Raw genomic sequence first — 144,179 nt, forward strand, 5'->3', positions numbered from 1 at the left:
TGGTGAGTTAAATCCGAAAATATAAGATGAGGGAGAGATATAGAGAGGTAGAGTTGTGGTGGTTTACGATTGTTTTGGGGTGAGGTTCTCATCGACGTTAACTGTAATAAAGAAAATTGAAGGTGGTTTGTTGGGTGGTCCTTGGACTGAAACAGAAAACGAAGACAGTAATAGTGGTGAATTGTAGGTGGTTTAATGAAGATTGAAACAGGAAACATTAGCGGCGAAAATGAATTAGAAACTGTAGCAGAAAAAGGATAATGGTAGTTGCAGTATTCTTTAATTTTTCGAACAGAAACAAATAATAACGGGTATGGTGTTCGATGGTGTTGGGAACCGTAAACAAAATGGGTTGCAACAGTGGTTTCGAATGGTGGTTGATGGTTAAGGTCCAAGTGGGTTTCTTGGTGATTGTTGATGGTGGTTTAAAAGGTGGTGGTAGTCGACTCTAGGTGTAACAGATGAAGCTAGTGAACCATGGTGAGGATTGATGGTGGTCTCACATGGTGATTGGTGATGATGGAAGGAGAAGAAGAGAGTGAAGGTGGTGTCGAGAGTTCACAGGTGAGTGAATATGTATGTCTATGCATATGTATAATAATATATAGATATATTATTGTATCTTGATTAGTAGAAGGAAAAGAAAAACAAATATCAATCAGTAATCAATGTAATCGGTTTAAAATAGTAACAAATAGTAAAGCATAGTAAACACTTTTAATCACGGATGTAATGTTTGTTATTTAGTTACCGACAGTTTTCACGGGCTGTGTATCGTGCGAAATCAGTGGCGAATAAAAGTGTTCAGAAAAATTTCATATTTTTAAATTAACTATATTTATTTATTTTGGTCATTATGGTATAAAATTCGATCATTAACTATTAAATAAAATTTACATTAATTATTCATTCCCAATCCCAAGTAAAATATAAAAAGTTTTAAAATTTGACAAACAACTTCTAAATATATTATTAATAAGCCTAAAATTTATAAAACTCATTTTCGAATCACCATTTATTTTAAAATCATATAAGTTTAAATTTAACTTGCTTAATATCACTCGAAACATCAAACAAGTATTACAATCATTTAATATTTATTTTTAATATACTTTATTTATATATAGAGATATATTTTAAATAATAATTATTATAATATCCTATTTTTATTTTATTAACTTTTAATAACAACAACATATAATACTTCAAGTTATATTTCGAATTATTATTTATATATACATACACACATATCTATTTACAATTAATTGTTCGTGAATCGTCGAGAGCAGTCGAAGGTCAATTGAATATATGAACATCGTTCCAAAAATTTTTCTAGACTCAACATTACATACTTTGCTTATCGTATCGAAATCATATAAAGATTAAGTTTAAATTTAATCGTAAATTTTCGGGTCGTCACATCTCCTTCCTCTGTTAGAAGACAATATGCAACATTGCTTTGCATAATATAATCCGAGTGCCACCCTGGATGTTTTCATTCCTGATTAGAAGTACGAGTCGTTGGAGCTTCATTAACGACTACTTGATTTTCCTCGTGCTCTGGTATTGTTTCAGAAGAATCTTTATGAAATTCATTACCCACCTGTATCGGTATAGTTTCTATTGAAGTACTAACATCTTCAAGATCTTTGTCTTCCGTAAAGACAACATCTCTGCTGATCAGTGTTGTAAAAGTCGCCCGACTTGGCCGACGCGTCGGCTGATGCGTCTTTTTTTTTGGGTTCTCCGTCCCATTTTTTCTGAAAACGACTCAAAAGACGGTCAAAGTTAAAAGTTCGGTCAAAGTCTGTCAAAGACGGTCAAAGTTGGTCAATAATGGTCAAAATCAGTCAAATTTTCGTCAAGATGTGATATATTTTAAAATTAGGGTTTGTTTTCATTTTTTGGGCCGCTCTTTTCTCTGTGTCCTTACTGATTATGTACTTGGTAACATTAATTGAGTTTGAAGTTTGATTGTATTTAAATTCAAGTTCTTATTTAAGAAATTTATGGTACATAATCAACTATTTTATACATATATAAATATATATTTAAGAAATTATTAATAAAGTCAACGTTGGTCAACGACCGATGCGTCCCCGACGCGTCCCCGACTCGGCCGACACGTACTTTTTAGGTCTCGACCGATGCGTCCCCGACTCGCGACTTTTACAACCTTGCTGCTGATGACTACTTTGTGGGCAGTGGGGTCCCACAAGCGATACCCCTTAACTCCATCAGCATACCCCAAGAACAAACACTTTCTGGACTTTGGATCCAACTTTGTCGTTTTTTGAGAATTGTACATTGCGTACAAAGGACTTCCAAATACATGAAGGTAAGAATAATCAACTAGTTTTCTAGTCCACATCTCCATCGGCGTTTTCAACTCAATTGCAGTTGATGGTGACTGATTTATCACGTAACATGCAGTACTTACTGCTTCTTCCCAGAATGATTTTCCCAAGCTTGCAGTTGCCAACATCGCCCTTGTTCTATCTAACAAGGTTCTGTTCATCCGCTCTGCCACTCCATTTTGTTGAGGAGTGTATGCCGTCGTGAACTGCCTTTTGATACCTTCTTATTTGCAGAACTTATCAAATTCATCACCTGTGTATTTTCCTCCATTATCCGTCATTTAACACTTGATCTTTTTACCAGATTCAAGTTCAACCCGCGCTTTGTAAACTTTGAAAACTTCAAACACATCTGCTTTTCTCTTGATTGGGTACACCCAACATCTCATAGTGTAATCATCAATAAATGATACAAAATACTTTGCTCCTACTAGGTATTAAACTGGTGCTTGCCACACATCAGAGTGAACCAATTCTAGAACCAATTTACTTCTAGAATTTGATGTGTTAAACTTCAGACGATGCTGCTTGCTGATTACACAATGCTCACAGAAAGGTAGCGATACCTTTTTAAGACCAGGAATAAGATTTCTTTCAACAAGAATCTTCATACCTTGTTCAGACATGTTTCAAAGCTTTTGATGCCATGTCATAGCAACTTTAACACTTGAACTATTCGAAGTAATGGATGCTTCCGATTCCCGTACCGTCTCGCCTTTCAGAATTTATAGATTAGCACCTACCATTTCTCCTTTCATAAGTACAACTGCGCCTTTCATGATTTTCATGATCTTGTCTTGTATCTCCATCTTACAACCAAGATCATCCAGTTGTCCTAAAGACAATAAGTTCTTCTTCAAACCCTCCACGTGTCGTACTCCTTGAATAGTACGAACTGTACCATCGTGCATCTTCAGAATGATATCTCCAATTCCAATGATCTTTAGTTCATGATCATTGCAACTGTATATAGATCCTCCTGAGATACGTTCATATTGTTTGAACCATTCTCTTCTAGGGGTCATGTGAAAAGTAGCCCCTGAGTCAAATAACCAGACATCAACAAATGTCTTTCTACCTTCATTCGCTACCACTGCTTCACTAATCAAAGCAGTCCCATCTTCTGAAATGCTTGCGATATTTCCATGAGGATTAGAGTTATTTAAACTCCGACAATCCTTTTTCAGATGACCTTTATTGCCACAATTGTAGCATACATAGGTCTTCTTCTTTTTAGACTTCGGTTTACCATGATTGTAACTCCCACTTAGGCCACGTTCCGTTGATCTCCCTCCTGACACCAATAAGGCCTCTACTTGTCGTGAATTGGCCTGTTTATCTGTAACGACCCGGCTTTTTCGACTTGCTTTTGTGCCTTGTGCTTTCACAAAATTGCGTATATGTGCATACTGAGCTAGTTTATGCTCTGGAATCTTATTTAATGAATAATTACTTTCATTAATATCTTACAACATGCTATTAAGTGTGTAATCACTTAACTTGATCCCTGAATGCTTTTACGACCGTTGGTGTCATTTGACGTTTGAAACGAGCTATGTACTTGGTACACGTTTAACTTTGGTCATAATCGGAATATTATGACTACGTAATACTAATTGTTATTTTATAATAACAATTACTTGGGTTTTTGGATGCTTAATTACGCTTAGTAATTTACTAGATCACACTAGTTAGTCTTGTTGGACTTTCTACCTTCCTGGATTTTAGCCCACCCTACACTAGTTAGTGGACTATTTAATTAGCCCAATTATTAGTAACTAGTGACCCATTAATAAGTAAGATAAATGCCTATTTATTAGAGGTAACATACTAGCATTTTTGTCAAGTATTATCCTTAATGTTGCATGGGATCCTAACATAAGCACCAACTTTAGACAACCATTAACCAAAAAGCAAAAGTTGTCCCCCCTATCCCCTTTGAAAATCACGGCCATACCACCCCTCCCCTCACCTCATTCACCTATAAATACAAGCCTTATTCCACCCATTTTACACTTGCTCTCATTTACATTTCACACACACTTACTCTCTTATTTCCTCTCTAGTCTTTCTCACTCTAAAACTTGTAAGTTTTTGAATTTCTTCTTATTCTTCTTCTCTTATCATTTTCGAATTCATCATCATCATCTAAGGATCTAGCTTTTTAGCTTTGATCTTGATTACATCTTGTAGATTCAAACATGGATTTGAATCCTTCAAGAACATGGAAGATTCAAGCTTTCTAGCTTTGAATCTTCACCTACTTTTTAGATCTAAATCTTGTTATTTTGTTATAAAGATTCAAATTTGTGTTTGTAATCTTCATGTAACTTAAAGATCCAATCTTTATGCTTCAATATCTTCAAGAACAACCAAGATGCAAGCTTTCTAGCTTGAATCTTCATATCTTTTGTTGGATCTAAGTTTTCTAACTTATGATCTCATTACTTTTTTATGAAGATCAAAACTTGTGTTTATGGTCTTCATGTAACTTAAAGATCTAAGCTTTATGCTTCAAGGTCTTCAAGAACACCAAAGGTTCAAGCTTTCTAGCTTTGTAATCTTATAACTTGTGTGAAAAGGATCCAAGATCTCTAGCTTAGGGTTCCATCACCTTATTTGATTTAGATTATGTTCATACTTTTTTGATTGAAGTAAAGTTTGTAGCTTTAGTTGCAAATGGAACTTGTAATTGTGTTAAGACTAAGGATATGATGTAACCTTGGTTCATCATCCATCTAAGACTCTTAAATGAGTTGTGTTCTTACTTGGTCTTAACATATTGTGTGTTTATGGTAGAATCTTGGTCAAGGTGATGCTAACCCATCAACGAGTTGTACACTTGAAGCTACAAGCATCAAGGATGAGAACCGTGATGAGCATCAAGCACCAAGAACCCCACCGGAGCACTTGTTACTGTTTTTCGGGATCTGATCAGATTCCTGGACTTCTGGAAAATTGATTTTCAGTTATTTCGTTTCTAGTAGATGACTTCGTTTAGGCCTCGCCTAAATCCGATATACGGTTTAGGATTTATAGCCTTCCGAAAGTCACTATGCCTTTGTAACGTTGTGCTGAAATTTCTGACCTACTCGCACTTAAACTGTCGCCACGGTCAAACGAAGACGAGTTAGGTTCTGAAAATTGGTCAGAGGCTATTGGACTCACATACGGAGCCATAGCCACTTACTACGCATCTTTTTGATTTGTATAGAGGTCTTATCAGCTGACCGAATTCAGCCTATTGTTTCGATCACTAGTTTTGTCAAACTTACTTTACCTTTTACGAACGATGATGATGATGATGACACTTAAACTTAATTTATGCACTTTTAAACCTTTTGGGACAACATAATGACCTAGTGACCTTTGACTTAGGTTGACGACCTTTCGGACCGACTTACTACCTGCATACGTTTCGTATCGACTTTTACTGCTTATTCACTGTGAGTTATAGCATCCCTTTTTACTTTAATTATTTTGGGACTGAGAATACATGCGCTTTTTACGTTTTACATACTAGGCACGAGTACTTAAAGTTTATATATGTGTGGGTTATACAACGGCATAAAATTTCCCCTTAGCTCGGTAACGTTTAGTCATTGGTTTTTGAACCGGTGAACGCGAATCTTAGATATGGATCCATAGGGTTTGACATCCCCACTCGGGCTAGTCGCGCTAGCATTTAACGGGTGTTTATTACTTCGTAAACTTACACACTCGCCAAGTGTACTTTTAGGGGGTAATATTACGTTAAGTTAGTTACCGGGTTCCCACGGATAAGCATATACTTTATCATACTGATTTGAAATACTGATTTGAAATACTGATTTGAAACGCTAGTTTGAAGCACTGAAATCTCGTGGCCTACATTACATTACTGATTACAAACAAACTATAGCTCACCAACATTCGTGTTGACTTTTTAAGCATGTATTTCTCAGGTGCTTAGACGTTGTTGCTTCCGCTATTAGACTTGCTGCCTTGGTGTTATAAACTTGCTGTTATAGACTTGCTGTTACGGACCTGCTGTGCTAGATTTTCGCTGCATTATTTAGAGATGTCTCAATCATGGAACTTTTATTTTGCATTCGTAACTTACGTTATTTTCAAACAATGGCTTTGTAACGACCTTTGGTTCACGTACTTTTATTTACGCTTCTATTCATAGGAAGCACGTTATCTTTTGTAAACGCTATCTTTTTATGAATGCAAAACTGGTTTTCAAACAGCATATAGTGTTTGACCTTGTAATGATCCTGTTGTTGATGATCCGTACACGATGGTTTTGTACGGGGCGTCACATTTGGTATCAGAGCATTGGTTGTAGGGAATTAGGTTGCATTAGTGAGTCTAGACCAGGCCAAGTAGTATTCACTAATATGACTAATCTACAACTTGCTCGTTTACTTGTTACTGCTTACTACTGCTGCATGTTACTGCTTACTTATACTGCCATATGATCTGCTGCATGCTACTGCTTACTCTTACTGCTATGTGAACTCGCTGTATGTTATTGCTTATCCTCGCTACTGCATACTACTATCTGCTTTCGATTGCATGTTACTTCTGTTTAGTACTGTTAATATTGCCATGCTATATACTGATGTAGACGATCTAGGTTGTTGTAGTGCCTGATTACGTGCTTGCTTCATGCCTGCTATTCTCTGTACCGACTTGGAAAACTTACCTTTTCTAGTTCAGATGTTTTTCTAAACCCTTTTCCCACTCGTCTAACCCTAAGGATTGGTATTGTAATCCACCTGTTACTATCGTTTCACCGTTCTGGAGATCGAAATGATTCTTCACGCAATCTAGGAGGAGTACCCCTTTTATTACACGCCCATAAAGTTGATCCTCGGAGGAGGAGATATTGGAGGATTTGTCGGAGTAACCACACCCTGAGCTCACTCTAAATAGCCACGTATGACGTGTGAACATTCGAAGGTTGTTCAGTTCTCGCAAGATGGCTCGTATCTCGTACACTTTCATGACCGTCACTTATCTCTTTCGTTCTTCACCACTACTCGACGATCTAACGACACTTCTAAATTTAGGACCCTAACACTCTTAGGCATTGGGGAAGTCGGGAGGACATCTCCTTTCACAAGGTCAGAGTGCCTTCTACTGATGCTCAGCCATACCTAAAGACTTGGGAGTCACCTCAAGACATATCGTATTACTACTTGCTACACGTATAACTCGACGCGAGACCCAGATTGAATTTCTAGAAAGGAACCTAACGACGTTACCTGAACTCGAACATTTTGAAGAAATTTCGGGACATTTAGGTATTGGTGCATGACCTACGGAACCTACGCACCCACACCGAGAAATCGTGAGATTAATTATGTAGATTTTGTTTTGAGATAGCATAGATAAAGCACCGTTGGATGAAATTGAGTAGAACTGGAAGTGATCACGTTACATTGACCATATGGAGTGATATTGGAATGAACGTACAATTTAGTACAATATAATGACGTCAGGCCAGCGTAATTATATTGAAGCGAATCATGCAGAAGTCCTAATGTTACTATATAAGGAATATGAAGTGATTCAGAGAAAATCTTGGTAGGAACCACTTGAGTATACGCATTATGGTCTATTAGAGGTAATGAAATAATAACCACGTAGCCCAGATACCGTACAAGAAGGGCCTTGATTGCAGAAATGATAACCCGAAAATTTGTTATGGATATAGACACTCTGGACACTTAAGGACAAAGTTCTTAAATAGAAAAAACTTTGGACTTACTTACTGTAGAGCAATCGTTATCTCAGCTATGGAGACTCGCATGGATCCTGATTTTTTGTTAGGGTACGTTTCGTCACGACGTTTTATTGTCTCGGAGTTGTTTAATACTAGAGCGATGGAAACCTTATATCTAAGAACCTTAGTGTTATGACTAATAAGCCATTAACAACCATGAGAGTTAAGTATTCTATAGGACAAGCTAATGGTAAGCTGGCAGAGATAGAGGAATGATTTAAGGTAGTACCTTAAAATTAACAGGTGGGTCATTTGGAGATGACCTCATGTCAACAAAACTTGGAAGTTTAAAGTAGTAGTGGGAAGGATTAGTTACCTACGCACAAGCGGATGTTATTTGAGGAGAATGATAGAATTTTTCACGGTAGTATAATAAGATTTGGTTGGAAGGAACCTTAAGATTAACCTAATACTCATCAAGTTAGGAAGCTTTGATGCAATAGTTTGAATGGACTGGCTTTCAAGGATGAAAGCGAAAGTTATTTATAGTGAGAAGGTCATTCGTGTACCTCGCGAGAATGGTGAGCCATTAATAGTTTACGGGGAGAGAAGTAGCCCGAAGCTGAACCATATTAGTTGCATGACAACAACCCGAAATCCCACAATGGAAATGGGAAGGAATAACAATGGATTTTATCACGAAGCTACCAAAAACGGTAGGCGGTTAGGACACTATCTGGGTTATCATTGACCATCTCACCAAATCTGCTCACTTTCTAGTCAAGAAAGAAACCGATACAATGGATAAACTTACACGACGATACATAAAGGAAATTGTATCCCGTCACTTCGGCAATTCAAATTCTATCTTAAGGACTAGCCAGGAATCTTATCTGATACTCATTCTTACGCGACTCTGAATCCTAACTTATTCCGAGAGATTTATTATTTGATGATAATCACACCACCATCCTTCTTACTTCGATATTAGTCATACCAGTTCAAAATTTTGCAAAATCAATGGGTGGTAAATTCTCCTCCTCATACTCTCCCATCCGTATCTCACTTATAAGCAACAACTTCACACTTAAGCATTTTTGGTCAAAGGACTTATGCCCTACTAATAGTCATCAACCACATTTAAATTCAATAGTTTTTATTACCCCAAATATCACCCGAAATTTTTTAAAAATCTTTTACTCAACCCTCATCAATCTTTTTCCAACTTGTAACCTCCGAAATATGAAAATTTTGTTTGCCAAAAAAAAAAAATTTCACACACTATTTTACAGTACGATCCTCTCAAAGTTTTATAAAAGTAAATTTATTTTATTTACCATTCGTGCAAAATTTTGAAATCATATATGTTATATAAAGTAAAGTAAATAATTACTTAATTTTGATTAATACATATGAAATTTTACTTTCACTTTTACAAATCAAATTTTTTATTCAAAAAATATTTTACCTTGAATGGTACGTGTTGTACATAACCCTAGTTTACTAAGAACTTCGTTTCTTTTCTTACATTGTCACCTTAAACGATTTACATAAAATTTGCGTTGCTTGTCATATAAAACTTTTCGTTGCTTATTCGTATTTAGGTCATCATGAAGACTCTACAACCGTCGAAATTGAGGGATTCACGTGTGTGTATGTGATAAAGGCACTTACTACCATGTCATGCAGAGCCTTCGGGCATCCACTAACACTTAAACCACTCAAAATTATTGCATTACCCCAGGAATCTTATTTGCCACACCTGTTGGAACGATGCTCTTTCTTGCATAACTCTAGGTCATGACTTATTCCAAGGGATTCTCATTTAGTGATACTAACACCATCAGTATTCCGACTTTAGTATTAGTCATAATCTGTTTGGCTTTTTACAAAGACAAGAAGCGATTAACTTCTCATCCTCATGCTCTATCCTTCATACCTCTCTTTTTAGTAAAGGCTTCACACGTGAGCATTTTTGGCCCAAAGACTTGTGTCCTGATAATTATCAAAACTACATTTAATTCATTACCTAGTAACATGTCACCCGATGATTCAAAGATTTTTTACTTGATCTTTTTTAACTCGTAACCTCTAAAATACGAAAAACTATGTTTATCAAAGTTTTTACACGTTGATTTTTACACATTGTTTATTTACGCGGTCCTCACGAGATTTATGGACAAATGAAAGTAATAAAAATTTTTCTGTCACTTATGAGATTTGTAAAATCATATATGTATGTATATAATTAAGTTAATAAACTTACCTTTATTTATTTGGGGCTAGTACATACTAAGTTATACCTTCAAATTATTTAAAAATCGCTCTTTTATTGAGCTGTTTAACTTAAGTCAAATAGTTTTGTGCAAAATGGTACACGTTGTACATACTTCTAAATTTACTAAGAACTTCGTTCAGTTTATATTGACTCATCAAACGTTTAAAGGTTTTTAAAAACTTTTTTTTGGTTGATTTTACTAAAGGTTTTCGTATTAGACTACACCATGTATGGATCACACTTCTCCTCGCCCTCCGTTAGGGATGAAGCTTACTATTAAGATCTTTATTAAAAACTCTTGAGCCACTTTGGATGGCAGTTTTGTAAAATTTGTTAAGAAGTCTTTACGCTCATGAAATGTTCCTTTTAAGATTAGACATGGCAAAATCGCGGGCTGATAAATCAGTTTTCTGAGGTACACTCAGTGGTCACCCCATTATAGGAAGGGCACTAGGTGGGTTTCTATTCTCAATATTTCACGGCTAATCGCAACATCCTCGTAAACATCATCTCTATGAATCAGTAGGTTGAGGTACAAGGAATCGTTTTTGAGATTCTTTTCATTTAGAGTAAACCGTTCTTTACGACCAAGGGTCCACGTATCTTCTCGTCCGCCCATCCCCTTAAGTATAAGGATAAAGTTACATTATGGAACTGTGCTTTCATTCCATCTAAGGATAAGTTCACCTGCAGTATGGTAAACTAGGTGATATCCTTCATTGTTCGTTCAGGCCGTCCTGAAGGCACTATAAATAATTATGGCTTGCATTGCATATAAGTCCGATTAGTCACTTTCAGCAAAAGTTTCAATTCATATAGTCAAATGAAACGTTCTTAAACATCGAGTTCTTTATGCCTATGGTCTCCTTCCGAAATCAAGGGGTTAGTAAAATACGTGGCTAACACTATCCAGACATCAAATCGCATGGTTATGATCACCATGTTTTTCATCCTACCTGTCAGCTTTGTATTGCGACATAAGCGCTTAATGTTTTAGATGAGTTTGGTAACGTTCATGATGCATTTCATGTATCCAGCTTACTGAAGACGCCTGTAAGGCTAAAAACATCATCTTTCCTTTTGTGGGTATATATTCAGATGACATACACATGTTAACCAGAAACGAAATCAATTTGTTGATCTCTTAGGACAAGAGACTTAATTAATGGCATATACCTATTCTTACAGTTATACGCCCAAGTACCTTTCGAGGTAAATAACTCACTTCTGAGCCCACGAGTCTCTCGGAACTTTGATACGCTCCTTCTTATTCAAATACGGTACCATTGTTGGTCACTCCTCAAAATTTCGGGACAAAATTTTCTTTAACAGGTGTTATCTGTAACGACCCGGCTTTTTCGACTTGCTTTTGTGCCTTGTGCTTTCACGAAACTGCGTATATGTGCGTACTGAGCTAGTTTATGCTCTGGAATCTTATTTAATGAATAATTACTTTCATTAATATCTTACAACATGCTATTAAGTGTGTAATCACTTAACTTGATCCCCGAATGCTTTTACGGCCGTTGGTGTCATTTGACGTTTGAAACGAGCTATGTACTTGGTACACGTTTAACTTTGGTCATAATCGGAATATTATGACTACGTAATACTAATTGTTATTTTATAATAACAATTACTTGGGTTTTTGGATGCTTAATTACGCTTGGTAATTTACTAGAGCACACTAGTTAGTCTTGTTGGACTTTCTACCTTCCTGGACTTTAGCCCACCCTACACTAGTTAGTGGACTATTTAATTACCCAATTATTAGTAACTAGTGACCCATTAATAAGTAAGACAAATGGCCATTTATTAGAGGTAACATACTAGCATTTTTGTCAAGTATTATCCTTAATGTTGCATGGGATCCTAACATAAGCACCAACTTTAGACAACCATTAACCAAAAAGCAAAAGTTGTCCCCCTTAAAAATCACGGCCATACCACCCCTCCCCTCACCTCATTCACCTATAAATACAAGCCTTATTCCACCCATTTTACACTTGCTCTCATTTACATTTCACACACACTTACTCTCTTATTTCCTCTCTAGTCTTTCTCACTCTAAAACTTGTAAGTTTTTGAATTTCTTCTTCTTCTTCTTCTTCTTCTTCTTCTCTTATCATTTTTGAATTCATCATCATCATCTAAGGATCTAGCTTTTTAGCTTTGATCTTGATTACATCTTGTAGATTCAAACATGGATTTGAATCCTTCAAGAACATGGAAGATTCAAGCTTTCTAGCCTTGAATCTTCACCTACTTTGTAGATCTAAATCTTTTAACTTTAATCTTGTTATTTTGTTATAAAGATTCAAACTTGTATTTGTAATCTTCATGTAACTTAAAGATCCAAGCTTTATGCTTCAAGATCTTCAAGAACAACCAAGATGCAAGCTTTCTAGCTTCAATCTTTATATATTTTGTTGGATCTAAGTTTTCTAACTTATGATCTCATTACTTTGTTATAAAGATCAAAACTTGTGTTTATAGTCTTCATGTAACTTAAAGATCTAAGCTTTATGCTTCAAGGTCTTCAAGAACACCAAAGGTTCAAGCTTTCCAGCTTTGTAATCTTATAACTTGTGTGAAAAGGATCCAAGCTCTCTAGCTTAGGGTTCCATCACCTTATTTGATTTAGATTATGTTCATACTTGTTTGATTGAAGTAAAGTTTGTAGCTTTAGTTGTAAATGGAACTTGTAATTGTGTTAAGACTAAGGATATGATGTAACCTTGGTTCATCATCCATCTAAGACTCTTAAATGAGTTGTGTTCTTACTTTGTCTTAACATATTGTGTTTTGATGGTAGAATCTTGGTCAAGCTGATGCTAACCCATCAACGAGTTGTACACTTGAAGCTACAAGCATCAAGGATGAGAACCGTGATGAGCATCAATCACCAAGAACCCCACCGGAGCACTTGTTACTGTTTTTTGGGATCTGATCAGATTCCTGGACTTCTTAAAAACTGATTTTCAGTTAGTTCGTTTCGAGTAGATGACTTTTCGTTTAGGCCTTGCCTAAATCCGATATACGGTTTAGGATTTATAGCCTTCCGAAAGTCACTATGCCTTTGTAACGTTGTGCTGAAATTTCTGACCTACTCGCACTTAAACTGTTGCCACGGTCAAACGAAGACGAGTTAGGTTCTAAAAATTGGTCAGAGGCTAGTGGACTCACATATGGAGCCATAGCCACTTACTACGCGTCTTTTCGATTTGGGTTGACGACCTTTCGGACCGACTTACTACCTGCATACGTTTCGTGTCGACTTTTACTGCTTATTCACTGTGAGTTATAGCATCCCTTTTTACTTTAATTATTTTGGGGCTGAGAATACATGCGCTTTTTACGTTTTACATACTAGGCACGAGTACTTAAACTTTATATATGTGTGGGTTATACAACGGCATAAACTTTCCCCTTAGCTCGGTAACGTTTAGTCATTGGTTTTTGAACCGGTGAACGCAAATCTTAGATATGGATCCATAGGGTTTGACATCCCCTCTCGGGCTAGTCATGCTATGTAACATCCCGTTTTTTCCGCACATATTGAAAGGTACATACTTAATCATTTGTACATTTTGTAACTCGCTAGATTATGCGTAATTGTATAGATATATGTGTGTGTATATATATATATATATATATATATACTTGATAATGGGTGCATATACAAGTTTATACATGGGTTTTAATAGCGTTAAGTCTTGTGAGACTATTGTTGAGGGTTAGGCAAATATAGGAAGCGGGATTTAAGTGTACGAATTAAATAAAATCGAAATATGTTTTAGGTAGTCGAACTGTTCAGGCATAGGCTAATGCCGCGCCGCGGCGATCTGGGCCGCGACGCGACATACAAAGGAAATCTGGATCAGAAGTTGAGTTAAGAAGGGTCTGTTTTCCTGTTATACGCCGCGCCGCGAGAATCCTGCTGGACAGATTCCGGACTTAGCTCATTTTAAGAGATTTTTAGGGGTAATTTGGTAATTTGACTTGTGGATCTGATGGAGCATTAAATCTCCACCACTTATCCATTTATTTCATTTTTTTCCTTTTCTCTTTTCTTTCCAATTTCTCTCCCAAAACACAAAACCCACTTAGATTAATCTTGGGATTTGAAGGTGAAGATTTGTGAATCAAACCTAGGAGCAAGAATTAAAATTGTTCTCCTTGTTGTTAGCTACAAGAGGATAGTCTTGGTAAGTTCTAACTTTATGTTTTAAGTTTTAATTGGGTAATGGCTAGGGTTTTGGTTACTAGAGATTTGTAAGACCCATTTGGGGGTAAAATGGGTGAATTTGGGTTATGTTGTTGTAATTAAACCCTAATAGCCACAATCTAGGATTTTAGCGTTGTGATTTGAGGTTGTAAGTGTCAAATGGTGTTGTTAGTCACTAATGCACTTTTAGATTTATGAAAGAAGTGTTAATGGGTAAGTTTGACTTGATTGTGAGTCTAAGTAATATAAAATGGGTCAAAATGTACTAGTTGACCTAATTAGATGAAATGGGTATGAATTACCCTAAGTTTGTGTTAATTGAAGTTAGTAGACTTTAATTCACTAGCCTTAGTGATTAAAGTCGAGTCTTGGCCATTTATGGGCGGTTGTGTGTAGTTGAGTCATTTAATGCAAATTGGGTCATTAAATGCTCAAGTGGGAGCATCGTGGTTAATCCCACTAGTTGTGAAATTGAATGTGCACTTAATGATTTAGGTACATTGCGTTGAATCTCGGAAGTGCTAAATCATCATCCTTGTGACAAGGTGAGTGGAGTAATTATACGTATGTGTATATAGCGTATTTATTTGTGAATGTTATGGTATGAACCACCGAGCCAGTAGTGCCATAACATGTGTAGGTTAGGATGTAAACCACGAGCCGGTGGCATCGAGTATGAACCACGAGCTGGTAGCACTATAAACTAAGATGTGAACCACGAGCCGGTAGCATCGAGTGTGAACCACGAACCGGTAGCACTATAAACGAGTATGACTCAAAAGTGTATGGTGTGAACCATGAGCCGGTAACACCATAGCGATATTGATTAACCATATTGAGATTGTTGTTTTGTTTAGCATATTATATATATATTGAGTTGAGTATATGCTAACGAAGTGGTGTGATAATGTACGACTTGTTAGTGTTACGGGTATGTTGACATGCTATTTGAGTTACAAGTTCGTATGAGGTATTTGGTATTGTGATTGCAAATGGATAGGTTATATATATGTATGTATAATTGTTGCACTCGCTAAGCATTGCTTACCCTCTCATTGTTTATCATTTTATAGGTTCCGGCTTGGACAAGGGTAAAGGCATACGGTTGGATTAGTTGTCTCCCGTTTATGTTGACAGGGGGTGCTTTTGGTGTTAGCTTTTTGAAGTTGGCCTAACATTTTGGGTAGTTTATCCCCAAACCGTGCTCGAGTGTCATTTGGATTATAAACTATCATTGTAGTGGGTCAAACTTGTATAAAACTTAATTAATGGCCTTCGTGCCTTTTGTAAACATTTAAATTGATGTACGTTTAAATGGAACTTGTGGAATGGTTTACATATTTAATTGGCGCGTAAATGTGTATTATAAAAAAAAAATTATCGTATGGAATACGGGTTGGGTTGTTTCAAGTGGTATCAGAGCATGGTCTAAGGGATTTAGGCGACTTGAGATAGGTGCCTAGACTTGGGCTTTATTGTGTGAGCGCTTTATGCGGGACTTGTAGGACTTTGGGTCTAATCGGGAATTGTTAGTGCTTTGGTTTATGTGAGCTAACCTTGTGCTAATTGTTTTGTGTTGTGTTTAGCAATCATCAAGCAAAACGGACGTTGTACTAGCAAGTTAATGTGATGTGCTCGCGTAACAACGATTAGCTACCATTGTTACGGGTGCAAATCGTGTCAAACGAGTAACGTACGACGATTATTGAGCAAGATGGGGTAGTGTGGTACGCATGTATATAATTACATGTTATGCCTTTTCGTTCATGGTTTAACCTTTTCCGTTTTATAGAATGAAGACGAGAAACGGACACGATAATGATATCGGTGGTACAAGCGAGGACCCCGAATTCACGGCCAAAGTTGAGGCCATCTTGAAGAACTACAAGGAGGATTTTCTTGTTAGCGTGAGAAAAGTTTTCAAGGAATCGATTGACGAGCAGATAACCGATTTAATTAATGAACGAATGATGGCCACTGTTGATGAGGCTCTTGACACTAGAAACATTTATCCTCGTGGTGAAGGAGGTGAAGGAAGGCGGGACTTCCACTACAAAAATTTCAAGGATATTCAACCTCCGATGTGTAATGGGGTAAGGGATCCATTGAAAAGTACTTGTTGGATTTCTGATATCGAGGGGGCGTTCCGTACCGCGGAGTTTCCTCCCAAGAAGAAGACGAGGTATGGGTCTAGCATGTTACGTGAAGAAGGCAAATTGTGGTGGGACGATAAAATCAATTTATATGGTGAAGAGCAATGCATGAGCTTGACATGGGATGAGTTTAAGAAGGAATTTTTCCAAGAATACCGAACTTCTTCCGACCTTGATAGAATCCGGGACGAGTTGCATCATTTGCAACAAGGTTCAATGGACTTGGTTACTCTCAAGTCTACCTTTTTGGCAAAGACTCGTTTTTGCCCGGAATACGTTGGTGACGATCACAAGCTAATGAAAGATTTCTACCGTACCTTGAACGATGAGTTAAAGGGTAAGATTAGTCGAGGAATGGCTAAAACCTTTGAAGAGCTATTCGAGTTGGCTCGGGGTTTTGAGCCGGAGGTTCCAAGGAAGAGTGATTTCACTTTTTCAAAGAGAAAGTTTGAAGGTTCGAGTCATTAATTTTTCAAATAAAAAGAACAAGAAAGGCTCCGAGAGCGTTAATAGTGTGAAGAAGGGTACTTCCTAAAATGTCCCGTTCTTATTGATTAAAAAAGTTCCATATTAATTGATTTCGTTGCGAGGTTTTGACCTCTATATGAGACGTTTTTCAAAGACTGCATTCATTTTTAAAACAAACTATAACCTTTATTTCATAAATAAAGGTTTAAAAAGCTTTACGTAGATTATCAAATAATGATAATCTAAAATATCATGTTTACACATGACCATTACATAATTGTTTACAATATAAATATGTTACATCGAAATCAGTTTCTTGAATGCAGTTTTTACACAATATCATACAAACATGGACTCCAAATCTTGTCCTAATTTTAGTATGCAACAGCGGAAGCTCTTAGTATTCACCTGAGAATAAACATGCTTTAAACGTCAACAAAAATGTTGGTGAGTTATAGGTTTAACCTATATATATCAAATCATAATAATAGACCACAAGATTTCATATTTCAATACACATCCCATACATAGAGATAAAAATCATTCATATGGTGAACACCTGGTAACCGACATTAACAAGATGCATATATAAGAATATCCCCATCATTCCGGGACACCCTTCGGATATGATATAAATTTCGAAGTACTAAAGCATCCGGTACTTTGGATGGGGTTTGTTAGGCCCAATAGATCTATCTTTAGGATTCGCGTCAATTAGGGTGTCTGTTCCCTAATTCTTAGATTACCAGACTTAATAAAAAGGGGCATATTCAATTTTGATAATTCAACCATAGAATGTAGTTTCACATACTTGTGTCTATTTTGTAAATCATTTATAAAACCTGCATGTATTCTCATCCCAAAAATATTAGATTTTAAAAGTGGGACTATAACTCACTTTCACAGATTTTTACTTCGTCGGGAAGTAAGACTTGGCCACTGGTTGATTCACGAACCTATAACAATATATACATATATATCAAAGTATGTTCAAAATATATTTACAACACTTTTAATATATTTTGATGTTTTAAGTTTATTAAGTCAGCTGTCCTCGTTAGTAACCTACAACTAGTTGTCCACAGTTAGATGTACAGAAATAAATTGATAAATATTATCTTGAATCAATCAACGACCCAGTGTATACGTATCTCAGTATTGATCACAACTCAAACTATATATATTTTGGAATCAACCTCAACCCTGTATAGCTAACTCCAACATTCACATATAGAGTGTCTATGGTTGTTCCGAAATATATATAGATGTGTCGACATGATAGGTCGAAACATTGTATACATGTCTATGGTATCTCAAGATTACATAATATACAATACAAGTTGATTAAGTTATGGTTGGAATAGATTTGTTACCAATTTTCACGTAGCTAAAATGAGAAAAATTATCCAATCTTGTTTTACCCATAACTTCTTCATTTTAAATCCGTTTTGAGTGAATTAAATTGATATGGTTTCATATTGAACTCTATTTTATGAATCTAAACAGAAAAAGTATAGGTTTATAGTCATAAAAATAAGTTACAAGTCATTTTTGTAAAGGTAGTCATTTCAGTCGAAAGAACGACGCCTAGATGACCATTTTAGAAAACATACTTCCACTTTGAGTTTAACCATAATTTTTGGATATAGTTTCATGTTCATAATAAAAATTATTTTATCAGTATAACAACTTTTAAATCAAAGTTTATCATAGTTTTTAATTAACTAACCCAAAACAGCCCGCGGTGTTACTACGACGGCGTAAATCCGGTTTTACGGTGTTGTTCGTGTTTCCAGGTTTTAAATCATTAAGTTAGCATATCATATAGATATAGAACATGTGTTTAGTTGATTTTAAAAGTCAAGTTAGAAGGATTAACTTTTATTTGCGAACAAGTTTAGAATTAACTAAACTATGTTCTAGTGATTACAAGTTTAAACCTTCGAATAAGATAGCTTTATGTGTATGAATTGAATGATGTTATGAACATCATTATTACCTCAAGTTCCTTGGATAAACCTACTGGAAATGAGAAAAATGTATCTAGCTTCAAAGGATCCTTGGATGGCTTGAAAGTTCTTGAAGCAGAATCATGACACGAAAACAATTTCAAGTAAGATTTTCACTCGAAATAAGATTGTTGTAGTTATAGAAATTGAATTAAAGTTTGAATATGATTATTACCTTGTATTAGAAAGATAACCTACTGTAAGAAACAAATATTTCTTGAGGTTGGATGATCACCTTACAAGATTGGAAGTGAGCTAGCAAACTTGAAAGTATTCTTGATTTTATAAAACTAGAACTTTTGGAATTTATGAAGAACACTTAGAACTTGAAGATAGAACTTGAGAGAGATCAATTAGATGAATAAAATTGAAGAATGAAAGTGTTTGTAGGTGTTTTTGGTCGTTGGTGTATGGATTAGATATAAAGGATATGTAATTTTGTTTTCATGTAAATAAGTCATGAATGATTACTCATATTTTTGTAATTTTATGAGATATTTCATGCTAGTTGCCAAATGATGGTTCCCACATGTATTAGGTGACTCACATGGGCTACTAAGAGCTGATCATTGGAGTGTATATACCAATAGTACATACATCTAGAAGCTATGTATTGTACGAGTACGAATACGGGTGCATACGAGTAGAATTGTTGATGAAACTGAACGAGGATGTAATTGTAAGCATTTTTGTTAAGTAGAAGTATTTTGATAAGTGTCTTGAAGTCTTTCAAAAGTGTATGAATACATATTAAAACACTACATGTATATACATTTTAACTGAGTCGTTAAGTCATCGTTAGTCGTTACATGTAAATGTTGTTTTGAAACCTTTAGGTTAACGATCTTGTTGAATGTTGTTAACCCAATGTTTATAATATCAAATGAGATTTTGAATTATTATATTATCATGATATTATCATGTATGAATATCTCTTAATATGATATATATACATTAAATGTTTTTACAACGATAATCGTTACATATATGTCTCGTTTAAAAATCATTAAGTTAGTAGTCTTGTTTTTACATATGTAGTTCATTGTTAATATACTTAATGATATGTTTACTTATCATAGTATCATGTTAACTATATATATATCCATATATATGTCATCATATAGTTTTTACAAGTTTTAACGTTCGTGAATCACCGGTCAACTTGGGTGGTCAATTGTCTATATGAAACATATTTCAATTAATCAAGTCTTAACAAGTTTGATTGTTTAACATGTTGGAAACATTTAATCATGTAAATATCAATCTCAATTAATATATATAAACATGGAAAAGTTCGGGTCACTACAGTACCTACCCGTTAAATAAATTTCGTCCCGAAATTTTAAGCTGTTGAAGGTGTTGACGAATCTTCTGGAAATAGATGCGGGTATTTCTTCTTCATCTGATCTTCATGCTCCCAGGTGAACTCGGGTCCTCTACGAGCATTCCATCGAACCTTTACAATTGGTATCTTGTTTTGCTTAAGTCTTTTAACCTCACGATCCATTATTTCGACGGGTTCTTCGATGAATTGAAGTTTTTCGTTGATTTGGATTTCATCTAACAGAATAGTGAGATCTTCTTTAGCAAAACATTTCTTCAAATTCGAGACGTGGAAAGTGTTATGTACAGCCGCGAGTTGTTGAGGTAACTCAAGTCGGTAAGCTACTGGTCCGACACGATCAATAATCTTGAATGGTCCAATATACCTTGGATTTAATTTCCCTCGTTTACCAAATCGAACAACGCCTTTCCAAGGTGCAACTTTAAGCATGACCATCTCTCCAATTTCAAATTCTATATCTTTTCTTTTAATGTCAGTGTAGCTCTTTTGTCGACTTTGGGCGGTTTTCAACTGTTGTTGAATTTGGATGATCTTCTCGGTAGTTTCTTGTATAATCTCCGGACCCGTAATCTGTCTATCCCCCACTTCACTCCAACAAATCGGAGACCTGCACTTTCTACCATAAAGTACTTCAAACGGCGCCATCTCAATGCTTGAATGGTAGCTGTTGTTGTAGGAAAATTCTGCTAACGGTAGATGTCGATCCCAACTGTTTCCGAAATCAATAACACATGCTCGTAGCATGTCTTCAAGCGTTTGTATCGTCCTTTCGCTCTGCCCATCAGTTTGTGGATTATAGGTAGTACTCATGTCTAGACGAGTTCCTAATGCTTGCTGTAATGTCTGCCAGAATCTTGAAATAAATCTGCCATCCCTATCAGAGATAATAGAGATTGGTATTCCATGTCTGGAGACGACTTCCTTCAAATACAGTCGTGCTAACTTCTCCATCTTGTCATCTTCTCTTATTGGCAGGAAGTGTGCTGATTTGGTGAGACGATCAACTATTACCCAAATAGTATCAAAACCACTTGCAGTCCTTGGCAATTTAGTGATGAAATCCATGGTAATGTTTTCCCATTTCCATTCCGGGATTTCGGGTTGTTGAAGTAGACCTGATGATTTCTGATGCTCAGCTTTGACCTTAGAACACGTCAAACATTCTCCTACGTATTTAGCAACATCGGCTTTCATACCTGGCAACCAAAAATGTTTCTTGAGATCCTTGTACATCTTCCCCGTTCCAGGATGTATTGAGTATCTGGTTTTATGAGCTTCTCTAAGTACCATTTCTCTCATATCTCCAAATTTTGGTACCCAAATCCTTTCAGCCCTATACCGGGTTTTGTCTTCCCGAATATTAAGATGCTTCTCCGATCCTTTGGGTATTTCATCCTTTAAATTTCCCTCTTTTAAAACTCCTTGTTGCGCCTCCTTTATTTGAGTAGTAAGGTTATTATGAATCATTATATTCCCGAATGGGTTCTCTGTCCTTCCTGCTCAAGGCATCGGCTACCACATTTGCCTTCCCCGGGTGGTAACGAATCTCAAAGTCGTAATCATTCAACAATTCAATCCACCTACGCTGCCTCATATTCAGTTGTTTCTGATTAAATATGTGTTGAAGACTTTTGTGGTCGGTATATATAATACTTTTGACCCCATATAAGTAGTGCCTCCAAGTCTTTAATGCAAAAACAACCGCGTCTAATTCCAAATCATGCGTCATATAATTTTGTTCGTGAATCTTCAATTGTCTAGACGCATAAGCAATCACCTTCGTTCGTTGCATTAATACACAACCAAGACCTTGCTTTGATGCGTCACAATAAATCACAAAATCATCATTCCCTTCAGGCAATGACAATATAGGTGCCGTAGTTAGCTTTTTCTTCAATAATTGAAACGCCTTCTCTTGTTCATCCTTCTATTCAAATTTCTTCCCTTTATGCGTTAATGCAGTCAAGGGTTTTGCTATTTTGGAGAAATCTTGGATGAATCTTCTGTAGTAACCAGCCAATCCTAAAAATTGACGTATATGCTTCGGAGTTTTTGGGGTTTCCCACTTTTCAACGGTTTCGATCTTTGCCGGGTCCACCTGGATACCTTCTTTGTTCACTATGTGACCGAGGAATTGAACTTCTTCTAACCAAAATGCACACTTTGAAAACTTAACGTACAGTTTTTCTTTCCTCAATACTTCTAGCACTTTTCTCAAATGTTCTTCGTGCTCTTGATCATTCTTTGAGTAAATAAGTATGTCATCGATGAAAATAATGACAAACTTGTCAAGATATGGCCCATACACTTGGTTTATAAGGTCCATGAACACAGCTGGTGCATTAGTCAATCCAAACGGCATAACCATAAACTCGTAATGACCATAACGCGTCCTAAAAGCAGTTTTTGGAATTTCATCTTCTTTCACCCGCATTTGATGATACCCGGAACGTAAGTCAATCTTTGAATAAACAGACGAGCCTTGTAGTTGATCAAATAAGTCGTCGATTCTCGGTAGTGGGTAGCGGTTCTTGATGGTAAGTTTGTTCAACTCTCGGTAGTCGATACACAACCTGAATGTACCATCTTTCTTATTGACAAACAAAACAGGAGCTCCCCACGGTGATGTGCTTGGTCGAATGAAACCACGCTCTAAAAGTTCTTGTAATTGGCTTTGCAGTTCTTTCATCTCGCTGGGTGCGAGTCTGTAAGGAGCACGAGCTATTGGTGCAGCTCCTGGTACAAGATCTATTTGAAATTCAACGGATCGATGTGGGGGTAATCCCGGTAATTCTTTCGGAAATACATCGGGAAATTCTTTTGCAATGGGAACATCATTGATGCTCTTTTCTTCAATTTGTACTTTCTCGACGTGTGCTAGAACAGCATAGCAACCTTTTCTTATTAGTTTTTGTGCCTTCAAATTACTAATAAGATGTAGCTTCGTGTTGCCCTTTTCTCCGTACACCATTAAGGGTTTTCCTTTTTCTCGTATAATGCGAATTGCATTTTTGTAACAAACGATCCCTGCTTTCACTTCTTTCAACCAGTCCATACCGATTATCACATCAAAACTCCCTAACTCTACTGGTATCTAATCAATCTTAAATGTTTCGCTAACCAGTTTAATTTCTCGATTCCGACATATATTATCTGCTGAAATTAATTTACCATTTGCTAATTCGAGTAAAAATTTACTATCCAAAGGAGTCAATGGACAACTTAATTTAGCACAAAAATCTTTACTCATATAGCTTCTATCCGCACCCGAATCAAATAAAACGTAAGCAGATTTATTGTCAATAAGAAACGTACCCGTAACAAGCTCCGGGTCTTCCTGTGCCTCTGCCGCATTAATATTGAAAACTCTTCCGCGGCCTTGTCCATTGGTGTTCTCCTGGTTCGGGCAATTTCTAATAATGTGGCCCGGTTTTCCACATTTATAACAAACTACATTGGCATAACTTGCTCCGACACTACTTGCTCCACCATTACTCGTTCCGACACCATTTGTTCCTTTCGTTCAGTTAACCCCTGGTCCGTAGACCTCACACTTCGCCGCGCTATGACCATTTCTTTTACACTTGTTGCAAAATTTGGTGCAGAACCCCGAGTGATACTTTTCACACCTTTGGCATAGCTGCTTCTGATTGTTGTTGTTGTTGCGGTTGTTATTGTTATTGGGATGATTATTGTAGTTGCTGTTGTTGTTGTTGTTGTTGTTGTTGTTGTTGTTGGGCCGTTTGTTGTAGTTGCGATTGATGTTGCGATTGTTGGGATAATTGTTACGATTATTATTGTAATTGTTGTTGTTGTTGTATTGGTGATTCTTATCACCGTTTTCCTCCCACTTTCTTTTGACTTGCTTCACATTGGCCTCTTCAGCCGTCTGTTCTTTAATTCTTTCTTCAATCTGGTTCACTAGTTTGTGAGCCATTCTACATGCCTGTTGTATGGAGGCGGGCTCGTGTGAACTTATATCTTCGTGGATTCTTTCCGGTAATCCTTTCACAAACGCGTCGATCTTCTCTTCCTCATCTTCGAATGCTCCCGGACACAATAGGCACAATTCTGTGAATCGTCTTTCGTATGTGGTAATATCAAATCCTTGGGTTCGTAACCCTCTAAGTTTTGTCTTGAGCTTATTGACCTCGGTTCTGGGACGGTACTTCTCGTTCATCAAGTGCTTGAATGCTGACCACGGTAGTGCGTAAGCATCATCTTGTCCCACTTGCTCTAGATAGGTATTCCACCATGTTAACGCAGAACCTGTGAAGGTATGCGTAGCGTACTTCACTTTGTCCTCTTCAGTACACTTACTTATGGCAAACACCGATTCGACCTTCTCGGTCCACCGTTTCAATCCAATCGGTCCTTCGGTTCCATCAAATTCCAAAGGTTTGCAGGCAGTGAATTCTTTGTAGGTGCATCCTACACGATTTCCTGTACTGTTAGATCCAAGGTTATTGTTAGTATGTAGCGCAGCCTGTACTGCAGCTATGTTTGAAGCTAGAAAAGTACGAAATTCCTCTTTATTCAAATTCACGGTGTGTCGAGTAGTCGGTGCCATTTCCTTCAAAATAGTCAAACAGAACAAGTTAATCATACATAATATTAAGAGTAGTTAATAGTATTTCATAGCATAATATGAACTCATTTATAAAAGCTTTTTCTTCATATTAGCGTTTTATAAGTTTAAATTCGGATAGTACCTACCCGTTAAGTTCATACTGAAAGGACCCGTTCATATACATTATAAACGATTCACAATAGTTGATTACATTGCGAGGTATTTGACCTCTATATGATACATTTTACAAACATTGCACTCGTTTTAAAAGACAAACTTTCTTTACATCGAAAATTGACAGGCATGCATACCATTTCATAATATCCACTATCCAACTATAAATTGATTTAATAATAATCTTTGATGAATTCAATGACTTGAATGCAACGTTCTTCGAAATATGCTATGAAAGACTCCAAATAATATCTTTAAAATGAGCAAATGCACAGCGGAAGATTTCTTTAACACCTGAGAATAAACATGCTTTAAAGTGTCAACCAAAAGGTTGGTGAGTTCATTAGTTTATCATAATCATTTATTTCCATCATTTTAATAGACCACAAGAATTTCATTTCCAGTTCTCATAAATATACGTCCCATGCATAGAGACAAAAATAATCATTCATATGGTGAACACCTGGTAACCGACATTAACTAGATACATATAAGAATATCCCCTATCATTCCGGGATCCTCCTTCGGACATGATATAAATTTCAAAGTACTAAAGCATCCGGTACTTTGGATGGGGTTTGTTAGGCCCAATAGATCTATCTTTAGGATTCGCGTCAATTAGGGTGTCTGTTCCCTAATTCTTAGATTACCAGACTTTAATAAAAAGGGGCATATTCGATTTCGATAATGCAACCATAGAATGTAGTTTCAATTACTTGTGTCTATTTCGTCAAACATTTATAAAAATTGCGCATGTATTCTCAGCCCAAAAATATAAAGGGTAAAAAGGCAAATGAAACTCACCATACTGTATTTCGTAGTAAAAATACATATAACTTCATTGAACAAGTGCAAGGTTGGCCTCGGATTCACGAACCTAAATTAATTATATATATTTATGTGTTGGTCAATATTTGTCTAACAAATTAGGTCAAGTCATAGTGTACCATAATCCTAATGCTCGAGACTAATATGCAAAAGTCAACAAAAGTAAATTTGACTCAAAATAATTTTCAAAAATCTATACATGATTAATATATAGTTTAAATATCGTCGTTTTATATTTTTAAATATTTTTAAAAGATTTATTAGAGTAAATAATATAATTTATTTATTAATAAATAAAATTTTATATTCTATTTATATAATAAAATATACTTTTATATATATTAAGTAATAAAATTTATAGGGTTCATTTAATATTATAAAGATAATATGATAGGTATTATTAAAGTAAGTTATTACACGTAGTAAAATATGTTTGTATCAAATATTTATTTGATAAAATAATATCTATAATGATAGTAAGTAAAAGTTGTATTATTTTGTAATAATAATTATTATTATAAAAATATCAGTATTTATAATTACTAAGATGACATTATAATAAAACGATAATTCTAATTATAATAAATTTAATATTTGCGATAATTTTTAATATTATCTTTAAAATAATAATTCTATTTAAAATAATAATAATAATGATATTTTATAGTAACAATGACATTTCTATTAAAATGATAATTTTTGTTAAAATGATAGTTTTAATACTAACGATAATTTTAATAATAATAGTAATGATAAAAATAATAAGAACGATAATTTTATCTAAATCAATATCTTATAATATTTTAATTTCATCATGATACTCTTACCCATTATTTCCTAATCGTTTCGTTTAATAGCTTTTAATCGTCTTTTATATCGTGTTCGTAATAATGATAATAATAGTAATCAAAATAATTAGGTGTTACAAATATTTTTTTTAATTACACTAATATTAATAATGATAGTTACTATAACATTATTAACGATAATACTAATAATTATCTTAATGATAATATAATAATAATAATAATAACAATAACAATAACTATTTTTAAATAATGATATATATATTAATAATGATAATAATAATACCAATAATAATAATAATAATAATAATAATAATAATAATAATTGGATAATAATAATAATACTAATTATAACTTTAACGATAATAACGATAGTAATAATAAAAAAATAACAATTTTTAATGATAAATCCTTTTATTGATAAAGATAATAATAATAATAATAATAAGATAAAACTAGAACGACGATAATAACGACGATAATAATAATCATTTTTAATAATAATACAAAAATTCGATGGACTATAACTTCAAATCCGTTCACCGAAATCATTCGATATCTAAATGAAAAGTTCTTAATTTTTTTGCTAGCTTTCCAATGACATGCATATCTTATACCTTATCTCAGTCACATATATAACTAATTCAGGATTCAACATAACCTAACTAAAGGCAATATCGAAAGTACAAACCTGCATAATCCTATATACTCGAGCACTAGTCAGGGATACACTATTAGTATGTAAAAGTTAAATTATGAGTACTCACGTATCAATATTGAGATCCAATATTGCAGGAAAGGTACGTAGACGCAACGGAGATGATAAACACTATATTGACCTCACGAGCATACCCATGAACCATACCCAATCACCTCCATAGCTATAACCCATAATTTTCTTAATCCAATCCCACTCGAAAAACAATTTCGAAATCACTCGGACAGCACTCTGACGTAATATTTTATGTATACTAATAATATCTTGAAATAATACGGAGTAAATATATATATATGTAAATCGATTGAGAGAGTTTAGAGAAAAATATTTTCAAGTTTCTATGAAATAATGAAACCTATTGAATTCTATTTATAATAGATTTTTGAATTATTAAAGTAAATTATTAAAGTATGAATTATTAAAGTGAATTATTAAAGTATGAATTATTAAAGTAAATTATTAAAGTATGAATTATTAAAGTGAATTATTAAAGTATGAATTATTAAAGTGAATTATTAAAGTTAAAGTAAAGTAAAAATAAAGTAAAGGTAAAGTTTAAGTATAGTAAAAGTATAAAACTATGTACGTATAATACGCGTATAAATATATATAATATTAATTTAAATCGTTATATATATTTAATAAAATAAAATATAAATATCGTTATCTTTATCATACTGGTTAAGTAATGAGTTGTCAAAAGTGGTTCTAGATATTTATAAAAGTTATATACGTTTTAATAATAAAGTTCTTTTTAAACTGAAAACGTTTTTGTACGTTTGAAACTAAATCAAATAAATATAATAATTTTGTTTTCCAAAACCAAATATATTTTTAAGAATCATTTTGTTTAAAGGTTAAAATAATGAAAATCGTTATATCATAAAATGTTTTAGAAAAGTAGAATCATATATATTCATAATAGGTTTCAAGTTTTTAAATTACAGTTTGTTGGTGAAGCATGGGATAAAGCTCAAAGGTTAAATAAACGTATGAAATCATCTTAATGAAAAATATCGAGTTACTTAACTTGTCGATATCCAACATCTAAGTTATTTACACTTCACGTTCTTACTTATAAATCACTTTACCATTTTCCGAATGTTGTCAAAAAGAATAGATTTCTTAAATCACAGTGGACCTCATAACATAGACCCGTAATCATATCATAATGTATCTGATAAATCAATCATTTGATATTATCTTCTAATTTCATCGATAAACATATTGAAACAAATACGTTCATGTAAAGTATTATACGTTTAATACTTTATTAATATTCTCAAGTTATAATATATATATACATATATATACATATTTATTTATATATAACGGTTCATGAATCGTCGGAATTTGGTCGAGGTTATAATGAATGTATGAACACAATTTAAAATTCTTGAGATTTAACTTAACAAACTTTGCTTATCGTGTCGGAATAATATAAAGATAAAGTTTAAATTTGGTTAGAAATTTCCGGGTTGTCACAGTACCTACCCGTTAAAGAAATTTCGTCCCGAAATTTGAGTGGAAAGGTCGTGAATGATAATAAGTATGTTTTCATGATGCATACAGGCTGAAAATTAGAGTTTTATCATCAGCGAATAATTTAGATAAACAATCCATTTATATGAAGAGTACGAATGAAGCTAACATAGAAGAGTGAAATGAGTAAGTGTAGATTCATCTTATCATTTGACGTAGATATGATTGATTTCCAGATTTCAAGGGATTTAAAAAAAATCTTTGTAATAAGATTTGATTCTCCGGTAACAAAAGGAATTAGGATCCGCTTTAAATACGATCGTCCATTTTAATTGTTCTGTCGGAGATTTTCTTATAAATTAACCTCCTTCGTTTTCTTACAACTCACACCTTCTGTTGATGCATTTTATGCAAGTCCCTAGACATCTACCCATGTCCATTGCAGGTACAACAGTTTACAGGCCACCATGATCGTTCGTTATTGTCTTATCCGTGTTTGTATGTGGTTACAGCAACTGCAGGAACGAGATTTGGATGTTTGACTATGGTAGACTTAGTCAGACGTCCGAGTGAAGCCTCACTCGTACGGCTGACAGGCTCATACGCACGGTTGATGCTGAACTAAGTCACAATTACAACCTAAATGAGAAGACACGAGTGAGTGATCACCCGTACGGCTGATGAAGCCAACTCGTATGTGTGATGGATGAATCGTACGGGTGAGTCAACAGCAGGGGTATATAAAGTCTTATGTTCTTCACTTTAGGTTAAGCCTCTCATTTATTACACACACTCAGATCTGGTGAGCTCCTCTGATTCACTCTCAACCCAAATCACCCAGGTGGTGAATAATAGCTCTATGTGTTGATCTAATCACACTTGATTTAGTTGTGGTATGACTAAATTAATCCCAAAAAGCTTAACCTATTCACTAGAGGGTTTGATTCACTTATTCCGTCATTGTGTGAGTTAAATCTGTTGATTTCTAAGTTCCTAGTCATGTTTCATCACCTTCTATTCTTTCCCCCTCAACTCATATTTTAAAGTATTCATCAATATGCTCCATCCAGTTCTGATTCTCGATATACTTATAACTTTCATATCGGTCATTCTTCTTTTTCATCTACCGCCGGAAGAATCTATTTACTTCTACTATACTCTTGGGTTTATAGTGTTTCTAGTTCTCCCGTGTCTTTATATTGCTATATGCATCGATATATATGGTTTATAATTTTTGGTTTGTCGTTGGGCTTTATATCTTCCCTTATATTTCAAAGTCTCTGTTTCTATCTTCTATAATCATTGTCATCCACAGTTAATGCTCTCTTTTATTTGCTGCAATTTATACCCTAATTTCTATTTCGGAGTTTTGTCCTTTCGTTTCTTCTTCTTGCGATTAAGCACCGTTTGTAATGGTCTAGAATTCACAGATATAAATTTCGGAATGAACATTGTTAATGTTCTAGGAAGGAAATTGTGATGGCACGATCTTGACTTGTCAAATTACTAGAATACTTTGGAAAAGGCCGAATCATCAAGAAATATTTTCTTGATATTTTAGAGGTTAAATAGAATACAAGATTCGTATAACATGGAACATGATGATGTTATGATCTGTGAATCATCACGTTCCATTTAGAAACTCAGCATGAATTACTGTAATATAATCACGTTGATCAAGTGTCATTATATTATACTAACTCATGCTTCAGTTTCCAACACTACTTCAAAAACATTCATATTTTAAACTCAAAGGTTTACAGAGTATAGGAACTAAACAGTTTCCTTTTTGATGTAATACAGATAGCGCAAAGAGATAAATGATTCCAGATAAGAATAGTTATGGAAATATCTTCAGAAATATGGAGGATATTTATAATGAAAGATACGATGATATCTTAGAATTTCTAATATCAGAGAATGATGAAGAATATTGTCTGTAAGGGTTTAGTGTTAGGAGCAAGGCATTCATTAATGACTATAACAGACACTGAATCATTTGGATTCTTTGAAGGCAGGTTCAGTCTTTGTGATTTGTCCACAGCCTCCTTCATACTTTGCTCAATCTGTTTTCCAGTTCCAAAACTTCTCTATTTCCGAGCTTTGTTAATACACTAATCTTTATCATCAAACTTTTTACTGCTAAGGTCGTTTATAGTTTTTGTTGCTTCATCAGCATTTCGAGAACTAGTTCGCGGTTCAGAGTGTTTTTCAGAAACTTCACATTCGAAGTATGTAAGCCTTGGAAATAGACGTTATGTATAACTATTGGCGTCAACATGCTGTGAGATTTCAAAATACTGATTGCTAATTCCCAATGATTTGTATGGCAATTCTCGTTACAAGAGGCAGATGAGTAAATGATGAGGTTTCGATAAATATAAAGATTCTTCGAAATGTCCAAGATCAGTGAAGTTGTTGGTAAGTTTATTGCTAATGTGGTGGAATATGAAAGGTTCTCCGGTAACAAAAGGGTAATCACATATATCAAAATTATGATAAGGCTACTCCGAATGAAAAAATGGAAGTTGTCTTGCTGGAGCTGTGATATAATTTGCCACTTTGCAAAGGAATTGCAAGGTTATTTTTGCTAATAAATGCCAAAAGATCTGACACAGATATGTGTTGAATTATGACTTTGGTTTCGAGAGCTTTTTAAGTACATAACTGTGGGTAATATGTGGTTGGATCATCATCTCGATTGCTCATTATTTGAAGTGTCTTCAGAGATTTTCGAAGGGTTTGAACACAGATTGTAATCGTTTGTATACATTTGATGTTCTAACACACTTTTGAAGTCAAAGTATAGCTTTGAAAGATGTAGGAATCTAAAAGTGATGGTACCGGTTATATCTCGAATTGAATTCTGAGATTTTAAAATCAGAATATGTAATTGGGTTTGAATGAGCATGGTTATTTTGATTTCTATGAAAGAATGTATATTATTGTGAAAGTAGGAAGTATAATTGATAATTTGCTTAATCTGATTCGAAGAATGTAACATATTAATTGTGAATTTATATATATCTCTCGGGTATTACCTACCCGTTAAAAAATTTTCACAATTAATATTTTGTACATAAGAATTTTATTACAGTCTTTATGAAAATATATATGTATATATTCTCCTCAGATGTAACATAGATTTTAATGAGTTAATACTAAATTAAACTCATTCGATTTACGGTTGGAACTAGAATTGAATAATTCCTTGAAGGCTTTAGAGGTTACATAAGTATTTCTTCAATAATATTGAAATTATGAATCAATACTTCGTTATTTGTTGAGATGTGATGTTGGTTTTCGTTAAATTCTTGTGAACTTCGCAAAGTACGAATGATGTTATCTGAAAAGTTTCGGTTACATCAATGATGAAGTGTAAAATCAAATATATACTTGATTTATTAGGAATTGGAATTTGTTGAATTGAGACAGAGATTGTAGTTAACGATGGTTAAGTCGCGGGCGAGGGACGTACATTATTGCATATTTGTAATATGAATTAACCGAGTAGTTAAGATTCACACACAATAGCTTAGCACGGAAAGATTTATCTTTTATTTCAAAATATATATATATATATATATATATATATATATATATATATATATATATATATATATATATATATATATATATATATATATATATATATATATATATATATATATATGATACCAACTGAAAGGGCCCGTTCATATACATTATAAGCGATTCACAATAGTTGATTACATTGCGAGGTATTTGACCTCTATATGATACATTTTACAAACATTGCACTCGTTTTTAAAAGACAAACTTTCTTTACATCGAAAATTGACAGGCATGCATACCATTTCATAATATCCACTATCCAACTATAAATTGATTTAATAATAATCTTTGATGAATTCAATGACTTGAATGCAACGTTCTTCGAAATATGCTATGAAAGACTCCAAGTAATATCTTTAAAATGAGCAAATGCACAGCGGAAGATTTCTTTAACACCTGAGAATAAACATGCTTTAAAGTGTCAACCAAAAGGTTGGTGAGTTCATTAGTTTATCATAATCATTTATTTCCATCATTTTAATAGACCACAAGAATTTCATTTCCAGTTCTCATAAATATACGTCCCATGCATAGAGACAAAAATAATCATTCATATGGTGAACACCTGGTAACCGACATTAACTAGATACATATAAGAATATCCCCTATCATTCCGGGATCCTCCTTCGGACATGATATAAATTTCGAAGTACTAAAGCATCCGGTACTTTGGATGGGGTTTGTTAGGCCCAATAGATCTATCTTTAGGATTCGCGTCAATTAGGGTGTCTGTTCCCTAATTCTTAGATTACCAGACTTTAATAAAAAGGGGCATATTCGATTTCGATAATTCAACCATAGAATGTAGTTTCAATTACTTGTGTCTATTTCGTCAAACATTTATAAAAATTGCGCATGTATTCTCAGCCCAAAAATATAAAGGGTAAAAAGGCAAATGAAACTCACCATACTGTATTTCGTAGTAAAAATACATATAACGTCATTGAACAAGTGCAAGGTTGGCCTCGGATTCACGAACCTAAATTAATTATATATATTTATGTGTTGGTCAATATTTGTCTAACAAATTAGGTCAAGTCATAGTGTACCATAATCCTAATGCTCGAGACTAATATGCAAAAGTCAACAAAAGTAAATTTGACTCAAAATAATTTTCAAAAATCTATACATGATTAATATATAGTTTAAATATCGTCATTTTATATTTTTAAATATTTTTAAAAGATTTATTAGAGTAAATAATATAATTTATTTATTAATAAATAAAATTTTATATTCTATTTATATAATAAAATATACTTTTATATATATTAAGTAATAAAATTTATAGGGTTCATTTAATATTATAAAGATAATATGATAGGTATTATTAAAGTAAGTTATTACACGTAGTAAAATATGTTTGTATCAAATATTTATTTGATAAAATAATATCTATAATGATAGTAAGTAAAAGTTGTATTATTTTGTAATAATAATTATTATTATAAAAATATCAGTATTTATAATTACTAAGATGACATTATAATAAAACGATAATTCTAATTATGATAAATTTAATATTTGCGATAATTTTTAATATTATCTTTAAAATAATAATTCTATTTAAAATAATAATAATAATGATATTTTATAGTAACAATGACATTTCTATTAAAATGATAATTTTTGTTAAAATGATAGTTTTAATACTAACGATAATTTTAATAATAATAGTAATGATAAAAATAATAAGAACGATAATTTTATCTAAATCAATATCTTATAATATTTTAATTTCATCATGATACTCTTACCCATTATTTCCTAATCGTTTCGTTTAATAGCTTTTAATCGTCTTTTATATCGTGTTCGTAATAATGATAATAATAGTAATCAAAATAATTAGGTGTTACAAATATTTTTTTTAATTACACTAATATTAATAATGATAGTTACTATAACATTATTAACGATAATACTAATAATTATCTTAATGATAATATAATAATAATAATAATAACAATAACAATAACTATTTTTAAATAATGATATATATATTAATAATGATAATAATAATAATAATAATACCAATAATAATAATAATAATAATAATAATAATAATAATAATAATTGGATAATAATAATAATACTAATTATAACTTTAACGATAATAACGATAGTAATAATAAAAAAATAACAATTTTTAATGATAAATCCTTTTATTGATAAAGATAATAATAATAATAAGATAAAACTAGAACGACGATAATAACGACGATAATAATAATCATTTTTAATAATAATACAAAAATTCGATGGACTATAACTTCAAATCCGTTCACCGAAATCATTCGATATCTAAATGAAAAGTTCTTAATTTTTTTGCTAGCTTTCCAATGACATGCATATCTTATACCTTATCTCAGTCACATATATAACTAATTCAGGATTCAACATAACCTAACTAAAGGCAATATCGAAAGTACAAACATGCATAATCCTATATACTCGAGCACTAGTCAGGGATACACTATTAGTATGTAAAAGTTAAATTATGAGTACTCACGTATCAATATTGAGATCCAATATTGCAGGAAAGGTACGTAGACGCAACGGAGATGATAAACACTATATTGACCTCACGAGCATATCCATGAACCATACCCAATCACCTCCATAGCTATAACCCATAATTTTCTTAATCCAATCCCACTCGAAAAACAATTTCGAAATCACTCGGACAGCACTCTGACGTAATATTTTATGTATACTAATAATATCTTGAAATAATACGGAGTAAATATATATATATGTAAATCGATTGAGAGAGTTTAGAGAAAAATATTTTCAAGTTTCTATGAAATAATGAAACCTATTGAATTCTATTTATAATAGATTTTTGAATTATTAAAGTAAATTATTAAAGTATGAATTATTAAAGTGAATTATTAAAGTATGAATTATTAAAGTATGAATTATTAAAGTGAATTATTAAAGTATGAATTATTAAAGTGAATTATTAAAGTTAAAGTAAAGTAAAAATAAAGTAAAGGTAAAGTTTAAGTATAGTAAAAGTATAAAACTATGTACGTATAATACGCGTATAAATATATATAATATTAATTTAAATCGTTATATATATTTAATAAAATAAAATATAAATATCGTTATCTTTATCATACTGGTTAAGTAATGAGTTGTCAAAAGTGGTTCTAGATATTTATAAAAGTTATATACGTTTTAATAATAAAGTTCTTTTTAAACTGAAAACGTTTTTGTACGTTTGAAACTAAATCAAATAAATATAATAATTTTGTTTTCCAAAACCAAATATATTTTTAAGAATCATTTTGTTTAAAGGTTAAAATAATGAAAATCGTTATATCATAAAATGTTTTAGAAAAGTAGAATCATATATATTCATAATAGGTTTCAAGTTTTTAAATTACAGTTTGTTGGTGAAGCATGGGATAAAGCTCAAAGGTTAAATAAACGTATGAAATCATCTTAATGAAAAATATCGAGTTACTTAACTTGTCGATATCCAACATCTAAGTTATTTACACTTCACGTTCTTACTTATAAATCACTTTACCATTTTCCGAATGTTGTCAAAAAGAATAGATTTCTTAAATCACAGTGGACCTCATAACATAGACCCGTAATCATATCATAATGTATCTGATAAATCAATCATTTGATATTATCTTCTAATTTCATCGATAAACATATTGAAACAAATACGTTCATGTAAAGTATTATACGTTTAATACTTTATTAATATTCTCAAGTTATAATATATATATATATATACATATATATACATATTTATTTATATATAACGGTTCATGAATCGTCGGAATTTGGTCGAGGTTATAATGAATGTATGAACACAATTTAAAATTCTTGAGATTTAACTTAACAAACTTTGCTTATCGTGTCGGAATAATATAAAGATAAAGTTTAAATTTGGTTAGAAATTTCCGGGTTGTCACACATACTTAGTAGCTAATATACAATTCAACTACTACAATTCTATATGAAAAACTGATTATAATAATACTTCGCGTTCAAACTTTTATACAATATTTTACAAACTTACAATACCGCTTATTTTACATAAAGCATGAAATATAGCACACAATAACTTTGATACAAGATAGTTGTGAAGATAATTCTAGCTAGTACACAAGTCGTTCAGCAAAGGCAATAAAGACACGTAATTCATACGTCCAGAAACAAGTCATGCATTCTGGTTTTACTAGGACTACTTCCCATCCTTGGTCTTGTGGAACATAACCGTTATGGCCGTTGATAAGACAGCATGTTGTAACGTCGTCAAAGGGACGAGGGTTACGTATTGACCAACAGTCTCGTAATAACCTAAAAACCTCATTTCTTACCCCAATTACCGACTCCGTCACTTGTGGGAACGTTTTGTTTAATAGTTGTAGCCCGATGTTCTTTTTCTCACTTTGGTGAGAAGTGAACATTACAAACCCGTAAGCATAGCATGCTTCTTTATGTTGCATGTTAGCTGCTTTTTCTAAATCATGAAGTCCTATATTCGGATACATTGAGTCAAAATAATTTCTTAACTCGTTGCGTAAAATAGCATTTGGGTTCCCCGCAATATATGCGTCAAAGTAAACACATCGTAACTTATGGGTTTCCCAATGTGATATCCCCCATCTTTCAAACGAAAGTCTCTTATAAACCAAGACATTCTTGGAACGTTCTTCGAATGTCTTACAAACTGATTTCACCGTAAATAGTTGTGCCGAAGAATTCTGACCGACTCTAGACAAGATTTCATCAATCATGTCTCCGGGTAGGTCTCTTAAAATATTGGGTTGCCTATCCATTTTGTGTTTTTATACTGTAAAATAGACAAGAGTTAGATTCATAAAAAAAAATACTTATTAATACAAGCAATTTTTACATATATCATAAAGCATAAGCACACTATATTACATATATTACACCACACGAATACAACTATCTTATTCCGACTCGCTCGTTTCTTCTTCTTCGGTTTTGGTTCGTTTTGCCAAGTTTCTAGGGATATATGATGTTCCCCTAATACAAGCTGTCGTTTTCCACAACGGTTTAGAAAAACCTGGTGGTTTAGAGGTTCCCGGGTCATTGTTACAACTTAAGGGCTTCGGGGGTTGACGATACATATAAAGTTCATCGGGGTTGGAATTAGATTTCTCTATTTTTATGCCCTTTCCCTTATTATTTTCTTTTGCCTTTTTAAATTCAGTTGGGGTAATTTCTATAACATCATCGGAATTCTCGTCGGAATCCGATTCATCGGAGAATTGGTAATCCTCCCAATATTTTGCTTCCTTGGCGGAAACACCATTGACCATAATTAACCTTGGTCGGTTGGTTGAGGATTTTCTTTTACTTAACCGTTTTATTATTTCCCCCACCGGTTCTATTTCCTCCTCCGGTTCCTCCTCTTCCGGTTCTGATTCTTCTTCCGGTTCTGATTCTTCTTCCGGTTCTTCTTCGGGAACTTGTGAATCAGTCCAATATATATTCGACTCTTCGTTATTATTAGGTGAGTCAATGGGATTTATGCTAGAGGTAGACATCTATCACACAATATCAAACATGTTAAGAGATTAATATATCACATAATATATACATGTTAATAATATATAGTTTCCAACAAAAATGTTAAGCAATCATTTTTAAAGAAAAAACGGTCGAAGTCCAGACTCACTAATGCATCCTAACAAACTCGATAAGACACACTAATGCAAATTTCTGGTTCTCTAAGACCAACGCTCGGATACCAACTGAAATGTCCCGTTCTTATTGATTAAAAACGTTCCATATTAATTGATTTCGTTGCGAGGTTTTGACCTCTATATGAGACGTTTTTCAAAGACTGCATTCATTTTTAAAACAAACTATAACCTTTATTTCATAAATAAAGGTTTAAAAAGCTTTACGTAGATTATCAAATAATGATAATCTAAAATATCCTGTTTACACATGACCATTACATAATGGTTTACAATACAAATATGTTACATCGAAATCAGTTTCTTGAATGCAGTTTTTACACAATATCATACAAACATGGACTCCAAATCTTGTCCTTATTTTAGTATGCAACAGCGGAAGCTCTTAGTATTCACCAGAGAATAAACATGCTTTAAACGTCAACAAAAATGTTGGTGAGTTATAGGTTTAACCTATATATATCAAATTATAATAATAGACTACAAGATTTCATATTTCAATACACATCCCATACATAGAGATAAAAATCAATCATATGGTGAACACCTGGTAACCGACATTAACAAGATGCATATATAAGAATATCCCCATCATTCCGGGACACCCTTCGGATATGATATAAATTTTGAAGTACTAAAGCATCCTGTACTTTGGATGGGGTTTGTTAGGCCCAATAGATCTATCTTTAGGATTCGCGTCAATTAGGGTGTCTGTTCCCTAATTCTTAGATTACTAGACTTAATAAAAAGGGGCATATTCGATTTCGATAATTGGACCATAGAATGTAGTTTCACGTACTTGTGTCTATTTTGTAAATCATTTATAAAACCTGCATGTATTCTCATCCCAAAAATATTAGATTTTAAAAGTGGGACTATAACTCACTTTCACAGATTTTTACTTCGTCGAGAAGTAAGACTTGGCCACTGGTTGATTCACGAACCTATAACAATATATACATATATATCAAAGTATGTTCAAAATATATTTACAACACTTTTAATATATTTTGATGTTTTAAGTTTATTAAGTCAGCTGTCCTCGTTAGTAACCTACAACTAGTTGTCCACAGTTAGATGTACAGAAATAAATCGATAAATATTATCTTGAATCAATCCACGACCCAGTGTATACGTATCTCAGTATTGATCACAACTCAAACTATATATATTTTGGAATCAACCTCAACCCTGTATAGCTAACTCCAACATTCACATATAGAGTGTCTATGGTTGTTCCGAAATATATATAGATGTGTCGACATGATAGGTCGAAATATTGTATACGTGTCTATGGTATCTCAAGATTACATAATATACAATACAAGTTGATTAAGTTATGGTTGGAATAGATTTGTTACCAATTTTCACGTAGCTAAAATGAGAAAAATTATCCAATCTTGTTTTACCCATAACTTCTTCATTTTAAATCCGTTTTGAGTGAATCAAATTGCTATGGTTTCATATTGAACTCTATTTTATGAATCTAAACATAAAAAGTATAGGTTTATAGTCGGAAATATAAGTTACAAGTCATTTTTGTAAAAGTAGTCATTTCAGTCGAAAGAACGACGTCTAGATGACCATTTTAGAAAACATACTTCCACTTTGAGTTTAACCATAATTTTTGGATATAGTTTCATGTTCATAATAAAAATTATTTTCTCAGTATAACAACTTTTAAATCAAAGTTTATCATAGTTTTTAATTAACTAACCCAAAACAGCCCGCGGTGTTACTACGACGGCGTAAATCCGGTTTTACGGTGTTGTTCGTGTTTCCAGGTTTTAAATCATTAAGTTAGCATATCATATAGATATAGAACATGTGTTTAGTTGATTTTAAAAGTCAAGTTATAAGGATTAACTTTTATTTGCGAACAAGTTTAGAATTAACTAAACTATGTTCTAGTGATTACAAGTTTAAACCTTCGAATAAGATAGCTTTATATGTATGAATTGAATGATGTTATGAACATCATTATTACCTCAAGTTCCTTGGATAAACCTACTGGAAATGAAAAAAATGTATCTAGCTTCAAAGGATCCTTGGATGGCTTGAAAGTTCTTGAAGCAGAATCATGACACGAAAACAATTTCAAGTAAGATTTCCACTCGAAATAAGATTGTTATAGTTATAGAAATTGAATTAAAGTTTAAATATGATTATTACCTTGTATTAGAAAGATAACCTAATGTAATAAACAAATATTTCTTGAGGTTTGATGATCACCTTACAAGATTGGAAGTGAGCTAGCAAACTTGAAAGTATTCTTGATTTTATGAAACTAGAACTTTTGGAATTTATGAAGAACACTTAGAACTTGAAGATAGAACTTGAGAGAGATCAATTAGATGAATAAAATTGAATAATGAAAGTGTTTGTAGGTGTTTTTGGTCGTTGGTGTATGGATTAGATATAAAGGATATGTAATTTTGTTTTCATGTAAATAAGTCATGAATGATTACTCATATTTTTGTAATTTTATGAGATATTTCATGCTAGTTGCCAAATGATGGTTCCCACATGTGTTAGGTGACTCACATGGGCTGCTAAGAGCTGATCATTGGAGTGTATATACCAATAGTACATACATCTAGAAGCTGTGTATTGTACGAGTACGAATACGGGTGCATACGAGTAGAATTGTTGATGAAACTGAACGAGGATGTAATTGTAAGAATTTTTGTTAAGTAGAAGTATTTTGATAAGTGTCTTGAAGTCTTTCAAAAGTGTATGAATACATATTAAAACACTACATGTATATACATTTTAACTGAGTCGTTAAGTCATCGTTAGTCGTTACATGTAAATGTTGTTTTGAAACCTTTAGGTTAACGATCTTGTTGAATGTTGTTAACCCAATGTTTATAATATCAAATGAGATTTTAAATTATTATATTATCATGATATTATCTTGTATGAATATCTCTTAATATGATATATATACATTAAATGTTTTTACAACGATAATCGTTACATATATGTCTCGTTTAAAAATCATTAAGTTAGTAGTCTTGTTTTTACATATGTAGTTCATTGTTAATATACTTAATGATATGTTTACTTATCATAGTATCATGTTAACTATATATATATATCCATATATATGTCATCATATAGTTTTTACAAGTTTTAACGTTCGTGAATCACCGGTCAACTTGGGTGGTCAATTGTCTATATGAAACATATTTCAATTAATCAAGTCTTAACAAGTTTGATTGTTTAACATGTTGGAAACATTTAATCATGTAAATATCAATCACAATTAATATATATAAACATGGAAAAGTTCGGGTCACTACACTTCCGGGGGTTTCGGACCCACGTGTTATAATTGTAACCAAAGAGGGCATATGGCCCGTGATTGCACCAAGGCGTCGACCAAAATCACTTGCTTTAATTGTGGTAAAGAGGGGCACAAGAGGCCGGAATGCCCCGATTTGAATAATGATCATGCTAAGAAGTTAGAGAAGGCGGCGGGCACGGCTAGGGGTCGCAACTACTTGATGACCAATGACGAAGCCAAACAATCCAACGAAGTTGTCTCAGGTACTTTTATGGTTAACTCTAATCCGGCAAGGATTTTATTTGATAGCGGTGCAAATCTGTCGTTTGTGTCTCCAAAATTTGTGCCTAAACTTGATAGACCGTTAGCTAAGTTAAGTTGTCCGGTAGAAGTCGAAATAGCGGATGGCAAGACGGTGCTAGTGGTTGATGTGTGTAAAAATTGTGATGTTGTGTTTGGTGCCGAGAACTTTAAAATTGATCTTATCCCGATGACTTTGAGCGACTTTGATATCGTTGTTGGTATGGATTGGCTCAATCGAAATAGAGCCGATATTGCATGCCATGAGAAATTTATCCGTGTGAAGACCCCAAGTGGGGGAGAGTTAATTATTCACGGCGATAAACGAAGAAGATTTGTGCGGATATGTTCTTTTGCACGGGCACGCTGTTTTCTTGTTAGTGGTGGCATGGCGTTTCTTGCCCATGTTGTTGATACTCGCGATGAGTCACCACCCATCCGTGAAATTTCGGTGGTTAGTGAATTCGAAGACGTTTTTCCGGATGAGTTATCGGGTGTTCCGGAGGAAAGACAAGTTGAATTTCGTATTGAGTTGGTTCCGGGAGCTACTCCCATTGCTAAAACTCCTTATCATTTAGCACCAACGGAAATGCAAGAGTTGTTAAATCAAATCCAAGAGCTACTTGAAAAGGGTTTTATCCGACCAAGTGCTTCGCCATGGGCCGCTCCGGTTTTATTCGTGAAGAAGAAAGATGGTAGTATACGGATGTGCATCGATTATCGGGAGTTGAACAAAGTGACGATGAAGAATCGTTATCCATTGCCTAGGATTGACGATTTGTTTGACCAACTCCAAGGTGCGACATATTTCTCAAAGATTGACCTACGGTCCGGCTATCACCAAATGCGGGTCCGTGAGGAAGATATTGAGAAAACGGCTTTTCGAACGCGTTATGGGCATTTTGAGTTTGTAGTTATGCCTTTTGGTCTTACGAATGCACCAGCGGCATTCATGGATCTTATGAACCGAGTGTGCCAACCTATGTTGGACAAGTTGGTGATTGTGTTCATTGACGACATACTAGTCTACTCGAAAAGTATGAACAAGCATGAACGTCATTTGCGTGAAGTATTGAAGATGTTACGAAAGGAGAAGTTGTATGCTAAGTTCTCCAAATGTGAATTTTGGCTAAGGGAGGTTCAATTCCTTGGTCATATTGTGAACAAAGACGGTATTCAAGTAGATCCTGGGAAGATAGAGACGGTGAAGAGTTGGAGACAACCGACTACGCCTACGGAAATCCGAAGTTTTCTCGGATTGGCCGGTTATTATCGTCGGTTTATCCAAGACTTTTCTAAGATCGCTTCTTCGTTGACGAAATTAACGAGGAAGAACGCGAGGTTTAATTGGGAGAACGAGCAAGAAATTGCTTTTAAACTGTTAAAAGAGAAGTTGTGTCAAACTCCGATGTTAGTGTTGCCGGAAGGAGTGGAAGACATGACGGTTTATTGTGATGCTTCGTTAAATGGACTCGGGTGTGTTCTAATGCAAAGAGGTAAAGTCATCGCTTATGCCTCTCGACAATTAAAGGAACACGAGACGAGATATCCGACTCATGATCTTGAGTTGGCGGCGGTTGTGCATGCGTTGAAAATTTGGTGCCATTACTTGTATGGTGTCAAGTGTACGATTTATTCGGATCATAAGAGTTTGAAACATCTCTTTAATCAACGAGATTTGAATTATCGTCAACGTAGGTGGATGGATGTGGTGAAAGATTATGATTGTGAGATACTTTATCATCCGGGCAAGGCGAATGTGGTCGCGGATGCGTTAAGTCGAAAGAGTCATCACCCGGCGTTACGATTGGGATTGTTACGTATGATTATCACTAACGATTTTCTTGAAAAACTTGGTGTGATTCAAATAGAGGCTTACGTTCACAACAAGCATGCAGAGCGAATTGTGGGACAATCGGAGTTCATTACTATGGGCTCGCGTGGTTTGTTGTCTTTTCAAGGAAGAGTGTGGGTGCCTAAGATGGGTGATTACCGACAAGTGCTACTCGATGAAGCACATAAGTTAAAGTATTCCATTCATCTGGGCGCGACGAAAATGTATCTTGATTTAAGGAAAGATTATTGGTGGCCGGGCATGAAACGTGATGTTGTGAAGTATGTTGAGCAATGCGTCACGTGTTTGCAAGTTAAGGCCGAGCACCAAAAGCCGTATGGTAAGTTACAACCGTTAGAAATCCCGAAATAGAAATGGGAGCACATTACCATGGATTTCATCACAAAGTTACCTAAAACGGCGAGAACCCAGTTTGATTCGATTTGGGTTATAGTTGATCGACTAACGAAGAGTGCTTTGTTTCTTCCCATTAAAGAAGCGATATCGACGGAGACCTTGGCTAAGTTGTTTATCAAGGAAGTCATCTCTCGACAAGGTGTTCCTATATCTATTATTTCGGATCGAGATACTCGCTTTACATCTCGGTTTTGGGAAAAGTTTCATGAGGATAAGGGTACACAATTGAAATTTAGCACGGCGTATCATCCTCAAACGGACGGTCAAACTGAACGTATGAATCAAACGTTGGAGGATATGTTACGGGCATGTATTATCGATTTTGGTGGTAGTTGGGACGAGCACTTACCTTTAGTGGAATTCTCGTACAATAATAGTTATCATACTAGTATTGGGATACCACCTTATGAGATGCTTTATGGGAGTAGGTGTCGAACCCCGATTTGTTGGGGTGAAGTAGGACAAAAGGAAATCGGGAGTACCGATTTGGTTTTAGAGACGAATAGCAAGATTGAGATGATTCGAGAGCATTTGAAAAAGGCTCAAGATAGGCAAAAGTCGTATGCCGATAAATGTAGACGAACGATCGAATTTCAAGAAGGTGACATGGTGATGCTCAAAGTTTCGCCATGGAATGGTATTATTCGATTTCGAAAATGGGGTGCATATACAGGTTTATACATGGGTTTTGATAGCGTTAAGTCTTGTGAGACTATTGTTGAGGGTTAGGCAAATATAGGAAGCGGGATTTAAGTGTACGAATTAAATAAAATCGAAATGTGTTTTAGGTAGTCGAACTGTTCAGGCATAGGCTAATGTCGCGCCGCGGCGATCTGGGCCGCGACGCGATATACAAAGGAAATCTGGATCAGAAGTTGAGTTAAGAAGGGTCTGTTTTCCTGTTATACGCCGCGCCACGAGAATTTGGTCGCGCCGCGACAATCCTGCTGGACAGATTCCGGACTTAGCTCATTTTAAGAGATTTTTAGGGGCAATTTGGTAATTTGACTTGTGGATCTGATGGAGCATTAAATCTCCACCACTTATCCATTTTTTTCATTTTTTTCCTTTTCTCTTTTCTTTCCAATTTCTCTCCCAAAACACAAAACCCACTTAGATTAATCTTGAGATTTGAAGGTGAAGATTTGTGAATCAAACCTAGGAGCAAGAATTAAAGTTGTTCTCCTTGTTGTTAGCTACAATAGGATAGTCTTGGTAAGTTCTAACTTTATGTTTTAAGTTTTAATTGGGTAATGGCTTGGGTTTTGGTTACTAGAGATTTGTAAGACCCATTTGGGGGTAAAATGGGTGAATTTGGGTTATGTTGTTGTAATAAAACCCTAATAGCCACAATCTAGGGTTTTAGCCTTGTGATTTGAGGTTGTAAGTGTCAAATGGTGTTGTTAGTCACTAATGCACTTTTAGATTTATGAAAGAAGTGTTAATGGGTAAGTTTGACTTGATTGTGAGTCTAAGTAATATAAAATGGGTCAAAATGTACTAGTTGACCTAATTAGATGAAATGGGTATGGATTACCCTAAGTTTGTGTTAATTGAAGTTAGTATACTTTAATTCACTAGCCTTAGTGATTAAAGTCGAGTCTTGGCCATTTATGGGCGGTTGTGTGTAGTTGAGTCATTTAATGCCATAACATGTGTGGGTTAGGATGTGAACCACGAGCTGGTGGCATCGAGTGTGAACCACGAGCCGGTAGCACTATAAACTAAGATGTGAACCACAAGCCGGTAGCATCGAGTGTGAACCACGAGCCGGTAGCACTATAAACGAGCATGACTCAAAAGCGTATGGTGTGAACCACGAGCCGGTAGCACCATAGCGATATTGGTTAACCATATTGAGATTGTTGTTTTGTTTAGCATATTATATATATATTGAGTTGAGTATATGCTAACAAAGTGGTGTGATAATGTACGACTTGTTAGTGTTACGGGTATGTTGACATGCTATTTGAGTTACAAGTTCGTATGAGGTATTTGGTATTGTGATTGCAAATGGATAGGTTATATATATGTATGTATAATTGTCGCACTCGCTAAGCATTGCTTACCCTCTCGTTGTTTATCATTTTATAGGTTCCGGCTTGGACAAGGGTAAGGGCATACGGTTGGATTAGTTGTCTCCCGTTTATGTTGACAGGGGGTGCTTTTGGTGTTAGCTTTTTGAAGTTGGCCTAACGTTTTGGGTAGTTTATGAAATGTCCCGTTCTTATTGATTAAAAACGTTCCATATTAATTGATTTCGTTGCGAGGTTTTGACCTCTATATGAGACGTTTTTCAAAGACTGCATTCATTTTTAAAACAAACCATAACCTTTATTTCATAAATAAAGGTTTAAAAAGCTTTACTTAGATTATCAAATAATGATAATCTAAAATATCCTGTTTACACACGACCATTACATAATGGTTTACAATACAAATATGTTACATCGAAATCAGTTTCTTGAATGCAGTTTTTACACAATATCATACAAACATGGACTCCAAATCTTGTCCTTATTTTAGTATGCAACAGCGGAAGCTCTTAATATTCACCTGAGAATAAACATGCTTTAAACGTCAACAAAAATGTTGGTGAGTTATAGGTTTAACCTATATATATATCAAATCGTAACAATAGACCACAAGATTTCATATTTCAATACACATCCCATACATAGAGATAAAAATCATTCATATGGTGAACACCTGGTAACCGACATTAACAAGATGCATATATAAGAATATCCCCATCATTCCGGGACACCCTTCGGATATGATATAAATTTCGAAGTACTAAAGCATCCGGTACTTTGGATGGGGTTTGTTAGGCCCAATAGATCTATCTTTAGGATTCGCGTCAATTAGGGTGTCTGTTCCCTAATTCTCAGATTACCAGACTTAATAAAAAGGGGCATATTCGATTTCGATAATTCAACCATAGAATGTAGTTTCACGTACTTGTGTCTATTTTGTAAATCATTTATAAAACCTGCATGTATTCTCATCCCAAAAATATTAGATTTTAAAAGTGGGACTATAACTCACTTTCACAGATTTTTACTTCGTCGGGAAGTAAGACTTGGCCACTGGTTGATTCACGAACCTATAACAATATATACATATATATCAAAGTATGTTCAAAATATATTTACAACACTTTTAATATATTTTGATGTTTTAAGTTTATTAAGTCAGCTGTCCTCGTTAGTAACCTACAACTAGTTGTCCACAGTTAGATGTACAGAAATAAATCGATAAATATTATCTTGAATCAATCCACGACCCAGTGTATACGTATCTCAGTATTGATCACAACTCAAACTATATATATTTTGGAATCAACCTCAACCCTGTATAGCTAACTCCAACATTCACATATAGAGTGTCTATGGTTGTTCCGAAATATATATAGATGTGTCGACATGATAGGTCGAAACATTGTATACGTGTCTATGGTATCTCAAGATTACATAATATACAATACAAGTTGATTAAGTTATGGTTGGAATAGATTTGTTACCAATTTTCACGTAGCTAAAATGAGAAAAATTATCCAATCTTGTTTTACCCATAACTTCTTCATTTTAAATCCGTTTTGAGTGAATCAAATTGCTATGGTTTCATATTGAACTCTATTTTATGAATCTAAACAGAAAAAGTATAGGTTTATAGTCGGAAAAATAAGTTACAAGTCGTTTTTGTAAAGGTAGTCATTTCAGTCGAAAGAACGACGTCTAGATGACCATTTTAGAAAACATACTTCCACTTTGAGTTTAACCATAATTTTTGGATATAGTTTCATGTTCATAATAAAAATCATTTTCTCAGAATAACAACTTTTAAATCAAAGTTTATCATAGTTTTTAATTAACTAACCCAAAACAGCCCGCGGTGTTACTACGACGGCGTAAATCCGGTTTTACGGTGTTTTTCGTGTTTCCAGGTTTTAAATCATTAAGTTAGCATATCATATAGATATAGAACATGTGTTTAGTTGATTTTAAAAGTCAAGTTAGAAGGATTAACTTTTGTTTGCGAACAAGTTTAGAATTAACTAAACTATGTTCTAGTGATTACAAGTTTAAACCTTCGAATAAGATAGCTTTATATGTAAGAATCGAATGATGTTATGAACATCATTACTACCTTAAGTTCCTTGGATGAACCTACTGGAAAAGAGAAAAATGGATCTAGCTTCAATGGATCCTTGGATGGCTCAAAGTTCTTGAAGCAAAATCATGACACGAAAACAAGTTCAAGTAAGATCATCACTTGAAATAAGATTGTTATAGTTATAGAAATTGAACCAAAGTTTGAATATGATTATTACCTTGTATTAGAATGATAACCTACTGTAAGAAACAAAGATTTCTTGAGGTTGGATGATCACCTTACAAGATTGGAAGTGAGCTAGCAATCTTGAAAGTATTCTTGATTTTATGAAACTAGAACTTTTGAAATTTATGAAGAACACTTAGAACTTGAAGATAGAACTTGAGAGAGATCAATTAGATGAAGAAAATTGAAGAATGAAAGTGTTTGTAGGTGTTTTTGGTCGTTGGTGTATGGATTAGATATAAAGGATATGTAATTTTGTTTTCATGTAAATAAGTCATGAATGATTACTCATATTTTTGTAATTTTATGAGATATTTCATGCTAGTTGCCAAATGATGGTTCCCACATGTGTTAGGTGAATCACATGGGCTGCTAAGAGCTGATCATTGGAGTGTATATACCAATAGTACATACATCTAAAAGCTGTGTATTGTACGAGTACGAATACGGGTGCATACGAGTAGAATTGTTGATGAAACTGAACGAGGATGTAATTGTAAGCATTTTTGTTAAGTAGAAGTATTTTGATAAGTGTCTTGAAGTCTTTCAAAAGTGTATGAATACATATTAAAACACTACATGTATATACATTTTAACTGAGTCGTTAAGTCATCGTTAGTCGTTACATGTAAATGTTGTTTTGAAACCTTTAGGTTAACGATCATGTTAAATGTTGTTAACCCAATGTTTATAATATCAAAAGAGATTTTAAATTATTATATTATCATGATATTATGATGTACGAATATATCTTAATATGATATATATACATTAAATGTCGTTACAACGATAATCGTTACATATATGTCTCGTTTCAAAATCATTAAGTTAGTAGTCTTGTTTTTACATATGTAGTTCATTGTTAATATACTTAATGATATGTTTACATATCATAATATCATGTTAACTATATATATAACCATATATATGTCATCATATAGTTTTTACAAGTTTTAACGTTCGTGAATCATCGGTCAACTTGGGTGGTCAATTGTCTATATGAAACCTATTTCAATTAATCAAGTCTTAACAAGTTTGATTGCTTAACATGTTGGAAACATTTATTCATGTAAATATCAATCTCAATTAATATATATAAACATAGAAAAGTTCGGGTCACTACAGTACCTACCCGTTAAATAAATTTCGTCCCGAAATTTTAAGTTGTTGAAGGTGTTGACGAATCTTCTGGAAATAGATGCGGGTATTTCTTCTTCATCTGATCTTCACGCTCCCAGGTGAACTCGGGTCCTCTACGAGCATTCCATCGAACCTTAACAATTGGTATCTTGTTTTGCTTAAGTCTTTTAACCTCACGATCCATTATTTCGACGGGTTCTTCGATGAATTGAAGTTTTTCGTTGATTTGGATTTCATCTAACGGAATAGTGAGATCTTCTTTAGCAAAACATTTCTTCAAATTCGAGACGTGGAAAGTGTTATGTACAGCCGCGAGTTGTTGAGGTAACTCGAGTCGGTAAGCTACTGGTCCGACACGATCAATAATCTTGAATGGTCCAATATACCTTGGATTTAATTTCCCTCGTTTACCAAATCGAACAACGCCTTTCCAAGGTGCAACTTTAAGCATGACCATCTCTCCAATTTCAAATTCTATATCTTTTCTTTTAATGTCAGCGTAGCTCTTTTGTCGACTTTGGGCGGTTTTCAACCGTTGTTGAATTTGGATGATCTTCTCGGTAGTTTCTTGTATAATCTCCGGACCCGTAATCTGTCTATCCCCCACTTCACTCCAACAAATCGGAGACCTGCACTTTCTACCATAAAGTGCTTCAAACGGTGCCATCTCAATGCTTTAATGGTAGCTGTTATTGTAGGAAAATTCTGCTAACGGTAGATGTCGATCCCAACTGTTTCCGAAATCAATAACACATGCTCGTAGCATGTCTTCAAGCGTTTGTATCGTCCTTTCGCTCTGCCCATCAGTTTATGGATGATAGGCAGTACTCATGTCTAGACGAGTTCCTAATGCTTGCTGTAATGTCTGCCAGAATCTTGAAATAAATCTACCATCCCTATCAGAGATAATAGAGATTGGTATTCCATGTCTGGAGACGACTTCCTTCAAATACAGTCGTGCTAACTTCTCCATCTTATCATCTTCTCTTATTGGCAGGAAGTGTGCTGATTTGGTGAGACGATCAACTATTACCCAAATAGTATCAAAACCACTTGCAGTCCTTGGCAATTTAGTGATGAAATCCATGGTAATATTTTCCCATTTCCATTCTGGGATTTCGGGTTGTGGAAGTAGACCTGATGGTTTCTGATGCTCAGCTTTGACCTTAGAACACGTCAAACATTCTCCTACGTATTTAGCAACATCGGCTTTCATACCCGGCCACCAAAAATGTTTCTTGAGATCCTTGTACATCTTTCCCGTTCCAGGATGTATTGAGTATCTGGTTTTATGAGCTTCTCTAAGTACCATTTCTCTCATATCTCCAAATTTTGGTACCCAAATCCTTTCAGCCCTATACCGGGTTCCGTCTTCCCGAATATTAAGATGCTTCTCCGATCCTTTGGGTATTTCATCCTTTAAATTTCCCTCTTTTAAAACTCCTTGTTGCGCCTCCTTTATTTGAGTAGTAAGGTTATTATGAATCATTATATTCATAGATTTTACTCGAATGGGTTCTCTGTCCTTCCTGCTCAAGGCATCGGCTACCACATTTGCCTTCCCCGGGTGGTAACGAATCTCAAAGTCGTAATCATTCAATAATTCAATCCACCTACGCTGCCTCATATTCAGTTGTTTCTGATTAAATATGTGTTGAAGACTTTTGTGGTCGGTATATATAATACTTTTGACCCCATATAAGTAGTGCCTCCAAGTCTTTAATGCAAAAACAACCGCGCCTAATTCCAAATCATGCGTCGTATAATTTTGTTCGTGAATCTTCAATTGTCTAGACGCATAAGCAATCACCTTCGTTCGTTGCATTAATACACAACCGAGACCTTGCTTTGATGCGTCACAATAAATCACAAAATCATCATTCCCTTCAGGCAATGACAATATAGGTGCCGTAGTTAGCTTTTTCTTCAATAACTGAAACGCTTTCTCTTGTTCATCATTCCATTCAAATTTCTTCCCTTTATGCGTTAATGCAGTCAAGGGTTTTGCTATTCTGGAAAAGTCTTGGATGAACCTTCTGTAGTAACCAGCTAGTCCTAAAAACTGGCGTATGTGTTTCGGAGTTTTCGGGGTTTCCCACTTTTCAACAGTTTCTATCTTTGCCGGATCCACCTTAATACCTTCTTTGTTCACTATGTGACCGAGGAATTGAACTTCTTCCAACCAAAATGCACACTTTGAAAACTTAGCGTACAATTCTTCCTTCCTCAATACTTCTAACACCTTTCTCAAATGTTCACCGTGTTCTTGGTCATTCTTTGAGTAAATAAGTATGTCATCAATGAAAACAATGACAAACTTGTCAAGGTATGGTCCACACACTCGGTTCATAAGGTCCATGAACACAGCTGGTGCATTAGTTAAACCAAACGGCATGACCATAAACTCGTAATGACCGTAACGTGTTCTGAAAGCAGTCTTTGGAATATCATCTTCTTTCACCCGCATTTGATGATACCCGGAACGTAAGTCAATCTTTGAATAAACAGACGAGCCTTGTAGTTGATCAAATAAGTCATCGATTCTCGGTAGTGGGTAGCGGTTCTTGATGGTAAGTTTGTTCAACTCTCGGTAGTCGATACACAACCTGAATGTACCATCTTTCTTCTTGACAAACAAAACAGGAGCTCCCCACGGTGACGTGCTTGGCCGAATGAAACCATGCTCTAAAAGTTCTTGTAATTGGCTTTGCAGTTCTTTCATCTCGCTGGGTGCGAGTCTGTAAGGAGCACGAGCTATTGGTACAGCTCCTGGTACAAGATCTATTTGAAATTCAACGGATCGATGTGGGGGTAATCCCGGTAATTCTTTCGGAAATACATCGGGAAATTCTTTTGCGACGGGAACATCATTGATGCTCTTTTCTTCAGTTTGTACTTTCTCGACGTGTGCTAGAACAGCATAGCAACCTTTTCTTATTAGTTTTTTTTTTGCCTTCAAATTACTAATAAGATGTAGCTTCGTGTTGCCCTTTTCTCCGTACACCATTAAGGGTTTTCCTTTTTCTCGTATAATGCGAATTGCATTTTTGTAACAAACGATCTCTGCTTTCACTTCTTTCAACCAGTCCATACCGATTATCACATCAAAACTCCCTAACTCTACTGGTATCAAGTCAATCTTAAATGTTTCACTAACCAGTTTAATTTCTCGATTCCGACATATATTATCTGCTGAAATTAATTTACCATTTGCTAATTCGAGTAAAAATTTACTATCCAAAGGCGTCAATGGACAACTTAATTTAGCACAAAAATCTCTACTCATATAGCTTCTATCCGCACCCGAATCAAATAAAACGTAAGCAGATTTATTGTCAATAAGAAACGTACCCGTAACAAGCTCCGGGTCTTCCTGTGCCTCTGCCGCATTAATATTGAAAACTCTTCCGCGGCCTTGTCCATTCGTGTTCTCCTGGTTCGGGCAATTTCTAATAATGTGGCCCGGTTTTCCACATTTATAACAAACTACATTGGCATAACTTGCTCCGACACTACTTGCTCCACCATTACTCGTTCTGACACCATTTGTTCCTTTCGTTCTATTAACCCCTGGTCCGTAGACCTCACACTTCGCCGCGCTATGACCATTTCTTTTACACTTATTGCAAAATTTGGTGCAGAACCCCGAGTGATACTTTTCACACCTTTGGCATAGCTGCTTCTGATTGTTGTTGTTGTTGCGGTTATTATTGTTGTTGGGATGATTGTTGTAGTTGCTGTTGTTGTTGTTGTTGTTGTTGTTGGGTCGTTTGTTGTAGTTGCGATTGATGTTGCGATTGTTGGGATAATTGTTGCGATTATTGTTGTAATTGCTGTGGTTGTTATATTGGTGATTCTTATCACCGTTTTCCTCCCACTTTCTTTTGACTTGCTTCACATTGGCCTCTTCAGCAGTCTGTTCTTTAATTCTTTCTTCAATCTGGTTCACTAGTTTGTGAGCCATTCTACATGCCTGTTGTATGGAGGCGGGCTCGTGTGAACTTATATCTTCTTGGATTCTTTCCGGTAAACCTTTCACAAACGCGTCAATCTTCTCTTCCTCATCTTCGAATGCTCCCGGACACAATAGGCACAATTCTGTGAATCGTCTTTCGTATGTGGTAATATCAAATCCTTGGGTTCGTAACCCTCTAAGTTCTGTCTTGAGCTTATTGACCTCAGTTCTGGGACGGTACTTCTCGTTCATCAAGTGCTTGAATGCTGACCAAGGTAGTGCGTACGCATCATCTTGTCCCACTTGCTCTAGAAAGGTATTCCACCATGTTAACGCAGAACCTGTGAAGGTATGCGTAGCGTACTTCACTTTGTCCTCTTCAGTACACTTACTTATGGCAAACACCGATTCGACCTTCTCGGTCCACCGTTTCAATCCGATCGGTCCTTCGGTTCCATCAAATTCCAAAGGTTTGCAGGCAGTGAATTCTTTGTAGGTGCATCCTACACGATTTCCTGTACTGCTAGATCCAAGGTTATTGTTGGTATGTAGCGCAGCCTGTACTGCGGCTATGTTTGAAGCTAGAAAAGTACGGAATTCCTCTTCATTCATATTCACGGTGTGTCGAGTAGTCGGTGCCATTTCCTTCAAAATAGTCAAATGGAACAAGTTAATCATACAGAATGTTAAGAGTAGTTAATAGTATTTCGTAGCATAATATGAACTCATTTATAAAAGCTTTTTCTTCATATTAGCGTTTTATAAGTTTAAATTCGGGTAGTACCTACCCGTTAAGTTCATACTTAGTAGCTAATATACAATTCAACTACTACAATTCTATATGAAAAACTGATTGTAATAATATTTCGCGTTCAAGCTTTTATACAATATTTTACAAACTTACAATACCGCTTATTTTACATAAAGCATGAAATATAGCACACAATAACTTTGATACAAGATAGTTGTGAAGATAATTCTAGCTAGTACACAAGTCGTTCAGCAAAGGCAATAAAGACACGTAATTCATACGTCCAGAAACAAGTCATGCATTCTGGTTTTACTAGGACTACTTCCCATCCTTGGTCTTGTGCAACATAACCGTTATGGCCGTTGATAAGACAGCGTGTTGTAACATCATCAAAGGGACGAGGGTTACGTAATGTCCAACAGTCCCGTAATAATCTAAAAACCTCATTTCTTACCCCAATTACCGACTCCGTCACTTGTGGAAACGTTTTGTTTAATAGTTGTAGCCCGATGTTCTTGTTCTCACTTTGGTGAGAAGCGAACATTACTAATCCGTAAGCATAACATGCTTCTTTATGTTGCATGTTAGCCGCTTTTTCTAAATCACGAAGTCCAATATTCGGATATATTGAGTCAAAATAATTTCTTAACCCGTTGCGTAAAATAGCATTTGGGTTCCCCGCAATATATGCGTCAAAGTAAACACATCGTAACTTATGGGTTTCCCAATGTGATATCCCCCATCTTTCAAACGAAAGTCTCTTATAAACCAAGACATTCTTGGAACGTTCTTCGAATGTCTTACAAACTGATCTCGCCTTAAATAGTTGTGCCGAAGAATTCTGGCCGACTCTAGACAAGATTTCATCAATCATGTCTCCGGGTAGGTCTCTTAAAATATTGGGTTGTCTATCCATTTTGTGTTTTTAAACTGTAAAATAGACAAGAGTTAGATTCATAAAAAAAAAAATACTTATTAATACAAGCAATTTTTACATATATCATAAAGCATAAGCACACTATATTACATATATTACACCACACGAATACAACTATCTTATTCCGACTCGCTCGTTTCTTCTTGTTGGGTTTTGGTTCGTTTTGCCAAGTTTCTAGGGATATATGATGTTCCCCTAATACGAGCCGTCGTTGTCCACATTGGTTTAGAAAAACCTGGTGGTTTAGAGGTTCCCGGGTCATTGTTACAACTTAAGGACTTCGGGGGTTGACGATACATATAAAGTTCATCGGGGTTGGAATTAGATTTCTCTATTTTTATGCCCTTTCCCTTATTATTTTCTTTTGCTTTTTTAAATTCAGTTGGGGTTATTTCTATAACATCATCGGAATTTTCGTCGGAATCCGATTCATCGGAGAATTGGTAATCCTCCCAATATTTTGCTTCCTTGGCGGAAACACCATTGACCATAATTAACCTTGGTCGGTTGGTTGAGGATTCTCTTTTACTTAACCGTTTTATTATTTCCCCCACCGGTTCTATTTCTTCTTCCGGTTCCGATTCTTCTTCCGGTTCCGACTCTTCTTCCGGTTCCTCTTCGGGAACTTGTGAATCAGTCCACGAATCATTCCAATTTACATTTGACTCTTCATTATTATTAGGTGAGTCAATGGGACTTGTTCTAGAGGTAGACATCTATCACATAATATCAAACACGTTAAGAGATTAATATATCACATAATATTCATATGTTAAAAATATATAGTTTCCAACAAAAATGGTAAGCAATCATTTTTAAAGAAAACACGGTCGAAGTCCAGACTCACTAATGCATCCTAACAAACTCGATAAGACACACTAATGCAATTTTCTGGTTCTCTAAGACCAACGCTCGGATACCAACTGAAATGTCCCGTTCTTATTGATTAAAAACGTTCCATATTAATTGATTTCGTTGCGAGGTTTTGACCTCTATATGAGACGTTTTTCAAAGACTGCATTCATTTTTAAAACAAACCATAACCTTTATTTCATAAATAAAGGTTTAAAAAGCTTTACTTAGATTATCAAATAATGATAATCTAAAATATCCTGTTTACACACGACCATTACATAATGGTTTACAATACAAATATGTTACATCGAAATCAGTTTCTTGAATGCAGTTTTTACACAATATCATACAAACATGGACTCCAAATCTTGTCCTTATTTTAGTATGCAACAGCGGAAGCTCTTAATATTCACCTGAGAATAAACATGCTTTAAACGTCAACAAAAATGTTGGTGAGTTATAGGTTTAACCTATATATATATCAAATCGTAACAATAGACCACAAGATTTCATATTTCAATACACATCCCATACATAGAGATAAAAATCATTCATATGGTGAACACCTGGTAACCGACATTAACAAGATGCATATATAAGAATATCCCCATCATTCCGGGACACCCTTCGGATATGATATAAATTTCGAAGTACTAAAGCATCCGGTACTTTGGATGGGGTTTGTTAGGCCCAATAGATCTATCTTTAGGATTCGCGTCAATTAGGGTGTCTGTTCCCTAATTCTCAGATTACCAGACTTAATAAAAAGGGGCATATTCGATTTCGATAATTCAACCATAGAATGTAGTTTCACGTACTTGTGTCTATTTTGTAAATCATTTATAAAACCTGCATGTATTCTCATCCCAAAAATATTAGATTTTAAAAGTGGGACTATAACTCACTTTCACAGATTTTTACTTCGTCGGGAAGTAAGACTTGGCCACTGGTTGATTCACGAACCTATAACAATATATACATATATATCAAAGTATGTTCAAAATATATTTACAACACTTTTAATATATTTTGATGTTTTAAGTTTATTAAGTCAGCTGTCCTCGTTAGTAACCTACAACTAGTTGTCCACAGTTAGATGTACAGAAATAAATCGATAAATATTATCTTGAATCAATCCACGACCCAGTGTATACGTATCTCAGTATTGATCACAACTCAAACTATATATATTTTGGAATCAACCTCAACCCTGTATAGCTAACTCCAACATTCACATATAGAGTGTCTATGGTTGTTCCGAAATATATATAGATGTGTCGACATGATAGGTCGAAACATTGTATACGTGTCTATGGTATCTCAAGATTTCATAATATACAATACAAGTTGATTAAGTTATGGTTGGAATAGATTTGTTACCAATTTTCACGTAGCTAAAATGAGAAAAATTATCCAATCTTGTTTTACCCATAACTTCTTCATTTTAAATCCGTTTTGAGTGAATCAAATTGCTATGGTTTCATATTGAACTCTATTTTATGAATCTAAACAGAAAAAGTATAGGTTTATAGTCGGAAAAATAAGTTACAAGTCGTTTTTGTAAAGGTAGTCATTTCAGTCGAAAGAACGACGTCTAGATGACCATTTTAGAAAACATACTTCCACTTTGAGTTTAACCATAATTTTTGGATATAGTTTCATGTTCATAATAAAAATCATTTTCTCAGAATAACAACTTTTAAATCAAAGTTTATCATAGTTTTTAATTAACTAACCCAAAACAGCCCGCGGTGTTACTACGACGGCGTAAATCCGGTTTTACGGTGTTTTTCGTGTTTCCAGGTTTTAAATCATTAAGTTAGCATATCATATAGATATAGAACATGTGTTTAGTTGATTTTAAAAGTCAAGTTAGAAGGATTAACTTTTGTTTGCGAACAAGTTTAGAATTAACTAAACTATGTTCTAGTGATTACAAGTTTAAACCTTCGAATAAGATAGCTTTATATGTAAGAATCGAATGATGTTATGAACATCATTACTACCTTAAGTTCCTTGGATGAACCTACTGGAAAAGAGAAAAATGGATCTAGCTTCAATGGATCCTTGGATGGCTCAAAGTTCTTGAAGCAAAATCATGACACGAAAACAAGTTCAAGTAAGATCATCACTTGAAATAAGATTGTTATAGTTATAGAAATTGAACCAAAGTTTGAATATGATTATTACCTTGTATTAGAATGATAACCTACTGTAAGAAACAAAGATTTCTTGAGGTTGGATGATCACCTTACAAGATTGGAAGTGAGCTAGCAATCTTGAAAGTATTCTTGATTTTATGAAACTAGAACTTTTGAAATTTATGAAGAACACTTAGAACTTGAAGATAGAACTTGAGAGAGATCAATTAGATGAAGAAAATTGAAGAATGAAAGTGTTTGTAGGTGTTTTTGGTCGTTGGTGTATGGATTAGATATAAAGGATATGTAATTTTGTTTTCATGTAAATAAGTCATGAATGATTACTCATATTTTTGTAATTTTATGAGATATTTCATGCTAGTTGCCAAATGATGGTTCCCACATGTGTTAGGTGACTCACATGGGCTGCTAAGAGCTGATCATTGGAGTGTATATACCAATAGTACATACATCTAAAAGCTGTGTATTGTACGAGTACGAATACGGGTGCATACGAGTAGAATTGTTGATGAAACTGAACGAGGATGTAATTGTAAGCATTTTTGTTAAGTAGAAGTATTTTGATAAGTGTCTTGAAGTCTTTCAAAAGTGTATGAATACATATTAAAACACTACATGTATATACATTTTAACTGAGTCGTTAAGTCATCGTTAGTCGTTACATGTAAATGTTGTTTTGAAACCTTTAGGTTAACGATCATGTTAAATGTTGTTAACCCAATGTTTATAATATCAAAAGAGATTTTAAATTATTATATTATCATGATATTATGATGTACGAATATATCTTAATATGATATATATACATTAAATGTCGTTACAACGATAATCGTTACATATATGTCTCGTTTCAAAATCATTAAGTTAGTAGTCTTGTTTTTACATATGTAGTTCATTGTTAATATACTTAATGATATGTTTACATATCATAATATCATGTTAACTATATATATAACCATATATATGTCATCATATAGTTTTTACAAGTTTTAACGTTCGTGAATCATCGGTCAACTTGGGTGGTCAATTGTCTATATGAAACCTATTTCAATTAATCAAGTCTTAACAAGTTTGATTGCTTAACATGTTGGAAACATTTATTCATGTAAATATCAATCTCAATTAATATATATAAACATAGAAAAGTTCGGGTCACTACAGTTTAGCCCCAAACCGTGCTCGAGTGTCGTTTGGATTATAAACTATCATTGTAGTGGGTCAAACTTGTATAAAACTTAATTAATGGCCTTCGTGCCTTTTGTAAACATTTAAATTGATGTACGTTTAAATGAAACTTGTGGAATGGTTTACATATTTAATTGGCGAGTAAATGTGTATTATAAAAAAAAAAATTATCGTATGGAATACGGGTTGAGTTGTTTCACGCTAGCATTTAACGGGTGTTTAATACTTCATAAACTTACGCACTCGCCAAGTGTACTTTTAGGGGGTAATATTACGTTAAGTTAGTTACCGGGTGCCCACGGATAAGTATATACTTTATCATACTGATTTGAAATACTGATTTGAAACGCTAGTTTGAAGCACTGAAATCTCGTGGCCTACATTACATTACTGATTACAAACAAACTATAGCTCACCAACATTCGTGTTGACTTTTTAAGCATGTATTTCTCAGGTGCTTAGACGTTGTTGCTTCCGCTATTAGACTTGCTGCCTTGGTGTTATAAACTTGCTGTTATAGACTTGCTGTTACGGACCTGCTGTGCTAGATTTTCGCTGCATTATTTAGAGATGTCTCAATCATGGAACTTTTATTTTGCATTCGTAACTTACGTTATTTTCAAACAATGGCTTTGTAACGACCTTTGGGTCACGTACTTATGTTTATGTTTCTATTCATAGGAAGCACGTTATCTTTTGTAAACGCTATCTTTTTATGAATGCAAAACTGGTTTCAAACAGCATATAGTGTTTGACCTTGTAATGATCATGTTATTGATGATCCGTACACGATGGTTTTGTACGGGGCGTCACATTGTCCTCCTTGTTATTGCGCCAATTTTCTTCTTCTAGAATAGCAGCCGCAACTTCATCATAGACTAGATACTCCGAGAGAACATTATTGGTTAAGTTAATAATGAGTTGATCATACGAATCAGGAAGACTCTGAAGTAAAAGTTCAGCACGTTCTTTTGGCTCTATATTGCAGCTTAATGAAGCGAGTTGAGAAAATAGAGTATTCAAAGAATTAATGTGCTCATTAACTGAAGTAGATTCATTCATGCGTAGCGCATAAAGTTTCCTCTTAAGGAATATCTTGTTGTGGAGTGATTTGGTCTCGTACAATTTTACGAGGTGATCCCAAATCTCTCTCGCAGTCTTCTTTTCTTCAATGCTAGACAAAACGCCATCTGCTAGTGCCAGATGAAGATTTGCGATAGCCTGGCCGTCCATCTCTTCCCATTTTTCATCAGTGACTTCAGCGGAACGTCCACTGATGGCCGCCAAACAGTTATCCTTTCTCAGGATAGCTTTCATCTTTAGTTTCCATAACGAGAAGTTACTCCCGTTGAACTTTTCTATTTCAAATTTCGTAGACATTGCTATAATTACAATCTTCTTTTCAACAATACTATTTTTCTCACCCAAGGACTTTTACCGAGTGAAAATAATCTTACTTATTTTCTGATGTGGACGATCCACTCCCGTGCCAACCACAGAGCATACGATAAGTAGATTAATACACACTAGATATTAGACCTTAGCTCTTGATACCACTTGTTAAGAAAAGCGACACCGAATTATAGCAAATCACTAGTAATAATTGAAATAACGATAATAATAAGACACCGAGATTTAACGTGGAAAACCCCAAAAGGGTAAAAATCACGGGCAAGGAAAGAAACGCTTCACTAATAAGAATAATAGGAATTACACTTCTCTCTAATTACAAGGATAAACATTAATCTTTATATCTCTTGTAAAAAAAAAAAAAAAAAAAAAATTTAGGAGATTACTCACAAACTCTCTATTTAACTCTTTTAGTACATGAAAGAAAGAAATGATTTTGGGATGCATTTTGAAGCTTGCAAGATCATGTATTTATAGCAAAATGGAATGGCATCATGGTAAATAATTTGTGCACAATCTGGTTAGTGAGATATGCAGATCCACAAAAGTCTTCAAAACACAATTTTACATGTGTTTGTTGACTATAGAACTCACCTACCAAGCCACCATATTTGACAAGTACATTGTTGAAATCAAATTGATATAAGAATTTGGTTTATCATAGAAAAAGAACAGAACATGAAATCAAGTGAAGGTTTCGAGTTTTTCCTATAAAGAGACCAAGTACTAGCATGAAGATATCAAACATCAAAAATCCGCTTGCAATCGTTGAATTAGACAATACAAAGACTTTCTCAAAGCCATATAAAAAGGGGAGATGATATATCCAACATTCATTTTACTTCTCTCACCTGTAATATCTAAATTACCCTTAATGAAAGATTTGCACAAATTATTTAAAACTTTTTCTTATAATTTATTGAGAAATATTTAGGAAACAAAACATGAAATTGTGAATAAATGTTGAAAATATCATCTCCTATAAAAAGACCCAAAGCAAGATCTAAATGCAGATATGTCCTTGCACGTGAAAGGCACAATTGCATACATCAAAAACTTTACTTATGTGGGACCCACATGCTGATCCATGTGCTTTGGCTCTTGAAACCCGCAAGCAAGAAACTTTCGTGATGGGTCACACATACGATATACAATCTAGATGGTGCATCACAAAAGTTATCGAAAACCCAACACACGGAAAGATTAGATTCACCAGAAACAAAGATAATACAACATTATTGCTGTAGTTAGCAATTGATCCAGTTTATACTTTCATCGATAAGGGGTAAAAATAGCTTCAATTTCAATTGGGTCAAATCTTAATCCCAATTTCGTACTAAATTTAAGAGCATAGAACCTACAAATTAAGTCTATTCCAAACAAATTTTTATTAATAAATTCTACATATCGTCTAATACAATTTTTAAGAGGGTAATAAACTATAAAAGACCAAATTTTGGAAATAAACTATTCCAAATGAATCTATCTGCCCTATTACAAGTCTTTTAATAATTCATGTACATATTCTTAGTTCAGGTATAAAGTCAAAGATATCTACACATTTCATAGTATCCAACAAGGAATAAACCTGTGAATGATATTATCGAGACGTTTAAGTTCATTTGATGTATAGTTAAATTATAAATTTTATTTTAAGTAATTACGCTACAAGAAACAGCAAGTTTTCTAAGTTGATAGCATAAAAGAAAGTTTGCCTTTTCATCCTTAATTAACTAAGGATTATAGATGCAATCATTTAGCAGTAACATATTAGCAATTTCAAAAACATAAATAATCATAATTGTCTGAAACTAATAGTGCAATCTATAAACTCATTTTAACCAAACATTTGCTTCAAAATCAAAATCATACTTCATAAAACTAACACCAAATCTGATAACAAAAATTCTGTATTTTGCACATTGTTTCAATCTAACTTAGTTGTGTTGTTTCTAACAAAAACGTTCAAGTGATTCAAGGCTTTCAACATACGTACCATAAACCATGAATTCTCCACAGCATCTTTTAACATTTACCGTTTTGCATCTTCGTTTATCCATCTTGTATATAACAATTTCATTATTATACTCAGTACTACCCAACAAAATATTCCGATTGCTGACTTGAACAATACTCCGATGCTCAAGATATATATCTCTATCTCTATTATTAATGAAAAAAAGTTTCGTCCAAGACTTACAAACCCCATACTCTTCCATCACCCAGAATTCATCATACATCTCAACACAAATAACCGCAACTAATTTCTCACCAAGATTAATTAGCTTTGTACACGTACCTTCAACCTTTTTAACAGAATAAGGAAGCTCGATTTCATGAAATTTTTCATCGGCTAAACTAAAGGCAGCAATAGTCATTATTGAGTTTCTACCTCTAATTACCCAATGAAGATTATTATTTACGAGTACCCCTGGACCATCATAATCTTCATATTCATGTATGCAATAGAAATTAGGCACCATGTTCCATGTATTGTTACGTAAACTATGCACAGGTACGATTTTGTTAGAATCCGGCTCATTATTATAATTTTTAGGAATGGAGATTATTTTATAATCGTCCGTAGAAGAATCATAACTGATTCTATATGTTCTACCAATACGTTTTCCATCTAATATTTTTAAGGACTTTTGTGTTGTTGGATTAAGTAAATAGAGGTTATAATGCATATCACGAGCCAAAAGAAGCCCGTTGCAAGACCCTAGTATCTCATTAAATGGGTGCATGAAAATCGGGTCTTTAGCAGTTAGGGTTGCATGTGTGGATTTGGTGTTGAGTCGTTTTATATTGACTATATGGTTAGATAAACGTACTACCAGATTTAAAATCAGGTGTGTAGGGTTTGAATTGGAGTTGTTTTTGGTGTAGTTACGAACATGGAATTTAATAAATTCGGGACTGGATATGAGTGAGTACCATCGTTTTGAAACCGATTTGAAACCGCCTAGTGTTTTAGGTGGCAGAAATTGTAAAATTGCTCTGATTAGGTCAATGGAAGGCAGTTTAGGACAGAGAATGGGTTACTTGTGTATCGTCGAAACGGACCTAAAAACGGGTAAAAAAAAAGTGGTCAACGATGATACAACGGTCAACCACGGTAAAATACAGACAAAACATTAAAAAAACGGTTGAGACGGATCGAGACGTGGTCGAGACGGATTTTAAACATAAATATTTGTTGAAATTAAAGGCATATATTTCTGTTAGTCCCATAAACATGATTGTGTATGAATATTGAAGAACATGGTATGAATGTTGAGAGAATAAGTCAAATGGTCAGCATCTTAATTTCATACCAAGGGCTCAAATGAAGCAAGCACTTGACAATGGGAGCCTTGGGGCCCAATATATAGCCACACATATTGAACCCACATTACATGGCTAGGAAACATAATCTGACTCATTTTAGGATGTCAACAATCTCCCCCATGAGATAGATTATGTTTCAAAAATTGCTCCCCGTTACTCCCCGTCAAAATTACATACATAATTACATAAAAGGAATCACTAGAGCTAATCTAACAAATCCTCTACAAATTAAGTATGTGCCGTCGAATCTTGAATCCCAGATTTGATCTTCATCTTGATTCTTCAACGGTCTTATCAGAGTGGTGCATAGCGGAAAGTGTTATTAAATCACCAACTTCATCACTGTCGATCACTATAGAGTAACCTCCCCCTTGACTTAGTTGTGATAGATTTTTAGATTTCATCAACTTCAATCTCCGTCGATTGTTAAAGAACAACCTCCCCTAGATATCCGTTGTGAATTCATAGAATTTGCTTGATTTGAGACGGAGTGTCAAAACTCTAGAAGCTCCCCATGAAAGTACATGGGCTCTTACTTTCAAAGTTTCAATCAATTGCTATTAGTTTGTATAGCATGACCCGAATCTGTGGCTTTTGGTTTGGTAGCATGATTCGAATAACTCCCAATATGATGTGGGATCTTCTTTGAATCTCTAGCTCCCCTAAACAAACAATTCTTACTTGAAGAACGAGTCTTGTAACGTACATATACAAGAGTCATTATCTAAGCATTACTTTTTCTAGCTCCCCCCCCAAAAAGACATCCCTTTGTAACAAAATCTAAACTACTGAAATTACTATACTAACAATCTCTCCCTTAGTTGTTGATTAAGAATGTTGTCGTTGTGACGATCTTGAATGTATTTATCCTCCGAAGTTAATTGCGGATGAGCCTAACTATCTTCTTCTTTAGATGGTATATCGTGTTCACCACAAAGTAGTTTGTGAAATTTATGTGAACAACTAAGTGAGAGATTGTTAGCATAGCAATTTCAGAAGTTGAGCATGAGTGGATACTTTGTTAACATAGAGAGCAACAGGGTCATCAGATGCTGTTACAGGACCTTTTCGTGCATACTGGATCTTAAGAACTTCAGGTTGATGATTCATCAGTTTACCCACCACCTCATGGATGTTAAACTTCTTTGTGTTCTTAGATGTACGAAACCCATTTCCATACGGTGCCCAGTCATCATTTAGCTTTTTCAAGAACTTCATGTTCAGTTCTTGATTGGTCTTGATCAACCCTACTTTCCTCAATTCATTGATAACACCACAAAATCTCTTGTAACAGTCTTTAAGTAACTCATCAGGTTTCTGACTGTAATCTTCATACAGGGCTAAAGCAAGGTCCATCTTAGTCTGTTCGGATTGATTGTACCCTTCTTGCTGCTTAGTGATCTCATCCAGGAGTTCCTTTCCTGATTTGAGTGAACTTATCGTTTTGTACATGTTATTGGGAAGAGCTTGCATTATTATGCTCCTCGAATCGACATCAGCTTGAGCCCTTTTGGCCTCATCACCATCAAGTTCATATGGTTTCAGAGGTAAACTAGATTCAGGGTGAGGAGTTATCTTTGGACCCTTCAAGTATGAATCCCACAAATCCTTTGCTTGATCACTTTTACCATCGATGTAGTTGTCGAACCTTCCTTTCCATTCCGCGAATTCACCCTCAAATAGCATAGGTGGACGCGTATCCGAGCCAATAGTTAAAGCATCACGATTGTCATCTTATCTATAAGTGGGTTAGTACAAAACAAATATATATGGCAAACACAACAGATTTGACACCTTTGTCTTAAACAGTTAAGTGTTAAACAAAATAAGATTTTGAACAGTAAAGGTTTTCGAACAGGAAGAAAGTTTTCAAACAAGCAAGGTTTTCGAACAATAGTACAAGTTTTCTAGCAGGAAAGGTTTTCGAACACACAGAAAGTCAAAGTTTTCGAACAGTCCTAAATCAATTAAGTTTTTCGATCACTGTTTTCGAACACACTTTATTTAATTGTTTTCGAACAGATATTTATCACAGACTATAACAAGTACACTTTAACTCTAAGGTTTTCGAACATACAGATGGTCAGGGTTTTCGAACAAGTAAGGCAGCAAGTTTTCGAACAGTCATGATTTAAATCAAGTTTTCGAACGTGTGTTTTGACAAAGGTTTGTCTTTTAGTGAAAAGTCAAAGAATCTTTTATAAAACCTAGACACTCAACCCTTTTTGTCCCTTAAAAGGAAAAGGAAATATTCCTTTAACACTCTAAAAATGGGAAATATGCTTTCTACTTTGAGTATTCGGTGGGTAATATCCACAAGGTATAAACAAGAGCTATAAATTCGGTGGGTATTATCCAATGAAAAGTATGATGTTTTCGAACAAGTCAAATATTTTGAATAAAAGTGACAGGTTTTCGAGCATAACACTTATAGAAAAGGGCACATATTCAAAGTTTTCGAACCCTTTTTTTGGTGGGTTTTAGAACACGTTTAGATGACCTTTCCAGGTTTTCGAACACAGAAGTGTTCAAAATACAAGTTTTCGAATGCCAGCAAAAGTTTTCGAACACGTTAATTTAGCACAAAACATACTTCTTCAATCCAAATTCTAAAGTTTTATCTGTTCTATTCTTGTTTTAATCACAAAATACAGCTGTTATGTTAATCTCAGCCCTAGGAATGACGATTTAGAGATGTTTCATCATGTACAAAGGCAAGAACAGTGGGTATTAATCGAGATGTTGACATACACACGAATTCAAACATTTAAGCACATATGAGGAAGAAATATAAGCAGATTAACAGGTTTAACAAGTTGTTTTCACATATATAAGCATGAACATGCAGCAAAACAACAATAATAACAAGAAACTTGAGTTGTTCAAGGTACCTAAACCGAAAGAGAGCACGAACACACTTCAAACACCGAGATGGAGAGCTTCCAACGACGGATCTACGAGCAAGAGAGTTTTTTCCGCTCTGATACCAATTGTTAGTCCCATAAACATGATTGTGTATGAATATTGAAGAACATGGTATGAATGTTGAGAGAATAAGTTAAATGGTCAACATCTTAATTTCATACCAAGGGCTCAAATGAAGCAAGCACTTGACAATGGGAGCCTTGGGGTCCAATATATAGCCACACATATTGAACCCACATTACATGGCAAGGAAACATAATCTGACTCATTTTAGGGTGTCAACAATTTCAAATTAAACATAGATACTTGCCTTTAACTTTACTTATTCTTGTTGAAATGTTTATGTTTGAAATATATATAAAAAGTCAACGTTGGTCAACATCGGTCAACATCAATCTCGACCCCATTTTAACCGTTGCGACGTTCCAAGGTCCCGACTATCTCAACCCCATCTCGCGTCTTTTACAACCTTGTGTACAAGTGAGTAAAAATAATTTTCTCTGATAGAATGAACATAACAAAACCCTATCCCTTTCATTTGTAAGTTGACAATTTGACTGCTACCGGTATTATAGGCCTAAAATAGCGTCTAATATGTGAATCTAATTCGCCAAAGTCTGGTCTAATTACTCATATAGGAGATAACTTAATTACTACAAAAGTGCTTATATGTCTTACTAGAATAGTCGAATGATACAGTTTATTAGTAGCACATATCTTTTACAAGAAATAGTTTGTTAATCTAACTGCCTTTAAGATCATCTTTAATGGTGATGGGCGTGTTGGCGTGTTGATGGGTAGGAATTGGGTGCTCGATTAGCGTGATGGTAAACTGGTAAATAAGGGTGACGTGTTGAGTGGTGTGTTGATGGGTAGGAGTGAAGTACTTTTTAATTCTTTTTCATTTTCTTTTATATAAATTATATGGTTTTTATATAAAACAAATTAAATAAATAAAACTACGAAATACGATTATTTATTATAAAACGTCCTAAACACTACGGTTATTTATTATAAAACGTCATAAACACATAAATAAATAGAAATATGATTACACAACGAAAACAATGAAATACGATTAACCGCTATGGTATTCCTAATCACTCGCCGCCGGAAGCTCGTCATCTATACATTTGGTGTACAACTCAATGTGTTCCGAAAGTAACACAGCTTTCCGACTATTTCATACCATTTTTTTTGTTTCTAAGAAGACATAGTTTTTGCCATTCTTGATCATAATATGCAAACTCTGTTGCAAAGAGATCAAGTTTTCGTCTTAACACATCGAACAAAGTCCCTAAATCATTGCCGGTAACGTCAACATGTTCTAACGTTTTCCTCCCACCACCGCGGTACTCTATCATGTATTCGCTTAAAAATCCACCATAACGAATGATAAATTAAACGAAACACGAAGTCATGATGAAGTTGGAGAAAAATTGAGATGTGTTACTTATATTTGCAATATATATAGAGAAAAAGTAAGTTGCAGAATGTAGATGTGCGAATGTATATGTATGCTGGAGAATGTAAATATACATGTGTATTTTATATCTGTTGCAAGAATTCAAACCTCAAACGGTCCACACTACCCACCAACTAGGAAGAGCCACGTCGACGGATCAAGTCAGTCAACACACGTATCACCCTTCCCGTGCCTGGATCCAACACGCCACCACAACCCACCCACCAACATGCTGCGTTAAGAGCGTGCTCCCGGGTGCTGGATGAAAAATACCTCTGAAAATGCCGTGTTAGAGATGGTCAAATGGATATGAATCATGCAAATTTAGTGAGTACATTGTTGAAATCAAATTGATATAAGAATTTGGTTTATCATAGAAATAGAAAAAGAACAACACATGTAATAACATGAGATTTATAGTTTTACCTATAAAAAGACCAAGTACTAGCAAGAAGATATCAGTACAAACTAAAAGAACTGATCATACTTCATATCCCGCACATCGTGCATCGGGAGGATCCTCTTTCGATCGTTGAATTAGACAATACAAATACAAAGACTTTCTCAAAGCCATATAAAAAGACCTAAAGCAAGATGTATATGCAGATATGTCCATGCTCGTGAAAGGCACAATTGCATACATCAAAAGCTTTACCTATGTGGGACCCACATGTAGATCCTCGTGCCTTGGCTCTTAAAACCCGCAAGCGAGAAACTTTCCCGATTGGTCCCACATAGGATATACAATCTAGATGTTGTATCAAAAAGGTTATCGAAAACGAATCACAGGGAAATATATTCATCGGAGACAAAGATAATACAACACTGTTGATTAAGTAAAGACACAAACATGTACATTTTACATTTGAACAAAAGATGCAGAGAACAAGAATAAAGGCTTAATAATTCACATGAATTTTTTTGGTGCTACACATCATTAATATTGCTGTAATTAGCAATTTAACTCATTCACTTGTGAATGGGTTGATCCAGATTAGTCTTTTATCCAAAAGGGGTAAAATTAGTCCATCAAATGGGTCAAATCTGAATCCCAGTTTCGTACTAAATTTAAGAGCAAAGAACCTACAAATTCAGTCTATTCCAAACAATTTTTTTTAATAAAATCTACATATCGTCTAATACAATTTTTATGAGGGTAATGAACTATAAAAGACCAAATTCTGGAAATAAACTATTCCAAATGAATCAATCCGCCCTATTACAAGCCTTTTAATGATTCATGTACATATTCTAAGTTCAGGTATAAAGTCAAAGATATCTACACATTTCAGAGTATCCAACAAGGAATAAACCTGTGAATGATATTATCCAGATGTTTAAATTCATTTGATGTATAGTTAAATAAATGAGTTCGTAAACTTACTAATTTTGTTTTAAGTAATTATGCAGCAAGAAACAGCGGGTCTTTAAGTTGATAGCATAAAAGAAAGTTTGCCTTTTCATCCTTAATTAACTAAGGATTATAGATGCAATCATTTAGCAGTAACATATTAGCAATTTCAAAAACATAAATAATCATAATTGTCTGAAACTAATAGTGCAATCTATAGCCAATGGGGCTTTGCCTCATTGGTCACCATGTTAACATGGTGTTCGAGGAGATCAGGGTTCGAGTCTCGGGGGGGGGGGGATTTTCGTGAATTAACTTCTAACCACTAACATTGCCTTTCAAAAAAAAAAAAAAAAAAAAAAAAAAAAAAAAAAAAATAGTGCAATCTATAAACTCATTTTAACCAAACATTTGCTTCAAAATCAAGATCATACTTCATAAAACTAACACCACATCTGATGAGAAAAATTCTGTATTTTGCAGCATGTTTCCATCTAACTTAGTTGAGATTTGTACCGATACACAGCATTGAAATAAAACAAGTTTTGTTTCTAGCGAAAACGTTCAGGTGATTCAAGGCTTTCAACATACGTACCATAAACCTTGAATTCTCCCTTGCATCTTTTAACATTTACCCCTTTGCATCTTCTTTTATCCATATTGTATATAACAATTTCATTATTATACTCAGTACTACCCAACAAAATATCCCGATTGCTGACTTGAACAATACTCCGATGCTCAAGATATATATCTCTATCTCTATTATTAATGAAAAAAAGTTTCGTCCAAGACTTACAAACCCCATACTCTTCCATCACCCAGAATTCATCATACATCTCAACACAAATAACCGCAACTAATTTCTCACCAAGATTAATTAGCTTTGTACACGTACCTTCAACCTTTTTAACAGAATAAGGAAGCTCGATTTCATGAAATTTTTCATCGGCTAAACTAAAGGCCGCAATAGTCATTATTGAGCGTCTGCCTGTAATTACCCAATGAAGATTATTATTTACGAGTACCCCTGGACCATCATAATCTTCATATTCATGTATGCAATAGAAATTAGGCACCATGTTCCATGTATTGTTACGTAAACTGTACATGTTAACACCTATTTCCTTATGAGGTAAGGCTTAGTGTGTCAACAAGATACTAGAAGTAATCTAGCTATAGGAGGGCGGAGTGTTGCCGATTGATTTTTACTCTTGGGAAATAATCCCTGCAGACCCGGTTCACAAGTGTAGAAACTTGTGGGGTGGCTTAATCAATCTGTCGTCCGTAGAGCGTATAAGTGCTAGCCGGATGACTTCTAGTGAGAGAAAGTAGAGAGAGAAAGAGAGAAGTGAAGTCTCAGCTCTCAAAGTTATCAGAATATCTGAACTGTGTAAAATGACGACCCAAGGGGTCTATTTATAGTGTCAGATCCACCAGATTGTTTGGGGACACGTGTTAGATGATGATACGTTCTGTTATTCGTGATCCGAAATTTATGCTGAAAGTGCCGTTCTCCGGCGAGGGCTTACACGCTAGGCGGCCTTCAGGGCTTACGCATGGCGGAGCAGCCTGTACAACGGAGAACGCTGGACGGTTAACTCCACAAAACTGTTATTTTCAGCCTTCCTGATGCTACTTTTATGCATGTATTTGATAGGATACACCATTAAGTCCCCCCAGTTTAATGACTTAAGCATTTGAAAATTGATTAAGTTGTTAAACTTGGAATAACGCATGCCAACCAAGTCTTCACGTTTTCCTTTTGCATTGGGAAGCACATCACAGGCATTAAATGATAGGCGAATTTTACTGACATTATGATGATTGCTTTTTGCACAGCTAAAATATCACACGAGCCTCTAGGTGTAAAAAGACTTTTCGATGTACTCACCTTTTTATCTTATCCCTACACGTGTGTGGCTGAAAACAAAACCCCCAAAATCACCACTGATTACAGCTGTTATATATTTTTGCTTTTTAACCACCATAAACCCTAACCGATCATTTACTTTTACAACTTCCTTTGACAGTATTCATCTTCTTCCATCAATACCTTCGTTACTTCCTGTTTCATTTAGAACATTAATGGCATCCATAAAGGATGTTGCAGCTATTCCCAGCAGAGTAAATGAGAGATATTTAAGCGAGCTACTACAACATTTTCCTAGATTAGCTGGTGTTGAACCAGTGATTCCTGCAATTAATGCCAGAACCTGCTCACCACCCCCTGGCAAGGTTGCTATTTATGGCCATGCAATCTTCAATTTTTGCTTACGTCTGCCATTTACATCATTCTTCTTAGAAGTTTGCAAGTTTTACGGTGTTGCTGTTGGTCAATTCGAACCAGCATCAATTCGAAAGATTTTGATTTTTGAAATGTATTGTCACGCAAGGAGTATTGAGCCATCCATTCGGATATTTTGCCATTTGGTACGTATAGCACGCCATGAAAATGGTTGGTTTACATTCAATAAAGTTCATGGGTTTTTGAAACCCGCACTTGATCATCCTGGCGATAACTGGTATGCTTCATTTATCTTTATTAATGAAGTTGCAATTGATAAACAATACTCAGCTACTCGAGTATGGCGCAAATACTCGCATACCGTATCTGTTACCTTTCCAAAACTCGTCACCAAGGAAAACCTTTTGTTTAAGAGGATTAAGGCTAAACAAAACAATGATATTAAATATGGGGAACACATGCTTTCGCTGACATCCGTAAGCCAAGATTGGGATATCTCACAAGGTTATGCCTGTGTTCTTGCTGGGAAAAAGAGTAAGCATTCACTTTTGCTACATATGCTTAAATAAAATGGTCTTCTTTATTTATCCATTTAATCACTGTGACTTTTTAATTTTTTGCATAAATTACTCCGCTTACCGCCATGCGGTCATCGGTTTATTCGCAGCTTACCTTTACTACCGGGAAAATTATTGATGATACCCCCAAAACAGATGTAATGAGGGAGGAGGAAGATGAAGAAGAAGAAGACATAGGTATGAATCGAGTTGCCTCTAGAGAACGTCGTACCTCGGGTAATGAAAATGACAACACTGAATTATGCAAAATTCCATACCAAAACCTGTACTTGTTTTCTTGCATACCCAGTACTGGTGGATTTTATAATCCAAACCCTTCCTTATACTTTATGCCACCTTTGAAATGTTGTGAAGCATATTGGAACTCTTTTATAAATAACAATTTCCCTTTATCTCCAACAGCTAGTGCAGCACATCAAGACACTACATTAACAACTCTTCCGCCTTTCGCCAAGAGGAGAAGAACTGGTCAAATTCCTCCGTCATCCGCTCAACAAGGAGCTGGCCCTAGTTCTTCTCAACAACAAATTACGCTTCCCAATCTTGACACAAACATGCTTTCCTCCCTTTTAAAAGGACCACCACATTCGTACGAAGATTTCATGACTTTTCTAAATGCCATGGTGTGCCCTTCACTAGCCCAATTCTTTAGCAATTTATCTGATGCAGATGCCAAGAAAGTTAAGGCACAAAGTATCATTCTGAACATTGCTTCTGGTCTAAATGGCCTTCAACGCCTATCTGACTTGCAAAACAGTGAAGTCACTACAAATAAGGAGCTATCTGCTGAAAAGGAGAAAGTGGCCAGGACTGAACGAATAGCCACAGAGATAAAGAGGGAATACAAGACAATGAAGAGGCATTATGAGAATTGCAACAATCAGAGGGCGGAATATAAGGAGCAAGTTAAAGAACTATCTTTCAGAGAAAAAACGGCATCTGAGCAAAATTGATGAACTAGTAAAGGAGAACGAAAAAATGCTTGAGTAAAATAACATGTTGAAAGAACAGCTTAAAGCCAAAGAAGAGAACGAAAGACGAATGATAACTGGCATTCCTGTGCTTGTAGAGCGTATCTTTAACTGTCAGGCATTATCTCACAAAATCTGTGAGTTTGTCCGCCTTGCCAAATCAGTTGAACGGTTAAATTTTTTCAATTTTATGAAGAGAAAACTACCAGAACTTCCAAATCCTCTGCCTGAGGTAATCACATCAAAGATTAATGAAAATGCCATTTTAGAAGCTGATGCAGCCGGTGCCTCAATAGAAAATATGAGGTTTTCGGATCTTGAAAACCTTTGTAAGAGGCCAGATGTAATAATAGATGATGTATTGAATTATACTCCATAGGATGAATGAAACACTATGTTGTTATACATCTGCTTTTACATAACACTTAATATTGCACTTGGTTATGTATATTAGAAATATATGCTGTAACTTAGTAAGATTGTTGTAATTAACAATGCTCAAGATATTGAGATTGTACTTTGCAATCATTATAGTTATGAATATAAAAATCATATTCTCCGTCATACGCCTTCCGTCATGAAACTCATGAGAAAAAATTACGAATTACTTTCGCCTTTAAATATTTTGCTGGACACTATGATCCGTTTTTCGTTTTGCTCTGCATTTTGTTTATATAAGTTGTGTCATGACATTTTTTGTAGATTCGTTTCATCGCTTCGATGCTTTAGTGAGTTTTACATGTCTCACTATCGATACAACCATTTTGAGTATGATTGCACTTCTACCACCGAAAGGCTTTCTTTCTTTCTGCGGGTAGGGATGACACACAGCTATGTGACACCTGGGCTAAAAAATCCTTGGCCGGATAAAATTTGTGAAAAATATTGCCATAAGAATAATTGCTATTATTCATATTCTTAAAGAAACTTTTACATTTATGACTATATCTCATGCATTTGACAGTTGATCAAGCTGTCCATGCATATAGTGCTACGCATAAAATTTCTTTAAATTCATTTCATTCCATGCTCTTTCATATTGCTCGCCGGAAGGCGCAGCAAGCATGTATGATCCATTTTGATTTACTTTCGTGACCTTATAAGGTCCTTCCCATTTTGGGGCTAGCTTTCCAAATTTGATTTGCCTGCTTGCCTCATTATCACGAAGTACTAAATCACCTACTTCAAACTGCACATGCTGCACTTTCTTGTTATAATATTTTGCCATTTTATGCTTGTGATCTTCTTGCCGGATGGCGGCCATCAACCTTCTTTCCTCCAATAAGTTGAGATTCACCCTTAACGCCTCAGAATTAGCCACAACATCAAATGCCATAATGCATTGCGTTGGCACACATATTTCAGCCGGTATCACTGCCTCTGTTCCATACACCAGACTAAAAGGTGTTTCCCCCGTGCTCCGCTTTGGCATCGTCCGGTTTGCCCACAATACATTTGGCAGCTCATCCACCCATCCAGTTTGACTTAGACCCAACCGTGCCTTAATGCCAGCAACGATTTCCTTGTTGGTAACCTCCACTTGTCCATTCGCTTGAGGATGAGCAACAGATGTAAAATTTTGCTTTATGCCCAGCTCTTCACACCAACTCCGAAATGGATTTTCTGCAAATTGCTTGCCGTTATCGCTGACTATTTCATTTGGCACCCCATAACGGCATACAATATCATGCCAAAAAAACTTTTTGACATTTTCTCCTGTGATTTTTGCTAAAGCCTTTGCTTCAACCCATTTCGTGAAAAAATCGATCGCTACCACCAAGAACTTAGCATTACCAGTGCTCCTATTGAATGGCCCCACAATATCAATAGCCCATTTACAGAACAGCCAAGCGGATGACACCGGTATCAAGTCATACTTTGGAAGACGCTGAATTGTACCATGCCTCTGACAATTCTCACATGTTTTTATGATTTCTGCGACATCCCGATAAAGGGAAGGCCAAAAATACCCTTGTCGCATGATCCGTGATGCCACAGTAGGGAAACCGGAGTGTTGAGAACAAACTCCTTCATGCATTTCTTTGACCACTTTTAACGCTTCATCATCGGTTAAACATCTTAACAACGGACCATTGTATGACTTTCGATAAAGGACACCACTAACAATCTCATACATTGGTGCAGTCACTCTTATTCTTCTTGCTTCCGCCTTATCAACAGGTAACCATCCGTCATGCAAATATCTCAAATACGGAGTCATCCAAGTTTCCTTAGCTCCTTCAACTATTGCAATAATTGGTTTTCCATGTATTGATTTCTCCTTAAGTTCTTCAACCAACACTCGTTTGTTGTAACATCCCGTTTTCCTGTACGTATCAAAAGGTACATACTTAATCATTTGTACGTTTGTAACTCATTGTTTATGCATAATTGTGTGTATATATATATATATATATATATATATATATATATATATATATATACTTGTTAATGTGTGCGTATATAAGTTTGTAAATGAGTTTCGGTTAGCGTTAAGCCTTGTGAGGCTTAGATACGATGTTTAGACGTATATCGAAAGCATGAACGAATTGTAAGTCGTGTGAAATGATTTTTTGCTTAAGTGTTGTCGAAGTGTTCAGACGAAGGCAAATGTCGCGCCGCGATAATCTGGGCCGCGACGCGACATATGGAGCAAACCAGGATCAGAAAAGGACTTAAGAAGGGTCGATTTTCCCTTTGTTCGTCGCGCCGCGGCATTACTGCTAGACTGGTGTCGGGCTTAGATCTTTTTAAGGGATTTTGAGGGGCAAAATGGTAAATTGACATGTAGATCTGATGGGAGCATTAACTCTCCACCACATATTCATTTAATTCATTTCCTTTTTCAATTTCTTTCATTTTCTCTCCCAAAAACTCAACACCCATTGATAATGCTAAAAACGAACATATATTTCATAGCATTATTCCTCAAGAAAGACAAGCTTTTAGTTGCAATTGTTCTATTTACAAGTGATATTCGTTTAAATAATAAAAGGTGAAGACAAAAGACAGATTCGACGAATTGAAGACGCAAACGACCAAAAAGCTCAAAAGTACAAAAGACAATCAAAAAGGTTCCAATTATTGATAAGAAACGTCTCGAAATTACAAGAATACAAGATTCAAAACGCAAAGTACAAAATATAAAATTGTACGCAAGGACGTTCGAAAATCCGGAACCGGGACCAGAGTCAACTCTTAACGCTCGACGCAACGGACTAAAAATTACAAGTTAACTATGTATATAAATATAATATAATATATAATTAATTATATTAATTATATATATATTATATTTATATATATAAAACCGTCGGCAGAGAAACTCCAAGGGTGTGAGCTGTAAATACATCCTCCGCGACTCGCGGAGTTTGAAGGGGTTTTTGCCGCGAGTCGCGGAGCCCCAATTTTCAACTCTGGCTATAAAGCCAACCGAATTCTGATCAAATTTCATCATCTTTTTCTTCCTCTTCATACGTAAAATTTATATTTATATTTATAATTTATATTTTAATTTTAATTATAATTCTAATAATAAGGGTATGTTAGCGAATGTTGTAAGGGTGTAAGTCGAAATTCTGTCCGTGTAACGCTACGCTATTTTTAATCATTGTAAGTTATGTTCAACCTTTTTACATTAATGTCTCGTAGCTAAGTTATTATTATGCTTATTTAAAACGAAGTAATCATGATGTTGGGCTAATTACTAAAATTGGGTAATTGGGCTTTGTACCATAATTGGGGTTTGGACAAAAGAACGACACTTGTGGAAATTAGACTATGGGCTATTAATGGGCTTTATATTTGTTTAACTAAATGAAAGTTTGTTAATGTTAATATAAAGATTTACAATTGGGCGTCCCTATAAATTACCATATACACTCGATCGGACACGATGGGCGGGGTATTTATATGTACGAATAATCGTTCATTTAACCGGACACGGGAATGGATTAATAGCCACTAGAATAATTAAAACAGGGGTGAAATTACATTCAAGGGTAATTGGTGTAATTGTTAACAAAGTAGTAAAACCTTGGTTTACACGCAGTCGATAACCTGGTGTATTCATTAAACAAAGTATTAAAACCTTGTTACAATTCGAATCCCCAATTAGTTGGAATATTTATCTTCGGGTATAATAATAATTTGACAAGGACAGTTGCAATTTATATTTATGACTGATGGACTGTTATGGACAAAAACCAGACGGACATATTAAATAATCCAGGACAAAGGACAATTAACCCATGGGCATAAAACTAAAATCAACACGTCAAACATCATGATTACGGAAGTTTAAATAAGCATAATTCTTTTATTTCATATTTAATTTCCTTTATTTTATATTTAATTGCACTTCTAATTATCGCACTTTTATTTATTTTATTTTATCGCACTTTTAATTATCGTACTTTTTAATTATCGCAAGTTTATTTTATCGCACTTTTATTATTCGCAATTTCATTATCATTATTTACTTTACGCTTTAATTTAAGTCTTGTATTTATTTTATATTTTACATTAGGTTTTAACTGCGACTAAAGTCTTAAAATCGACAAACCGGTCATTAAACGGTAAAAACCCCCCTTTATAATAATAATATTACTTATATATATATTTGTATTTTTATAAAAGTAAACTAATATAGCGTTGAGCTTTGTTTAAAGATTTCCCTGTGGAACGAACCGGACTTACTAAAAACTACACTACTGTACGATTAGGTACACTGCCTATAAGTGTTGTAGCAAGGTTTAAGTATATCCATTCTATAAATAAATAAATATCTTGTGTAAAATTGTATCGTATTTAATAGTGTTTTCCTAGTAAAATAATAACTATTTTATATACACCTCGCTTCACATCAAGTATTTTTGGCGCCGCTGCCGGGGAATTATCTTAAACGCCGGAAGCGCAACGCTAATATAAAAAAAAAAGATTTTTAGTTACTTTTATTAAAAGTCGTTTTTGTAAAAATACGTTTTAATTATTCGAAAAATATAAAAAGAAAAACAAAAATATAAGTATTTTTAAGATTTTGTTAAATATTTAAGTTTTATAAGTTTCTTTATTTTTTTAGTTTATAAAAATATAAGTTTTAATATCTTTTATTTAATTAAAAAACAGAAAACAGATATAAATAAAATAAACAGAAAATAAAAAAAAAATAAATAAAGAAAAACGCGTAAAAAGATAAATCTGTCAGCTGAAATTCTGAACCCCGCGACTCGCGGGGTTTTCTTCTTTAATTGCCGCAACTCGCGGAGATCATCTGACACGCGCACAGGAAGCCCTAATTCAGCATTAATTACGGAAATTATTAATTTTAATTATTATTAAACCCTAATTATGTATTATTATTATAATTAGTTTTATTTTTAGATTTACTTTTTATTTTTATTTAATTTGTTTTATGTAGTATTAATTAGTTTTATTAAATTGTAAAATTAGTAGTTTTATAAAATAAATAATATAAAAATAATATTTTTATAAAAATTGTACTTTTTACAATTTTTTGTATATTTTTATATTTTGTCCCTTTTTAATCGTTGTAGCGTAATATTTGTATTTTTAGCTCATATTTAATTTTAAACTTAGTTTTTGCTATAGTTATTTTTACTCCTAGGTTTTTAGGCTTTGCCGTAGAATTCCTTAAGTGCTTTTTCTTTAGACTAAGATTTAGGTGCTTTAGAATTTTGCGACGCCTTTTTAAGTTTTAGTTTCTTTTTAAGTTATTTCCATTTGGGATTTAGTTTTTCCTTGTAAGCTTTAATATTTTTAGACCTTTTACTATGTACCAATTATCATTCCAATTAGTAATTTCAATTTGCGATTATAATTTTAAGTTAGTTGTAGTAATAAGGTTAGGTTAGTTAAGTATTTTTAAGTTTTTATAAGTTTCTTTTATTTTTCCGTCACCTTTTATTTTTCAACCATTTTTCTTTTTCGACCTTTTGCGACGAACTCTTTTTCTCTCTTATTTCTCGCTATTCTAGTTTTTAGGACTTAGAATTTTTTCTACTTCTTATCTAAATTTCTTAAAATTACGAAAATTATTTTAAGTGGTTAAATTAATAGACATCAAAATTTTCTGGTTCGTAGTAATAGTTGGATTTGTACGTGGACCGGGTTATTGGAGCCAAACAGTCCTCAATTATATTGAGACCAAACGAATCCTGCCCCTCTGCTGCATCTTTTGGCTATTCGAAACGTGGACAAAATCAGAAAAGTCTATTGATTGGATAACTTATTATAATTTTTCTTTCCTTTTTAAAACTAATAGGATATTCAGTGAATGCACCGAGCAAGACGTTCACCACCTTTTGTACGTTCACCACCTGTAACTCGATCAAGACATCGTTTAACAAATATAACCGCCGTTGATTTTTCTTTAGAATCGTCATCCAGTCGACCAAGTACTTCAGTTCAAATTTCCGATAATCCATTTTTTGAACCCGACCTCACAATTGAGAATCCGGAAAATATTCAGGAACGGTTCGTAGATCCTGAACCATTAAACTTTCCTCCGGAACCACCAATCATTCAAACAGAGATTGTTGAGGATCGAACCATTAAATCAGAATCATCTAGTGATTCCGATTCAACAAATTCAATTATGGAGAATCTGGAACCTTTAAGTATGGAAGACCGAATGAGAGCTAAACGCACTGGCCAAGGTCACGCAATTACTCATCCAGACATTAATGCGCCAGATTATGAAATCAAAGGACAAATTTTACACATGGTGACTAATCAATGCCAATTTAGTGGTGCGCCGAAGGAAGATCCAAATGAACATCTACGTACCTTTAATAGGATCTGCACACTATTTAAAATACGAGAAGTGGAGGATGAACAGATATATCTCATGTTATTTCCCTGGACTTTAAAGGGAGAAGCCAAAGATTGGTTGGAATCGTTACCTGAAGGGGCGATCGATACATGGGACGTTTTAATTGACAAATTTCTTAAACAATTCTTTCCTGCATCTAAAGCCGTAAGACTTCAAGCAGAAATTGTTACGTTCACACAGAAACCAAATGAAACTCTATATGAGGCGTGGACAAGATATGGAAAGTTGTTAAGAGGATGTCCGCAACATGGTTTAGACACCTGCCAAATAGTACAAATATTCTACCAAGGATGCGACATCACTACAAGAAAAGACATAGATATAGCAGCTGGTGGTTCTATTATGAAGAAAACCGAAACTGATGCTTACAAAATTATTGATAACACTGCTTCCCACTCACATGAGTGGCACCAAGAAAAAGACATCATTAGATCATCTAAAGCAGCTAGAGCCGATTCTAGCCATGACTTAGATTCCATTTCGGCAAAGATAGATGCTTTCGAGAGACGAATGGAAAAGATGACTAAGGATATTCACTCAATACGAATTAGTTGTGAGCAGTGTGGAGGACCACATTTGACAAAAGATTGTCTAAGTATTGAATTAACAATGGAACAAAGAGAGAATATTTCATACATAAACCAAAGGCCTGGAAATAATTATCAGAATAATTATCAACCGCCAAGACCGATTTACAATCAAAACCAGAATTATAACCGAAATATTCCATACAATAACCAACAAGGTCCTAGCAATCAACAAGTATCCAATAATACTTACAATCAGCAAAGACCAAATTTTCAAAACAAACCACCACAACAAACCGATGATAAAAAGCCGAATTTAGAAGATATGATGACAAAGCTAGTTGAAACTCAAACGCAGTTTTTCACATCTCAAAAACAAACCAATGAACAAAATGCTCAAGCATTTAGAAATCAACAAGCTTCTATTCAAAATCTGGAACAAGAAGTAAGTAACCTAGCAAGGTTAATAGGTGAAAGAAAACCGGGAAGTTTACCTAGTGATACAAATGCTAACCCCCGGAATGAAACAGCTAAAGCTATTACCACAAGAAGTGGTACAACACTTAAATCACCTGAAATACCTGTAACTTCTGATGAAACTATTCCTACTCCACAAGAACCACAACCTGATCAAGATAAGGAAAAAGAACCGGTAGTTGAGAAGGTTAATGAAGATAACACAGTTAAGGATAAACCTTATGTTAAACCATACCAACCACCACTTCCTTACCCGAGTAAAATGAAGAAGGAAAAACTTGAAGCCGAGCAATCCAAATTCTTGGATATGTTTAAACAGATAAATGTAAATCTTCCTTTCATTGATGTGATTTCAGGAATGCCAAGATATGCTAAATTCTTGAAAGATCTAATCACGAATAGAAAGAAAATGGAAGAACTCTCGGCTGTTACTATGAATGCTAATTGTTCAGCAGTGCTGTTGAATAAGATACCAGAAAAATTATCTGATCCAGGAAGTTTCACAATTCCATGTTTTCTGGGTAGTCTTAGTTCAATAGAAGCATTGGCAGACTTAGGTGCTAGTATAAATCTAATGCCGTATTCACTATACGCTAAACTAGACCTTGAAGAATTAAAACCAACAAGAATAAGCATACAACTAGCCGATAGATCAATAAAATATCCTAGAGGGATAATGGAGAATATGCTAGTTAAAGTTGGTACTTTAGTATTTCCAGTAGATTTTGTTGTTTTGGACATGGAAGAAGATTCTCAAGTTCCTCTCATATTAGGAAGACCATTCTTAAACACGGCTAAAGCAATGATAGACGTGTTCGGTAAGAAACTGACCCTAAGTATAGAGGATGAGAGTGTTACCTTTTCAGTTGATAGAGCAATGCAACAATCACAATCTGCAAATGATACATGTTATTATATTCAAACTATAGATGCACATGCAGAATTATTAGAAGAATTTCCAGAATTACAAGGAACGGGAGAATGTTCTTTAGGAGAAGGTAATGGATATGAACCAACAACAGAAGAAATTCAAATGCTAAAAGAAGAAGACAGATATCGATATAAATCATCGATAGAAGAACCTCCGAAATTAGAGTTAAAGCCACTTCCAAACCATTTGGAATACGCTTATTTACATGGTGAATCTGAATTACCTGTAATAATATCGTCTTCTCTTACTGAAAATGAGAAATCACAACTCATTTCTGTGTTGAAAGCTCATAAACCAGCCATTGCATGGAAGATTCATGATATTAAAGGAATAAGTCCTTCGTATTGCACACATAAAATCCTTATGGAAGAAGGTCATAAAACGTATGTGCAACGTCAACGAAGACTAAATCCTAATATGCAAGATGTAGTTAAGAAAGAGATTATTAAACTACTAGATGCAGGTTTAATTTATCCAATTTCTGATAGTCCATGGGTAAGCCCAGTTCAATGCGTACCTAAGAAGGGTGGTATGACTGTCATTATAAATGAGAAAAATGAGCTTATTCCTACTAGGACTGTAACAGGATGGCGTGTATGTATTGATTATAGAAAATTAAATGACGCCACCAGAAAAGATCACTTTCCCTTACCTTTTATAGATCAAATGTTGGAAAGATTAGCCGGAAATAGTTACTATTGTTTTCTAGATGGATTTTCCGGATATTTTCAAATTCCAATAGCACCCGAAGATCAAGAGAAAACCACATTCACGTGCCCTTATGGTACTTTTGCTTACAAACGCATGCCATTTGGACTTTGTAACGCCCCTGCAACCTTTCAAAGGTGTATGATGGCGATTTTTCATGACATGATAGAAGAATGCATGGAAGTATTCATGGATGACTTTTCAGTCTTCGGTGATACATTTAAATCATGTCTAGTTAATCTGGAACGAATGCTAATTAGATGCGAAAAATCAAATCTAGTACTTAATTGGGAGAAATGCCATTTCATGGTTAAAGAAGGCATCGTTCTTGGACATAAAATTTCAAAAGAAGGAATTGAAGTGGATAGAGCTAAAGTAGATGTAATTGCTAAACTTCCACATCCCACCAATGTTAGAGGAGTTAGGAGTTTTCTAGGGCATGCCGGTTTTTACCGACGTTTCATAAAAGATTTTTCTAAAATTGCCACTCCTATGAATAAACTCCTAGAAAAGGATGCGCCATTTATCTTTTCAGATGAGTGTATCAAATCTTTTAATATTCTTAAAGAGAAACTCACTAATGCACCGATCATGATAACACCAAATTGGAATCTACCATTTGAACTAATGTGCGATGCAAGTGATTTTGCAATGGGAGCCGTTTTAGGACAAAGGATTGAAAAACGATTTCAACCTATATATTATGCTAGTAAGACATTACAAGGAGCACAAACGAACTATACAACTACTGAAAAAGAACTCCTTGCTATTGTCTTTGATTTTGACAAATTTCGATCATATCTCGTTCTAGCAAAAACGGTGGTCTATACCGACCATTCTGCTCTTAGATACCTATTTTCAAAACAAGATGCTAAACCAAGATTAATCCGTTGGATCTTACTCTTACAAGAGTTTGATATTGAAATCCGAGATAAAAGAGGAGCAGAAAATCTCGCCGCTGATCATCTTTCTCGTCTTGAAAATCCCGAATTAGAAGTTCTAAATGAATCGGCCATACAAGACAACTTTCCTGATGAATATCTATTGAAGATAGATTATAAAGAAATCCCATGGTTTGCAGACTATGCAAACTACTTAGTTTGTGGATTCCTTGAAAAAGGATTATCGTACCAAAGACGAAAGAAATTCTTCAGTGATATAAAACACTATTTCTGGGAAGATCCACATCTGTTTAAAAGTTGTCCCGATGGAATAATACGCCGATGTGTATTTGGAGATGAAGCTAGTAAAATTTTAAACCATTGTCACACAGGACCAACAGGAGGGCATTATGGGCCTCAACTAACAGCAAGAAAAGTTTATGAAGCTGGATTATATTGGCCTACAATTTACAAAGACGCACACCTTCTTTGCAAATCCTGTGATGCATGTCAAAGGACCGGAAAAATAAGTCAACGTGATGAAATGCCACAAAATGTCATCCAAGTATGTGAAGTATTTGACATTTGGGGTATTGACTTTATGGGTCCATTTCCAAAATCTCATAATAATCTATATATACTCGTAGCCATTGATTATGTATCTAAATGGACGGAAGCACAAGCTCTCCCAACTAACGATGCACGAGTTGTAGTCAACTTTTTAAAACGTCTTTTTGCAAGGTTTGGAACACCGAAAGCTTTAATAAGTGATCGGGGAACTCATTTCTGTAATAATCAACTTGAGAAAATTCTTAAAAGATATGGAGTAACTCATAAAATCTCCACCGCATATCATCCACAAACAAGTGGACAAGTTGAAAATACCAACCGAGCTTTAAAACGTATTCTAGAGAAAACCGTAGGATCAAATCCGAAGGAATGGTCCATTAAATTGGAGGATGCACTCTGGGCTTTTAGAACAGCCTACAAAACTCCAATTGGAACCACACCTTTTAGACTTGTTTATGGAAAAGCATGTCATCTTCCAGTAGAAATTGAACACAAAGCATTTTGGGCTTTGAAGACATGTAATCTTGATTTACATGAAGCCGGACGTCTACGATTAAGTCAACTAAACGAATTAGAAGAATTAAGACATGAAGCATACGATAATTCGTTAATCTATAAAGAAAGAACGAAGAAATGGCATGATAAAAGAATCAGAAGTTCAAAAGAATTTAAAGAAGGAGACAGAGTTCTTCTTTTCAATTCACGATTCAAGCTATTTCCTGGAAAATTGAAATCAAGATGGTCTGGACCATTCATAGTCAAAAGAGTTTTCCCATACGGAACGATAGAATTGATAAATTCAAATGGGATTGAATTTAAAGTTAATGGTCACAGAGTTAAACATTACATACATGGTCCGATGGAAGTCGACAACGAAGTTAATCACAATTTCGACACCACAGCTAACTAAGTGTGGGGAGAATCAAGTCTTTAAAGGATAATATGTATTTCTGTTAGAGTTAGATTGTCTGTTTTCGTGTAGTTCTCGAAAATGGAACACGTATGGTCTTTCCCTAGCAGACCCTAAAGAACTAGTCTTCTCCCCCCATTCTGAATTTTTATTTTTTTTAGGTTTTTACGAAATGAAGACTGCCTGTGAACTAAACCATGGTCTAATGCTACACGCTTTGATCACTAAACGTAATAATGACATACTACCGAGTGAATTAGTATCAGTAATCAGAGAAAGAATGGACGGAGTTAGAAAAGAATCCAGATGCGAAGATAATAAGTTACAATTTGGTAAAGGAAAATCAAAATCCGCAGCGAAAAGAAGAGCACGACACCTAGAATGATGTCACAAATGCGGAAAATGGTCACATGGAGGTAAATGTTCAAATAATCAAACCTATTCAAATACCGAATTTGTTACTTTATGCAGAGACGGACCGTTCATATGTTTAGAAGAAAAGACACTGAATGCTCGAGGTTATGCCTTTGGAGCCATGGAAAACCAATTAAACCGACTATCTTATGAATGGAATAGATCATATAACTAAGATCTATTTCACAGGTATGTCTGTACAGTTTTTTTTTTTTTTTTTTTTTTTTTTTTTTTTATTTTTAACCTTTTGATAATAAACGCTAATTTGTTCGCTAAAAAGTATTAAATTGGTATTGAATAAAATTAGGTTTGGCGACCGAAATTATTGATATCATTCAAAAATTTATTACATCACTGCGAAATTTAACGTTTATTCTTAAGGTATAAATATCTTTAATCAATCAACCCAAAATATTTCAAAAATTCGTCATGAGTTAAATTAGGTCTTGGAACCGAAATTACTTTACCGAAAAGAGGGGCGCATATTTTTGATAATATTTGATTGATTAAAGTGGGATAAAAAGACAAAAAGATTTTTAATTTTATTTTTACCATATTTTTAAAATTAATATTTAAATCTTAAATTAATATTGTAAACTTTGTAAAAACAATATATTTAAAATTGTAAATATTTGAAAAAATAATATAAGTTTGGTATGAATTTTTAATTTTTAAAATATTAATTTTTAATTTTATGCATTTCAAATTTTAAGTTTGGTGTGAATTTTTAATATTAATTTTGAATTTTTATTTAAGTTGTGTGAATTTAAAAACAAAAATTTACTTTATCTCATTAAGTTAAGAATATGATTTTTAAAAATTCGTCGTAAGTTGAAGACTAGGTCTTTGAACCGAAATTGCTTTACCCGAGGGAGGGACGAGAACTTTTATTATCATTATTTTTAATCTTATTGATTTAAAGTATGCCAAAAACATTGAAAAAACCCAAAAATCTTAGCTTTTAAAACAATCGCTACAAAAAGACAAATTTTAAAATTTTGTCGAGGGACGGACTAGGACATCGATCCGAAATGACCTCATCCTAAATAACAAGGGAAACAAAATTTTAAAATTAATTTCTTAATTGTTTTCAAAAGTTAAAGATTATATAAAAAAAAAAAAAAAAAAAAGAGCAAACAGACCCGAAAAAACCAGAAAAAAAATAAAAGAGCTGCACGAACTAATCACTCTCCCACACTCAAAAAAACACTGCGAAATACAGCTCGAAAACAGACCCGAAAAAACCCGAAAATCACCCCCAAAAATCCCAATTTTTAACCGTTAATCACCAAATTTTTTTGCTAAAATCATGTTGAGAAGGATGCTATCTAAGAATTTCTCAAGAAAAACGAATGAAAGGGGTGAATCTTCATCCCAAGCCCGCCATGCTCCTGCTGAGAATTTGGAACAACAGGAGGTGGATAACTACTACAAGCAGGATGTACCTCATCCAGTCATGACCTTTTCCGATATGCATTTGGAAGAATTGCACCCGAACCTGAGATTTGACAGACTTTGGATAGATTATCCAAAATATCAACGGGGTTTGCATACTCTTCACTCTAAGGTTGTTGAGGTACCGAGGGTCATAGAATGGGGACCCTTAGAAGCTGTAGAATTGGCCGGGCCAATTAGGGAATTACTTGTACAGAGGTATGGTAATTCTTCTTTTAATGACTGGATATGTTTATTCACCATACGCAGACCTGTATATAAAGTATGGTGTGAAGAGTTGTTATGTAGTATAGAGTTGAATGATCGGGTAGCTAGTTTAACCGATCGTTCTTTTATTAGATTTTTGTTAGGCGGTTCGATGCGCCACATGTCTTTACTGGACATGGCTCAGGCTTTACGTATATATACGCCTGAGGAGTTAGCGTCTGCCGATTGTAGAGGATTGATACTAAACGGTAGAAGGATAGATGAGAATTTTGATACACACGGTGTGTGGAGTCAAATGACAAGCCATCACCGTTTCAAAGGGGGAAACTACTCTTATTTGGATATAGATAGAGCCGAATTAAGAGTAATACATAGGTTTTTAGCTAATTCAATTACACAAAGGGGTAAAAACAAAGAAAAGGTAAATGAACAAGATTTGTTTTACCATATGTGTATTCGAGACCCACAGAGCGCTGTAAGTATACCATATTGTGTGGGTTATTATTTATCAGCTATGGTTCGGGGGATGCGACCACATAGCATAATAGGAGGTGGTATTTTTATTACTTTGATTGGTGAATATCTCGGTGTGGATATAAGTCGGGGGGGATTATTACTAGAAGAGCCGGAACCCCGCGACACTATAGGTTTAAATGTATACCATGGTGCGAAAGTTTTGAAGCGGCGAAATAACGCCGCAGTACGATACCATGGTAGACATCCACAGGTGGAGAGAAACCAGGAACAAGGTAATGTAGGAGGGGGGAATGAGATGCAAGAAATGCATAGGTTTATAGCTTCTCAGGAATACGAAAATGCTAGACAGAGAGCATTTGAAGATTGGCAAGTTCATCAGAACCAGATCATAGCGCATTGCCAACATATAGGTAGAAACTATATTCCTACACCGAAACCCGTCTTCCCTCCTTGGTCGATAGAGATGCAGCCACCATATCCTACGTATGATCCTGCCGAAGCATTCTATAGCACTTATGGTTATACCTGGAACCCCTATTGGTACCAATATCATCCTTAGTTTATTATTATTTTTTTTTTTTTGTAATTTGTAATTATTGATACGTTTAATATTTTTGTTAATATTGTAATCATTTTTATAATTGTCTAACTTTTATTATTAGACTTTAATAATTTTTGAACGTGGGGTAATATACCAAACTTCAAAAATATGTATATATGTTTGCAGTTTATCTTATGTACACAACAGGGTAAAACAACGCATTTTCAAAGACTGGCATTAAGTTCAGCAAAAGCAACTAATTTTGACGACAAGATGCAAAATATATGTGAAATAACAACAAGACGGAATGAACAAATGATGTGCACCATTTATCATTCAGCAAACAAACGCCAATATATTTGGAAACTTTGGTAAAAATTTAATCATTTTCACACAAATCACCCTCAATAATTTAAATTGTTACTGATTTCTTGCAAATGAGGGCATTGCAAGATCTTAAGTGTGGGAAGGGATTAAATTCTTTCGGATTTTAAAATTTTTATATTAAACACTTGGTTACCATTAAAAATACTAGTAAAGCAGTAGTTGTATTAGAATCTAGTGCTCTCTGATAAAAAAGAACAGCCCTAGTCTTATATACTGACTACCCAATTCTAGTAAAAATTTTCAAAATTTTCAATTAAATGAATTCAAAATAATGTTTATACATATTTATGAACGATAAAACTAGGTTTTAACACCGAAATTATTGTTACCTCGGAAAGGACATAAATTGAGAAACAAATTAAAATGTTAAAATTCATTTAAAATGGAATAGAGGACGATAAAAAGAAAAATAAAAAGCCAAGTGTGGGAAAATTTACCAAGTTATTTTAAACATATGTCACATATATCTATAACAAATAACTGAAAATACTTTTGTTTTGGACTAAATTAACTGTTTTACCCGATTTAATGTAATGAAAGATGGATCTACACGATGAATCAATTCCATCATTAAAAGGAAGTAAAGTCTTCCGAAAAAGACACGCGCTTCTTGATTTAGGTCATGAAGTTGTCGTCCAGACCAGCTGTAGGTTGACGAAAAATCTAGAAAAGTCATCTCTAAAATCAGCAGGAAATCCACGAACCTCAGCATCAAACAGGGTCGCCAAGTGGTCAGATTTATCCTAACCATGAGAAGGATTTATCTCGTACAATGGGGGGGCACCGTGCAAATTAGCTTGATAAGACTAATCAATCAGATCCCCAGAAAGGATAATCTCCTTAAAGATCAAAAATCAGCTTTTAAGCCTGATATTACTCAATCCTTGAGATTGACCTTAAAGATTGAGAATTACAAACTCATGGAATTCAATGATATCTAAACTCGAACTTGAACGAGAAAATATTTTGATCAAAAATAAAACCGATTTGTTTTCTGAAAACCCATTTTCAATGCGTTCATTACCTTTGAACGTAAAATCCTAGGAATTCACCTGGAATTCATTAGGTCACCTGAACCAAATCGGGTGTCAACCGTAAGAACGGTGGTTGCATAGCATGGTCAAAGACAGGACCTTGTGTCAAACCGACAAATTATAAGGGTGAGCTTTACTATTGCTCCTACCAAGGATAGTAATTGCGTCCGACACGTTATAGACCATAATTAAAAGCATGTCACGGGACATTGCCTTAACAGTTGCTTGTTCAACGCTTTCCTTTACAACCGGACGGTAGTTTGCCGAAAGGTAATATACGGAACAAGTAAACTGGACGTGTTGCTTTCCTAATACAAGGTTAGCAAGTGGGTGACACAAAACCGCAAGTTTTGAGCTAAAATTTTCAAATCTGAAACCCACCAAACCCACAAAAATATTTTGCAAACACCGGTAAAGGGTTATTCCGGAAAACTTATCTAGGGTAAAAACTAGATTTCAAAAGATCAAATGTTTTCATAAAGATCCAATTTCCTTAATGGATCTAAATTTTTATAGTCATGTGGGACTGTAAACCATATCGTTACTACCATTGTTTATACCGCCGTATAGAAATCACTGATGTACAAAGTGTGAAGAATAAAGAAGTGATTCTAGTATTTCAAGACAATATTGCTTGAGGACAAGCAACGCTCAAGTGTGGGAATATTTGATAATGCTAAAAACGAACATATATTTCATAGCATTATTCCTCAAGAAAGACAAGCTTTTAGTTGCAATTGTTCTATTTACAAGTGATATTCGTTTAAATAATAAAAGGTGAAGACAAAAGACAGATTCGACGAATTGAAGACGCAAACGACCAAAAAGCTCAAAAGTACAAAAGACAATCAAAAAGGTTCCAATTATTGATAAGAAACGTCTCGAAATTACAAGAATACAAGATTCAAAACGCAAAGTACAAAATATAAAATTGTACGCAAGGACGTTCGAAAATCCGGAACCGGGACCAGAGTCAACTCTTAACGCTCGACGCAACGGACTAAAAATTACAAGTTAACTATGTATATAAATATAATATAATATATAATTAATTATATTAATTATATATATATTATATTTATATATATAAAACCGTCGGCAGAGAAACTCCAAGGGTGTGAGCTGTAAATACATCCTCCGCGACTCGCGGAGTTTGAAGGGGTTTTTGCCGCGAGTCGCGGAGCCCCAATTTTCAACTCTGGCTATAAAGCCAACCGAATTCTGATCAAATTTCATCATCTTTTTCTTCCTCTTCATACGTAAAATTTATATTTATATTTATAATTTATATTTTAATTTTAATTATAATTCTAATAATAAGGGTATGTTAGCGAATGTTGTAAGGGTGTAAGTCGAAATTCTGTCCGTGTAACGCTACGCTATTTTTAATCATTGTAAGTTATGTTCAACCTTTTTACATTAATGTCTCGTAGCTAAGTTATTATTATGCTTATTTAAAACGAAGTAATCATGATGTTGGGCTAATTACTAAAATTGGGTAATTGGGCTTTGTACCATAATTGGGGTTTGGACAAAAGAACGACACTTGTGGAAATTAGACTATGGGCTATTAATGGGCTTTATATTTGTTTAACTAAATGAAAGTTTGTTAATGTTAATATAAAGATTTACAATTGGGCGTCCCTATAAATTACCATATACACTCGATCGGACACGATGGGCGGGGTATTTATATGTACGAATAATCGTTCATTTAACCGGACACGGGAATGGATTAATAGCCACTAGAATAATTAAAACAGGGGTGAAATTACATTCAAGGGTAATTGGTGTAATTGTTAACAAAGTAGTAAAACCTTGGTTTACACGCAGTCGATAACCTGGTGTATTCATTAAACAAAGTATTAAAACCTTGTTACAATTCGAATCCCCAATTAGTTGGAATATTTATCTTCGGGTATAATAATAATTTGACAAGGACACTTGCAATTTATATTTATGACTGATGGACTGTTATGGACAAAAACCAGACGGACATATTAAATAATCCAGGACAAAGGACAATTAACCCATGGGCATAAAACTAAAATCAACACGTCAAACATCATGATTACGGAAGTTTAAATAAGCATAATTCTTTTATTTCATATTTAATTTCCTTTATTTTATATTTAATTGCACTTCTAATTATCGCACTTTTATTTATTTTATTTTATCGTACTTTTAATTATCGTACTTTTTAATTATCGCAAGTTTATTTTATCGCACTTTTATTATTCGCAATTTCATTATCATTATTTACTTTACGCTTTAATTTAAGTCTTGTATTTATTTTATATTTTACATTAGGTTTTAACTGCGACTAAAGTCTTAAAATCGACAAACCGGTCATTAAACGGTAAAAACCCCCCTTTATAATAATAATATTACTTATATATATATTTGTATTTTTATAAAAGTAAACTAATATAGCGTTGAGCTTTGTTTAAAGATTTCCCTGTGGAACGAACCGGACTTACTAAAAACTACACTATTGTACGATTAGGTACACTGCCTATAAGTGTTGTAGCAAGGTTTAAGTATATCCATTCTATAAATAAATAAATATCTTGTGTAAAATTGTATCGTATTTAATAGTGTTTTCCTAGTAAAATAATAACTATTTTATATACACCTCGCTTCACATCACCCATTTAGATTAAAAGTGAGATTTGAGTGTGAAGGATTGAGGGTTGATCTTTGGAGCAAGAATTAAAGTTGTTCCTTGTGTCTCTAGCTACGCGTTGATAGTCTCGGTAAGTTCTAACTCTAAGTTTTGAGTTTTAATTGGTTTTAAGCTAGGGTTTTGCTAATGAAGATCTTGTATGACCCATTTGAGGGTTTAATGGGTGGGTTTTGGGTTAGATTGGTGAAAGTAAACCCAAGTGGCCATAACCTAGGGTTTGGTCTTATGATTTGGGGTTATAAATGTTAAATGACGTTTTTAGTCACTAACACACTTGTTAAAGTTGAAAGAGATGTTAATTGGGTCATGTTTGACAAGTTTGGTAGTGAAAGTGTTAAATGGATCCAAAATGGGCTAGTTGACCTAGTTTGGGCGAAATGGGTATAAATTACCCTAAGTTGGTGTTAGTATAAGTTAGTAGACTTTAATTCACTGGCTTTAGTGACTAAAGTCGAGTCTTGGCCATTTAAGGGCGGTTGTGGTGTGTTTAAGTCATTTAATGTGAATTGGGTCATTAAATGCTCAAGTAGGTGTAATGTGGTTAATTCCACTAGTTGTGTATTGAAATTGTACTTAATGTAATAGGTACTTTGCTTTGAAGCTCGGAGGTGCATAATCATCACCGAAGTGCTAAGGTGAGTGGGATAATTATGTGCGTGCATATATGATGTATTTATTTGTGTAGTATGAGTTGTGAAATTTCGAGGTGTTACGACACCACTTCTCATGTGATGGGTGAAGCATCGAGGTATTAAGATGCCACTCGGGGTGAAGCATCGAGGTGTTAAGATGCCACCTAGGGGTGAAGTGTCGAGGTGTTAAGACACCACTCCGTAGAATAGATGGGTGAAGCATCGAAGTGTTAAGATGCCACTCGGGGTGAAGTATCGAAGTGTTAAGATGCCACCCGTGGGGTTAGTGTACGAGGTGTTAAGTGCACTAATGGTTGTTATGAACTCTGACGGTCCTTAAACACCGTTCCCTTGTTCGATTGGTTAACCATGGTTGTGTGTGGATTGTAGCATATTATATTATTTAAACTATATGCTATTGTTATGCTAGCTCGTTTGGTGGAAGGTTTGGTAATATACTTGGGATAGTATGATTATTTATATTGCTAGCATGTATGCGGTAAATGTGTAAGTGATTGCAACTAAGTAGGTTGTATATGTAAGTTTATAATTGTTGCACTCACTAAGCATTAGCTTACCCCTCTCGTTGTTTATCTTTTTAGATGCAGGTGTGGACAAGGGCAAGGGGGTTATTGGGCACTAGGTGTCCTTATTGATGTTATGATGAAGCTTTTGGAAGTTGACCTACATTTTGGGTAGTTTAGTCCCAAACCATGCTCAAGGGGTCGTTTGGATTATAAACTATCATTTGTAGTTGGTCAAACTTGTATCACATTCGTTAATGGCCTTCGTGTCTTTTTGTAAACACTACACTTGTTGTATGTTTTAACGAAACGTGTGGAATGGTTAACATATTTAATTGGCGCGTAAATGTGTATTATTTTAAAAAAAAAAATTATCGTATGGAATACGGGTTGGGTTGTTCAAGTGGTATCAGAGCATGGTCTAAGGGATTTAGGCAACTTGAGATAGGTGCCTAGACTTAGACTTTATTGTGCATGCGCTTTTATGCGGGACTTGTAGGACTTTGGGTCTAATCGGGATTTGTTAGTGCTTTGGTTATGTGAACTAACCTCGTGCTAATTGATTTGTTTTGTGTTTAGCAATCATCAAGCGAGATGGACGTTGTACTAGCAAGTTAATGCGACGTGCTCGCGTAACAATGATTAGCTACCATTGTTACGAGTGCAAATCGTGTCAAACAAGTAATGTACGACGATTGTTGAGTAAGATGGAGTAGTGTGGGGTATACGTATATGCATACGTGTTATGTCCTTTGTTTCGTTCGTTGTTTAATCTTTTCCGTTTTATAGAATGAAGATGAGAAACGGACACGACACCGAAAATGGGGGCACTAGTGAGGACCCCGAATTCACGGCCAAGGTTGAGGTCATCTTTAAACGTCAAAAGGCGGAATATCTTGAGGAGATTAAAAAGATGTTTCTAGACTCGATTGACGAGCAATTAGTCAATGTAGTCAAAGAGCAAGTCAAGGCCGTTCTTCATGATGATAATATGGGAAGACGCGACTTTTTCTTTAAGAATTTCAAAGATGCTCAACCACCTATTTTTGAGGGCGAAAGAGACCCGTTAAAGAGTGCCCGGTGCATCTCCGATATGGAGGGGGCCTTTCGAACTTGTGAATGCCCGATTGATAAAAATACAAGGTATGGTTGTAGCATGCTAAGAGGTGATGCAAAGCTATGGTGGGATGCCAAAATCCAAGTTTATGGCGAGGAACAATGCATGGATTTTACTTGGGATGAGTTCAAAACGGAGTTCTTCCAAGAGTACCGAACTTCGGTCGATCTTACTAGGCTTAAGGACGAGTTGCGTTCCTTGAGGCAAGGGTCGATGGATTTGAATACTCTTAAATCCGTTTACTTGTCAAAAACTCAATTTTGCCCGGAGTATGTCAGGAATGATAAGATGTTGAAGGAAGACTTTACCGAATCTTGAATGACAATTATCAAGAAAAGATTAGTGTGAACGTAGTGAAGAGTTTTGATGAGTTGTTTGATATGGCCAAAGGGTTTCAGTTGCTCATCTTGAGAAAGAGTGGCTTTACCTTCGGCAAAAAGAAGTTTGAAGCTATTAGTCATTCGAACTTTTCTAACAAGAAGCACAAGAAGGGCTCTGAGAGTGCTGGTAGTGTTAAGAAGGGTGCTTCCGGTGATTTTACTCATGCTTGCTACAATTGTGGGCAAAGGGGGCACATGGCTCGTGAGTGCCCAAAACAATCATCCACAACCAAACTCACTTGTTTTAATTGCGGTAAAGAAGGGCATAAGAAGCCGGAGTGTCCTGACTTGCGGGGTAATCATGTTAGGAGGTTAGAGAAGGCGGCGGGCACGGCTGAGGGGCGGAATTATTTGATGACCAATGATGAGGCCAGGCATTCCAATGAAGTTGTCTCAGGTACTTTCATGGTTAATTCTAATCCGGCAAAGATATTATTTGATAGCGGTGCTAATTTGTCTTTTGTATCGCCTCGATTTGTGTCTAAGCTTAACAAACCGCTAGCTAAGTTAAGTCATCCGGTAGAAGTTGAAATAGCGGATGGTAAGACGGTGCTAGGGGTTGATGTGTGTAAAGATTGTAATGTTGTGTTTGGTACCGAAACGTTTAAAATCGATCTCATTCCGATGACTTTGGGTGAGTTTGATATTGTTGTTGGCATGGATTGGCTCGATCGTTATAGAGCCGATATTGCATGCCATGATAAGTTCATTCGTGTGAGAACCCCAAGTGGGGGAGAGTTGATTATTTATGGTGATAAACGAAGAAGACTCGTACCATTATGCACTTATGCACGGGCACGACGTTTTCTCAAGAGTGGTGGTGTATGTTATCTCGCTCATGTAGTTGATACTCGTGATGAGCCACCACCCATTCGTAAAATTCCGGTGGTTAATGAATTTGAAGACGTTTTTCCGGATGAGTTACCGGGTGTTCCGGCGGAAAGACAAGTACAATTTCGCATTGAGTTGGTTCCGGGAGCTACTCCCATTGCTAAAAATCCTTATCGTTTAGCGCCGACGGAAATGCAAGAGTTGTTAAATCAAACCCAAGAGTTTCTTGAAAAGGGTTTCATTCGACCGAGCTCCTCGCCATGGGGTGCTCCGGTCTTGTTTGTGAAAAAGAAAGATGGAAGTATGCGGAGGTGCATCGATTATCGGGAGTTGAACAAAGTGACGATCAAGAATCGCTATCCATTACCTAGGATTGACGATTTGTTTGACCAACTCCAAGGTGCAACGTATTTTTCTAAGATTGACTTACGGTCCGGCTATCATCAAGTGCGGGTCCGTGAGGAAGACATAGAGAAAACGGCTTTTCGAACGCGTTATGGGCATTTTGAGTTTGTAGTTATGCCTTTTGTTCTTACGAATGCACCGGCGGCATTCATGGATCTAATGAACCGAGTGTGCTAACCTATGTTGGACAAGTCGGTAATTGTGTTCATCGACGATATACTTGTTTATTCTAAGAGTATGAAGGAACATGAGCACCATTTGCGTGAAGTGTTGAAGACATTGCGGAAGGAGAAGTTGTATGCAAAATTCTCCAAATGTGAATTTTGGCTGAGGGAAGTTCAATTCCTTGGCCATATTGTGAATCGAGAAGGAATTTAAGTGGACCCGGGGAAGATAGAAATGATGAAGAGTTGGGGACAACCGACTACACCTACGGAAATCCGAAGCTTTCTCGGATTGGCCGGTTATTATCGTCGGTTCATCCAAGACTTTTCTAAGATTGCTTCTCCTTTGACTAAATTGACGAGGAAGAACGTAAGGTTCAATTGGGAGAACGAGCTAGAAATCGCTTTTCAATTGTTAAAAGAGAAATTGTGTCAAGCTCCGGTGTTAGTGTTGCCGGAAGGGGTAGAAGGCATGACGGTTTATTGTGATGCTTCTTTAAATGGGCTCGGGTGTGTTTTGATGCAAAGAGGTAAAGTCATCGCTTACGCCTCTCGACAATTAAAGGAACACAAAAAGAGATACCCGACTCACGATCTTGAATTGGCGACGGTGGTTCATGCGTTGAAAATTTGGCGCCACTACTTATATGGTGTCAAGTGTACGATTTATTCGGACCATAAGAGTTTGAAACATCTCTTTACTCAACGAGATTTAAATTATCGTCAACGTAGGTGGATGGATGTGGTAAAGGATTATGATTGTGAGATACTTTACCATCCGGGAAAGGCGAATGTGGTCGCGGATGCGTTGAGTCGAAAGAGTCAACATCCGGCGATACGAGTAGGGTCATTACGCATGATTATTACTAACGATTTCCTTGTAAATCTTGGTGAGATTCAAATAGAAGCATGTTCACAACAAGCATGAAGAGCGGATTGTGGGGCAAACGGAGTTCATTACTATGGGCTCGCGTGGTTTGTTGTCGTTTCAAGTAAGAGTGTGGGTACCTAAGATGGGTGGTAACCGACAAGTGCTACTAGATGAAGCACATAAGTCAAAGTATTCCATTCATCCGGGTGCAACAAAGATGTACTATGACTTGAAGAAAGATTATTGGTGGCCTGGTATGAAACGTGATGTGGTTAACTATGTTGAACAATGCGTCACGTGTTTGCAAGTTAAAGCCGAACACCAAAAGCCGTACAGTAAGTTACAACCCTTGGAAGTCCCGAAATGGAAATGGGAGCACATTACCATGGACTTTATTACCAAATTACCAAAGACGGCAAGAACCCAATATGATACGATTTGGGTAATAGTTGATCGATTGACGAAAAGTGCTTTGTTTCTTCCCATTCGGGAAATGGTATCATAGGAGACTTTATCCAAGTTGTTTATCAAGGAGGTGATATCGAGACATGGGGTTCCTATGTCTATTGTTTCGGATCGAGATACTCGTTTTACGTCCCGGTTTTGGAACAAGTTTCATGAAGATATGGGTACTCAATTGAAAATGAGCACGGCGTATCATCCTCAAACGGACGGTCAAACCGAGCGTACGAACCAAACGTTGGAGGATATGTTAAGGGCATGTATTATTGATTTTGGTGGAAGTTGGGATGAGCACTTACCCTTGGTGGAGTTCTCATACAACAATAGTTACCATACTAGTATTGGAATGCCACCTTATGAGATGCTCTATGGGTGTAGGTGTCGAACTCCCATTTGTTGGGGAGAAGTGGGTCAACGAGAAATCGGAAGTTCTGATTTGGTTTTGGAGACAAATAGTAAAATTGATATGATTCGGGCTCGACTTAAAGCGGCGCAAGATAGACAAAAGTCTTATGCCGATAAAGGTAGGAGAACGATTGAGTTTCAAGAAGGTGACATGGTGATGCTTAAGGTTTCTCCATGGAAGGGTGTTATTCGGTTTCGAAAACGAGGAAAGTTAGCTCCTCGGTTTATTGGTCCTTTCAAGGTTTTGGCACGTGTTGGTGAGGTTACTTATCGACTAGAGTTACCCGAAGAACTTGCGGGAATTCATAACACGTTTCATGTTTCCCATCTTCGTAAGTGTCTTGCGGATGACTCGACTTGGGTGCCTTTAGATGAGATTACGTTGAATAACAAGCTAGAGTATGCGGAAGAACCAGTTGCAATCCTTGATGAGAAGATTAAGATGTTGCGAAACAAGGAAATTAGAACTTTCAAGGTGCAATGGCGACATCGAAAGGGTTCCGAGTTTACGTGGGAATCTGAAGAGTTTGTTTTGGTTTATCTCCCGGCTTGTCATGCGGCTTGGATCGCGAGGACGCGCTCCGATTCAAGTGGGGTAGAGTTGTAACATCCCGTTTTCCTGTACGTATCGAAAGGTACATACTTAATCATTTGTACGTTTGTAACTCATTGTTTATGCATAATTGTGTTGATATATATATATATATACACACACACACACACACACACACATATATATATATATATACTTGTTAATGTGTGCGTATATAAGTTTGTAAATGAGTTTCGGTTAGCGTTAAGCCTTGTGAGGCTTAGATACGATGTTTAGACGTATATCGGAAGCATGAACGAATTGTAAGTCGTGTGAAATGATTTTTGGCTTAAGTGTTGTCGAAGTGTTCAGACGAAGGCAAATGTCACGCCGTGATAATCTGGGCCGTGACGCGACATATAGAGCAAACCAGGATCAGAAAGGGACTTAAGAAGGGTCGATTTTCCCTTTGTTCGTCGCGCCGCGACGATTTGAGCCGCGCCGCGGCATTACTGCCAGACTGGTGTCGGGCTTAGATCTTTTTAAGGGATTTTGAGGGGCAAAATGGTAAATTGACATGTGGATCTGATGGGAGCATTAACTCTCCACCACATATTCATTTAATTCATTTCCTTTTTCAATTTCTTTCATTTTCTCCCCCAAAAACTCAACACCCATTTAGATTAAAAGTGAGATTTGAGTGTGAAGGATTGAGGGTTGATCTTTGGAGCAAGAATTAAAGTTGTTCCTTCTATCTCTAGCTACACGTTGATAGTCTCGGTAAGTTCTAACTCTAAGTTTTGAGTTTTAATTGGTTTTAAGCTAGGGTTTTGCTAATGAAGATCTTGTATGACCCATTTGAGGGTTTAATGGGTGGGTTTTGGGTTAGATTAGTGAAAGTAAACCCAAGTGGCCATAACCTAGGGTTTGGTATTATGATTTGGGGTTATAAATGTTAAATGGCGTTTTTAGTCACTAACACACTTGTTAAAGTTGAAAGAGATGTTAATTGGGCCATGTTTGACAAGTTTGGTAGTGAAAGTGTTAAATGGATCCAAAATGGGCTAGTTGACCTAGTTTGGGCGAAATGGGTATAAATTACCCTAAGTTGGTGTTAGTATAAGTTAGTAGACTTTAATTCAATAGCTTTAGTGACTAAAGTCGAGTCTTGGCTATTTAAGGGCGGTTGTGGTGTGTTTGAGTCATTTAATGTGAATTGGGTCATTAAATGCTCAAGTAGGTGTAATGTGGTTAATTCCACTAGTTGTGTATTGAAATTGTACTTAATGTAATAGGTACTTTGCTTTGAAGCTCGGAGGTGCATAATCATCACCGAAGCGCTAAGGTGAGTGGGATAATTATGTGCGTGCATATATGATGTATTTATTTGTGTAGTATGAGTTGTGAAATGTCGAGGTGTTAAGACACCACTTCTCATGTGATGGGTGAAGCATCGAGGTGTTAAGATGCCACTCGGGGTGAAGCATCGAGGTGTTAAGATGCCACCTAGGGGTGAAGTGTCGAGGTGTTAAGACACCACTCCGTAGAATAGATGGGTGAAGCATCGAAGTGTTAAGATGCCACTCGGGGTGAAGTATCGAAGTGTTAAGATGCCACCCGTGGGGTTAGTGTACGAGGTGTTAAGTGCACTAATGGTTGTTATGAACTCCGACGATCCTTAAACACCGTTCCCTTGTTCGATTGGTTAACCATGGTTGTGTGTGGATTGTAGCATATTATATTGTTTAAACTATATGCTATTGTTATGCTAGCTCGTTTGGTGGAAGGTTTGGTAATATACTTGGGATAGTATGATTATTTATATTGCTAGCATGTATGCGGTAAATGTGTAAGTGATTGCAAGTAAGTAGGTTGTATATGTAAGCGTATAATTGTTGCACTCACTAAGCATTAGCTTACCCCTCTCGTTGTTTATCTTTTTAGATGCAGGTGTGGACAAGGGCAAGGGGGTTATTGGGCACTAGGTGTCCTTATTGATGTTATGATGAAGCTTTTGGAAGTTGACCTACGTTTTGGGTAGTTTAGTCCCAAACCATGCTCAAGGGGTCGTTTGGATTATAAACTATCATTTGTAGTTGGTCAAACTTGTATCACATTCGTTAATGGCCTTCGTGCCTTTTTGTAAACACTAAACTTGTTGTATGTTTTAACGAAACGTGTGGAATGGTTTACATACTTAATTGGCGCGTAAATGTGTATTATTTTAAAAAAAATTATCGTATGGAATACGGGTTGGGTTGTTTCATTTGTGCAAATGATCAAAGGTTAAAGTAGCTAACTTGCTCAAGACGTCAGCTTTTTTGTTCTTATTTCGAGGGATTTGCACGACTTCAAGGTTATCAAATTTCTTTGAAATTGCTTCCACCAACTTTACATATTGCCTCATGGATGTATCCCTTGCATCGAACGTTCCATTAACCTGCTGGGCGACAATTTGAGAATCAACATATGCTCGTAAATTTGTTATCCCCATTTCCACCGCTATGCGGAGGCCGGAGAGTAATGCCTCATACTCTGCTTCATTGTTCGAAGCATAAAAACAGAATTTCAATGCATAAGTATACTCTTCACCGTCTGGACTTGTTAAAACTAGCCCTGCACCTGTTCCCTCTTCACTGGATGCCCCATCAGTGTGCAACTCCCACTCATGCTGTGATGGTGCCATTTTGTTGTCATACTCTACTTTTTCATTTGTCTCCAAGAGGAAATCTGCCAAAATTTGTCCTTTAACTGCATTTCGTGGAGCAAAATTGATCTCATACTCCCCCAACTCGATGGCCCATTTTGCTAAACGGCCAGATGATTCTGGACGTCGGAGTATTTGATTCAACGGTTGATCTGTTAACACTAAGATGGGATGACCTTGAAAATATCTTCGTAAACGTCGTGCAGTATGCACAAGGGCAAAAACCATACGGTGAAGTGGTGGATAATTTGTTTCACTAAGCTGTAACACCTTGCTAACAAAATATATAGGCATTTGCACGCCGTTCCGTTCTGCGATTAGGACAGAACTTATTGCTTCCTTTGAGACAGCTAAGTATAAAATTAGGGTTTTCCCCTCTTTTGGTGCTGTTAATGTAGGTAATGTTTTTAACAACTGCTTGATCTCTTGGAATGCATTTTCGGCTTCCGCCGTCCACATAAAATCTTTTTTATTCAAACAGCCCTTTAACACCTTCATGAATGGAAGTGACTTTTTAGCTGCTCTGGACAAGAATCTTGTTAATGCTGCTAGACATCCATGTAACCGTTGAACATCCTTCTTGCTAGTTGGTGACTTCATATCTTCAATTGCTTGAATTTTCTTTGGATTAGCCTTAATTCCACGTTCTGTGACAATATGACCTAAGAATTTTCTCTCTTCCACACCAAACGTGCACTTCTTGGGATTTAATTTCATGTTAATTTTTCGCAGAGATGCAAAAGTTTCCTGTATATCTCGTAACATATTTTCTTCAGTATGACTTTTGATGACAATGTCATCAACATAAGCTTCTAAGTTTCGCCCAATTTGATCCTTAAATGCCATATCAATAAGTCGTTGATATGTTGCTCCTGCATTCTTCAAACCAAAAGGCATTTTCATGTAACAGAATATGCCTTCCGTCGTGTGAAAAGCCGTTTTGTCTTCATCTTTTAAAGTCATTGGGATTTGATGATATCCCTTAGCAGCATCTAGGAAACATTTGAATCGATATCCTGCCAATGATTCAACCTTCCAATCAATTTCAGGTAAAGGATAATTGTCCTTTGGACATGCTTTATTGATATCCGTGAAATCCACACACATCCGCCATGAGTTGTCCGGCTTCCTAACCATGACCGGATTGGCTACCCATGTTTGATATTTGACCTCTCGCAAGATCCCAGCATCCACCAAACTTCGTACCTCATCACGGAGGAATTTGCTTCTTTCTGGCGCCATACCACGCTTTTTCTGACAAACAGGATGTATGTTGGGATTCACGTTTAGCCTATGCTCTGCAATTTCCCTTGGAACACCGGTTATATCAGACGGCTGCCATGCAAAAACGTCTAGATTTGTTGTCAAAATATTGTATAATTTTTTTTACATTCAGCGGACAACGTGTGCCCAATTATGATTTTCTGATCTGGAAATTTAAGATTTGGTGAAATTGACCCATCATCGTGTATGATTGGCTTAATTACTGCCTTTGTTACTTGGGAACACTCAATTGACTTCTGCCGTTCTGCATATAACGTTGCTACTCTGCCTGGCATTGGAAACTTCATCATACTATGTACAGTTGACGTTACAGCTCCAAACGTCATTAAAGCAGTTCTTCCCAAAATTATGTTGTACTGTGAATTTGCTTTAACCACCAAGAACTCAATGTTGGCTGTGCGTCTTAGGGGTGGCTTGCCCAAGGTTACTTCAAGCAAAATACTTCCTTCAGACCAGGACGGCTCACTTGTAAAACTTGCCAACGGCACATATGTTTCCTTCATTTTTTCTTGTACATCTTTGGGTAGCTGTATGAAGCAATGTTCATACATAATGTCTGCTCCAGCTCCTGTGTCAGTGTAAATGTTGCGTATTAAGCAATTAGCAACTCGCGCTTCTATAACTACTGGACCATCGGATGAATTTGTGTTACACATAGAAGGAAATGATATTAATTGCTCTTCCCAATCTTCTAATACTTCTGCCTTCCTCCGTTGTCCAGCTTTCCATGGATGTATCATGCCCACTTCTATGGGTATGAATTCGTTATCTTCGCCGTCTTTATCAGTGTTGGTGAGATGATTCGTCTTAATAATGGATGGCGTCATTGTTAACACCTATTTTCTTATGAGGTAAGGCTTAGTGTGTCAACAAGATACTAGAAGTAATCTAGCTTTAGGAGGGCGGAGTGTTGCCGATTGATTTTTACCCTTGGGAAATATTCCCTGCAGACCCGGTTCACAAGTGTAGAAACTTGTGGGGTGGCTTAATCAATCTGTCGTCCGTAGAGCGTAGAAGTGCTAGCCGGATGACTTCTAGTGAGAGAAAGTAGAGAGAGAAAGAGAGAAGTGAAGTCTCAGCTCTCAAAGTTATCAGAATATCTGAACTGTGTAAAATGACGACCCAAGGGGTCTATTTATAGTGTCAGATCCACCAGATTGTTTGGGGACACGTGTCAGATGATGATACGTTCTGTTATTCGTGATCCGAAATTTATGCTGAAAGTGCCGTTCTCCGGCGAGGGCTTACACGCTAGGCGGCCTTCAGGGCTTACGCATGGCGGAGCAGCCTGTACAACGGAGAACGCTGGACGGTTAACTCCACAAAACTGTTGTTTCCAGCCTTCCTGATGCTACTTTTATGCAACCATTATGCCTTTTATGCGTGTAGATACACCATTAGTACACACGTGTGATTTTGGTAGAATCTGGATCATTATAAGGAATGGAGATTGTTTTATAATCGTCCGTAGAAGAATCATAACCGAATCTATATGTTCCATCTCTATGTTCATCTAATATTTTTAAGGACTTTTGTGTTGTTGGATTAAGTAAATAGAGGTTATAATGCATATCACGAGCCAAAAGAAGCCCGTTGCAAGACCCTAGTATCTCATTAAATGGTCTCAGAAAATTCGGGTCTTTAGCATTTAGGGTTGCAGGTGTGAATTTGGCGTTGAGTTGTTTTATATTGACATAGTAGTTATAATAACTTACTACCAGATTTAAAATCAGGTGTGTAGGGTTTGAATGGGAGTTGTTTTTGGTGTAATTACGAATATGGAATTTAATAAATTCGGGACTGGATATGAGTGAGTACCATCGTTTTGAAACCAATTTGAAACGGCCTAGTGATTTAGGTGGCAGGGAGAATTGCTTCGATTAGGCCCGTTGGAAGGTGACTTATGGCAGACAATGATTCATTTGAATACGACATAATTTGATTTGAGGATTGGTATTCAGCTGAAGAAGACGAAGATAATAACGCCGCTCAATTGGTAATTTGGCTAGGGTTTCCGAGCGTAAAAGTATATATTTGTAGAACTTACCTAGTCGGTCGGTTGGTTTTTTTTTTTTTTTAAAAAAAAATAAATAAATAAATTTTAAATGTAGGGCGATTGATTAGGTCGGCTAGTTCGTTTCTATAGATGACTTCCGGTTCTTATTAATCCGTATCTTAAAAGTTATTATGATAAATAAACACCCTCAATTATCACAACATATGCGTTTACTAGTCCAATTATTTAATTAGTGGTTATCAGTTGGAGTATTAAAACTTAAAGTTCAAATATGAGAACCATATTCAAGCATTCTATTCTAAATTTAATTTTGGTGATCTCTTCTTATATTGAATGGGTAAATTATTGGGTAATATATGAGTGCATTTCTTTAAACTCTCAGAGATTCAACTCTCCTCAACATCCATTGATGTGCTAACTGACAGAAATGGGAGGTCGTCCAGACACCCGTTCTCTAATTAGCTCGGAGAACTTCCCACCCCTACCATCCCTTCACTACATCAATCGTCCTCTCATTGTGGGAAGGCGGTTTTTATTGGTCATTTGGCAGGTAGATGCTCCTATACACTTGATTGCTAAGGTTATTTGCAAACTCGGACGTATGCAACAAAACTTGGCCACTCAAGCGGTACGGGTTTGTTACTTTTAAATTGGAGGTCTCTGCTTTGAAAGTGGTTGAGATGTTGAATCATTCAAAGGCCTTCGGTCACCTGGTTTTTGTTGATTCGCCGACGCGTAGTATAAGAGGTGCGGGTACTTTCTCGCATTGACCTATATCTAAGAGTTTTTTTCCTATCGGCTCAGTCCTAACCGTTTTGTTGATGAGGGCTTGGGTTTGAGTATACTTATCGTTCACTTGGTTCCAACTTTTGAAAATAAGGTAAAACAGTTTCTTTTTATACATGAAGTGCTTATTTCTTACATCTGCAAGATTAATTTATTTGGTTGTGTGATTGTGTGTTGATTTGGATAGGTATTTAAAAAAGTCTTGAAAATTTTGCAGGATCTGAGTTGTTGTGGTTGCACCTTTCGAGAAGAAGGCGTAGTTATTTTTAAGGTATACGTAGATCGAGATCCGGGGTATTCCGGTGAAATTTTCCTTTGTTGATAACGTTAAAAAGGTGGCTAGTCATTTTGTGGAAGTGGTGAAAGTAGCTAAGTCGTCGGCTCAAATAAGAAATGTGGGTTCATTCTTCGTCTTTATTGAATTCACTTGTGTCAAGCACAATCATGAACTCGTTGCCGAGTTATAAGCTTCGAAGGACACTAAAAATCATGTGTAGGCTAACGAAGTGACACGACATTAATTGAAAGGATGCTTGTGGGCGGATTTTTTTTGGATTAGGTTATGGACTTAACTAGGTCGATTCTCCTTGGTTCGGATTTGGATGTGCTTTCCTGCAATAAGGGTGGTGTTTATGGTACGAGGGTGATGCTCCTCCGGTGTCGTCTGTTGGTATATGTTCATGTTGCCATGTTAATTCCGAGAGTAAATTGATCATGCATATTTTAACCGTGGGGTTTAATATGCCTGCTCAATACGTAAAGAGGGGTTTAAGGATCTTAGAACGTGGCTCTCCGGTCCGGCTACCGTGAATAATCCTGGCCGACATGATGATGTCGGCGGGGTGGCCAAGTGATTAAGTCCACCTCCGATAACGGCCGTCGATCAGGAGGCCCCAAATAAGGTCGTAGGTACTAGCTTACAAAAGACTAACCTGTTAACCTTGAAAAGATGCTGAATAATGCTGATTTACGTAATGTGTACCGAATGCGATGGTTACGTAATGTGCTGTCTTTGGTGAATGATGATTAGGGTTTGTATTTATAGGCAAACCCTAATTCTAGAACCGTCCCAGATCATGATAATCTCATCCATAACTGACTCCCCCGAATCACGGATATAATTATGGAAAATATATTTACTTGACAGCTAAGCAACCGCCGTACCGGGAACAAAGGCATTCGCACGCCGCATACCGCACACAAGAACACGCATACGCACAGTTTGATATTGCGGTGCGCCTGCGGGTTGCGGTATCATTATGTCCCCCCAGTTTGATGTTATATGGCGCGAGGCGTATGATATCAAACTATTAAGCGAAAGAAAAAACAAGAAAACGGCTAGCATTTAATATTTCGCGTGCGCCTCGATGCCATTAAATGCCTGTCACAATCGCAGAAGCCCATTCGGCGGACATGACATAAAGTGGCAATGTGTCAGGCGCGTGCCAACCACGCGCGCACATGTAATCATACCCAACTGGCATCCACGCGCACAAATAAAGTGCTGACCGTCGATTGCATAACACGTGTACAGCCACGATCACACCACTCTATCCAATCTGCCCTATAAATACTCCATTTCGCAGCTCATTTCCACTTCCCTGCTTCAAGCTTCCTCGTTACGCTGCCAATTTGAATTCCGATCAAAAATCGAACATTCCGGCCACCATTTAAAGGTTAGTATTCATCCGATTACTCCTAGAAAATGACTAAAGCTAACGAGACGTATGTAGATAGCGTAGAGTCTGTTATAGAGCAGAAGCACATAGATTACTTAGTGAAACAGTATCCTCCCTTAGCCAAGTACAATCCGGTGCCACCCCTACCCCATCAGCGTGCTCACGAGCCACCGGAGAAGAAAGTGGCCATCTATGAACATGCGTTCAAGCATGGTAACTTTAGGGTTCCTCCCTCTGACTTCTTCTTAGGCGTATTAGATCACTTCAGAGTGGGATTAGGGCAACTACACCCGTATGCCATAGGCAAAATAGTTCTTTTTGAAATGTGGTGCGCCGCAATCGACAGGGTACCGTTGGTTAAAGTTTTCTGTCATCTATACCGCCTAGCCAATCACCACAAATCCTGGTTCACCTTCTTCGCCCGACAAAATTTCACCAAAACCCCAAAGTCGAATGCGGGTAACTGGAAAGAATCTTTCTTTTTCATTGACCAAACTGTAGTTGGTACCGCTTTTCCGCAAACGCTTATATGGTGCGAGAAGGTGGAAAAGGATGTGAACAAAACCCCGGTCCTTGATGACGAGGAAACAAAGCTGTTAGCGGAGTGCGCTAACGCACAGCTGGTGCACCGGTCATACGAGAACGTGATGTTGCGGCTAGGGAAGATATCCGCACACTGGCCATGGGAGGATGTGCGTCCAGCCATAGTCGGACCGGATGGAAAGGGTAGGAATAGTATAATCACGTACTAACAACAGTTTGCTATTTATGTGTTCTAACGCATGCGTGCATGTTTGCAGAGATGAAGATAGTACTGACTGCGGAGGAGATTGCGGGCATCGCCTTCTGCAAACAGAATGTGAACCAACCGTTGGAGCAGGAGAAGACTGGAGAGAATGCACCTGCCACCTCCGGCAATAAGCGCAAGGCCGCCGAAGCCTCCCAATCCCAACAGAAGAAGAAGAAACTCACTCCCAAACAGAGGGAGGACAAGCGGAACGATAACTTCGTTCCCATCGAACCCCGTTCTGCGGATCTACCTCCCCCATCTGGTAAGAGTTCAGCTTTCGCGCATACCGCACATTTAAGTTTGCATTTATATAACCACTTATTAATACGCAGGGCATGCGGAAGAAACTCATCACACCCCACCGCGGGTCAATCCGGACCTCGAAGCTACTGCCGAGTCAAAGGATAAGACGATACACCTGGACTCCGAGTCCACACCAACCCCGCCACACGGTAACTTCCGATTGGCAAACCTGGCGCAGCTCACCCAGTTATCGGCGGAAAACGCCGCAGAGCAGTCCGCCTTCCTCCAACAAATCTTCCCGGCTGAGTTCCGCAACCAACTAGCCGCACTGCCTTTTAATCAGGCGCTCAACGCCTTCGTCCAAAACGGCCTTGTCTTTTTTGGCATGGTTGCAGATCAAGCCCACCGTTCGACTAACTTGTATCAAGTGGCCTTGCGGAAAGAAACAGAGCTAGGGCTGCTGCAAGCGGGGGTTGATCAGGTGAAGAAAGACAGGGACGCCGCAGAAGAAGCGCGCAAGGCGGTGGAGTTAACCGCGGCGGAAACCAAAACTGCACTGATTGAAGAGAGAAAGAAAAACCGCGAGCTGGTTGGTGCGGTTGACCAGTCCAAGGGGGAGGCGGAGCGTCTGCGGGTGGAGCTGGAAAGGGTGACGAGGGAAAGGGATGACGCGGTAACCAACCGCGAGCTGGCAGAGGCGGACCTGGCGAAGCTGCGCACTGCACTCCCCACCATTGCGCAAAAGGTGATGGATTCTGGGCCAGTTACCGATAAGTTCAATGCCTATGTTGACGCGGTGAAAGACCACGAAGTCAACAAGGCAGTCTTAGAGGTGATTCAAGCCTGCAGCCTCACACCACCGTACCCTGACGCTGTGCAGAAGAAATTGAAGGAGGGTACGGCTGCGGCATTGCTGGAAGCGGAGAATGCTACCACCACCATTCCTATCCCTCTAATCGATGCGTTTGCGGCAGACCCAAACATGCCGATTGATGGGTTTCTCAAGGAGGATTTTTAGTTTGTGTTTGTGATGGTTTGCGCCGTAAGTCCTATGCTTAGGCAGGCAATTGTAAATGTATTTTTGAGCCCTAAGTCCCGTGTTGGGCAGGCATTTGAAACAATTACCACTTATGTAATAACTTAATTCAATGTATATGTATCTTACTGTTATGCATGCGTAGTTTGTTTGTTTATATATCGTGAATCAAAACAAAAGGTGAACCGCATGCCCATGCGCATAGTTAACCAAAACTCATGCGTATGCGGGTATTACTGCGTAAAATAAACCAATACTTTAACAATTACCCTTTAATAATTTAGACTCGAAAGCTACTGCGTTATCGCTTTGTCATGTACTAGAGGTGCACTATAGCTGTATGGTAAGCAACGCAACTAAAAACAAGCCAATGTTTTTATGCTTTGAGTTCCTCAAGCAAACCAATGCGAGAGTAATTACGCACAAGCAAACCAATGCTTGTAATTTTTTAAGTCGACTTTGCAGCCATCTAGTCTGCGTGGCGCTTGGCTAGGGGAAAACCAATTCCCTTTACCTGCCGTTAGCGTCTAGCCTTGTAACCAAACAGGCTTCTGCCGCACGGGGGCTAGAGGACACCCCTTAAGTAGGCAGGAACCGCATACAAAAAAGACTTAAACAACAAAAGTATGCGCGAGTAAATATTTAATTGGCATTAATCACAATTACAACCGCGACACATCCAAACGGACGGAAAATACATAGAAAAAATAATGTGCTACAATAAACTGGAGTGATCAGGTCCACCTAGCTACATATAACATTTTTTCAATAACGTCGCATGCCAAGTGCGTTTCACAGGTTTTCCATCTAATGTCTCGAGATGGTACGCCCCGGTATTGCTTGCCTTCGCTACCCTGTATGGACCTTCCCAACGGGGGCCCAGTTTCCCAGTATCCTCCGCATGACTTGCGTCGTTCTGACGCCAAACCAAGTCACCGCACTTGTAAGAGCGCGAACGCACACGCTGATTATAGTACTTTGCAATTTTTTGCTTGTTATTTGCTTCGTTGACAGCCGCAGAGAGTCTGCGTTCTTCCAGCAAATTAAGATTTTCCCGCAAAGCTTCAGAGTTATTTTGCTCATCAAAATTTTGTATGCGGAACGTTGGTACCCCAATTTCTGCGGGTACAACAGCTTCTGATCCATAGACCAAACTGAACGGGGTCTCACCAGTGCTTGCTTTGGGTGTTGTTCTATGTGCCCATATAACCTTCGGTAGTTCATCCACCCAACCAACGCGACCATGACCCAACCTAGCTTTGATTCCAGCTACTATATCCCGGTTGGTGACTTCGCACTGGCCATTCGCCTGCGGATGCGCAACAGATGTAAAAGTTTGCTTAATATTAAGCTCCGCGCACCAGCTGCGAAAAGGGTCACCCGCGAACTGCGTACCGTTATCGCTAACAATTTCGTTTGGTATACCAAATCGACAGACGATGTCTTCCCATACAAAATTTCGCACCCTTTTTCCTGAGATTGCTGCCAGCGGTCTCGCTTCGACCCAATTTGTGAAATAATCGATTGCAACAATCAAGAATTTGATGTTTCCTGCGTGTGCAGAATGTGCGTAAGGTACTGATGTGAGTAACATGTTTAGAAAATAAATGATAAAATTACCTCGGCCTTTTGGGAATGGTCCGACTATGTCGATTGCCCATTTGCAGAATGGCCACGGTGAGGAGACTGGTATCATTGGATGCGCAGGTGCTCTGCTAATAGGTGCATGTATTTGGCATGATTCACATTGCTTAACTATGCGCGCAGTATCCGCGTACATGGTGGGCCAATAATATCCTAGCCGCATTATTTTTGACACAATGGACCTGTGCCCCGAATGGAGTGCGCATGCACCCTCATGCACCTCGCGTACAACTTCCTCCGCCTCTTTCGGCCCAATGCACCTTAAGTGCGGTCCCAAATAATTCTTTCGATATAGGACGTTACCCTCAAGGGCATACAGCGGTGCCTTAACGCCGACTTTCTTTGCGTCAGCGGAATCTGCAGGAGAAGTGCCATCCCGCAGAAAAGCCACGATGGGCGTCATCCATGTTGAGCTTGATTCCTCAACTGGTGCCACTAAAGGCATCATAACAATGGATTTCGCATTGAGTTCTTCTATTAGAACTTTCTTTCCCATATGATCAAAAGCCAAGGCAGCCAGTTTGCTTAGCGCATCCGCTTTCTTATTTTGACCCCGCATTACGTGGGAGATTTGAAAAGCTTCAAACTGGTCAGCGAGGTTGTGAACAAGCGATAGATATTGCTGCATGGCTATGTCATGCGCTTCGAAATCTCCGCTGACTTGACTGCATACTAGCTTTGAATCCACATAAGCGTGCAAAATTTTAACATTTAACCTATGCGCAATGCGCATACCTGCTAACAGAGCCTCATACTCTGCTTCGTTGTTTGTAACAGCAAAATTAAACCGCAGTGCATATGTATGCTCTTCGCCATCCGGGCCTGTTAAAATTACACCGGCACCTGCACCAGATGCGCTGCATGCACCATCGGTGTACAATTCCCATGGTGACAAAGTTGGTGCAGGTGGATCCTGATGTTCTGCTGATGCCTCGACCTCCGCAGGTAATTCTGCTAGGTAATCAGCAAGTATTTGACCCTTAACCGCACTGCGCGAAGAAAAATTTATTTCATGTTCACCTAATTCAACTGCCCACTTAGCCATTCGGCCAGAAATCTCAGGCTTGTACAACACCTGAAAGAAAAATGATTGCGTTAGTCAATGCGGTAACCCCGGTCATTACCGCAAAGTAGGCGTTTGCCAACCTGTTTGATTGGTTGATCAGTTAGAACCACGATTGGATGTGCTTGAAAATATCGGTGCAAACGCCGCGCCGTATGGACCAGCGCATATACAAGCTTTTCTATTGGTGAGTAGTTTACTTCGCTTGATGTCAGCGTCTTGCTTACGAAGTAGACCGGCATTTGCGTCTGAGAAAAACCTCAGTCGTTAAATTTCTACGATATAAATAAAGCATGTAAATTAATGGATTACCTTTCCGCGATCCGCGATGAGGACTGAGCTGACAGCTTCCTTCGATGCCGCGAGGTACAGCGTTAGCGTTTCTCCTGATACTGGCGCAGTAAGTGTTGGTAATTCTGCAAGCACCTTTTTCATCTCCTGAAAGGCTGATTCCGCTTCCTGAGTCCATACGAAGTCTTTTTTCTTCAAACAATTTTTCAAAGTATTGAAGAATGGCAACTGTCGTTCTGCGGCTTTCGACAGAAACCGTGTGATAGCCGCAAGCTTCCCCGTTAGACTCTGCACATATTTCTTTGTCTTCGGAGATGGCAAATTATCAATGGCCTCAATCTTTTTGGGATTGGCCTTGATACCCCGCGCTGTCACCACATGACCTAAAAACTTTCCTTCCTCTTCCCCAAAACTACATTTTAGCGGGTTAAGCTTCATGTTGATCCTGCGCAGAGATGCAAACGTTTCCAGGATGTCTGCGAGCATCTCTTCTTCGGTGTTACTTTTAATTACCAAGTCGTCGACGTACGCTTCAAGATTTCTACAGATTTGGTGCTTGAATGCTGCATCAATTACACGCTGATAGGTCGCGCCAGCATTCTTTAAATCGAAAGGCATCTTCGTGTAACAATAAATACCCTGCGGCGTATGAAAAGCAGTCTTGTCCTCATCCTCCGCAGCCATTAAGATTTGGTGATAACCCTTGTACACGTCCAGAAAACACTTGTACCTAAATCCCGATAGTGATTCTACCTTCCAGTCTATCTCCGGGAGAGGGTAATTGTCCTTGGGACATGCCTTATTGATATCTTTGAAATCAACGCACATCCTCCAGTTACCGTCAGCCTTTTTTACCAACACAGGATTTGCAACCCATGTCTGATAACGCACTTCCCGCAGAATGCCTGCTTTGACAAGGCTGTCCACCTCTGCGCACAACCAATCACTGCGGTCTAGGGCCATATGCTGCTTCTTTTGCCTAACGGGTGTCAATGATGGATTAACGTTTAACTTATGCTCCACAATATCCCGCGGAACCCCTGTCATGTCTGACTCGCACCATGCGAAAATATCTGCGTTAGCTGACAGTATTCCATGCAACTTGCCCTTCGTTTCGGCTGACAAGCCTGCGCCGATTTTAATTCGCTTATCCAGATGCAAGCGATTTGCTATTACTGCACAGTTTGCAAGTTGCTCTCCTACGCTAGGAGCGCTTACAGACGCGACAGAGCCACACAGCTCGGTTGCTTGATGTGACGCAACTGTGGCAACGCCTCCTACTGTGGGAAACTTAATCAAACCATGCACTACCGATGGGATAATGTTAAAACGCCGTATAAAGTTTCTCCCTAGCAGTGCATTAAATCGTGAAGTTGAACGAACCACATAAAAATCGACCAATTCACGCCTGATCATCTGCGGGTTCCTGTCATCCGCAAGCTCTATCATTAATTCTATTCGGCCTAGCGGCCACGAGTTTTCTCCAGAGAACCCTGATAGCGTAATATCAGGCTGACGTAACTGCGCTTTGACTTCTGCCGGAAGGAAACGATAACAATGCTCATACATAATATCGACACCGCTGCCAGTGTCAACATGCATGCGCTTAACCTGGATTCCGCAATCGGGGATGCGACACTTGATGATAATGGGCTCATTAATAGAATCAATTGACATTACAGGAGGGAAAGTGATCGGGAGAAGCTCCCAATCCTGATGATCGTTGTACTTTCTCCGCTGGCCGATTTTCTCTGCGTCAACCATGTTAATGGTTAAGTCGGCATTTTTCGCTTTGTCACCTTTCTGCCACGCGAAAGTCTTAGACTTCGAAGCCTCTTCTGCGGCCTTTCCCTTGTCCTTTTTAGGTGGTTTTAGATGATCCAATTTGCCCGCGCGAAGCGCTTCCAGAACCCGTTCCATCAAGTTTTTACACCGATTGGTGTCGTGACCATAATCGTCATGAAATTCACAATACTTTGTTTTGTCCCGCTTGCCAAATTCTGTAAGCGGAGTTGGAACCGCGAAGGTCGCGCATACTGGCTCCGTTGCCAAAATTTCCTTGGGCGTTTTGGACAAACTTTTGAGTAGCGCATAGTTCTGATTATTGATGCCGCGCTGATTATTGTTTCGATAATTGCCACTTGATTTCTCTGTATCATTCCTGATAGGACCACCGCTAGGATACCATCCGCGAGAGTTGTTACCACGATTTTGATCGCGCGAACGATCATCATCGTCCTTCCTCTCGTTGCGTGTGCTAGCTGTTGGAATGTCATTATCTTCGCCACTCCGCATATAGTCGTGGCATTCATTAAGCGCCTCAGCATAAGTTGTTGGGACTGTATGGCGCAGACGCCTTACCAGTGTTGGATGACGTTCTGAGTTTATACCATGTATGAGTCCGGAAATCTGTTGCTCTGGTTTGAGATCTGGTATACGCAGGCACTCATTAGTATACCTTGTGAGAAATTCGCCCGAAGATTCCTTGGACTTCTGCACGATGTCATGGCATTCAATGTGAGTGCGCTTGCGTGGTCTCTGATTCTGATATTGCAGTAAAAACTTTGTCCGCAGATCCATAAACCCGGCAATACTACCCGCCGGCAACTTATTAAACCACTTACGAGCAATACCCTGTAGTGTCATAGGAAATATCTGACACGCAACCGGATCCACCCAGCCTTGAGTGCGCATTGCGCCTTCGAAGCGCTGTAAAAAATCATCTGGATCGGTCAGGCCATTGTAAGTACCCAACGTGCTAGGTATCTTTGGTGCTGATGGAAACGGGTACGCGGATATATGCGGAGGAAACTTGTCAAAGGTAGTCGGTAGCTCGAAGGGTGGTTTAACAGGATCCCCTTTCAAATTTGCAAAGAAACGCTTCATCATGTCCTGAACAAAGTCAGGTTGTGAAAATAAGTGAACCATATCGGGAGGTGCGGCCTGCATGAATTGACTTGCAAGATTTGCCTGCCCTTGAACATTTTGCCAAGGTTGACCCTGCGTCTGCGGATATGACCAAGGCTGTTGCGTTGGAAAAGAGGGATAACTTGAAGACGTAGAGTACACAGGTGGCTGTAAAGGAAGCGAAACCTGTGGCGCAGATATCTGCGAAACTTGAGGATACACACTTAAAAGCCCAACTGTATGCGTTGTGCTTTGCTGCTGCGCTGTTATCGGCGCCCAATGAGAGTTCGCATCTGGGATGACCCCAAATCCCCAACTATTAAGTAACGCCTGCGCATCCGCAGGAGTTAAAAATTGTGAAACTGGGCGCGGTGGTTGCCAAGGTTGCAACGGTGTAAATGACGAATTCTGCTGAATGCTCTGCGTATGCAGAGGTATTGAAACAGTGGTACTGTAAATAGGTACCTGGCCGCAGCAAACCACATGCGGCCCCGTTGTTCCACCGCCAACGCCTGCAAAGATGACCCTTGAATCCACTGACGAAAAGTCCAGCCGCGTGGTTGTGACTGGTGAGTTTGCTCTTGGCGGTGTGACCCCGTCTGAATATATCGGCTTGTACCTCTGAAAGGGTTCGCCGGATATAGGTGGAGGGTATATCGTGTATCCCGCCTGAGTAGCAGCCTCCGTAGTCATAACCGATGTATGTTGACTACCAGACGGTGCGTTCTGAACATCTGTTTGGGTATGTTCCGATGATTCCTCGGAAGTCATGATACTGTTAAAGAAAAAATTCAAAAATTTTGTAAATAACGAGTCATACAATTCAAAACCTTAAAAGAAAAAGCAATTAAACAATCTTGAATTAATTCGACTCTCAATGAAAGCACCACTTGATCATGCATATTTTAACCGTGGGGTTTAATATGCCTGCTCAATACGTAAAGAGGGGTTTAAGGATCTTAGAACGTGGCTCTCCGGTCCGGCTACCGTGAATAACCCTGGCCGACATGATGATGTCGGCGGGGTGGCCAAGTGATTAAGTCCACCTCCGATAATGGCCGTCGATCAGGAGGCCCCAAATAAGGTCGTAGGTACTAGCTTACAAAAGACTAACCTGTTAACCTTGAAAACATGCTGAATAATGCTGATTTACGTAATGTGTACCTAATGCGATGGTTACGTAATGTGCTGTCTTTGGTGAATGATGATTAGGGTTTGTATTTATAGGCAAACCCTAATTCTAGAACCGTCCCAGATCATGATAATCTCATCCATAACTGACTCCCCCGAATCACGGATATAATTATGGAAAATATATTTACTTGACAGCTAAGCAACCGCCGTACCGGGAACAAAGGCATTCGCACGCCGCATACCGCACACAAGAACACGCATACGCACAGTTTGATATTGCGGTGCGCCTGCGGGTTGCGGTATCATTATGTCCCCCCAGTTTGATGTTATATGGCGCGAGGCGTATGATATCAAACTATTAAGCGAAAGAAAAAACAAGAAAACGGCTAGCATTTAATATTCCGCGTGCGCCTCGATGCCATTAAATGCCTGTCACAATCGCAGAAGCCCATTCGGCGGACATGACATAAAGTGGCAATGTGTCAGGCGCGTGCCAACCACGCGCGCACATGTAATCATACCCAACTGGCATCCACGCGCACAAATAAAGTGCTGACCGTCGATTGCATAACACGTGTACAGCCACGATCACACCACTCCATCCAATCTGCCCTATAAATACTCCATTTCGCAGCTCATTTCCACTTCCCTGCTTCAAGCTTCCTCGTTACGCTGCCAATTTGAATTCCGATCAAAAATCGAACATTCCGGCCACCATTTAAAGGTTAGTATTCATCCGATTACTCCTAGAAAATGACTAAAGCTAACGAGACGTATGTAGATAGCGTAGAGTCTGTTATAGAGCAGAAGCACATAGATTACTTAGTGAAACAGTATCCTCCCTTAGCCAAGTACAATCCGGTGCCACCCCTACCCCATCAGCGTGCTCACGAGCCACCGGAGAAGAAAGTGGCCATCTATGAACATGCGTTCAAGCATGGTAACTTTAGGGTTCCTCCCTCTGACTTCTTCTTAGGCGTATTAGATCACTTCAGAGTGGGATTAGGGCAACTACACCCGTATGCCATAGGCAAAATAGTTCTTTTTGAAATGTGGTGCGCCGCAATCGACAGGGTACTGTTGGTTAAAGTTTTCTGTCATCTATACCGCCTAGCCAATCACCACAAATCCTGGTTCACCTTCTTCGCCCGACAAAATTTCACCAAAACCCCAAAGTCGAATGCGGGTAACTGGAAAGAATCTTTCTTTTTCATTGACCAAACTGTAGTTGGTACCGCTTTTCCGCAAACGCTTATATGGTGCGAGAAGGTGGAAAAGGATGTGAACAAAACCCCGGTCCTTGATGACGAGGAAACAAAGCTGTTAGCGGAGTGCGCTAACGCACAGCTGGTGCACCGGTCATACGGGAACGTGATGTTGCGGCTAGGGAAGATATCCGCACACTGGCCATGGGAGGATGTGCGTCTAGCCATAGTCGGACCGGATGGAAAGGGTAGGAATAGTATAATCACGTACTAACAACAGTTTGCTATTTATGTGTTCTAACGCATGCGTGCATGTTTGCAGAGATGAAGATGAAGATAGTACTGACTGCGGAGGAGATTGCGGGCATCGCCTTCCGCAAACAGAATGTGAACCAACCGTTGGAGCAGGAGAAGACTGGCGAGAATGCACCTGCCACCTCCGGCAATAAGCGCAAGGCCGCCGAAGCCTCCCAATCCCAACAGAAGAAGAAGAAACTCACTCCCAAACAGAGGGAGGACAAGCGGAACGATAACTTCGTTCCCATCGAACCCCGTTCTGCGGATCTACCTCCCCCATCTGGTAAGAGTTCAGCTTTCGCGCATACCGCACATTTAAGTTTGCATTTATATAACCACTTATTAATACGCAGGGCATGCGGAAGAAACTCATCACACCCCACCGCGGGTCAATCCGGACCTCGAAGCTACTGCCGAGTCAAAGGATAAGACGATACACCTGGACTCCGAGTCCACACCAACCCCGCCACACGGTAACTTCCGATTGGCAAACCTGGCGCAGCTCACCCAGTTATCGGCGGAAAACGCCGCAGAGCAGTCCGCCTTCCTCCAACAAATCTTTCCGGCTGAGTTCCGCAACCAACTAGCCGCACTGCCTTTTAATCAGGCGCTCAACGCCTTCGTCCAAAACGGCCTTGTATTTTTTGGCATGTGTGACGACTCCGTCAAAACACTTAACGGCTCCGTCACTTGGTCCCACAGCTTGATCGAAACTCTATATGAATTTAATAAAACAACCTTGCATTCTTTATTTAAAAATGATTTCCTATAAAGGAAATCTACTAAAATGTATAAGTTTAGAAAAACTATACAATAATACTTTAACCAAAAGTTGACCAAAATAAAGTCAACAAACAACCACTTTTTAATGTAACAAAATAGAATGCAAGTTAATGTTTAACAAAAGCTGCCATCATAAATATGCAGACTCTCTAAGCACAGCGGAAGCAATCAATCATGAACCTGAGAATAAAACATGCGAGTAACTGTCAACAAAAATGTTGAGTGAATTATAGGTTTAATATTGAAAACAATATTTAATTTAAACAATAAAAATTTATGTTTGAAAACATAAAAACTCCTTTTTGAACCACCAAATTATATGCTAGAAAACATATAATAAAACATTATTCCATTTTCCGTGAGCCACCTGGTAACCACTTAACCATTTATTTACCCTTGCCAAACACAATAAATAATATACACCGAACAAGTGTATCTACAACAAAATACGAAGTACTAAACATTCCGATAACAAATTGCTAGCGCGACTAGCTCGAAATGGGGTTGTCAAACCCGATAGATCTATCCATAGGATTCGCGTTCACCAGTAGAAACCAGTGATTACAGTTACCAGACTAGGGAATATTTTTGTTCAACTCACAATGAATAATTTAAACTAACATCCACTTATGTCCAAAATATAAAATAAATTGCATGTATTCTCATCCCAAAAGATTTAAAATAGAAAATGGGACTATAACTCACCTTATTAGCAAACGAAGTAACCACACAATTATGCGAACAGCAAATGAAGTAAAGTGATCATGAATGATCACAACGCCGACCTATAAATAAAGCAGGTCGATATAAATAACTAACTTAGCTCAAGTCTTAGTATGATAGCTATTGTACATGTTGCAAGTAGACATAGAACAATACTCAACATGCATCGGTTTGATCGGAACAGCGTACGGACACACACTTTCTATTTTTAGAAAGTTTCTATTTTTAGCAGGTTTCCATTTTTGGAAAGTTTCTATTTTAGGAAAGTTTCTATTTTTGGAAAGTTTCTATTTTTGGAAAGTTTCCAAATTTAGAAAGTTTCTATTTTTAGAAAGTTTTAAGTTAGGAAAGTTTCCTTATTTAGAAAGTCAACAGAAGTCAACTGAAAGTCAAAGTCAACCGAAAGTCAACTTAAAAGTCAACCTTGGTCAAACATAGTCAACATTAATTTTAAAAGTGTAAGTTATAATAATAATGTAAGTTATAACGTTTATTAAACTTAAATATGTCTAATTATGTCATAACATAAGTTTAATTAAATTAAAATGAATTATTAAAGTTAATATAAGTTTAAATGATATAATTAATATAACATAAGTATTTAATTAATTAATTAAATATTAGTCATAATATAAGTATTATTCATTAATAATAAATTTTAAATTATATCATAAGTATTATTAATTAATAATGAATTATTAATCATATCATAAGTTTCTAATTATAATCATTAAATCATAAGTATTTAATAATTAAATTATAATTAAATAATAACTAAGCCTTATAATAATTAAATAATTAATTAATCCTTATTATAAGTCTTATTATAATAATCTCATAATATAAGTTTAATACTTATCATAAGTATTTTCCATTAATAATGAAAGTATTATTAATCACAAGTTTAATTAAAATGTTAATTAAATCATAAGTATTAATTAAATGATATAATAAATATATATCATAAGTCTTAAATAATAATAATAATTACTTTTTATATCATAAGTAATTAAATGATAATGAAATCCATTATTTATATCATAAGTTTAATAATAAATCCCAAGTTTTAAATCAAAAGTTCATCGGGTCGTATCCTGAGCCCCGGGTGTCGGTTTTCGGCGAGCCTTACATATATCTCCGCCTAAGCAAACCACCCGACACTTTGGTACACTCAAGAACACACCATGAACAGCCCACAAGTCGTGATATACAGCCAATACACTACTTGGAACTTCAATTCAATCAAAAACGTGTTTTAGACGTAACGGGTGATTCGTGGCTCGGATTGAGATGACCCGAACATGAAAGTTCGCCCCACCATCAGTCCTAACACAATAACACACCCTAAAGTCACCAAATATGGTCACAAAGTCGGACCAAACCTGGTTCATACCAAAATCACATTTCAATCTTAACAAAATACCACTTTGCTCGTATCTAGGGCTCCGGGAATCGAAACGACATGAATCCGGAGTCTAAAATTAATGTCTTGATGAGAGGAACTCATTTATATACTTTATTTTATGATCAACATCAGTTACAATATCAGAAACACACGAAAAAGCTGCTGTCCCAATTTTATCAAACCGAAAAAATATGCAATCGAGCAATTCTACGCATACAATCAACAATACAATAACATATTATCATCATACTATCAATATAACATGTAAAAACAGAAAAATAATTGAAAAATTGAAAATCTAGGGTTAGGGTTTATACCCTAATCAACAATCAAGTAATATGAACGCGTAGAGATCGTTGTGTAGAATCCGAATATGTGAATGATTTCTTGATCCAAGTATTATTTGATGAAGATGATGATGGATTATGGTGGTGGTGGTGACGGCTAGGGAGGGAGAAGAGGAGAGAGCACCAAATGAATTTTAGGGTTGATAAAATTAGGAATAAAATGTGAAAATGAGGAGAATTGCAAAAATGAAAGGGGTATACCCCCTTCCTTGATAATTTCGGCCAAGAACTGAATGGGGTGGGCCCCATAGTGGCCCAATTTGATAAATGACAAAATCCTAGTGGCCTGAACGCCCGAACGAAACCCGAAACGCGAAAACGCCGCTACGCGATTGATTTTTCGAAGAGATAATAAATACGCGACGAATAAAATATATAAACACTATATATAATCATATGACATCAAAATATCATATTTAAAATAATTAGGACTTAAAAAAATTCCAAAAGTTCGACCGTTGGTTTGAAAACCGAAAAGATTCGCCGGATAGAAATCCGCGACACGTAGAAACGTACAATTAAAGATATGAATACAAATATTCATATAACACATAATAATTAATATATTATTACAAAAATAATAATATAGGTCATAGAAATGACGTGGCACGAAAAATAATTAACGGTCGTTAAATAATTAACGGCAAAAGATAACGGAAAAAGTAGGGTCGTTACAGTACCTTCCCGTTACGGAAATTTCGTCCCGAAATTTAAGCAGGTGCAGGGGTTTCCTTGGCATCTGGGAACAAATGCGGTTACTTCTGCTTCATCTGACCTTCACGCTCCCAAGTGAACTCGGGACCGCGTCCGGTGTTCCATCTAACTCGAACAATAGGAATTTTACTCTGCTTAAGAGTCTTTACCTCTCGGTCCATAATTTCAACAGGTTCTTCAATAAAATAAAGTTGCTTATCAACATGAAGTTCATCAAAAAGAATAGTTTCATTGGCCTCGGCCAAACACTTCTTTAAATTCGATACATGAAAAACGTCACGAATAGCACTGAGTTCTTATGGCAATTTCAAACGATAAGCCACTGGTCCAACTCTCTCAATAATCCCAAAAGGTCCAACAATTCGAGGATTCAACTTTCCCCTTTTACCAAAACGTACCACACCCTTCCAAGGTGAAACTTTCAACATAACACGATCACCGACCTGAAAGTCGATATCGTTCCTTCTCTTATCAGCATAACTCTTTTGCCTACTCCTGGCAGTTCTCAATCTTTCCTTAATCTGTGCAATCTTCTCGGTAGTCTCGTGAATGATCTCTGGTCATGTGAGTTGAGCATCCCCAACCTCATTCCAACAGACAGGAGACCTACACTTTCTACCATACAGAGCTTCAAATGGTGCGGCTTTAATACTTGCATGATAACTGCTGTTATAAGAAAACTCATCCAGCGGCAAATATTTATCCCACCCATTTCCAAAATCAATAACACACGCTCTTAACATGTTTTCTACGTTTGAATGGTCCTTTCACTCTGACCATCCATCTGTGGATGATAAGCGGTGCTCATATCCAATTTAGTTCCTAGAGCACCTTGTTAGGACTGCCTCAGTCCAACATAATCGATACGGGAACACCATGTCTCGAAATAATCTCCTTCAAATACAAACGAGTAAACTTCTTCATTGAATATGTTTCCTTAATTGGCAAGAAAAGAGTTGACTTAACGAGTCGGTAACAATCACCCAAATGGTATCATAACCACCCACAACTCCCGGTAACTTCGTAATAAAGTCCATCTTAATACCTTCCCACTTCCACTCGGGAATTTCAGGTTGCACCAAAAGTCCAGACGGTTTCTGATGTTCAGCTTTAACCTTAGCGCAGGTCAAACACTTAGCCACATCAGCTTTCAAATTAGGCCACCAATACAGCTCCTTAAGATCATGATACATCTTTCCTGAACCAGGATGAATAGAGTACCTAGACTTATGAGCCTCGTCTAAAACAAGTTTTCGTAGATCACCAAACTTAGGAGCCCAAAGGCATCCTGCAAAATACCGAGTACCATCGGTTTGTACCTCTAACTGTTTACTCAAGCCTCGGACCTTCCCGTTACAAAATTTTCCTCCTTCAAGGCTTCTTATTGTGCCTCAAGGATCTGCCTAGCGAGGTTTGTTTGAATTGTCATATTCAAGGCCCTAAACCTGCGAGGTTCAGCCCTTTCTTTACGACTTAATGCATCAGCCACATCATTGGCCTTTCCCGGATGATATAAAAGTTCGCAATCATAATCATTTAACGTCTCAACCCATCTTCGTTGCCTCATATTTAACTGTTTCTGATCAAGAATATGTTGAAGACTTTTGTGATCAGTGTACAATGTACCTTTGACCCCATATAGATAATGTCTGCAAATCTTAAGCGCAAACACAACAGCTCTCAACTCTAAATCATGGGTTACGTAATTCTGCTCGTGAATCTTTAACTGACGTGACGCGTACGCAATAACTTTCTTTCGTTGCATCAAAACACAACCAAAGTCTTGACACGAAGCATCACAATAGATAACAAAATCATCATTACCCTCAGGTAGTGGTAATATCGGTGCAGAAGTTAACTTCTTCTTCAGAGTTTGGAAAGCAGACTCTTGTTCACTCTTCCACTCGTACTTATTCCCCTTATGCGTTAAAGCAGTCAGAGGTTTCGCTACTCGTGAAAAATCTTGAATGAACCTTCTATAATAGCCTGCTAATCCTAGAAACTGGCGAATCTGAGTAGGAGTTTTCGGAACTTCCCACTTTTCAATCGCCTCAATCTTAGCAGAATCAACTTGTATTCCCTATTTACTAACAATATGTCCGAGGAAATTGAATTTCTCTTAACCAGAAAGCACACTTAGAGAACTTAGCGTACAACTCTTCTTTCCTCAACAGATCAAGCACTAACTTCAAATGTTCTTCGCCCTTCATCACTCTTAGAATAAATAAGGATGTGGTCGATGAAAACAGTAACGAATTTGTCCAGATAGGGTCTACACACACGGTTCATGAGGTCCATGAACACAACAGGTGCATTTGTCAATCTGAACAGCATAACAAGAAATTCAAAGTGACTATAACGGGTACAGAAAGCGGTTTTCAGAATATCAGTTTCTTTAGCGCGTAATTGGTGATAACCGGAACGAAGATCAATCTTATAATAAACAGACGAACCTTGAAGTTGATCGAACAGATCATCAATTCTCGGAAGAGGGTAACGGTTTTTAACAGTAAGCTCGTTCAATTCACGATAATCAATACACAAACGAAATGAACCATCTTTCTTCTCAACGAATAAAACGGGAGCTCCCCAAGGGGACGAACTGGGATGGATGAAATAAAGTTGCAATAATGAAGGAAGAAATAAATATGGAGTAGTCACATCGGTGGCATAGATATTTAAGGCAATTCTCTCAAAGGAGTTAACGAGGATCATGGACTCCAAAGTAAATTTTCATTATATTTCCGAGAGGAAGACGTATGAAAGGTGTGATAATTCAACGAGAGTGAACTTCCTTGTACAATGAGCGAGGAAATCTAGGATTCATCCATATTCTTAAATTTATGTGCGGATGAAAAGAACGCGAATCATGGCTTATAAAGAATGGCCGACTCCAGGTGAGATGAATCTCCAAAAATAATTTCGTGCACCCTAAAGTATCGAATCCTAGGATTGATGTTTACGAGGGTGTTGCGGTTGACAGCGAAAATTGAGAGTAGAAACTCCTCAAACGGTCTAGAGTAATATATATCCATGATACCCATTATAACAACAGTTGGGGTAGAAACCCACCTAGTGCCTTTTCTACAATAAGGTGACCATCGAGTGTACCCCAGAAACTTGATTTATCGGTCTGCGTTTCGGCCATGTCCAACCATAAGAGGGAAAATTCTATGAGCGCAAAGACTTTCCAACAAATTTTATAAAACCGGCATCCAAACTGGTGTAAGAATTTCTATCAATGGACTTAATGGTAAATTTTCATCCTTAAACGGAGGATGAGAAAAAATGTGATCCAAACACTCTGTAGAGTAATGCGAAAATTCTAATGTAATCAATCAAAGAAGTTTTGAAAAAGCTTTAAACGTTTAATGTAACCCCATAAATGGAACGAAGCTCTTAGTAAATTTAGAAGTATGTACAACGTGTACCATTTTACGTAAATCAATTTGAGTTAACTAGACAACTCAATAAGAGTGGTTTTAAAATAATTTTGAAGGTATAAATTAGTGTATACTAGCCAAAATAGGTAAGGGTAAATTTGTCCATTTGAATTCATATGTACATATATGATTTTATAAATAGTATACATGACAAAGTATTTCATTACTTCTATTCGCCCATAAATCTCGTGAGAACCGCCCAATTACACAAATGTGTAAATTTTTTAATGAAAAGCAGGGTATCCGCATCACAGAGGTTACGAGTTGAAGTAAGATCGTTAAAGCTCAGGTGATGGACTTGAATCGTCTTGCGACATCTCTTCAATAAATGCTACGAGGTCATGAAAACCAATGAGTTAAATAATGTCTTGACTTTTATCAGAACACAAGTCCTTGGGTCAAAACTATTCACGTGCGAAGCTGTCACTAACAAGCGAGTTATAAATGATAAAACATGGGGTAGGTAGTTCGGTTAAGATGAGTCTCTCGCATATCAACAAATAAGATAATGAGTATCTTCCTTACTCATGTAATAACGTTAGAATTTCCGAATGAGTGGTGTACAAATTTTCTTTGACTCGCTTTCTATTCCTCATGTCACAATATTGGGACTTTTTATGAATTAAAGTAATATAATCACGTTGGCCTGACGCCATTATATTTCACTAACTCATAGTTCCATTCCAATATCACTACATAAGGTCAGGACACGTGGTCAACCTCGAATTTCAACACAATTTCCCTAAAACAATTTCTTAACAATGTGCTAAGGATAGCACAAGAGACAAAGACATCGAAAGTAATGAATAGGAGTAACGATGACATAAAAATGTCTTCGAAGTACCAAGAATCTCTAAAAGTAAGAATGACGTTTTCCGTTTCAACAACCAAAGCACATAGGCACAACGGCACAAATGCACGTAATATAACAAAAATGTTATATACCTAATCATAATAGCTGACATTGAAATGCCGAGCATTTAGAAGTCAAGAATGACATCTCGCGTAATATAACTCAAACGTTATATACATAACCATAATAGATGACATAGAAATGCCGAGAATTCTAGAACACGTAATGTAACTTAAACGTTATATCAATAAACACTAATTATGACATAGAAATGTCGAGAATTCCAGAAGTCAAGAATGACACCCCCTCGGTTTCACTAACCGAGGTGTTCCTTTAAAAGATGAACTCGTATGAGTCGGAGAATACGTTTAAATCGGAATGGGAGTTCCTCCCGGATTCAGAACAGAATAGAAATGTATGTATGATAACAATATACATACCAACACGACACAAATAATCACATATAATAATATATAATAGGTCGGGCTGTAGACTAGACTCACTAATGCACCCTATTGACCCGGGTAACGACATCAATGCAGCCTAATTCCCTACAACCTGAGCTCTGATACCAACTGTGACGACTCCGTCAAAACACTTAACGGCTCCGTCACTTGGTCCCACAGCTTGATCGAAACTCTATATGAATTTAATAAAACAACCTTGCATTCTTTATTTAAAAATGATTTCCTATAAAGGAAATCTACTAAAATGTATAAGTTTAGAAAAACTATACAATAATACTTTAACCAAAAGTTGACCAAAATAAAGTCAACAAACAACCACTTTTTAATGTAACAAAATAGAATGCAAGTTAATGTTTAACAAAAGCTGCCATCATAAATATGCAGACTCTCTAAGCACAGCGGAAGCAATCAATCATGAACCTGAGAATAAAACATGCGAGTAACTGTCAACAAAAATGTTGAGTGAATTATAGGTTTAATATTGAAAACAATATTTAATTTAAACAATAAAAATTTATGTTTGAAAACATAAAAACTCCTTTTTGAACCACCAAATTATATGCTAGAAAACATATAATAAAACATTATTCCATTTTCCGTGAGCCACCTGGTAACCACTTAACCATTTATTTACCCTTGCCAAACACAATAAATAATATACACCGAACAAGTGTATCTACAACAAAATACGAAGTACTAAACATTCCGATAACAAATTGCTAGCGCGACTAGCTCGAAATGGGGTTGTCAAACCCGATAGATCTATCCATAGGATTCGCGTTCACCAGTAGAAACCAGTGATTACAGTTACCAGACTAGGGAATATTTTTGTTCAACTCACAATGAATAATTTAAACTAACATCCACTTATGTCCAAAATATAAAATAAATTGCATGTATTCTCATCCCAAAAGATTTAAAATAGAAAATGGGACTATAACTCACCTTATTAGCAAACGAAGTAACCACACAATTATGCGAACAGCAAATGAAGTAAAGTGATCATGAATGATCACAACGCCGACCTATAAATAAAGCAGGTCGATATAAATAACTAACTTAGCTCAAGTCTTAGTATGATAGCTATTGTACATGTTGCAAGTAGACATAGAACAATACTCAACATGCATCGGTTTGATCGGAACAGCGTACGGACACACACTTTCTATTTTTAGAAAGTTTCTATTTTTAGCAGGTTTCCATTTTTGGAAAGTTTCTATTTTAGGAAAGTTTCTATTTTTGGAAAGTTTCTATTTTTGGAAAGTTTCCAAATTTAGAAAGTTTCTATTTTTAGAAAGTTTTAAGTTAGGAAAGTTTCCTTATTTAGAAAGTCAACAGAAGTCAACTGAAAGTCAAAGTCAACCGAAAGTCAACTTAAAAGTCAACCTTGGTCAAACATAGTCAACATTAATTTTAAAAGTGTAAGTTATAATAATAATGTAAGTTATAACGTTTATTAAACTTAAATATGTCTAATTATGTCATAACATAAGTTTAATTAAATTAAAATGAATTATTAAAGTTAATATAAGTTTAAATGATATAATTAATATAACATAAGTATTTAATTAATTAATTAAATATTAGTCATAATATAAGTATTATTCATTAATAATAAATTTTAAATTATATCATAAGTATTATTAATTAATAATGAATTATTAATCATATCATAAGTTTCTAATTATAATCATTAAATCATAAGTATTTAATAATTAAATTATAATTAAATAATAACTAAGCCTTATAATAATTAAATAATTAATTAATCCTTATTATAAGTCTTATTATAATAATCTCATAATATAAGTTTAATACTTATCATAAGTATTTTCCATTAATAATGAAAGTATTATTAATCACAAGTTTAATTAAAATGTTAATTAAATCATAAGTATTAATTAAATGATATAATAAATATATATCATAAGTCTTAAATAATAATAATAATTACTTTTTATATCATAAGTAATTAAATGATAATGAAATCCATTATTTATATCATAAGTTTAATAATAAATCCCAAGTTTTAAATCAAAAGTTCATCGGGTCGTATCCTGAGCCCCGGGTGTCGGTTTTCGGCGAGCCTTACATATATCTCCGCCTAAGCAAACCACCCGACACTTTGGTACACTCAAGAACACACCATGAACAGCCCACAAGTCGTGATATACAGCCAATACACTACTTGGAACTTCAATTCAATCAAAAACGTGTTTTAGACGTAACGGGTGATTCGTGGCTCGGATTGAGATGACCCGAACATGAAAGTTCGCCCCACCATCAGTCCTAACACAATAACACACCCTAAAGTCACCAAATATGGTCACAAAGTCGGACCAAACCTGGTTCATACCAAAATCACATTTCAATCTTAACAAAATACCACTTTGCTCGTATCTAGGGCTCCGGGAATCGAAACGACATGAATCCGGAGTCTAAAATTAATGTCTTGATGAGAGGAACTCATTTATATACTTTATTTTATGATCAACATCAGTTACAATATCAGAAACACACGAAAAAGCTGCTGTCCCAATTTTATCAAACCGAAAAAATATGCAATCGAGCAATTCTACGCATACAATCAACAATACAATAACATATTATCATCATACTATCAATATAACATGTAAAAACAGAAAAATAATTGAAAAATTGAAAATCTAGGGTTAGGGTTTATACCCTAATCAACAATCAAGTAATATGAACGCGTAGAGATCGTTGTGTAGAATCCGAATATGTGAATGATTTCTTGATCCAAGTATTATTTGATGAAGATGATGATGGATTATGGTGGTGGTGGTGACGGCTAGGGAGGGAGAAGAGGAGAGAGCACCAAATGAATTTTAGGGTTGATAAAATTAGGAATAAAATGTGAAAATGAGGAGAATTGCAAAAATGAAAGGGGTATACCCCCTTCCTTGATAATTTCGGCCAAGAACTGAATGGGGTGGGCCCCATAGTGGCCCAATTTGATAAATGACAAAATCCTAGTGGCCCGAACGCCCGAACGAAACCCGAAACGCGAAAACGCCGCTACGCGATTGATTTTTCGAAGAGATAATAAATACGCGACGAATAAAATATATAAACACTATATATAATCATATGACATCAAAATATCATATTTAAAATAATTAGGACTTAAAAAAATTCCAAAAGTTCGACCGTTGGTTTGAAAACCGAAAAGATTCGCCGGATAGAAATCCGCGACACGTAGAAACGTACAATTAAAGATATGAATACAAATATTCATATAACACATAATAATTAATATATTATTACAAAAATAATAATATAGGTCATAGAAATGACGTGGCACGAAAAATAATTAACGGTCGTTAAATAATTAACGGCAAAAGATAACGGAAAAAGTAGGGTCGTTACAGCATGGTTGCAGATCAAGCCCGCCATTCGACTAACTTGTATCAAGTGGCCTTGCGGAAAGAAACAGAGCTAGGGCTGCTGCAAGCGGGGGTTGATCAGGTGAAGAAAGACAGGGACGCCGCAGAAGAAGCGCGCAAGGCGGTGGAGTTAACCGCGGCGGAAACCAAAACTGCACTGATTGAAGAGAGAAAGAAAAACCGCGAGCTGGTTGGTGCGGTTGACCAGTCCAAGGGGGAGGTGGAGCGTCTGCGGGTGGAGCTGGAAAGGGTGACGAGGGAAAGGGATGATGCGGTAACCAACTGCGAGCTGGCAGAGGCGGACCTGGCGAAGCTGCGCACTGCACTCCCCACCATTGCGCAAAAGGTGATGGATTCTGGGCCAGTTACCGATAAGTTCAATGCCTATGTTGACGCGGTGAAAGACCACGAAGTCAACAAGGCAGTCTTAGAGGTGATTCAAGCCTGCAGCCTCACACCACCGTACCCTGACGCTGTGCAGAAGAAATTGAAGGAGGGTACGGCTGCGGCATTGCTGGAAGCGGAGAATGCTACCACCACCATTCCTATCCCTCTAATCGATGCGTTTGCGGCGGACCCAAACATACCGATTGATGGGTTTCTCAAGGAGGATTTTTAGTTTGTGTTTGTGATGGTTTGCGCCGTAAGTCCTATGCTTAGGCAGGCAATTGTAAATGTATTTTTGAGCCCTAAGTCCCGTGTCGGGCAGGCATTTGAAACAATTACCACTTATGTAATAACTTAATTCAATGTATATGTATCTTACTGTTATGCATGCGTAGTTTGTTTGTTTATATATCGCGAATCAAAACAAAAGGTGAACCGCATGCCCATGCGCATAGTTAACCAAAACTCATGCGTATGCTGGTATTACTGCGTAAAATAAACCAATACTTTAACAATTACCCTTTAATAATTTAGACTCGAAAGCTACTGCGTTATCGCTTTGTCATGTACTAGAGGTGCACTATAGCTGTATGGTAAGCAACGCAACTAAAAACAAGCCAATGTTTTTATGCTTTGAGTTCCTCAAGCAAACCAATGCGAGAGTAATTACGCACAAGCAAACCAATGCTTGTAATTTTTTAAGTCGACTTTGCAGCCATCTAGTCTGCGTGGCGCTTGGCTAGGGGAAAACCAATTCCCTTTACCTGCCGTTAGCGTCTAGCCTTGTAACCAAACAGGCTTCTGCCGCACGGGGGCTAGAGGACACCCCTTAAGTAGGCAGGAACCGCATACAAAAAAGACTTAAACAACAAAAGTATGCGCGAGTAAATATTTAATTGGCATTAATCACAATTACAACCGCGACACATCCAAACGGACGGAAAATACATAGAAAAAATAATGTGCTACAATAAACTGGAGTGATCAGGTCCACCTAGCTACATATAACATTTTTTCAATAACGTCGCATGCCAAGTGCGTTTCACAGGTTTTCCATCTAATGTCTCGAGATGGTACGCCCCGGTATTGCTTGCCTTCGCTACCCTGTATGGACCTTCCCAACGGGGGCCCAGTTTCCCAGTATCCTCCGCATGACTTGCGTCGTTCTGACGCCAAACCAAGTCACCGCACTTGTAAGAGCGCGAACGCACACGCTGATTATAGTACTTTGCAATTTTTTGCTTGTTATTTGCTTCGTTGACAGCCGCAGAGAGTCTGCGTTCTTCCAGCAAATTAAGATTTTCCCGCAAAGCTTCAGAGTTATTTTGCTCATCAAAATTTTGTATGCGGAACGTTGGTACCCCAATTTCTGCGGGTACAACAGCTTCTGATCCATAGACCAAACTGAACGGGGTCTCACCAGTGCTTGCTTTGGGTGTTGTTCTATGTGCCCATAAAACCTTCGGTAGTTCATCCACCCAACCAACGCGACCATGACCCAACCTAGCTTTGATTCCAGCTACTATATCCCGGTTGGTGACTTCGCACTGGCCATTCGCCTGCGGATGCGCAACAGATGTAAAAGTTTGCTTAATATTAAGCTCCGCGCACCAGCTGCGAAAAGGGTCACCCGCAAACTGCGTACCGTTATCACTAACAATTTCGTTTGGTATACCAAATCGACAGACGATGTCTTCCCATACAAAATTTCGCACCCTTTTTCCTGAGATTGCTGCCAGCGGTCTCGCTTCCACCCACTTTGTGAAATAATCGATTGCAACAATCAAGAATTTGATGTTTCCTGCGTGTGCAGAATGTGCGTAAGGTACTGATGTGAGTAACATGTTTAGAAAATAAATGATAAAATTACCTCGGCCTTTTGGGAATGGTCCGACTATGTCGATTGCCCATTTGCAGAATGGCCACGGTGAGGATACTGGTATCATTGGATGCGCAGGTGCTCTGCTAATAGGTGCATGTATTTGGCATGATTCACATTGCTTAACTGAAATGTCCCGTTCTTATTGATTAAAAACGTTCCATATTAATTGATTTCGTTGCGAGGTTTTGACCTCTATATGAGACGTTTTTCAAAGACTGCATTCATTTTTAAAACAAACCATAACCTTTATTTCATAAATAAAGGTTTAAAAAGCTTTACGTAGATTATCAAATAATGATAATCTAAAATATCCTGTTTACACACGACCATTACATAATGGTTTACAATACAAATATGTTACATCGAAATCAGTTTCTTGAATGCAGTTTTTACACAATATCATACAAACATGGACTCCAAATCTTGTCCTTATTTTAGTATGCAACAGCGGAAGCTCTTAATATTCACCTGAGAATAAACATGCTTTAAACGTCAACAAAAATGTTGGTGAGTTATAGGTTTAACCTATATATATCAAATCGTAACAATAGACCACAAGATTTCATATTTCAATACACATCCCATACATAGAGATAAAAATCATTCATATGGTGAACACCTGGTAACCGACAATAACAAGATGCATATATAAGAATATCCCCATCATTCCGGGACACCCTTCGGATATGATATAAATTTCGAAGTACTAAAGCATCCGGTACTTTGGATGGGGTTTGTTAGGCCCAATAGATCTATCTTTAGGATTCGCGTCAATTAGGGTGTCTGTTCCCTAATTCTTAGATTACCAGACTTAATAAAAAGGGGCATATTCGATTTCGATAATTCAACCATAGAATGTAGTTTCACGTACTTGTGTCTATTTTGTAAATCATTTATAAAACCTGCATGTATTCTCATCCCAAAAATATTAGATTTTAAAAGTGGGACTATAACTCACTTTCACAGATTTTTACTTCGTCGGGAAGTAAGACTTGGCCACTGGTTGATTCACGAACCTATAACAATATATACATATATATCAAAGTATGTTCAAAATATATTTACAACACTTTTAATATATTTTGATGTTTTAAGTTTATTAAGTCAGCTGTCCTCGTTAGTAACCTACAACTAGTTGTCCACAGTTAGATGTACAGAAATAAATCGATAAATATTATCTTGAATCAATCCACGACCCAGTGTATACGTATCTCAGTATTGATCACAACTCAAACTATATATATTTTGGAATCAACCTCAACCCTGTATAGCTAACTCCAACATTCACATATAGAGTGTCTATGGTTGTTCCGAAATATATATAGATGTGTCGACATGATAGGTCGAAACATTGTATACGTGTCTATGGTATCTCAAGATTACATAATATATAATACAAGTTGATTAAGTTATGGTTGGAATAGATTTGTTACCAATTTTCACGTAGCTAAAATGAGAAAAATTATCCAATCTTGTTTTACCCATAACTTCTTCATTTTAAATCCGTTTTGAGTGAATCAAATTGCTATGGTTTCATATTGAACTCTATTTTATGAATCTAAACAAAAAAAATATAGGTTTCTAGTCGGAAAAATAAGTTACAAGTCGTTTTTGTAAAGGTAGTCATTTCAGTCGAAAGAACGACGTCTAGATGACCATTTTAGAAAACATACTTCCACTTTGAGTTTAACCATAATTTTTGGATATAGTTTCATGTTCATAATAAAAATCATTTTCTCAGAATAACAACTTTTAAATCAAAGTTTATCATAGTTTTTAATTAACTAACCCAAAACAGCCCGCGGTGTTACTACGACGGCGTAAATCCGGTTTTACGGTGTTTTTCGTGTTTCCAGGTTTTAAATCATTAAGTTAGCATATCATATAGATATAGAACATGTGTTTAGTTGATTTTAAAAGTCAAGTTAGAAGGATTAACTTTTGTTTGCGAACAAGTTTAGAATTAACTAAACTATGTTCTAGTGATTACAAGTTTAAACCTTCGAATAAGATAACTTTATATGTATGAATCGAATGATGTTATGAACATCATTAATACCTTAAGTTCCTTGGATGAACCTACTGGAAAAGAGAAAAATGGATCTAGCTTCAATGGATCCTTGGATGGCTCAAAGTTCTTGAAGCAAAATCATGACACGAAAACAAGTTCAAGTAAGATCATCACTTGAAATAAGATTGTTATAGTTATAGAAATTGAACCAAAGTTTGAATATGATTATTACCTTGTATTAGAATGATAACCTACTGTAAGAAACAAAGATTTCTTGAGGTTGGATGATCACCTTACAAGATTGGAAGTGAGCTAGCAAACTTGAAAGTATTCTTGATTTTATGAAACTAGAACTTTTGGAATTTATGAAGAACACTTAGAACTTGAAGATAGAACTTGAGAGAGTTCAATTAGATGAAGAAAATTGAAGAATGAAAGTGTTTGTAGGTGTTTTTGGTCGTTGGTGTATGGATTAGATATAAAGGATATGTAATTTTGTTTTCATGTAAATAAGTCATGAATGATTACTCATATTTTTGTAATCTTATGAGATATTTCATGCTAGTTGCCAAATGATGGTTCCCACATGTGTTAGGTGACTCACATGGGCTGCTAAGAGCTGATCATTGGAGTGTATATACCAATAGTACATACATCTAAAAGCTGTGTATTGTACGAGTACGAATACGGGTGCATACGAGTAGAATTGTTGATGAAACTGAACGAGAATGTAATTGTAAGCATTTTTGTTAAGTAGAAGTATTTTGATAAGTGTATTGAAGTCTTTCAAAAGTGTATAATTACATATTAAAACACTACATGTATATACATTTTAACTGAGTCGTTAAGTCATCGTTAGTCGTTACATGTAAGTGTTGTTTTGAAACCTTTAGGTTAACGATCTTGTTAAATGTTGTTAACCCAATGTTTATAATATCAAAAGAGATTTTAAATTATTATATTATCATGATATTATGATGTACGAATATCTCTTAATATGATATATATACATTAAATGTCGTTACAACGATAAACGTTACATATATGTCTCGTTTCAAAATCATTAAGTTAGTAGTCTTGTTTTTACATATGTAGTTCATTGTTAATATAATTAATGATATGTTTACTTATCATAATATCATGTTAACTATATATATAACCATATATATGTCATCATATAGTTTTTTTACAAGTTTTAACGTTCGTGAATCACCGGTCAACTTGGGTGGTCAATTGTCTATATGAAACCTATTTCAATTAATCAAGTCTTAACAAGTTTGATTGCTTAACATGTTGGAAACATTTAATCATGTAAATATCAATCTCAATTAATATATATAAACATGGAAAAGTTCGGGTCACTACAGTACCTACCCGTTAAATAAATTTCGTCCCGAAATTTTAAGCTGTTGAAGGTGTTGACGAATCTTCTGGAAATAGATGCGGGTATTTCTTCTTCATCTGATCTTCACGCTCCCAGGTGAACTCGGGTCCTCTACGAGCATTCCATCGAACCTTAACAATTGGTATCTTGTTTTGCTTAAGTCTTTTAACCTCACGATCCATTATTTCGACGGGTTCTTCGATGAATTGAAGTTTTTCGTTGATTTGGATTTCATCTAACGGAATAGTGAGATCTTCTTTAGCAAAACATTTCTTCAAATTCGAGACGTGGAAAGTGTTATGTATAGCCGCGAGTTGTTGAGGTAACTCAAGTCGGTAAGCTACTGGTCCGACACGATCAATAATCTTGAATGGTCCAATATACCTTGGATTTAATTTCCCTCGTTTACCAAATCGAACAACGCCTTTCCAAGGTGCAACTTTAAGCATGACCATCTCTCCAATTTCAAATTCTATATCTTTTCTTTTAATGTCAGCGTAGCTCTTTTGTCGACTTTGGGCGGTTTTCAACCGTTGTTGAATTTGGATGATCTTCTCGGTAGTTTCTTGTATAATCTCCGGACCCGTAATCTGTCTATCCCCCACTTCACTCCAACAAATCGGAGACCTGCACTTTCTACCATAAAGTGCTTCAAACGGCGCTATCTCAATGCTTGAATGGTAGCTGTTGTTGTAGGAAAATTCTGCTAACGGTAGATGTCGATCCCAACTGTTTCCGAAATCAATAACACATGCTCGTAGCATGTCTTCAAGCGTTTGTATCGTCCTTTCGCTCTGCCCATCAGTTTGTGGATGATAGGCAGTACTCATGTCTAGACGAGTTCCTAATGCTTGCTGTAATGTCTGCCAGAATCTTGAAATAAATCTGCCATCCCTATCAGAGATAATAGAGATTGGTATTCCATGTCTGGAGACGACTTCCTTCAAATACAGTCGTGCTAACTTCTCCATCTTGTCATCTTCTCTTATTGGTAGGAAGTGTGCTGATTTGGTGAGACGATCAACTATTACCCAAATAGTATCAAAACCACTTGCAGTCCTTGGCAATTTAGTGATGAAATCCATGGTAATGTTTTTCCATTTCCATTCCGGGATTTCGGGTTGTTGAAGTAGACCTGATGGTTTCTGATGCTCAGCTTTGACCTTAGAACACGTCAAACATTCTCCTACGTATTTAGCAACATCGGCTTTCATACCCGGCCACCAAAAATGTTTCTTGAGATCCTTGTACATCTTCCCCGTTCCAGGATGTATTGAGTATCTGGTTTTATGAGCTTCTCTAAGTACCATTTCTCTCATATCTCCAAATTTTGGTACCCAAATCCTTTCAGCCCTATACCGGGTTCCATCTTCCCGAATATTAAGATGCTTCTCCGATCCTTTGGGTATTTCATCCTTTAAATTTCCCTCTTTTAAAACTCCTTGTTGCGCCTCCTTTATTTGAGTAGTAATGTTATTATGAATCATTATATTCATAGATTTTACTCGAATGGGTTCTCTATCCTTCCTGCTCAAGGCATCGGCTACCACATTTGCCTTCCCCGGGTGGTAACGAATCTCAAAATCGTAATCATTCAATAATTCAATCCACCTACGCTGCCTCATATTCAGTTGTTTCTGATTAAATATGTGTTGATGACTTTTGTGGTCGGTATATATAATACTTTTGACCCCATATAAGTAGTGCCTCCAAGTCTTTAATGCAAAAACAACCGCGCCTAATTCCAAATCATGCGTCGTATAATTTTGTTCGTGAATCTTCAATTGTCTAGACGCATAAGCAATCACCTTCGTTCGTTGCATTAATACACAACCGAGACCTTGCTTTGATGCGTCACAATAAATCACAAAATCATCATTCCCTTCAGGCAATGACAATATAGGTGCCGTAGTTAGCTTTTTCTTCAATAACTGAAACGCTTTCTCTTGTTCATCATTCCATTCAAATTTCTTCCCTTTATGCGTTAATGTAGTCAAGGGTTTTGCTATTCTGGAAAAGTCTTGGATGAACCTTCTGTAGTAACCAGCTAGTCCTAAAAACTGGCGTATGTGTTTCGGAGTTTTCGGGGTTTCCCACTTTTCAACCGTTTCTATCTTTGCCGGATCCACCTTAATACCTTCTTTGTTCACTATGTGACCGAGGAATTGAACTTCTTCCAACCAAAATGCACACTTTGAAAACTTAGCGTACAATTCTTCCTTCCTCAATACTTCTAACACCTTTCTCAAATGTTCACCGTGTTCTTGGTCATTCTTTGAGTAAATAAGTATGTCATCAATGAAAACAATGACAAACTTGTCAAGGTATGGTCCACACACTCGGTTCATAAGGTCCATGAACACAGCTGGTGCATTAGTTAAACCAAACGGCATGACCATAAACTCGTAATGACCGTAACGTGTTCTGAAAGCAGTCTTTGGAATATCATCTTCTTTCACCCGCATTTGATGATACCCGGAACGTAAGTCAATCTTTGAATAAACAGACGAGCCTTGTAGTTGATCAAATAAGTCGTCGATTCTCGGTAGTGGGTAGCGGTTCTTGATGGTAAGTTTGTTCAACTCTCGGTAGTCGATACACAACCTGAATGTACCATCTTTCTTCTTGACAAACAAAACAGGAGCTCCCCACGGTGATGTGCTTGGTCGAATGAAACCACGCTCTAAAAGTTCTTGTAATTGGCTTTGTAGTTCTTTCATCTCGTTGGGTGCGAGTCTGTAAGGAGCACGAGCTATTGGTGCAGCTCCTGGTACAAGATCTATTTGAAATTCAACGGATCGATGTGGGGGTAATCCCGGTAATTCTTTCGGAAATACATCGGGAAATTCTTTTGCAATGGGAACATCATTGATGCTCTTTTCTTCAGTTTGTACTTTCTCGACGTGTGCTAGAACAGCATAGCAACCTTTTCTTATTAGTTTTTGTGCCTTCAAATTACTAATAAGATGTAGCTTCGTGTTGCCCTTTTCTCCGTACACCATTAAGGGTTTTCCTTTTTCTCGTATAATGCGAATTGCATTTTTGTAACAAACGATCTCCGCTTTCACTTCTTTCAACCAGTCCATACCGATTATCACATCAAAACTCCCTAACTCTACTGGTATCAAATCAATCTTAAATGTTTCGCTAACCAGTTTAATTTCTCGATTCCGACATATATTATCTGCTGAAATTAATTTACCATTTGCTAATTCGAGTAAAAATTTACTATCCAAAGGCGTCAATGGACAACTTAATTTAGTACAAAAATCTCTACTCATATAGCTTCTATCCGCACCCGAATCAAATAAAACGTAAGCAGATTTATTGTCAATAAGAAACGTACCCGTAACAAGCTCTGGGTCTTCCTGTGCCTCTACCGCATTAATATTGAAAACTCTTCCACGGCCTTGTCCATTCGTGTTCTCCTGGTTCGGGCAATTTCTAATAATGTGGCCTGGTTTTCCACATTTATAACAAACTACATTGGCATAACTTGCTCCGACACTACTTGCTCCGCCATTACTCGTTCCGACACCATTTGTTCCTTTCGTTCTATTAACCCCTGGTCCGTAGACCTCACACTTCGCCGCGCTATGACCATTTCTTTTACACTTGTTGCAAAATTTGGTGCAGAACCCCGAGTGATTCTTTTCACACCTTTGGCATAGCTGCTTCTGATTTTTGTTGTTGTTGCGGTTATTATTGTTGTTGGGATGATTGTTGTAGTTGCTGTTGTTGTTGTTGTTGTTGTTGTTGTTGGGCCGTTTGTTGTAGTTGCGATTGATGTTGCGATTGTTGGGATAATTGTTGCGATTATTGTTGTAATTGCTGTTGTTGTTGTATTGGTGATTCTTATCACCGTTTTCCTCCCACTTTCTTTTGACTTGCTTCACATTGGCCTCTTCAGCAGTCTGTTCTTTAATTCTTTCTTCAATTTGGTTCACGAGTTTGTGAGCCATTCTACATGCCTGTTGTATGGAGGCGGGCTCGTGTGAACTTATATCTTCTTGGATTCTTTCCGGTAATCCTTTCACAAACGCGTCGATCTTCTCTTCCTCATCTTCGAATGCTCCCGGACACAATAGGCACAATTCTGTGAATCGTCTTTCGTACGTGGTAATATCAAATCCTTGGGTTCGTAACCCTCTAAGTTCTGTCTTGAGCTTATTGACCTCGGTTCTGGGACGGTACTTCTCGTTCATCAAGTGCTTGAATGCTGACCACGGTAGTGCGTACGCATCATCTTGTCCCACTTGCTCTAGATAGGTATTCCACCATGTTAATGCAGAACCTGTGAAGGTATGCGTAGCGTACTTCACTTTGTCCTCTTCAGTACACTTACTTATGGCAAACACCGATTCAACCTTCTCGGTCCACCGTTTCAATCCGATCGGTCCTTCGGTTCCATCAAATTCCAAAGGTTTGCAGGCAGTGAATTCTTTGTAGGTGCATCCTACACGATTTCCTGTACTGCTAGATCCAAGGTTATTGTTGGTATGTAGCGCAGCCTGTACTGCGGCTATGTTTGAAGCTAGAAAAGTACGGAATTCCTCTTCATTCATATTCACGGTGTGTCGAGTAGTCGGTGCCATTTCCTTCAAAATAGTTAAATGGAACAAGTTAATCATACAGAATATTAAGAGTAGTTAATAGTATTTCGTAGCATAATATGAACTCATTTATAAAAGCTTTTTCTTCATATTAGCGTTTTATAAGTTTAAATTCGGGTAGTACCTACCCGTTAAGTTCATACTTAGTAGCTAATATACAATTCAACTACTACAATTCTATATGAAAAACTGATTATAATAATATTTCGCATTCAAACTTTTATACAATATTTTACAAACTTACAATACCGCTTATTTTACATAAAGCATGAAATATAGCACACAATAACTTTGATACAAGATAGTTGTGAAGATAATTCTAGCTAGTACACAAGTCGTTCAGCAAAGGCAATAAAGACACGTAATTCATACGTCCAGAAACAAGTCATGCATTCTGGTTTTACTAGGACTACTTCCCATCCTTGGTCTTGTGCAACATAACCGTTATGGATGTTGATAAGACAGCGTGTTGTAACGTCATCAAAGGGACGAGGGTTACGTAATGTCCAACAGTCCCGTAATAATCTAAAAACCTCATTTCTTACCCCAATTACCGACTCCGTCACTTGTGGAAACGTTTTGTTTAATAGTTGTAGCCCGATGTTCTTGTTCTCACTTTGGTGAGAAGCGAACATTACTAATCCGTAAGCATAACATGCTTCTTTATGTTGCATGTTAGCCGCTTTTTCTAAATCACGAAGTCCAATATTCGGATATATTGAGTCAAAATAATTTCTTAACCCGTTGCGTAAAATAGCATTTGGGTTCCCCGCAATATATGCGTCAAAGTAAACACATCGTAACTTATGGGTTTCCCAATGTGATATCCCCCATCTTTCAAACGAAAGTCTCTTATAAACCAAGACATTCTTGGAACGTTCTTCGAATGTCTTACAAACTGATCTCGCCTTAAATAGTTGTGCCGAAGAATTCTGGCCGACTCTAGACAAGATTTCATCAATCATGTCTCCGGGTAGGTCTCTTAAAATATTGGGTTGTCTATCCATTTTGTGTTTTTAAACTGTAAAATAGACAAGAGTTAGATTCATAAAAAAAATACTTATTAATACAAGCAATTTTTACATATATCATAAAGCATAAGAACACTATATTCCATATATTACACCACACGAATACAACTATCTTATTCCGACTCGCTCGTTTCTTCTTCTTCGGTTTTGGTTCGTTTTGCCAAGTTTCTAGGGATATATGATGTTCCCCTAATACGAGCCGTCGTTGTCCACATTGGTTTAGAAAAACCTGGTGGTTTAGAGGTTCCCGGGTCATTGTTACAACTTAAGGACTTCGGGGGTTGACGATACATATAAAGTTCATCGGGGTTGGAATTATATTTCTCTATTTTTATGCCCTTTCTCTTATTATTTTCTTTTGCCTTTTTAAATTCAGTTGGGGTAATTTCTATAACATCATCGGAATTCTCGTCGAAATCCGATTCATCGGAGAATTGGTAATCCTCCCAATATTTTGCTTCCTTGGCGGAAACACCATTGACCATAATTAACTTTGGTCGGTTGGTTGAGGATTTTCTTTTACTTAACCGTTTTATTATTTCCCCCACCGGTTCTATTTCTTCATCCGGTTCCGATTCTTCTTCCGGTTCCGATTCTTCTTCCGGTTCCGACTCTTCTTCCGGTTCCTCTTCGGGAACTTGTGAATCAGTCCACAAATCATTCCAATTTACATTTGACTCTTCATTATTATTAGGTGAGTCAATGGGACTTGTTCTAGAGGTAGACATCTATCACATAATATCAAACACGTTAAGAGATTAATATATCACATAATATTCATATGTTAAAAATATATAGTTTCCAACAAAAATGTTAAGCAATCATTTTTAAAGAAAACACGGTCGAAGTCCAGACTCACTAATGCATCCTAACAAACTCGATAAGACACACTAATGCAAATTTTCTGGTTCTCTAAGACCAACGCTCGGATACCAACTGAAATGTCCCGTTCTTATTGATTAAAAACGTTCCATATTAATTGATTTCGTTGCGAGGTTTTGACCTCTATATGAGACGTTTTTCAAAGACTGCATTCATTTTTAAAACAAACCATAACCTTTATTTCATAAATAAAGGTTTAAAAAGCTTTACGTAGATTATCAAATAATGATAATCTAAAATATCCTGTTTACACACGACCATTACATAATGGTTTACAATACAAATATGTTACATCGAAATCAGTTTCTTGAATGCAGTTTTTACACAATATCATACAAACATGGACTCCAAATCTTGTCCTTATTTTAGTATGCAACAGCGGAAGCTCTTAATATTCACCTGAGAATAAACATGCTTTAAACGTCAACAAAAATGTTGGTGAGTTATAGGTTTAACCTATATATATCAAATCGTAACAATAGACCACAAGATTTCATATTTCAATACACATCCCATACATAGAGATAAAAATCATTCATATGGTGAACACCTGGTAACCGACAATAACAAGATGCATATATAAGAATATCCCCATCATTCCGGGACACCCTTCGGATATGATATAAATTTTGAAGTACTAAAGCATCCGGTACTTTGGATGGGGTTTGTTAGGCCCAATAGATCTATCTTTAGGATTCGCGTCAATTAGGGTGTCTGTTCCCTAATTCTTAGATTACCAGACTTAATAAAAAGGGGCATATTCGATTTCGATAATTCAACCATAGAATGTAGTTTCACGTACTTGTGTCTATTTTGTAAATCATTTATAAAACCTGCATGTATTCTCATCCCAAAAATATTAGATTTTAAAAGTGGGACTATAACTCACTTTCACAGATTTTTACTTCGTCGGGAAGTAAGACTTGGCCACTGGTTGATTCACGAACCTATAACAATATATACATATATATCAAAGTATGTTCAAAATATATTTACAACACTTTTAATATATTTTGATGTTTTAAGTTTATTAAGTCAGCTGTCCTCGTTAGTAACCTACAACTAGTTGTCCACAGTTAGATGTACAGAAATAAATCGATAAATATTATCTTGAATCAATCCACGACCCAGTGTATACGTATCTCAGTATTGATCACAACTCAAACTATATATATTTTGGAATCAACCTCAACCCTGTATAGCTAACTCCAACATTCACATATAGAGTGTCTATGGTTGTTCCGAAATATATATAGATGTGTCGACATGATAGGTCGAAACATTGTATACGTGTCTATGGTATCTCAAGATTACATAATATATAATACAAGTTGATTAAGTTATGGTTGGAATAGATTTGTTACCAATTTTCACGTAGCTAAAATGAGAAAAATTATCCAATCTTGTTTTACCCATAACTTCTTCATTTTAAATCCGTTTTGAGTGAATCAAATTGCTATGGTTTCATATTGAACTCTATTTTATGAATCTAAACAAAAAAATATAGGTTTCTA

Source organism: Rutidosis leptorrhynchoides, chromosome 7 (assembly GCF_046630445.1).
Source record: "Rutidosis leptorrhynchoides isolate AG116_Rl617_1_P2 chromosome 7, CSIRO_AGI_Rlap_v1, whole genome shotgun sequence".
Taxonomy (NCBI): Eukaryota; Viridiplantae; Streptophyta; class Magnoliopsida; order Asterales; family Asteraceae; genus Rutidosis; species Rutidosis leptorrhynchoides.